This window comes from Phragmites australis, chromosome 13 (genome assembly GCF_958298935.1).
Source record: "Phragmites australis chromosome 13, lpPhrAust1.1, whole genome shotgun sequence".
Taxonomy (NCBI): Eukaryota; Viridiplantae; Streptophyta; class Magnoliopsida; order Poales; family Poaceae; genus Phragmites; species Phragmites australis.
Genome location: NC_084933.1, coordinates 30659146 through 30799648, shown reverse-complemented (window position 1 = coordinate 30799648; position 140503 = coordinate 30659146). Strand labels below are relative to the sequence as shown.

General features: G+C 43.7%; 12 protein-coding genes, 1 long non-coding RNA gene, 1 other non-coding gene and 1 pseudogene across 19 annotated transcripts in view; 8 read left to right on the top strand and 7 right to left on the bottom strand.

Moving 5' to 3' along the window:
- The window catches only part of LOC133889289 (phytosulfokine receptor 1-like), a 3926-nt gene extending 253 nt beyond the window's left edge, over nt 1-3673 (top strand). Inside the window, exon 1 of the mRNA XM_062329802.1 lies at nt 1-3673. This exon is cut by the window's left edge and continues 253 nt beyond it. Within this exon, the coding sequence (XP_062185786.1) occupies nt 247-3339 (3093 nt within the window). The 5' untranslated portion in view covers nt 1-246 and the 3' untranslated portion in view covers nt 3340-3673.
- Nucleotides 3674-14756: 11083 nt separating this feature from the next.
- Nucleotides 14757-23351, top strand: LOC133888162 (auxin response factor 12-like). Its single transcript, XM_062328310.1, has 16 exons — nt 14757-15003; nt 15099-15255; nt 15345-15454; nt 15600-15698; nt 15796-15852; nt 15956-16111; nt 16211-16295; nt 17000-17090; nt 17167-17331; nt 17410-17532; nt 17724-17799; nt 18207-18354; nt 19354-20303; nt 20378-20568; nt 21805-21927; nt 22979-23351. The coding sequence occupies exons 2-15, from the start codon at nt 15183-15185 to the stop codon at nt 21899-21901; spliced, it is 2421 nt and encodes an 806-aa protein (XP_062184294.1). The 5' UTR covers nt 14757-15003; nt 15099-15182; the 3' UTR covers nt 21902-21927; nt 22979-23351.
- Nucleotides 23352-29656: 6305 nt separating this feature from the next.
- Nucleotides 29657-30644, top strand: LOC133889692 (uncharacterized). The gene is made up of 2 exons (XR_009903924.1): nt 29657-29777; nt 30504-30644. It is a non-coding gene; the product is annotated as an uncharacterized LOC133889692 (long non-coding RNA).
- Nucleotides 30645-36895: 6251 nt separating this feature from the next.
- Nucleotides 36896-41540, bottom strand: LOC133888080 (polyamine oxidase 5-like). 2 transcript variants are annotated; one of them, XM_062328193.1, is made up of 10 exons: nt 40944-41540; nt 39260-39375; nt 39081-39169; nt 38873-38986; nt 38695-38782; nt 38524-38609; nt 38343-38445; nt 38059-38156; nt 37510-37939; nt 36896-37391 (listed from the first exon to the last, which is right to left on the bottom strand). In XM_062328193.1, exons 1-10 carry the CDS (start codon nt 40975-40977, stop codon nt 37071-37073), a joined length of 1479 nt encoding a protein of 492 aa, XP_062184177.1. In that variant the 5' UTR covers nt 40978-41540; the 3' UTR covers nt 36896-37070. The 2 variants fall into 2 exon arrangements, with proteins under 2 accessions (XP_062184177.1, XP_062184178.1); XM_062328194.1 differs by lacking the exon at nt 40944-41540 and having other exon boundaries at nt 39081-39183.
- Nucleotides 41541-54736: 13196 nt separating this feature from the next.
- On the bottom strand, nt 54737-58382 carry LOC133888805 (protein DJ-1 homolog D-like). The gene is made up of 5 exons (XM_062329178.1): nt 58173-58382; nt 57932-58048; nt 56143-56583; nt 55523-55885; nt 54737-55179 (listed from the first exon to the last, which is right to left on the bottom strand). Exons 1-5 carry the CDS (start codon nt 58224-58226, stop codon nt 54991-54993), a joined length of 1164 nt encoding a protein of 387 aa, XP_062185162.1. The 5' UTR covers nt 58227-58382; the 3' UTR covers nt 54737-54990.
- Nucleotides 58383-69617: 11235 nt separating this feature from the next.
- LOC133888068 (zinc finger CCCH domain-containing protein 32-like) lies at nt 69618-74073 on the bottom strand. The gene is made up of 3 exons (XM_062328175.1): nt 73682-74073; nt 72050-72160; nt 69618-71841 (listed from the first exon to the last, which is right to left on the bottom strand). The coding sequence occupies exons 1-3, from the start codon at nt 73808-73810 to the stop codon at nt 69988-69990; spliced, it is 2094 nt and encodes a 697-aa protein (XP_062184159.1). The 5' UTR covers nt 73811-74073; the 3' UTR covers nt 69618-69987.
- Nucleotides 74074-81004: 6931 nt separating this feature from the next.
- On the top strand, nt 81005-83860 carry LOC133889377 (probable adenylate kinase 6, chloroplastic). Its single transcript, XM_062329914.1, has 4 exons — nt 81005-81422; nt 82124-82264; nt 82751-83020; nt 83475-83860. The coding sequence occupies exons 1-4, from the start codon at nt 81102-81104 to the stop codon at nt 83616-83618; spliced, it is 876 nt and encodes a 291-aa protein (XP_062185898.1). The 5' UTR covers nt 81005-81101; the 3' UTR covers nt 83619-83860.
- A 5057-nt stretch (nt 83861-88917) lies between these two features.
- Nucleotides 88918-88990, top strand: TRNAA-CGC (transfer RNA alanine (anticodon CGC)). Its single transcript has one exon. It is a non-coding gene; the product is annotated as a tRNA-Ala (tRNA).
- A 1639-nt stretch (nt 88991-90629) lies between these two features.
- LOC133888953 (trihelix transcription factor ASR3-like) lies at nt 90630-92927 on the top strand. The gene is made up of 2 exons (XM_062329358.1): nt 90630-91730; nt 92347-92927. Exons 1-2 carry the CDS (start codon nt 90980-90982, stop codon nt 92670-92672), a joined length of 1077 nt encoding a protein of 358 aa, XP_062185342.1. The 5' UTR covers nt 90630-90979; the 3' UTR covers nt 92673-92927.
- A 6250-nt stretch (nt 92928-99177) lies between these two features.
- On the bottom strand, nt 99178-105376 carry LOC133888673 (plant UBX domain-containing protein 7-like). Its single transcript, XM_062329000.1, has 10 exons — nt 105089-105376; nt 104853-104992; nt 104638-104763; nt 102201-102363; nt 101618-101695; nt 101466-101534; nt 101123-101266; nt 100883-100985; nt 99803-100074; nt 99178-99724 (listed from the first exon to the last, which is right to left on the bottom strand). The coding sequence occupies exons 1-10, from the start codon at nt 105191-105193 to the stop codon at nt 99560-99562; spliced, it is 1365 nt and encodes a 454-aa protein (XP_062184984.1). The 5' UTR covers nt 105194-105376; the 3' UTR covers nt 99178-99559.
- A 4021-nt stretch (nt 105377-109397) lies between these two features.
- LOC133888104 (probable arabinosyltransferase ARAD1) lies at nt 109398-115543 on the top strand. Its single transcript, XM_062328224.1, has 3 exons — nt 109398-110021; nt 113861-114114; nt 114791-115543. Exons 1-3 carry the CDS (start codon nt 109460-109462, stop codon nt 115340-115342), a joined length of 1368 nt encoding a protein of 455 aa, XP_062184208.1. The 5' UTR covers nt 109398-109459; the 3' UTR covers nt 115343-115543.
- Nucleotides 115544-117259: 1716 nt separating this feature from the next.
- On the bottom strand, nt 117260-118975 carry LOC133888103 (probable phytol kinase, chloroplastic). The gene is made up of 6 exons (XM_062328223.1): nt 118599-118975; nt 118250-118317; nt 118035-118166; nt 117824-117939; nt 117605-117719; nt 117260-117517 (listed from the first exon to the last, which is right to left on the bottom strand). The coding sequence occupies exons 1-6, from the start codon at nt 118881-118883 to the stop codon at nt 117322-117324; spliced, it is 912 nt and encodes a 303-aa protein (XP_062184207.1). The 5' UTR covers nt 118884-118975; the 3' UTR covers nt 117260-117321.
- A 1151-nt stretch (nt 118976-120126) lies between these two features.
- Nucleotides 120127-127503, bottom strand: LOC133889626 (cysteine protease 1-like; annotated as a pseudogene).
- A 652-nt stretch (nt 127504-128155) lies between these two features.
- On the top strand, nt 128156-132278 carry LOC133888101 (OVARIAN TUMOR DOMAIN-containing deubiquitinating enzyme 7). 4 transcript variants are annotated; one of them, XM_062328220.1, is made up of 11 exons: nt 128158-128379; nt 128475-128581; nt 128728-128803; nt 128964-129113; nt 129326-129390; nt 129528-129612; nt 129770-129919; nt 130014-130131; nt 130902-131014; nt 131126-131223; nt 131760-132278. In XM_062328220.1, the coding sequence occupies exons 1-11, from the start codon at nt 128317-128319 to the stop codon at nt 131878-131880; spliced, it is 1146 nt and encodes a 381-aa protein (XP_062184204.1). In that variant the 5' UTR covers nt 128158-128316; the 3' UTR covers nt 131881-132278. The 4 variants fall into 4 exon arrangements, 3 of the variants coding, with proteins under 3 accessions (XP_062184204.1, XP_062184205.1, XP_062184206.1); XM_062328221.1 differs by having other exon boundaries at nt 128159-128379; nt 128721-128803; XR_009903711.1 differs by lacking the exons at nt 131126-131223; nt 131760-132278 and adding an exon at nt 130423-130675 and having other exon boundaries at nt 128156-128379.
- An 883-nt stretch (nt 132279-133161) lies between these two features.
- LOC133888100 (uncharacterized) lies at nt 133162-139846 on the bottom strand. 2 transcript variants are annotated; one of them, XM_062328218.1, is made up of 13 exons: nt 139491-139846; nt 138562-139073; nt 138139-138216; nt 137227-137384; nt 136496-136559; nt 136291-136358; nt 135790-136045; nt 135169-135309; nt 134947-135053; nt 134816-134869; nt 134655-134738; nt 133886-134049; nt 133162-133648 (listed from the first exon to the last, which is right to left on the bottom strand). In XM_062328218.1, the coding sequence occupies exons 2-13, from the start codon at nt 138899-138901 to the stop codon at nt 133504-133506; spliced, it is 1659 nt and encodes a 552-aa protein (XP_062184202.1). In that variant the 5' UTR covers nt 138902-139073; nt 139491-139846; the 3' UTR covers nt 133162-133503. The 2 variants fall into 2 exon arrangements, with proteins under 2 accessions (XP_062184202.1, XP_062184203.1); XM_062328219.1 differs by having other exon boundaries at nt 138562-138949.
- Between the last annotated feature and the right edge of the window lie 657 nt (nt 139847-140503).

The window sequence follows — 140503 nt, the reverse complement described above, 5'->3', positions numbered from 1 at the left end:
TCTTGGTTCCCTGAACCTGTCTGGATTCTGCTCTAAGGACAGGCTTTCCTTCTTTTGTTGAGTCCTTGCAACCTGTCTGGATTTTGTGATCAGTGCTGTGCGTGCGTATTCTTGATGCTTGGATGCATGCAGCCTAGCAAGGTGGTGTGAGTTTTGGCGATAATTCCTTCCGGGGCCCTTGCAGTCGTTCATGCCCTGCAGGAAAAGAAGCTTCTTTTCGGATCCCGCCGCTGCCTCTCGACGGAGATGGGAGGATTCCAATGGATGTTCCACTTCTTGCTCGTCTCCGTTCTGCTCTACGGCCATGGCGGCCAGTCCCTGAACCAGACGTGCCATCCCACGGACCTGGAGGCGCTTCTTGCCTTTTCCAATGGCTTGGACAGGACGGGCGCCGGGCTTGTCGGATGGGGTCCCGACGACGCCGCCTGCTGTTCCTGGACCGGCGTTGCCTGCGATCTTGGGAGAGTGGTCGGGTTGGATCTCTTCAACAAGAGCCTCCATGGCGGCATATCCTCTTCGGTGGCCTCCCTCCATGGCCTCGCCACGCTAAACCTCTCCCGGAACTCGTTTCGCGGCCAGCCGCCGGCGGAGCTTGGCCTGCTCGCGGGGCTGCGGGTGCTCGACCTCAGCGCGAACGGGCTCTCCGGCCCGTTCCCAGCCAGCGACGACGGCTTCCCGGCGATCGAGGTGGTAAACGTCTCCTTCAACGGCTTCAACGGGCCGCACCCTGCGTTCCCCGGCGCGGCGAACCTGACGGTTCTTGATATCTCCGGCAACGCCTTCTCCGGTAGCATCAACGCCTCCGCGCTCTGTGCTGGGCCGGTTGAGGTTCTGCGGTTCTCGGGGAATGCTTTCTCTGGTGAGGTCCCCGGCGGCTTTAGCCGGTGCAAGGCGCTCACCGAGCTCTCTCTCGACGGCAATGGCTTAACTGGGAACCTTCCCAGCGACCTGTACACGTTGCCGAAGTTAAGGAGGTTGAACTTACAGGAAAATCAGCTCTCGGGCAACCTCGGCAATGGCCTCGGTAACCTCTCTCAGCTTGTGCAGCTTGACTTGTCCTATAACAGATTCACTGGCAACATCCCTGAAGTGTTTGGAGGTATGAGGAGGCTGGAGTCCATTAGCTTGGCCTCCAATCGTTTCAATGGCGAATTACCTGCTTCCCTGTCGAGGTGTCCAATGCTGAGGATAATCAGCCTAAGGAACAACTCGCTGTCTGGTGAGATTGCTATTGAGTTCAACATGCTGCCGAGGCTGAACACTTTTGATGCTGGAACCAACAATCTGAGTGGTGCTATACCTCCTGGCTTTGCTTGGTGCACCGAGTTGAGGACGCTGAACCTTGCAAGGAACAAGCTTGTGGGGGAGATTCCAGAGAGCTTAAAGAATTTGAGATCCCTGTCGTATCTCTCATTGACAGGGAATGGTTTCACCAACCTGCCATCGGCATTGCAAGTGTTGCAGCACCTGCCCAACCTGACGAGCTTGGTGCTCACCAAGAATTTCCGTGGTGGTGAGACAATGCCAGTGGATGGCATCAATGGGTTCAAGAGCATGCAAGTGCTTGTCTTGGCAAACTGTTTACTTTCGGGCGTGATTCCGCCTTGGCTGCGGAACTTGGAGAGCCTCAATGTGCTTGACATTTCGTGGAACAAGTTAAATGGGAATATCCCACCATGGTTAGGGCATCTGAACAATCTATTCTACATCGACCTGTCAAACAATTCGTTCAGTGGAGAGCTTCCTGGGAGCTTTACACAGATGAGGAGTTTGATTTCAAATAATGGCTCGAGTGAGCAGTCATCAACAGATGACCTCCCATTATTTATCAAGAAGAATTCAACTGCCAAAGGTTTGCAGTACAACCAAGTCAGCAGCTTTCCACCGTCGCTGATACTCTCAAACAACTTGCTTGTTGGGTCACTCTTGTCAAGCTTCGGTCATCTTGTGAATCTTCTTGTGCTGGACTTGAGCTGGAACAACTTCTCAGGGCCAATTCCTGATGAATTGTCAAACATGTCGAGCTTGGAAATACTAAATTTGGCCCACAACGATCTCAATGGGACAATACCGTCATCTCTAACAAAGCTGAATTTTCTCTCCAAGTTTGATGTGTCGTACAACAATTTGGCTGGAGACATCCCAACTGGTGGGCAATTCTCCACATTCACAAATGAGGATTTTGTAGGCAACCCTGCACTCTGCCTTCTTCGGAATTCCTCCTGCTCAGAGAAGGCTAAATTAGGGGAAGCTGCACATCGTAAGAAGAGTACAGCCGCCCTTGTCGCCCTTGGACTGGGAACTGCAGTTGGGGTTGTTTTTGTCTTGTTCTGTGTTTATGTGATTGTGTCAAGGAGTGTATGTTCAAGAATGCAGGAACGCAATCGAAAGGCCGTAGCAAATGCTGAAGATTGCTCAGAGTCTTCTAACTCATGCCTGGTGCTGCTTTTCCAAAACAACAAAGAACTCGGCATCGAGGACATCTTGAAGTCCACCAACAACTTTGATCAAGCTTATATAGTTGGATGTGGTGGTTTTGGCCTTGTCTACAAATCAACACTGCCAGATGGGAGGAGAGTTGCGATCAAAAGGCTTTCAGGCGACTTCTCTCAGATTGAGCGGGAGTTCCAAGCTGAGGTGGAGACACTTTCACGGGCTCAACATGAAAACCTTGTCTTGCTGCAAGGTTATTGCAAGGTCGGCAATGATAGGCTATTGATATACTCATTTATGGAGAATGGCAGCTTGGATTACTGGCTTCATGAGAGGGCTGATAGTGGTGTGCTACTAGATTGGAGAAAGAGACTACGGATAGCACAGGGTGCAGCAAGGGGGCTGGCATACTTGCATATGTCTTGTGATCCCCACATATTGCATCGAGATATCAAGTCAAGCAATATCCTTCTGGATGAGAACTTTGAAGCCCATCTGGCTGATTTTGGTTTAGCAAGGCTCATCTGCGCGTATGAGACACATGTCACCACAGATGTAGTGGGAACCTTGGGCTACATTCCTCCTGAATATGGGCAATCGCCTGTAGCAACTTACAAGGGTGATGTCTACAGCTTTGGTATTGTTCTGCTCGAGCTACTCACTGGTCGAAGGCCTGTGGACATGTGCAGGCCAAAAGGGAGCAGAGATGTTGTGTCGTGGGTGCTTCAGATGAAGGAGGAGGGCAGGGAAACTGAAATTTTCCATCCAAGCATACATGACAAGGAGAATGAAAGCCAGTTGATGAGAGTCCTCGAGATAGCATGCCTTTGTGTGACTTCTGCTCCCAAGTCGAGACCAACATCACAGCAGTTAGTCTTATGGCTCGATGACATTGCAGAAAACTGAAGTAAATGCAGTTATGAAGCTTCCAGTGGTATCAATTTGCTTGAGCAGGCTGAACAGGTTCAGCCTAATAGCTTATAAAGATTATTAGTTGTACATAATATGTGCATAGCGTGAAATGCTGAGAGTTCTCTTGTCTTGCCCTCTTCTCAAGTAAAATGATACGAGCATCCTCTTTTCTTCATAAGGTGGTTGCAAGATCACCAGAGTGTAAAAATACTCTGTAGGTTTAAACCCTCAGTGCAATAACCAAGCGTTTATATGAGCAGCTTTTCTACAAATTTGTGGGGTCTTGTAATTTCTGTTACTCATATGGTACAAATCTTGGTGGGTCTTCGTTTCAGTAATATGTCTCTATTTAACATTTCTTCGTTGATGTCTTTTTCAATCTTATTGCAAGGTAAGCACGAATCGTCAAGATTATAAGCAAGAACAATGTCCGGTGAGTATGATGATTTTATACAGCTACCACTGACGAAGTTCGGTATGGTTTGGCTCTTTGGGTGAGGGAGTGGACCAGTGGTGCAAAGATGTTTTTGTCACCCTACAGTAATATTTTTCTTGTCGTCTGATGGTCCTATATTCCCTTGCTGAGTTGTTCGACCATTGGTGGAATGATATTCATATCTGTGAAGGCAGCAATTAGATGTACGATTGATTATGACAAACAATGAGCGGTAGAAGTATTATTTATCAAATCTGTAGGCTTTTGAGTGAGGCGTTTCTGTTTTCGAAAGGCTCCAGTTTTCAACTTCGTGGGCATAAAAAACAAGAACTGAAACAGTCTTGGTTTACCTGTTTAGATTGGTCGGCCTACCGGCAAAATTCTGGCTCTTATTATCGGACGGTCATCCGTCCTAACCAGTAACCAGCATCACTTCCTTTTCTTCAGCGCAACGATAAGTACGTTGGAGCAGTACGATTTGAGCCTACTGACTTGCGGTTCGTGCCGGAGGCTGGAGCGCACGGTTCTTCACCGAATCACCGCCCACTAGGAAGAGAGTCGCCATCACCCGGCCGCCGTTGCCGCTTGCATGTCTTGATCTCGCAGCCGAGAATGGAGAGGGAGTGCCCTACGACGGCACGGCCGCACGGCGAAGTCGTGTCGGGACTCGGGAGGCGCACCGGGGAGGTAACGTCGCAGCCTCGACCAACCTGGGCCGTGCCCGTGCGCCCCCCGCGCGGCGCTAGGGAGCGCGTTCAGGGTGGCGGCGGTAGCGTCCGTCCGTGAGCGCGTGGAATGGATAGAACGGGCCCGAACAGCGGCAGTACATGTGACTTTTGAGCCGAAAAGCCCCATAACTTGTCTACTCGTAGCATGCATGATAGCATCGGATGGGCCAGGAGGCGAAGGAGGCCGGACGGGCGTTTCCCGGAGCAAACCAGATCTTTACGGTTTCTACGGGCCGAACGAGCGATGCGCATTTGTAGAAGAGAAGACAGGACTCCCTGATTCGGCCCAATAGAACTACTGTAGAAGGAAGCAGAACAAGACTCCTTTATTTTTTTTCATTTATTATGCTTATATTTTTTGGCTCTCTATATAAAGTGAAAATAGTATTATTCATGTATATCGGGAGAACCGAGCTATGCTCGGTTGGCAAAGTTGGCTGGTTGCCAGTACGCCCGCCCGCGTTCGTAGGCCTAGTGCAGGTGCTCACAACGGCTGTTCACAACGGCTCCACAGGTTCTCGTCTCCTTGCTTTTTAGCGAACAGGATATGGCACGCCTGTCCCCTCGCTGGATGTGGCGAGCTAGGCGAAGCGGGTAGTGAGCTCAAAAAATGATTAGTACTTTAGGCTATCTTTAGTAGCTACTTTAAATTTTTATTCTTAAAAATATTATTACAACATCTTTTATCATTATTACAGCATCTCTTATTTTTTTATCTCCAGCAGATACACTATTTTCTACCTTCTACTTCTTTTTTTCTCTTTCTGGATCCGCTATCAGTCTCTGTGAACAGTATTGCTACAGGCAGCCGGATCTTCAAAATGCCTCTTCTGCTGGAGATGTTCTTAGGCAATCGCCTGGAGCCGTGTTTTTTATAGCGAGCAATTTTTGGAGCCGATTGGAGTTGCTCGTACGAGGAGAGGTTCTACGTGTGTGTCCTTGTACGGATGCATACATGCAGTCTCATCGTCTGAAGGCGATAATCTATGCGGCATACTTCAGGCGTTAATTATACAGAATACATATCTCGATTCAGTACAGTGGACCCTATTGCCAAAGCACGCTCATCAGGATCATCTCCTGTTTTAATAGAACTGACAGAATTATGAAACTCCTCTTTTCACCTTCTCATCTCTTCTGACCGAATCTATCTATCTGTTCGTGCACCATCACAAGTCGCGCAGCATGGTAGAACAAAAACAAAACCTGACAGACCGATAAGTCAGTGACCATCATCGATAATAAGGAAAATGATTACTTTGAGAGACTGGCTACGCGCGGGCCACCTGCATCTCGATATATGCATTTTTCTTCTCGAGTATTTATGGGAATATTTCCATCTCCAATCCAGAAGCTAGGCAACACGACACAGAAGCACACTGCAGCGGCAGAAGCGGTGTGGGTAGCAGTACTTGCAAGTGGGGGCATCGCATTGTCATCTCATCACCTCTCACACATCTCCCATCCTCTCTCACCTCTCACTTCGTCACCAGTCACCATTATTACCACCCAGGACTTGCAAAGGCCGAAAGATCGCCACGCCACTGGCACTGTGTGCGCTTGTGGACGAGGTGTCCCCGAGCACTGCTACGCGCACGAGCAACCGCAATTGCAATTGAACGTGAGTTTCTTTCCCCAACACCTAAGGAAAACGAATGATTTCATGTAATATTCTTCCAAAAACTTATAACGTTCAGACGTTTCAAATATTCACAAATCTCTTTGTTCTGAATAAAGCCTTAAGAACGATTGATGGTTTAACTCGCTATTAATGGTTCACGGAGAAACTTGGTGCACCAAGCAACTCTGGTGGTGCTTTGATCTAAGACCTCTTCGAAGTCAAAGTAGTGTCTTTCTCTGCTACCGTACAAGTATTTCCTTTGCACTTATAAAGTTTTCTATAACCTTTGTCGCTCTTCTTTTTTTTCTTCATGCAAAAGTAACATCTTATCCACATTTTGAAGAATTCCAAGCGAGAGCTTGTTGCCAGGTAGCCGCCAGTGTTATCCTTGTAGCCGGGAAAAAGAAACAGAAAGATCACTGTAGTGGTGAGTAGTGAGCGAAGCCATCGAGTGGCTAGAAATGTGGTGGCCAAGCAGACGCAGACTGGTAGATCTCGCGGCTGGGCTGTGGGGCGGGGCAGGGCGATGGGGTGGCTTTTGCCTTTACTGATCCCGACCCGACCCGGCCACTGGCACTGGGTGCAGCCATGCCGTGTAGCGCAGAGCAGCTGAGGTGCGTGGGGAGGCCCATGCGGTTGCCATGTTGGTTCACAGTTGCCGGGCGCGGCAAACAAAGGCTGCGCCGTGGCTGTGCACATCCCACTGCTGCGCGCACCTGGCCAAAAGCCAGCCGATCACGACGCCTCCTCACCCAGTGCAAGTGGCCCCTTGGCCCTTGCGTTGCAGTGCATGGATGCACGCTCGCGGGTCACGAGGAGCAGCGATATTATTATCTCGCCTCCCTCTTTATTTTCTGAGGTCTAATTAAATCGCTGTGATGAACTGCAAGCGTGTGGTTGCACGTCGCGGTATTGTTTTATAGAAACTTTACAGTACATTATGATACTAAATGGTGAAGAGTATCATTGTTGTAATTCAACCGTTCATTTTAGTAGGTATTATTGTAATTATCTTGATACCTTTAGGGGTAATTACGTCATTGACTGACCGGATTTCGGACCTTCACCACCCATCATCTACCGATTAATAGAGGGTGAAAACCCTAATAAATAAAATGAATAGAATAAGTGAAAACTTATTTGAAAAATAAACTAACATTTTGACCTTTCCTAATTAAACATATAATTTACAAGTTATCATAGTTTTTTTTTCCAATCCTACCCTTATGATACCCATGATACTCTTTAATGATACCCATGATACTGATGGGCGATAGAGTATCATTGAGCTAATCTAAACCACCAGATGAAGAAAATGGACGGCATACACTCATTTAGGTGTACTGTAAAAATCCTCTTGTTTTATTCTACTGCGAGCTAGGGAGACAGGAAGGGGGCGGAAAGAGGGAAGGGAGGAGAAGAAACGGAGGCAGAAGATGCCGAGCATCGCGTCAAACATAAGATGTGAGAGCACATTATAAGGGTACGTTTTTATAGTTTTAGATCATTTAGCTTTTACAATCTAAAATTAAAATAAATAGATAGCTTTTTATGATCCACTTGTTGGATCATGTAAATTAAAAAGCTATGTTTTTTTTTAACTTTTTTACAAATTGTGAAAATCTGTTTTACCGAACTGTCGAATAAAATTTTTAAAATCTATAATCTAGACGTTTTTCAGAATTTAATTTTTTATCATCCCAATCTACAAATTGTTGTTCAAAATCATTAGCTAAAATAAACAAATACTAAGACGTGCGAAAGCGAGCTTAGGAAACAGTTGCGGTTTTGGATGGATTATGCGAAACTGAGACTCGCTAGGTGATGAGTGAAACAGGACTTTTTGATATTACAAATTATGTCGGTTTCTAAGTACACACCAATTAATTAGCGTGATGGTACAGCTCACACGTCAAGCTGCGTATCCAAAGTTTGGGGAAGATGATGCATCTTAAGTTCCTAGAAACATCAAGACCCAGATATGAAAAAGGTGCCACTAGCCATCCACGGATGTCTCGTCCATTTCATGGAACTATTTTGACAACATTTTAGTGTTGATGGATGCCTATGGGGTTCCCCACACTACAGTAGCATTTGGGCTACTTCAAGGATAAACATCTTTTTCATTGACGATGCGTGGGCCCCCTCTCCAGTGGCAAAGGAGGAGGGGAGCCTGTCCCTCGATGAGTGACGATGTATGTTTTAGGTTTCCCCAGTGACGATCTCAGTTCGGTTATTTCGGGTTTTGAACCTCGTCATCTTCTCCGGCGATGATGTTGGTAGCGTCATCTTTGGTGGAGCTTTGACGAGGTTAGTAACTCTAATATCGTATATGAATAGATTAGAGTCGTTTTGTCATCTACTGTGTGGGTTTGTGTTTCGAGTCGTTAGGTCTCTCGCTAGCGATTGCGAAATTGTTTTACGAGTGGTGTTTTTAGTGCTTTTGAAGACAACATCGTCAGATTTGTTGCCTAAGTCCAGGGAGGAGGTGGCTGAGTTCATTCAGAGAAGCTTGCGCGTGCCGGAGTTTGTCGGTAGCGACGCCACGTTAGCTCGTCTGCACGTATTCTATGCGGTGACCTAAGGAGTGGAGCCTCTTCCTAGTTTCGGTATGGGCACTGGGTTATGGATCCGGTGTTCTGTTGCACTTGTGACGGTCCATCTAAGAAGAAGGTGAAAAGTACGAGGACCTATGTATATTTATCTTATAAATTTTCTTTCTTTCATGGGTCTCTTTGAAAATGAGGATGTGTTCTACAACCTTCTAATATAATCTGATCGCTTTCGAAAAAAACATTTTAGGTCTCTTTTCGAACACAGTTTTTTCATAGGATCAGTTGTAGAAAATCGAATCCTATAGAATTGCTACTGTTGCTGCTTTTGGGATATAGGAATGATTCCATCCAAATCCATACGATTCTTGTAGCTTTCCAGTGAATCGGAGGAATTCCAAAGGAAAAAAACGAATCCACTCGGAGTGGATCGAGCTTTGCTCTGTGTGTTTTTCCCTGTGTTTCCCTGTAGCTCATACAAGCAATTCATGTCTTACAATTCCTTTGTTTTCTATCCGTCATCCTATTCTATTTTGTATTTTTCCTAATCCTATATTTTTTTCCTGTTTTACGTTCCAAAGGAGCTAGCTCTTAGAGTTGATCTTTTCTGAATACAACAAGCCATGTAGATAGTGGGACAGTAAATCATGAACCGGCTACTGGTAGCTCTTACACGACAGTATGACGGCACGAAGACAGCGGCAAGCTAGCTTCACTGCTGTGACGCACGCAAAGCTGTTTACTGTAGGCAATATCCTAGTACTGCATCCCCCCTAGACCCTAGTTACTCTAATGTTAGCATCGCCGGGAAAAAAAAAACCATTTCAAATCTGTCAAAACAATGTTTTTGTGACGTAATGGACTACGATCCACAGGGCCGGGGATTCCTGGGAAATCTCGAATCATCATTAAAAAACTGAGAGCATACCACTGCGGGTACGTACGCAGCCGTGTTGTGTGGCGATAGGAGTATTTTGACCCGGAGGAGAGCTAGCCGGCCGGCACTTTCTACTACTGCTAGAGGAAGCTAGGCATGCAAGGCTGGGAGGCAGCAATGGAGAGAGCAAGGGTAGGGACGGACGGCACGGTCCTGGACGGGAGGGCTGCGGTCTGGGGGCGATGTGCATTATGGAGGAATCATTTAGAGGAGGCGCGAAAGCTGGGGAAGGGAGGTGCCTCGATCGGGGGCCGGGGACCGTGAATCTCAAAATCCTTACTCGAGGTTCGTGGGTGGTCGCGACTGCGAGTCACTTCTGTTTGGGGCCTGGTGCCAAAGCCTTGAACGTGGAGGACTAATCTATATCTACAGATTCAATTTAGTATAACTTAATTAATGAAGTATTTATTTAGATCTAGTTAAAATAACTAGTTATTTGATTAAATTAAATTAAAATGGATTTACGCCCATCTCAATACGAGATAAGGTTGAGGCGCATAACACCAATAAATAACTATGAATCTATACTTAGTACAACTAGTTATTTTGACTTAGTTGATTGAGTAAAACTAAAGTGGATCAGGTCACTTCACGCCTTCACGGCTGTCCCTGTGCGAGACTGCGAGTGGCGATATTTTTTAAACCAACCGTTGATCCTCTGTGCCACGCAGCATTGTAGTTCCGCTGCATATTTTATGGATGTATTGTGCCTGCCCATTGCTCTATCCATGGAGAAGAAATGTATAGCAAGAGAATGGCTATTCACGTGTCGTCTCCATGGTCAGTCGGACATATGATATATAGTTCATATGGCCGAGCACCTCCAACTGGAGAAGTAGTACTACTATTTGCCATGTCAGATCAACGTAGAAAATGCCGCAGCACCGGCACGCATGAACGCACAAGTGCGCAGAGAGACGCGCAGGCACGAACGAACGCACGCGCATGTGGCCTATGGGAGATTGGCAGGTCAAAAGATCTCACGCCCGGTTCAACCCCGGCCGGCCCAGCACCACGAGCGGGCACAGAAGCAAGCAACGTACAGCTCTGCCAGCCGTCTACAGCACCATTTCGCAGCAGTCCCGAACTGTTTTGTTGATTGCAACAGTGCCGCAGTGCGAGCAGACGCGCGCGCACACGGCACGCATGCACGCGCGCGCACGGCACGGCACGGTACCAGCGGCGCGCTCGTCGTCCTGAGGACCTGAGCATACATACCCTCGCCGTCGTCGCAGGCGTGTTACTGCACGGCACGCACCTCGCGTGCGGGGCCCCGCGCGGCGCGGCACAGGCGGGGCGGGCCCGGCAGCACGGCGGTCGTCGGCAGAGAGCGATGGACACGGGCAGGGGCAGGGAGCCCGCCTCCAGCTTTTGACGCAGCGCGCGGGCCCAAAGCGCTGTTCCCCCCCGCCTAGCTCTGCTACTCCCCAGCTCTGTTCGCGTCGAAAAGCCGAAGGTGGCGGTGTTCTTGTGTTGTGCTGGCGGTGGCGCCCCCTCGGCCCCGACGCCCACGGCCATCACCTGATGCACCACAAGCTAGGGCCCAAACCCATTCGATCGGGGCATCAACTTTCAAGGCCAAGGCTTGTGTTGCGATCCATAATCAAAGGTGGTTAAGGACTTAAGGTGTTGCTTTTTTTTAAGCGTTGTCAATTGCGATACAAGTCGCGTTGAAGCAACAACGGGGACATCTGAGACGACGTTGATGCAACCTGAAAAAAGATCACGAACTAAAACATGCTTGAGTACGCCCATACCTAGGATATCACGAGATAGACGTGGTCGTCAAACATCTAGTCATGGAACTGGGGCATGCATGGTTGCTAACTGTGTAACGTACACAGTGTACACTGTGGCATCTAAAATGGTAGTACACGCAGCTCTGTAACGTAACTTGTCGATATGATTGAACTGCGCAGAACTCGCAAGGCTGTTCAAACATGTTTTGGCATATTGTCTAGCTAGCTCACCAAACAGACATGATAAAGTAGATCGATCTTTCAAGTCTTCACGCCCGTCGTTTGGTCCAGGCGACAGGTACCATGGGCGGACGGTGTAGAGGGAACAGGCGCAAACACCTTGCTAGTAGGTGCTGGATGTGTGTTGGTGAGTGGTGGTGAACTCATCATGCCCCGTGTCTTGGGATACTTGTTGTACTTGCCCAATAAAACACTAACATGTAGCACTAATCTTATTTTGTTATGGACATTTGCAGTTTCTCACCATGCAGCTTTTCTCAGCCTTTGCGAAACAAGCTGCTTAAATCGGTGCATACGAGAAATGAAGCGTTAAAATAAGGGTCGTGCTAAAAAATCAATTGACTAGAATTAGAGATGTTTCAGTTGACAATCATGGACCGTCAATTCGCGATCCGACGGTGCAGAGATCATCTTCAACCTCACGCTCAATTTCTTCTACCACTCGTCAGTGTGTTCGCTCTTGCCTCTGCCCTCGTCTGCGTCCCCATCACAGGTCCACCCCCACCATGCTAACCCATCGTCGCACGACATCCCTGCCCTATTTTCACTCACCATCGGTCTAACCACCGACCGTGGCCACTGGCACTCGCCGCCTTACCGCTTTGCCCATTACTTGCCTCCTTCGTCAAACATGCTATCCTCATTTTAAGCCCGAGAGCCATGAATCCTCATTGGCAACCTCCAACCCTAAAATCCTATCCATGGCTGGCGCCACGTGTTCACATATTTAGTTGATCGATGTGTAGTAAATATGTTAAAATAAAATTTACAAAACCATACGACTTACTCTGATTTTTGTACTTTTTAGAGGGGGCAGCATCTAAAGTACACCCTCCGGTAATCAATACGTGCCGTTTTGAAAAAAAATCAATTAAACTTTTAAAATAGTGTTCTAATCAATTCTGGAAAAGATCTTTAATAATGTTATAAATTCAATAAATTATATATATATAAAAATAAAAATAGTGGTCTAAGATATAGTTTAAAGACCATATTTTATTTTAAATAATATGTATTTATGATCAGAGATATTATGGGATGTACCTAATAAATTAGGTAAAATAGGAAGTGTCTGCCATGGTCTGGGTACTACACAGTACCACACTACTCTACTCTCCAGCACTCAACTAAATTAAATTGTCTATCCTACGGATGTGGCGCGGTCAAAAGCTGTGTACGGACGGCACGACCACCTCTCGTTTGGGAGACGACCTTTTTTCCCTTTAAATTTTTCTGGTAAACTATAGCAAGATTAAGAGGGGTGTGCCATCGACTTTACCAGTTCGGAGTTTGGATGCAATTATGCAAATCATGAGCCCCACCGATCTTGAGCTTTTTAGAGGGCATGTTTCCTTTCAAAAGCTAGAAAGTTATACTCCAATAACATCATGAACAAGATATTGGGATATGTTGTTGGAGTTTGGAACCTTAAACTGCAACAAACATTGCATTATTAGTCTCGGCATCGAGCTACATGAATAGAGATCGATGTTGACACTCTTAACCTTGAAAATATACCAGTATATGATCTGGTCACAAGCAGTTTATTGTCAATACGTATTTTGGTACAGTGATTTACCAGCCAATGCTACAGAGACATCGCCATGGTTGGATCGCTACATGAAATGTAGGGTGCAACTGCATGCAAACTACGTATGCTAGCTAGTAACCTTTTGCGAGGGTGGAGTAATTTTGAGGACGCACGTAGTTGTAGTAGGCTGCATGTACTCCGTAGTTTCGCAGCGACCAGTTAAAAGGTGAAACCTAGCGTGGAGAATATACCTGCCCGCTCCTGTGTAACGTCACGTCATGTACGAGTAGGTCGGAGACTCGGAGGGGACGCATGCAGCGACACAAAAGAATTCAAAATATTTTTGCACCCCGTGCTTTGGATAGGTCACGTCACGCGGTACGATCGGCATGCATGCCGCACACTTAAGATTGACGTGACAAGATTGCTCCGTACCCGGCGTCTTTTCTTCGTTTTTTAATGCCCTGTGGTGTCACGTACCCCTACCCCCCAATACGTGGTTAGTGTCTGCAACGCCGGGCGGCCAGATTGATCCGGCGTCGTGGCGCCGGAGCAGGTGAGCGTTTGGGGCAAGTCGGCAGCTGTTGGGGCGACAGGTGCCACGAGTTAAGCCGGCAACGCGACCGTGATCATGAAGTGGTTGCAACTCTTTGACAGTTCATTCAGTCAGGCCTTATAACAATCTGGATTCGGTTAAAAAGCTCATTTCCGCCGTACTAAGTGACTTGTAAATTAGGAGAATCAGTTTTTAAATTATAATTATTTGGTTTTGCTTTTGTTTTTAAGATTAAAATCTATAATCAGAATGAGATACAGATATGGCCTAAGAGTAGTGATAATATTCACAAGGTGCCGCCAAATTAAGCAACATAATTACTTGGGTAAATTGAGCAAGATGCCATGAGAGTACTAGAAGCTCGATCCAGGATGTCGTTACTTCCGGAATGGCACGTTTGGGAGACTTGGCTCCAACTAGGCTGGATGAGCCAACTACGGTAGGCTGGATCACAGAAAAGTAGCTAGGGCTATGGGATACTTGTGCGCTACACAACACCTTTCCACTTTGGCAGCGAGTCTTCTTAGGCAAACCACGCAGATTATAGTGTGGGGAGAAAGTTTCACGAGATGCTACTACTTCATCTCCACACCACTAAGCATGGGAATCGCTCTCGATAGAATCTATTCTGTGCACAGTTTCTCATGAGATCAGCTAGATGCCTAATCAAACCATGTTACTAGAAACAAACGCTGAAACACATGAATTTACAAGGAAGATCGCTAAACCAAACAGATCAAATTTAAACCCATGGCATGGCAAAACTGGACAAACACGTAGTAGAAGCTTAGCTGCAACACTAGCAGATGAGATCACACACACATACACAATCCATGGCATGGCATGGCACTGGCAGGCAACAGAGTTGGGCCACACGGACGCCAGTGACCAGTCAATCCATCCATCTGCGTCCACGCGGGTGGTGGTGGATCTCCATTGCGGCCGTGGTCATACTTGCACCGTACCCCTTCCCGACAGACGCTTGCATGAGCCCATAAAATACGGCTTTTTTTAATGCTGCTGCTACTACTACTTGCTTTCCGCCTTTTTTATTTCTCTCTCTGTCCTCCTCGCTATCTCTCTCCTCTGCTTTATTTATTCAAAACTCGTCGCCTGACGCCGCAGCCATTCCGTCGCACTGCACTGTGGCGAACTCGCAGTCTCGCCGCACTACTGCGCTGCGCCCCGGCGCACACCCGCTACCCTTAAATGCCCCAAACCTAATCACCCCCTCCCCCCTCTCTCTCTCCCTTGCAGCCCCACCCCACCGTACTCTACCCACACCATGGCGATCTCCGAGCTCGGGTGAGCTGACGAGGTAGGCGTCCCTGATCCTCCGTATCGGCGCGGCTTGCTTTTGCGCTGCCGTTTCCTAGCGAGCGGGGTCTGATGCGGTGGCTCGGCTTGTTGCAGAATGCGGCCGATTTGAGGTTGGGTGATGGGGTTTCGGGCGGATTGGTGAGGGTGTAGATTAGGTTTTGGTTCCCGTCGTGGGAGATGAGCTCTTCGTCCGCGGTCAGCATCGGGCAGCCGCTGCCGCCGCCCCCGCCCGCGCCGCCGGCGGAGGAAGGTTGGTAGCTAGGTTTTGCACGCTTGGCTTGTGCCCTGAGAATCGATTCGTTTGCTTACTGGTTTTGTGAGTGCGTGTGCGCTGTGCAGAGAAGAAGTGCCTCAACTCGGAGCTATGGCACGCGTGCGCCGGCCCGCTCGTGTGCCTCCCGACCGTCGGCACGCGCGTCGTCTACTTCCCGCAAGGTCACAGCGAGCAGGTGAGCTAAACTGCCGTGTCTCGCTCGGTGTCTGATTCACACCTGCGTTGCGTGCATAGTGTTGGTTGTTTTGCCTGCCTGCGTCGGGGTTGCTTTGATCGTTCGCTTGTGTTTCTAGCTAATGCGTCTGAATACTTGTGTGAAGGTGGCAGCGTCGACGAACAAGGAGGTGGACGGGCACATACCCAACTACCCCAACCTGCCTCCGCAGCTGATCTGCCAGCTCCACGATGTCACAATGCATGTGCGCAATTTTCTCGCTCAACTTTCTTAGATGCGGCAATCCGTCTGGTCCGTTTCTGTATCTGCGGAAGCTGAGCTGAGCTAAAAAAATTGTACAGGCGGATGTGGAGACGGATGAAGTGTACGCTCAGATGACACTGCAGCCGCTGAACCCGGTATGGCATCGGGGGTTGATGATTCGCGCTGCTGAGCTTTTGATGGTTGCGTAGTGTTGATTTTGTCGACTTATTATGGTTTTGGTTGTGTTGATCTGTGTAGCAAGAGCAGAACGATGCGTACTTGCCCGCGGAGATGGGGATCATGAGCAAGCAGCCAGCGAATTACTTCTGTAAGACGCTGACGGCAAGCGACACCAGCACGCATGGCGGGTTCTCTGTGCCCCGTCGTGCTGCGGAGCGCGTCTTCCCCCCTCTGGTGTGATGAGTGTAATTTGGGGCGGTGTTCCTTTTGTTTAGCTGCATGGATTGCTGGGTTTGCTGTTGCCAATAACAGGTGGTATAGTGTTGTTTGTAGGATTTCACACAGCAGCCTCCAGCACAGGAGCTTTTCGCACGGGATATTCATGATGTGGAGTGGAAGTTCAGGCACATTTTCCGAGGCAAGTTCGGAAACATCTCTCTAGGCTTCTTCTTATCCAAGAAAAAAAAACTAATTCAGTTATTCTTTGATCTGTTTTTTGATTGATCAAAGCAAATTCTTAAAACATTTCCAAGTGTGCCTGCAATAATATAAATCCTTGCACAATGCCATTTAATCTTTTTAAAGTCAAAAACCAGTCAATGTGAGTGTTTAATACAATCAAGGGCATACAAAGATGAAAATTCTGGGAAACATTTATTGTATAGTACATTGAAACCTTTTCAGTTTTAATACGTCTGGATAGTGCAGTACTGGATTACTTATGAGTTGCCCAAGTTGCAATTGACAGGAATAATTCTTCTGATAATTCTGAGAGAGTCAGGTGCTAGAGAATTGCACATGGGCCTCTGGATGTACTGATGTACATTTTTTTTCTGGCTAGTACAAATGTACCTCATGTTGGTTCTTTTCTTATTTTTTAAGGATTCTCTTTCGACAGAGTTTAGCTTATTTGTGGTTGATTCTTCGGTCCCGGACATACTTACTCTGTATGCCTGTAAATGCTAAAGTTGGAACACAAATGTTATGATACCCATGAATGAGGGCTGATTAACTATACTGATTGTGAAATGGGGTCGCCAACACTAAAAATGCTGCTGACAAATTGAACTTTTTAACACCCATGTTGCTATCTTTTGTACTAAATATTCTTGTTTTTCACAGGCCAACCCAAAAGACACCTGCTGACTACTGGCTGGAGTGTGTTTGTCAGTGCTAAGAGACTTGTTGCTGGAGATTCTGTGCTGTTCATATGGTTTGGCCCATTGTTTCAATCCTGCACTTGTGAAAAAACTAATTGAGTAGGACTTACTCTTCATCTACTGATTTAGGAATGAGAAAAACCAACTTTTGCTTGGAATCAGACGCGCCAGCCGGCCACAGACTGTGATGCCCTCTTCTGTTCTTTCGAGTGACAGCATGCACATAGGGCTCCTTGCGGCGGCAGCTCATGCTGCCGCCACCAACAGCCGCTTCACAATTTTCTATAATCCCAGGTGACTTGGACTGTTTGATTAGCAAATGGTAATTCAACGTTTCCTATGTTTCACTTGAAGAGAAAAATGTGCTTGCAGGGCAAGTCCATCAGAATTTGTTATACCACTTTCGAAATACATCAAGGCTGTTTTTCACACCCGTATATCAGTTGGGATGCGATTCAGGATGTTGTTTGAGACTGAGGAATCTAGTGTCCGCAGGTAAGGCAGCAGTACCAATATTTGCTTCTGTTTCTTGGCTTAAATCTTTTCTTTTTCATACAATTGAACACTTCCTCATCAGTTTTTCTTGGTTTGTTAGCACCATAGATGGTTTCACACTTATATGCAATTATGTTCCATCAGACTAAGTTTCTGAAAAATCTCATAAATAAGTTACTAAATAATTGCAGGTATATGGGGACAATAACAGAAGTAAGTGATGCCGACCCAGTGCGTTGGCCTAGTTCCTATTGGAGATCAGTGAAGGTAAGTTTTTTTTTTCTTCTTGATTTTTCTGATTAGCTGTCTGCTTGGTTCGCTTTAAGATCTTATTCTTGTTTTGCATGCCGGATTTTGTATTCCTCTTTTCACATCAGAATTAAGGATCGTGTGCCTTTTCTTATATCCTTTTTCACATTTTTGTCCTAATTTTCTTCTGATCCGCCCTTCTGGTTTTCATCGAAATAGTTTTGCAGCTGTTATAACTTTCAGATGTTATATTACCAATCATCTTTTTTTTTTTTTGCGAGAGAATCAATTGCCAGAGTGAAACCTTTGTTCTTCTTTATTAATCGTTCTACACACTTGTTTAATCCTGTCATTCCATCAGACTGAATTAAATTTTGATACTGCAAATAGTCCCTAACCACCATGTCTTTGATAATATAATGCAGGTTGGTTGGGATGAATCAACCGCTGGAGAAAGGCCGCCAAGAGTTTCTCTGTGGGAAATTGAGCCATTGACAACATTTCCTATGTATCCATCCCTGTTCCCTCTGCGAGTAAAGCATCCATGGTATTCTGGAGTTGCTGCTCTTCATGGTACACTTCAGATTCTCCTCATTATCACTACGAGTCCAGCTCCTCGGGTGTTTGAGCTATTTTCCTGCTTATTTGCTATCAGTGTTTCGGTCATCTTACACCAGTGATCTGGAAGTTCTTTTCCTGCATGTTACATCTTTTCTTTTTTCTTTTTTGGGGGAGCAATTTAGACACTTCACACTGTATGGTTGCATTTTTTTCAAATCACTGCATAGTACCTGCTGCATTAGGCAACAATTAACATAAATCTGACCAAAATGACCTGGAGTTGACATTTTTGGACTTAAACCTTTTTATTAATTCGAGCCATGGACATCACCTGGTGTGATTAATAGATTTTAGGGTAGAAGCCTTTTGGCATCAGCTGCTGGAAAAAATGTTATTCATGGTGCTTTTAGATCCAACAGTTGATTAAGGAAACTTGGCAGAATGTTGACCTAAGCTAAATGTAAGCAGGTAACTATGCAACCGCTGAAGTTTCTTGTTTTCCATCATGCTTTGATGGAAACTAAAGTAAAATTGTGGTTTAAGTGAAAGCTGGATATCTTATAAGCATGTTTACCAAATTGCCAACATTGAAGCACCATGGTAGACCAATGTTATTTGCTGAGGAGAACCGAGTGATAGCTGGGTTGGTAGAGCCTCTAGTTGAGAGGCCGTCCACCCGGGCTCGAACCCGGGTGCTCGCAAAAAGTGGGTACCTCCGTAATAACTGTTTTCAACGAGTTTCCTGGACGGTTCGGTACTCCCCTCCTTTTAGACGAAGCCAGGGAGATCTCTTCTCTCCATGGTCGAGTTTTTTTTTTAATTTTTTTTTATGTTATTTGCTGAGGCTCTTCATTTATACGCTATACAGATTGTCATGACTTTTAGTACTTTAGTTCTGTTTTATTGTGAGAAATGAGACAGTAATCTACTTATTATTGTTTTCCTTCTTTCCACTCATTCTAAATTTCTAATTCTGTCTTTTTTTTTATTAATTGTTGTACTGCACTTAAGATGACAGCAATGCTTTGATGTGGCTGAGAGGAGTTGCTAGTGAAGGAGGCTTTCAGTCTTTGAACTTTCAGTCACCTGGTATGGGTTCCTGGGGACAACAGAGACTCCATCCATCCTTACTAAGCACTGACCATGATCAGTACCAAGCAGTGGTTGCCGCCGCCGCCGCCTCTCAGTCTGGTGGTTATCTGAAGCAGCGATTTCTACACCTTCAACAACCTATGCAGTCCCCTCAGGAACAGTGCAACCTCAATCCGCTGTTGCAGCAAATAGTTAGTCCTGAGGCTCAAAATATTCAATCTGTGCTCAGCCCAAGTGCTATCCAGCAGCAGCTCCACCAGCTCCAGCAAATGCAGCATGCTCATAATGATCAGAAGCAGAAGATTCCATCGGATCAAACTTATCAAGTTCCTAGCAGTGCGGTTCTCCCCAGTCCAACTTCACTACCAAGCCATTTGCGTGAAAAATTTGGCTTCTCCGATCTTAATGTGAACTCTTCAAGCTTCATCAGCACTAACAGCAATGAAAACATGCTGGAATCAAACTTTCTTCAGGGAAGCTCGAAATCTATGGACTTGTCTCAATTCAACCAGCCAATAGTTAATGAGCAGCAGCAACAGGCATGGAAGCAAAAATTTATGGGCTCACAATCAATGTCTTTCGGGGGCTCAGTTTCACTTAACTCACCCACTAGCAAAGATAGTTCTTTTGAGAACAAAATCAGCCGTGATGCGCAGAACCAGTCCCTTTTTAGTCCTCAAGTTGACAATTCATCCCTACTGTACAATATGGTTCCTAATCTGACTTCAAATGTAGCGGATAGTAATATATCAACGATTCCCTCTGGATCAACATACCTGCAAAATCAGATGTATTGTTGTCTGGATGACTCTTCTGGTTTATTGCAAAGTACAGGAGAGAATGATCCAACGTCCAGAACATTTGTTAAGGTGAGTGTGATAGATTATGCCTTCACTAAAACAAATGCAAGTCCCTTCTCATGTAACCACATAATAAAATGCAGGTTTACAAATCAGGATCAGTGGGGAGGTCATTGGACATCACCCGGTTCTCTAATTATGCTGAACTTCGAGAGGAACTGGGTCAGATGTTTGGCATTAGGGGTCAATTGGATGACCCTGATAGATCAGGCTGGCAGCTTGTATTTGTTGACAGGGAGAACGATGTGCTTCTCCTTGGAGACGACCCGTGGGAGTAAGAAACCATTACAGGGATTCTAGATTCAGTTTATGATTTTTAACTACTGTACAATTTGAATTTCGTCATAATCTTTATAAAAATTTACACTGCATAGTTTATGCTGGCATACTTTGCCCATGGCATTTGGAGCTACTCTCTGTCATATCGTAAAAAATTACTAGACCTGATTGTAAGTATACTACAGTAACACCTTAAATACGAATTTAACCCCACAGCTGGCTCATGAACATGTTGAGTTTTGCAAAGCTATACCACACATGGTAACTTTATTTTTTGGTCTATCACATGTTTCAAATACGAGACAGAATTTTTGGCATAGAGCCAAGGTAGGTGTTTTATAGATTTTGTTTTGCCATTGTTGGTTTCCTGGCCACCAGTTTATAGCTTATCAAGTACTAGGTTAAAGGGCAAGTTATAAATGAATATACCTTCTCCATATACTATCAAACTTGAACAAGTAGGACCATATTTGTAATTTAACAATATCATGAGTCAAGCATAGTGTACACGGTAAGTTGGAAGATATGGGGGTACTGACACATAAATACTTTTTTACACAAGCACTCATCATCCCTTTTTCAACACTAGCATATTGATTATGACAAGATAAACTTTGTGACAAATCCCAATTATGCATTTGTTTTAGATATTTCAAATTTCTATTTGAACAAGTGAATGACTATAGCACGTCTGCGTTAAAAGGAGTTTGCGGAGGGTCCATTTAATGTTGTATCCCAAAATATCAATGCTTTTGTTTTGCGTTTTTTTACAATCATATAGTTCAAAAGATATTAGGCGAGTAAATTAAAACTCCATGGTGGACTACGTCGTTTGTTGGATAATTATTATTTTTTTGTTCGAAAAGATATGGTTTGCATACAAACTAACAGCTTTGATCACCTCTCGTTGATATCTATGGTGGTATGCATTTTTAAAAGATATACATGTTATTTTCAAACTTCTCAATGCCTATTGGTGATCCCAAACAAATCCACATGTCTTTTATTCTGCCACACATCTTATATGTGTATTTATACATACATAAAAATTCGGAGTGCATTGTTCTTGATTTTTGATATTTTAATACGAGATCAAATTTACTTCTGATATTGATATCGTACTATTTCATTATGTAAAATGATTGTCTAAGTTGAGCATTTGTTAGTATTTGTGTCATTATGCATGCCAGTTATAAATCATCCTGAAACTGAGCTTGCTCACATGATGTAGGTCATTTGTGAATAGTGTATGGTACATCAAGATACTTTCACCTGAGGATGTGCATAAGATGGGAAAGCAAGGAAACGATCCACGCTACCTATCTTAAAGTGAAAGAACACAGAGCTGTTTCTGGTATTTTTGTTCATCCTGTTATTTTATTAGTCCACATGACTGCTTGTCAAACATTGTGTGTTGTCATTACTTTTATTGGTACAGTTATTTATGCTTAGATGACTATAGTGAATGTATGTTGTCAGCAAGTTTATATTTTGTAAAGCAATGTGACACATTTATCGTACCGAATGGTCTTGTCCGGAGCAGCCTTTTTGGTGTTAGCCAACAGCCCGCAGAAACTGTAAAACTAACTAAATTATATGGTTACTTCATGACATTTAGGCCATAAATAGCTTCCTGGTGGAAGTATATATGTCAACAATTCCCCTTTTACTGAATTAAGGATATGTGTTTTCTGTCAGAGTATAATACCCCTGAAAGAGTCCTTAGATGCTATTCTTAAACCCAAATCTTCAGAGTTGCGGTGAAAAATTGTATTTTCAATGCACAAAGCATATAAAGAAATTATGAAGCACACCATCTAAAATCTTGCTGGATTTTCCCAAAAAAAATGTAGCCACTGGTTTCTTCTGGTAGCTAGAGAAATAGTGCAGCTTAGCATTCAGGAATAATGGCTGGCAAGGAGAAACAAACTAAAGGATATATCTGCTTATACAATAGATCATGACTAAAATCTTGACCATCCAATGTGGATATATCTGCTTATACAATAGATCATGACTAAAATCTTGACCATCCAAAAAATGCTTAATAAACTGCCGAACAATATCTTTTGCTGAGAATTCCATCCAAATAACCGAGTAACCTCAGATAATTGCTGACTTATTCTGTTTGGGGCTAATGCCTTCAGATTACACACGTTGGAGGTCCCTACACAGTAAGATGTTCTAGGGTTTTGTTGACAGTACTGTCATTAATTTGACTTAATTATGGCAGTGCGCTCCTATTATTGTTATTTCGTTTGTTCAGCACAATTAGTCTCTCCCTTTGAAAGTTGTTTGAATTATTGTCTTACCTGAGAATAAGTTTGATTTAGAGTTTTCATTTAAGTAGCTATCAGGGCATTTACTACTATCCACTCATATTTTGACCTGGGTTACATTCACAGGCTCCCATGGCGATTCTGCAGCACATGGTAGCACTGTTGCGCTTGACGGTCTGCTCAATTGTGCTCGCATCTGTCGTCTCTTGCATGTGCACCATGCACGTCTTCAGAACTCCACGTTACCTGTATCCGGTGCAGGCCGCTGATATGCTGAACTGATATTTTGTAGGTTCCACTTAGGAATCAGTATCAGTGACTCTATCCTAGCTGGTTTGTAGCTCGTATGGCACTGTTCTCATGTCGCATCAAATCTTCAGACTTAATTATTAGTTGAAACTGTATCGCAATTCGTAAGCTATCTGTGTATTTGAGGATTCCTCAACATGCTTTCATCGATGAACTGCAATAATTTGAATGCAGGAGGATTGTTTCAGTATGTAGTGTTGTTCTGTGTCTGCTGGTATGATATATTTCTGTGATACGTCTAGCTAAGGAGTTCTCTTTTCTAAAACTATTTTATGAATTGCGACCACGGATATGCAGCTTCTTTTCATTTTTAAGTTGCAATGTTGCGATGGCGATGATGAGTTCCCACGGGGGCGTGGCCGTGCTCATGTATGACAGCTCCTGATTGAAGAGAAGTTTGAGGCGAGGAGACGAGGGGATTACCGTTTCCGTAGATGGGCTGTGTTTGCCGCCTTGCCGGTCCCCTAGTGCCGCTGCCCCTGCTCCCGACGCCGTGTGCGCTGAGCAGCCCTAAGCCATCCTCAAGTATTTTTCCTTCATTTCCTTTTTTCCCTAAGTCTTCTCTCTTCTTATTTTCTTTATTTTTTCTTATTTTCAATAGTTTTTCTTTAAAGGATGATCAGAGAAAGAATCCAGAGATGAAAGAAATGATTTTAGAATTATTTTGTGAAAGAAATTGTTAAAATATCGAAGGAAATAAAAATCTCTTTACGAAAGTAATATGACTTGTTAAAATATCGAAGGACTAACTATTTGCTGTTGGCTTGCTTGCTGCATCATAAATTTAGTAGAGCTATGCTAAACGTCATAGTTTCACCAAATTTCAAAGCACCCAATTTTATAGAGCAAGTCAGGTTTCAATTCATTTTGGCGAGCAGAAAAAAAATACTCCACAGATTTCATTTATCAAAATATCCATAGAGTTGGAGGTAATTAACTGCAGTTGCCACTGGGTTACCCCTGACTGGCTTGCCCATTCCCCCTCTCGAACGCTATGTGGCCGCCGCTAGTCTGTTAGCAGCCAATATTAGAGAAGGGGTGGAGAGATCAGAGAGGGCGTAGGACGACGAATTGAATCGGCTTGTTCATAACAACTCGTCGCAGTTCATCTTGGAGAAGGGGGCAGAGCAGAGAAGGGGAAGGAAGGAGTCTATCGTTATCTGTTACATCCTGCCTCCAACTCCAGCCGCGCGCCACACATATACGCGCCATTCTCACGGGCCACGCCCACGCCTATCGTTAGCCCACTCCGGCCCATTGATCCTGACGCTGGTTCGCTTGGTCCGTTTGCCACGCCCCGGCTGTGCAGCTTCTTCGGAGGTTTGCTCATCAGCGCTTGGAGCAGCTTGACTGGGTGCAAGGACCCTGACATTCCCCCTCGCTTGAGTGCCTGCTTGTCCCCAAACAGGCGCGTACGGAAAGGCTTGGCGAAGAGCTTCAGTATCCTCCCATGACGCATGTGCCGCAGGCCTGGACGACCACTTGATCAAGGACTGAGCAACTGATTTGTCACCACGGCGTATGAGACGGCGTTGAAGAACAACCTCGGGTACCTGCAACTGCACAGCACTGTCAGGTAAGGAACGATGTACCTGATGATCGCCGATGACCTTCTTAAGTTGAGAGACATGGAAAATTGGATGAACTGAGCTGTGAGCAGGCAAGTCCAGCTTATAAGCTACTGTCCTAATCTTTTGTAAGACACGGAATGGGCCAAAGTATTTGTAAGACAGTTTCTGACAGGCTCTGTTAGCAAGTGATGACTGAATATATGGTTGTAGTTTAAGAAAAACCAGATCATCCACTTCAAAAGAGCGCTCGGATCTGTTTTTGTCAGCTTGTTTCTTCATCCTCTCTTGTGCTCTAATCAAATGTTGTTGAATGACATTCTGCATAAGTTTTCTGTCAGCCAACCAGTGGTCAATGTCTGAAACTGGAGTAGCACTAGAAGAATCAATTCCAAAATGTTTAGGACTGTGGCCATAAAGAACTTCAAATGGAGAGTGTTTGTGAGAAGAGTGGCAGCTAGTATTGTACCAATACTCTGTAAGAGGAATCCACCTACTCCATTGCTTGGGACATGTATGAACAAAGCACCTCAAAAATGTTTCAATGCACTGATTGACTCGCTCAGTCTGTCCATCGGACTGAGGATGATATGAAGAACTCATTTGTAACTTCACATCAGCTAACTTGAATAAGGCTTGCCAAAACTTACTTGTGAAAATGTGGTCTCTATCTGAAATAATAGCACTAGGCATTCCATGCAATCTATAGACTTCATTGATGAAAACTTGAGCAACAGTAGCAACTGTAAAAGGGTGTAACAAAGGCAAGAAGTGACCATACTTAGAAAACTTATCTACCACAACGAGAATGCAATTTGCCGACCCAGATTTCGGGAGACCTTCAATGAAATCCATTGAAATTGTGTGCCATGAATTAGGAGGTACTGGGAGGGGCTCTAATAACCCAGGGTATTTGGCCCTGTCAGCCTTAGCTTGCTGACAAACAAGGCATGACTGCACAAAGAGATGAGTAGCACTCTTCATACCTTTCCAAGCAAAACGTTGCTTAAGCTTTCTGTATGTGACAGGAAAACCTGAGTGTCCTCCAATTGCTGAATTGTGCAGTGCTGTTAGTAGCTGGTATTGCAAAGGAATATTATTGCCAATCCAAATTCTGGACTTATATCTCAGTATTCCATCTTTGTAAGTGAAGTGAGGTACTGCTGAAGCATCAATTGAGAGAGAAGAAATCAATTGCTGTGCTTTGGGATCTTGAGCATAACCAGCACTAACTGCTTCAATCCAGGAAGGATGACTGATGGACATGTGGAGTAACTGATGTGGGGGATTTGGATGCCTAGATAGAGCATCAGCAACCCTATTGTCAGAACCTTTCTTATATACAATTTTGTACTGCAGTCCAATAAGTTTTGTGAAGACTTTGTGCTGCCAATGTGTGTGGAGTCTCTGATCAGATAGGTGAGTTAAGCTCTTTTGGTCTGTATAAATGATGAACTCAGCCAATTGAAGATAAGCTCTCCATTGTTCAATGGCTACTAGAATGGCTAGGTATTCTTTCTCATAAGTTGATAGCCCACCAGTTTTGGGACCTAAGGATTTGCTGATGAAAGCCACAGGGTGATTACTTTGCAATAAAACAGCTCCTACTCCTTTGTCACTGGTATCGGTTTCAATCTGAAATTGTTTAGAAAAGTCTGGTAGCAGCAGCACAGGAGCGTCAATCAACGCATGTTTAAGAGTCAAGAAAGCTGACTGATGACATGAAGTCCATTGAAATATAGAATTCTTCTTGAGAAGGTCAGTGAGTGGCCGGCTGATAATGGCAAAATGTTTCACAAACTTTCGATAATATCCGGCTAATCCTAAAAAGCTTCTTAGCTCTTTGACTGAATGATGAGTAGGCCATTCTTTGATAGCAGCGATCTTGGCAGGATCTGTAGTAACACCTTGTTCAGAGATTACATGGCCTAAGTAAGCAATACTCCTCTGAGCAAATGTGCATTTGGACAATTTGACTTGCCATTGATCTTTAGCCAGTAACTGAAACACCGCTCTGAGATGGTGGAGATGATCCTCAAATGTTTTGCTATAAATAAGAATATCATCAAAAAATACCAAAACACACTTCCTGAGTAAGGGAGCTAAGGTGTTGTTCATAGCTTTTTGAAATGTATTGGGTGCTCCTGAGAGACCAAAAGCCATGACTCTGAATTCAAAGTGGCCTGAGTGTGTTTGGAAAGCAGTTTTGTGCTCCTCACCTGGTGCCAATCTAATTTGGTGATAGCCAGCTCGAAGATCCAACTTAGAAAACCAACTAGACAGAGCTAGTTCATCCAAAAATTCATCAATGATTGGAATTGGGAATTTCCCTTTGACTGTCAGACCATTTAAGTGTCTATAGTCCACACAAAAACGCCATGTCATATCTTTTTTCTTGACCAACAACACAGGTGAGGAAAAAGCACTTGAACTTGGTTGAATTAACCCATTGGTCAGCATTTCAGAAACTTGTTTTTCGATTTCATCCTTTAAAGCAGGAGGGTATCGATATGGCCTAATGGTGACTGGTTGAGCTCCAGCAATCAGAGGAATATGATGATCACAGTTTCTTCTGGGTGGCAAGGTAGTCATGTTTGCAAAGATGGCAGAAAATTCAGTGAGCAGTAATTGTATCTCAGCTGGTATGGAGTCTGTAACTTGAGGGGGTTGCTCTGCAGTGATATGAAACAACTCAATGATGGTGCATTCAGGTACAGGAGGAACAAAACCTTGCAGAACAATTGAAGATCCTTGGTAAGGTATAGATAACCACTTGTGCTCCCAATGAACTTTCATGGGAGAAAATGCCTCAAGCCAATCCATGCCTAAGATAAGATCATAGGAGTGCAGTGAAATGATCTTGAGGGTGGACTGAAACAAATAGTCTTGAATATACCAATCAGTATGATGGAGTTCAGTTGTGCACTCCATGAGGCCTCCATTGGCGGACTGAACTTTAACAGGCTGAAGAACAGAAGAAACTCCAACTAACTGTGCTGCTATGGAGGCACTTAGAAAGGAGTGAGAGCTGCCAGAGTCCACAAGAATAAGAATATCCAAATGCTGAATGTGACCCTGCAATTTCATTGTGCGGGGAGTTGGTGTACCCAAAATAGCAGCATCAGAGATGGCCATTACCTGGTAATCCACTTTGTCAGCTTGCTGAGAAATAACTGTGATAGCATCATCCGCATCAGGAAAGAGTTCCAGGATATCTTGGAGAGCATGGAGCTGAATTGTAGGGGCACAAGTATGGTCCCTGCTCCACTTTTCCCCACACTTGTGACATAATCCTTTGGCTTTGCGGTAGGCACGAAGATTTGCCATCTTCTCCTCCACTGACTGAGACTTAGGCGGATCAGTATGACGGTGGGTGTCCAATTGCCTTGAACTGTTGTAGCTGGTTGCACTGGGAGGTGGTGGTAGTGGATGAGGGCCTTTAGAAATTCCTTTGGGAGCAGAATAATCCGGCTTGCGGTACTCCCATTTGCGTACTGTATCCGCCACCTCCTCCTGCAAAGATGCAAGAACACACGCAGTATCGAAGTCTTGTGGACGTTGCACTAACACCATGGACTTAATATCATCACGGAGACCATCTATAAACCTCATAGTGTAGTATCTGGGGTCTGTGACAGATTCATAGGCCACTAATTGATCTACTAAGGCAGAGAATTGGTCAATGTACTCATGCACAGAGCCAGATTGCTTGATGTGAAAGAGCTGGCGAATGAGAAGGTCATGCTCATCTCTACCAAATCGGTCATGCAACATGATGCAGAATTGTGCCCAGCCCATATGGCGCACACGGTGATCCACTGACTGAAGCCAGCGGGCCGCTGCGCCTGTGAAGTGCATTGAGGCGACGTTGATCCAAATCTCAGGGGAAACCGCATAGAGATCAAAATAATCTTCGCACCGCGACTGCCACAAGCGAGGGCTACTACCATCAAATGGGGGAAAATTGATCTTCGGGATTTTTGTGGTGTGGTATGGGGAACTGGTGTGATGAGTGTGTGGTGATCGAGTTCCTAAGCGACCAGCAGAATGGGACGTGTCCATGAATTGCTTAGAAGAATTGTGATCGAACGTACCCTTGACCGGGAGGTGAGTGTAGGTCATCACGGACCCAAACTCATGCTCCCGGTGTGAAGTGTCGACGCGGTGCCCATCGGGGCCGTCGGCTGGTGATCCGGCAGGTGGGCGCGCGGTAGCCGACAAGGACTGTCCGAGGAGTCCCGCATTCCCCGCCACTGGATCGAGTGCGATTCGCTCGAGGTGCTTGTTGAGCTTGGAAACCTGGAGTTTGACGGTGTCGACGACGCCCTCGATTTGCGGCTTCCAGGACTCCAACGCCGCCGCCGTCGTCTCGAGCGCGGCGATGCAGTCCTCTCGCTGCAGATCCAGCTCTTGAAGCCGCTTCTCCCACTTGAGGTCGGACTCCTCGAACTTGAGGTCGAGCCTGTGGTCGAGATGCTGCTCCATCGCCTCGATGATCAACTTGGTCTGCGGATCCATGACGCCTTGCTTCTTCTGGAGACGCGTGAAGTAATCGTGGCTCTCCAGCTTGCCGAGGATCGAACGTCTCTGATACCAGGATGTTAGCAACCAATATTAGAGAAGGGGTGGAGAGATCAGAGAGGGCGTAGGACGACGAATTGAATCGGCTTGTTCATAACAACTCGTCGCAATTCATCTTGGAGAAGGGGGCAGAGCAGAGAAGGGGAAGGAAGGAGTCTATCGTTATCTATTACATCCTGCCTCCAACTCCAGCCGCACGTCACACATATACGCGCCATTCTCACGGGCCACGCCCATGCCTATCGTTAGCCCACTCCGGCCCATTGATCCTGACGCTGGTTCGCTTGGTCCGTTTGCCACGCCCCGGCTGTGCAGCTTCTTCGGAGGTTTGCTCATCAGCGCTTGGAGCAGCTTGACTGGGTGCAAGTACCCTGACATAGTCTGCCGTGAAGATCCGCGATCTGCCGCCGCCGCCGAGTTCCGGGAACGGAAAAGGATCCGTCTCCTGCCGTCCCTCCGCCTGCTAGGTGAATCCCTCCCTATCTGTTGATTTCATCGCGACACGCGCCCGCAGACGGGAGATCCTCCTGCTGCCGTCGCTGCCGTTGTGCGCCGCCGGCGCGTCCCGGCACGTGGGTACTGCAGCGGAGAATGATGGGCTGGCGGATATCGTTGCTGCCTCCATCTGTTGATCGCTGCCCCCTCTCATATCTGTTGCTTGCTCGCTCGCTCTCATGTCGTTACGGATGTTGCGCGTGGGTAGTAACAGATGAAGGCCTGTAGACTTGTAGCGCCTTATTTCAGTGCCTGGTTTTGGTTTTCCCAATTTGGTTTTCTGTCAGTTTGCAGTGCTAATTACATTGTTCATTGTTTTCTCTACTGGTTCTCTGCTTATTTCTTGGTAGTCCTCAACTAGAAGGTATTTAATTAAAAGAAGTGCTCACTTGTATACAGAATCACCCCTAGTCCCAGTTCCAATAGAGTCTCCAGTTTGTGCCAAGAAATCCTTCTCCACCTTGTGGAACAGACACCCATTGTAATACTTCATTCTGTTAAGTCAAAGTATAAGAGCAGCGAATCAGTACCCTAATTATCTTAAATAATCATCTCAGTTTCATGAACCGGTATCATCCATTATTCTGTGATAACAAAAGAGCAACCAGATATGTCTGAAAAACAATTATTCTCTGTCCCTGCTTATACGTTGTTCTTGAATAGGCCTATTGGTAATTTATTTCTTGTTTGTTTGCTAGGTGGTCGAGCATTCTGGGACACTGGAGCTAGCTGGTTTGCGTCTCGGAGAAGCACCTGCAATGGCTGGAACTGCAATTGGGCAGCTGGTAAGCTTATTTACGGATAAGCTTATTGACCTGTATAACATTCTGATGGTCCAGCTCCAACAGCTACCTCAAATTTTCATCCTCAAAATACTATTACAGCATCCCTTATTTTTTCTACTGTAGCAGCACTGTATCACTAGATAGAGGATCTGTTGGAGATAGATTTCCAGTGCTACAGTAGACCGCAAAACACTGTAACACTGGAAAAGGGGGATTTGAGGTCTCTCTTGGAGATGGCCTAGGAGGCAGAAAAAAGGCCATTACCTACTTGTTCAGTCTGATATTAGCATGTTACAAGATAGTTTTCTAGTATAACGAAGAAATAAAAGTGGGCAAATCCGCAAATGGTCTGCTGGTTGCTGCAGGCTAGGAAATTGATAAAAAAAATTATAAACAGGAGCAAGTGCAACAGATGCTCTCCATGGGAATAGTCGCAGCAGTGTTAATAGGACTGCATTTGCAGGAAGAAACATTATTTTTATATACATTGGCTGACTACTTGTAGAAATTACATAAATATTTGAATCAGAAGCATTAGCAATCAGAGCACAGAGTAGCTAACTGATAACCTGAACTTGAGCTATGATTTCAAGAACATCATTAACAAGAAAATCATCCTGAATTTGATTGTTGAGCGAGCATTTGGAGTATTGAAGATGAAGTGACAATTTCTATACAAGATGCCAAGCTATCCCATGGACAAACAAAAATAATTGTTGCTGCTACTTTTGTGTTTCACAATTTCATATGTGAGCATGGGAGTGGGGATTTGGACTTTGCTAATTGAGACCTTGGTCCTATTATGTCCCTACCAACATAGAAAGGTATAACAAATATGCATTTTCTCAACTTGCATCTGATGGGTCAACTTCTGTACCAAACATTGCGATTATGGATACATTTCATGATGAGATGGCCACTGCTCTTGCTCTTGCTTGGAACTAATATGTAATGGCATTATTTATTTATTTGAGTATTTATGATAGTTGTAATCGACTTGCTTGGAACTAGTATGTAATGGTATAATTAAACTAGTATGTAATTGATATGGTGTGGACGTCTCGGTGTTAACAGCGGTGAGACGAGAGCAGTATGGGCGAGTGGATTGGAGCGAAGGGGATAGTGAAACGATAGTTGCGGTCTGCCACTCTCGTCGCCAGACTGCAGCTACGGCAGGAGACTCTGGCACAACCAATTTCGGAGTTTATTTCTTGCTTGCTTCTCAACCTAACGACAACTCCAGCCTTTATAGATCAGGCCTGGTACATGATAAGGAAGGAGTAACAAATCTCCCAACTGAAAAGGAAACTAATTGATGTATTTCCTAACAAATGAAATCTCCTCCGATCCTTTTCTTTGCGGCCAAAGTTCAGCCACTTTGATGCGCCAACGTTTTTTTTTTCATTTTACAAAGTCATTTGTCACTGCCGTCGATTGGTCTGGAGAGCTTGTAAATATGCACCATGGAGAAATAGGACACATCAAAAGTGCATTGAGATGTGCCAGGCTTGTACAAGTAACCCTTCTGCATAATATGTCATGAATGCTTACTAATCTTTGGCCTTCATCATGTTTACGTTGATAAAGATAATGACAATGTGAAAATATACATGTTGGCCAAGTGCTTGCACGGGGTTATGAAAATGTATGAATGTAGAAATCCATATTTTGCTAATTAAACTCACGTTAACATAAGAATTAAGAAAGGAAATAGCCTGAGCATTTTGAAACATCCCAAACTGCAATTGAGGACTCCGTGCAACCAGGTTCACAAAGTGCTTGCATGTTCTCATGGTTGACGTTCATAGCAAGCATCCCGGATCCGATAGTAACATCCTCATTGTTAAACATACGGAAACTGGACAAACATTGGTAGTCATTTGTTTTAAGGTTCTTCTAATTACACGTCCTTATATATAAAAAACAATGTACATGTAACACCTCAAGAGTACAATTGATAATTCCTTCAAAAACCTCTCCGTTACTGGATATGGAGCCACTCTACTAACTAAACTTCTTCACTGTCAGTTACAGGTCTATAGCTGATCTGCTCTATCATGGATTTCTAAAGTGAGCTGAAAAATTTGGAGTGAAGTTATACCAAACACGTCGTGATAACACAAGTCCGTTCAGTGTGTCATGTTTGCAGGAAAATTCAATTCCAATCTTCCTAGTTTGGCTTAGACTTTTAAGGTTTTAATTGTTAAGTGGCTCTCTCTCTCTCAAAAAAAAAAAGTAGGTCTAAACCCACCTAAATAGGGAGAAGCTATGTTGGCACTGAAGGGATGAAGCACCAGCCAAGGTCCATTAGTCTCGCAACCATGGTTGTCAGAATCTTGATTCATCACCTGATTCTACGATTTTACATCTAAATAGAATCAGACAAATTTTACAATCCTTGTTAGTAGAGTCTACAATTTTATGATTGTAATAGTTATGATCATAAAATTCTTCCGATCCGATTCATAATTTGCAATTTTAACAATCTTATCCGTGACAAGCGCAACTGTCCAACATGGCAACACATCGGCGATGGCATCTCCCTCAACTGTTTACAATTTGACGTCTCCTTTTGCGAATATCGATTCTCTGTTCATCTACGATCTTCTGTTATGCTAAACCCTAGGTCTACTCCTCGGCATGCCACTTCATATGCATACATAGATCGTACATACTTGCAGGCATTATAGTAGGTCTATTGTAATAAATAATAATGCTTAATTATTCTGTAATTAGATGATTAACTGCTTTAAGCAGTTATCCATATGAACAGGTGCATGTTGATGAAAAACATCAATTTATCACCTATATATTATAAACAATCTCATCAATGAATATAAGAGTTTATTTCTTTCCACACTACTATGTTCTACTTTCTACTCGTATTACGTTTTCAGCCACACTAGTTTCTACACTGAGCGGCTAGGAGAAACCATATTAACCAGAGATACGAAGGCCTCTGAACAAAAACGAAGAACATGAGTTCTGCCACTGATTGGCCACAACAATCAAGAAAAGAGAGGCATGAAGGCCTCTCCCAGAAACATTAAAGTGCCATACATTATCCGTATGGCCACTGCGCTACAAAGGATGAACATAGAAGACCGACGTGAGATCAACTACAGAAGGTACTGGAATGCTTGTTCCTCGGCTACAACCGCACGAACAACGACAACGGCCGACCTCTTCAATGCAGGCAGAGGCGCTATCCAGAAAGTAATCATTCTCGTCGACCACCACCAGGCAATCTTCAACAAAGGGAAAAACACCATCAATAGATCGATCACGCACAGTAAGCATCATTCAAATTAATAAACTTATCTCGATTGTGATGTTTATCAAGGAATATGGCACACCGAATGTCATATTCGACACACAATGTGCCAAATATCAACCATATTCAGCACTTCGGCACATGAAATAGACAATATATACCAACCCGATCATATTTGGCACACCGTGTGCCGAATATCAACCGTATTTGGCACACCGTGTGGCGAATACGGTTGATATTCGGCACACGGTGTGCCGAATACGGGCTACAGTGCCGTATTAGCCCGTATTCACCACACGGTGTGTCGAATATGAGTTTTTCGGCGTACGATGTACTGAAAATCTATTTCTGGAAAATGATACGCCGAATACGGATGCTAAATTTGTAAATACGAAAATATATTGTCTATTTTGATAAATACACTTATTTATATTGTTTAATTTTAGATTTTTGCCCGCCTTTTTCTTTTCTGCCGTGACAAATTTACGGGGCTGGAAAATTGCTGTCAGGGCTCACGTGGGCTTACTTAGTGTGGTTAATTTGACGATTTGTGTGATGCTGCTGCTGCGGAATGGAATTGGAATTGGAATTGCAAGTTGTAGCGGGAGATGTAACAGTGGAGTGGATGCTTTTGATTTGGTTCACTCGATCGTGGAACTATTCCCGATATGCTCATTTGGATATTGCAACTTACTCTTTTTTTATGGCATATTAGTATTTGAAAACGTCTTTAAAATGTTACTGGACCATTAATTTCTCTTACCAGATATATGATCAGTTGCTAAAAAAAATTATTATATTAGAAGACATGTTAAATATGAATATATTGATACATCTTTTACACATTAAATATACATATAGTTTGACTAATTGTTGATAAAAATTTACGAGCTTGACCTTTTTAAATCCTGTTATGCCTTATTAAAAAAAAACGGAGCATGGAGGGGGTACATGTTTTCAATAGGATATTCATGTCGGAAGAGGAGCATGGCTCCATATCAACACTTGTGACAGTTGGTCTGCAACTGATCTGCTGCAAGAGTGATTTGGCATTACAATTGGATAGGTTTATTCTAACTTAGTTCTGAAGGAGCTATCAAGTTTCCAGAAAAAAAAGAGAGAGAGAGAGAGAGGAGATATCTCATGGAGACTCTTTTGCTACTTGCACATTATTTCTCAGCAATTCCAGTCGTGGCATGATTTGGAGCAGTTCGATCTTTTAAGCTCCCTTTGCCCAGATAATTCAGTAAGAAACAGGCATACAGAACTCCACATTAATCTTCCATACAATTATCAGTTCTTCAATAAAATTCAAAACGAGAGGAAGGTAACACAAGCGTTTCAAACCTAGCATTAACAAATGAACTGATTTGCAGCCGGTGGGGGGGGGGGGGGGGCTCATCTTGCGAACCCGAGTCGTCTCTCTACTGAGGGCAACTCGGAGTTCCCTTTGTCGCCGCCTCTAGCCCCCCCCCCCCATGCATCAGCCAGGGCCGCCGTTGCCATGGCTAAACGGTGACGGTGGTGGCGGCCACCCCCCTCTCTCCCTCCGTTCCCCGCTCTTTTCCTCTCCCCCCCTCCCCCTGTTGTTAGCCGCACTCGCCCTGAGCCGTACAACCAGTTTGGTTGCTGCTCCGGCCGGATTTGTGCAGCTGCTTGTCGGATCTACTCTTCCCCGGTCGGATCCGTGTGGATGCTCGCCTCTTGGGCATGCAGGCTCTGCATAGCTTTTCGGTTCCTGGCAGTGTGATGCGGTGTTAGTGCCTCCTTCAGTTGTGTCGCACTTCCTCCGGCCAGCTCCGTCACGTGATTGCTTGCTCCGACCGGATCTGCGCCATTGTTCATCGGATCTATTGTTCCCTGCTGGATCTGCATGGTGGCACGATGCGCCGCCTGGCTCTGCTTGCGGTCGGGCTACTGTTGGTCCCGGTCGGGCCTCTGACTGGCCATGCCGCAGCGTGCTAGGGCCAGTCGACTATAGGCTGGCCTACTCTCCTTTTGGCTGGTGACTGCGGCCGACGCCCTCGGACGTGACGTCAGTGGCCCATGGAGCGCCTTGCAGCGGCAACCGTTGTTGAAGACGACATTGGTGCTGTCGGGCGGTCTTGCTGTGCGATGTTGTGGGCTGGGGTTTTGCCCTCGACTGACTCTCACTTGCGGAGGCGTTGCTCGGGCCTCGTGCTGCGTGCTGAGTGCTTCTCTTGCATGTGTATGGGATGGTCGACCAAGCCTCTGAGTTCATTGGGTTGTACCATGGTAGGGGGAATTATAGATGAAAGCTCTTACTAGCTCTATGCCATTGCCAATGACGGTGATACCTGCGGACGTCATTACCTTCCTGGAGACACCGTGACGAAGCTTCCCCTGGGATTTCTTCAGGTGAAAACCCTGTTCGGCTTGCCGGGCGAGCGACGGCGGTTCCTTTGTTGCTTCCTTCCTGAATGCATCGTTTCGGAGAATCCCTCAATGTTCTGTTTTTACATCTGGCAGCACTACTTGTAGGGCGCACCCCTTTGTTATGGTTTGACCCCTTCGTTCTCCTGTTCGGCTAGACTTCCCATTACCTTTTGGTGCTTCGCGTCTGTGGCTGTGCTCTGACGTCCCAGGACTCTATTTTAGGATTTGGTGGTCAGGTGTGTGAGCAAAGCTCTGCCTGTTGAGTTGTTGGTCTGTTTTGTTCAAGGTGCTAGCTAGGTACGGTTGCTTGTTGTGTGGTGTTGCCTGGTGTGGGTGCGCGTTTGGTCGATTAGGTGTGCTAGTTGGAGCTTCTTTGTGTGTACAACAGGTTGTATATTGCCACATCTTTGTCGTCCAGTTGTTAGGGAGGTTTCTTTTTTTCTTTCTTTGTCTTGCGTATGAGCTGAGCTCTGTGGGTTATATCGTTGTGCTTATTAAAGTTTTTGATCCGATTTTCCTTATAAATCAGATCATTTTTCTTCGTAATACAATGATACACAACCCTCCTACGTGTTCGGAAAAAAAAAACAAATAAACTGAATAGAAGGGCACAGTCACGACGAACAACAGCAAGAATTCTAACAAGGTGGTCTATATTATTTTATGTTACATCAAACATCAAACTGCGAAATAAACAGTTTTGAACGCAGTCCTGCGAAGCAGCAACATTGTTAACCTTCTCTGCTGCAGGATAATACGGTGCTTAAATAGATAAGTACGGTGCTTAAATAGATAAGTTCGTTCTTCTCTTATAGCCTGGATATCTGGAAGGGAACCATGACTTCAGTCATCTCCTCCCTCATAACAATCTTCCTGACCTGGAACAGGTCGGAGATACCTAGCTGCGTCGATAGACGCCTTCGGCAGTCCTCTGCAGCAGCAATGCCTGACGAATAAGCTCCATGCACAGACCCAGAGTGATCGATGCAGGCGGCCTCCCCAGCGAAAAACAGGTTGCCCACCGGAGCACAGAATCTTTCATACAGGTCAGTTGGTTTCCCTACCAAGTCGCATGAGTAGGAACCGAGTGAATTTGGGTCACTGCCCCACCGTGAAACCAAATACTGAACCTGGACAGGTGCAGCACAAGTGTTAGGAGCTACAAGCCATTGTGCAGAGACTGAAAGCTAAGAAATTTTCATTGCCTTCACTGTAGAGAATATGGAAAAACAAACATCAATACTTTACCGGTTCAGTTGCCTCTGGCAGCATTTTCTTGAGCTGAGACATGACAAAGTTCACAGATTCCTCATCTGATAGTTTCTCAAATTCATTAGCAAATCTTCCGGCTACCATGCATACAAGGACTGGATTTCCTGTGGCTTTGTGAAGGTTGAGAAAGTAACCACAGGCATTTGATGTTGGGGCAATCCTACCTAGTACTTCTACATTTGGCCAAAATACAGTGTTGAACTTGAGAGCTATCTTGTTCTCGATGCCAACACCAAGATCAGAGATTGCTGAAAGTTTCCATTCTGGTAGCTCAGGTTCAAATTTGATGATATTTGCCTTAAGCACGCCAAGGGGGACAGTTATTATAGCAGCATCTGCAACAAAACTTGCCCCATCTTCCACACATACAATAACTTTATTATAACGCTGGATGATTTTTGTGACTCTGAGCAACAAAAAGAAGAGATAATAGCTTAACAATTTGGGGCCATACATCAGAAATAGCTAATCAATGTACTAATGTAAAATATAAATCATTGGACAACTGTGAGTTCTTCTGCATACCTGTGGTTGAGGTGAATATCAAGATCTCGAGCAAGAGCTTTGATGACAGGATCATAGCCATTCACCATAAGACCATGTCCACCAGTAAGAACATGTTCCTGCAAATTTGCGAAGCTCAATATACTTGCTATGTAAGTGTGTGCTTGTGTGGTGCATGTCAGGATGCAGTGGTGATTTGAGAAGTATGGTTTGGCAAAGCAATTGATCCTTGAAAAGATTCTGGTTACAGAATAAATCATTTTTAACATGGGCAGACAGATATTTGAAAGTTCTCCATTGCATACCTGATCCCAATTTTTCAGAGATATGCTGTCCGTGTCTGTAGCAAACCATGCCTCCAGTCTACATATGCACCACTGCAGCACTTCGTATTGCAAGCCTTCCAGCCTGCGGATGTAAGTGGACATCATCAAACATCTGAACACATCACCATAACTAATTAGGAGAATCCTAAATTCCACTTACTTCAGATGTGGATTCCTGTCGAGGACAATTGAAATGGCTTGAATAAGAGGCATGTCATCTGCATTTTCATCTCTTACTTTCACCGTCTGCAGTATTAACAAGAAATAATATTATCGTGGTTTCACAAAAGCATTGAACAGATAATGTATTAAGTGCAAAGGACTGTAGTACCTCCTTAAGAATTTTCTCAAATGTTTCCCCAACTTTGATAACGATCTCCTGGGGAACTTGCCGACCATGCTTATCAAATAGAGCATAACTGAATTTAAAAAAAAAGAATTTGTAAGAGAAGGAAAGTCGATCAAGTTAAGAGAGACCACACGCACTACCCATTATAGATTATCTATACCTCGCAAAATCATGGTCATACAGCACAGAGTTATCACCACTTGTGCGATATAACCTAAGCCCAAGCAGCCTAATCAATGGCGCCAAAGAATTCTCATTGCATACACCATGCAACCTGAATCACAAAATCAAAGCATAAGGTTACACTGCATCAAACTCAAAACAAGGTGGATAAAAGAACTAAACACTAGCTCTGAGATGCATCTAACCAAGATGCTCCCATGTCAATTGGGCAACCAAAAGAATAGTCGGTGTGCACACGGCCACCAAGTCGGTTCCTCGACTCTAAGAGCATGACCTGTAGTTGTCTAACTGTATGTAAGTAAAAAGGGGGCACATAAGCATCTAATAGCGTGACCTGCTTTTGGACTGTAAACTAGAAATTTACCTTAATTGAAGAATTAGACAAAGCACGTGCGGCTGCAATGCCTGAAATCCCTCCCCCAATTACAATTACAGAAGGGGGAGAAGAGTTTTGCCTATCAATGTGATGAAGAAACAGACCTGGTAGTAAACATAAAAGGTATTCAGTGCACGAGAATCATCAACTGTATAAAAATTTAACATCTTAAAACCGCTAAGGCATTAACACTGTAATATTATCACATATTTTTTCAACCACCTACCTGAATAAGCACACAGCAAATGCTATTTCAGGTCAATTATCTCTATTTTTTTTACTGACCAGTCGATTGTCAAATTTCCAGCTGGAAAAGGTTTGCTGTCTAGGCATGCAGTGGCTAGCTGAAGGGGATTGCCTTGTCTTCTGGGTCAGGATAATCTTAGGAATATACATCAGGAAGAAGTTATTCTTTCTAGTTGATTAGTGGCAAAAGGTGTAATGTTGGAATTAGATAAACATGAGTGGTCAATGGAGCAGCATATTCTACAAGGAAGCAAGTTGACATCATGCTGCTACTCAAATTTTCTTGCTCGAAGCGCAGAAGTCCATTTCTTTTCTTTGACAATTTAGTGGTCTCTAGTTTGGAACTTAGTCCTACATCCCTTTCACTTGCCAATTTCCATCATCATCCCCTGCTAGAAATATTCTCTTTTTCTAGGGAATGCTCGCAATATTCGACATTTTAGATTATTGCTGATCGAAAAAGACTTTTTGGTATCTACTACAATGATTCATGGTTGGTTATCAAAATAATTCGGCTGATCAATCAAATTCAAGAACCTCCTTTTCCATAATTAATCCATGTTCCCTAGACATAACAGAGGGTCCCATACCAGTATATACCAGTATTAAGTGAATTAAAGTCATAGTTTTTCTGCTAGTATCATTTTGCCCTTTTAGCATCGGAGAAGCCACTTAGGCCAACTCTAGTGGAGTCGGTATCCGACCCAGGACCGGCATCCACGTCGGACATGTACTCCGTGTGGCCCGCAAAAGAGCTCCAACGGAGTCTGTTTTTGACTGCTACAATGTTGTGGAGAAAGAAAAAAGAACTCCATATTTGATGATTCTCTCTTGCCCGTATCACTGTTCACATAAGATGACTGCGGATTCGAATAGAGATAAAAAATAATGAAATGTAAGAAATAGAGTAGTTGCTGGAGATTGCGTTAATAGATAATGTAATGATATTATAAAAAACGAATTATTAGAGTATCTACTTGAGATAGCAGAAAAAATCTACAACAGTGCCACAACTTCTAGCTACAAAGATCCACATCAGCTTTTCTTCCCATGTGAGGAGGGAGGGAGAGGGAGAGAGAGAGGAGCATCTTCAGTAAAGAGCTAGGTCTAGCATGCACACCGATCCTTGGTGGGCCTAGCACGTACATCTCCTCTCTCTTTCTTTCCTTTCTCTTTTCGGCTAACAGGTGGGACCCACGTTACCTGGGTTGTGTGCAAAAGCTAGACTGTTGGAGAAGCTTATTACAACTAGGATTTCTTACTCCTGCATTCCACTGGAACCAATTTGAAAGTACGCAGCAGATTTGAATCTTCGATCCTAATGTAGTACCAACCAAATCAAACCGCACAATCGCACATGAACAAAACTAGGAGCATTTGAGAAAGAAAGGGAACAAAAAAGGAAGTGATTTGATCGAGCACGCACCTCCGGCGGCGAAGCTATTAGCCGGCTGGTCCATCCTCTGAAGCGACGAAATGAACCTGACCCGATCCGAAGTGCGTCCGATGGCGACGACGACGGGAAGGCTCGAATCGGAGAAATCGGAGCGCAGAGTGAGTGTGGCGAGCGAGATCAACCGACCGACCGGGCCGGCGGCGGCTAACAATTAGATGAGGAGGCAATTAACGCGTGGTTACGGCCGCCACGTATAGGAAGCGAGAGGTAGAAGACGAAGATGAGGAGGCCGTCCATGAATCCGCAGGGGACGCTTGTGGTCGGCGCCGCATGAATAACCCCTATCATACCCAAAACAGCTCGTCGCCGGCGATACCCCCCGCCGCCGCCGACGTCCCCAAACCGGCGCTTCCCGCCCGCGGAGCCACGCCGCCCGCCGCGCGCGAGCCGAGCGGTGGAGAGAGAAGAGAGGGAGAGGGACACAGAGACAGAGAGAGAGGCAGGCTGGGGGAATTGTCTAGTACGGAGTAGTTGGTTGCCACGGCTCTGCCTTGCCCGGTTGTGCGGTGCGACGCGAGGGTGGCGTGGCTTTATAGGTAGGTTCGGTCGTTTTGCGTGCTGGGGCCTTGCTCGGGCGGAGCGGGCGGAGCTGAGTGGTGGGTGGGCGGTTGCTCTTGCGATGATCAATCCACGACGAGTTTATCTCAGACGGCTTGGGCGCGCGCCACCATTGATCCACGGGAACGTTTCCCAGGCGGTCCATATTGAGCCGATGGGGGATGCAGAATTCGTGGCTGTGCGAAATCTGCTGCGATTTACGGATGCAATTGGGATCGAATATGATGAGTGTTTGTGAAAGCAATCGACCTGTATATGTCGTTTTGATAAGATTTACTTAAACTTTTAAAACTTTGACTAATATAATTTTTAAAATATTTAGTTTAAATATTTTAAAATCATACGTATAGATTTATCTTAAAAATATCTTCGTAATATCACATATTTAATGAATTTTATAATAATATTTTTATTAAAATTATATATTAGAAATCGTGTCTTATATAGAACTATATGTATTTATGACGGACGGAGTATTTGTTTTCCATCAGTAGCCGAGGTTCGAATTCTCGATGCATGTCAGCGTGTATTGCAGTGCCTTTGGTTGTCTCTGTAGTCGTGTTCTGGTTAGGACAGACTACAGTGACGTCCGCTAGCGTTTATGAAGTGGAAGCTGGCGACTTCATCTGCGCGGTCTTGTGGATCTCGACGACTAACTTTGGGGCTACGGAACCTTGAGCTTCTTGGAACCTACCTCCTCGTCAGCACGGCCATTTTGCTGGCTCACTCTGAAACGGATAGACTCAAATTTCGTCATCAGCAGCACGAGAGAATCGTATGCATCAACGACATGCACTCGAACTACATATGAATGGGTCATGAGTTACCAATCTCAAGCCAACTGATATACTGTAGGCAACAACGAGTGTCCAATGCTCGGAGTGCAGTAAAGGAAGTCGGTTATCCAACTGATCACCTTCTTTGCATGGGCAAAACAAGTGTGTCCGGCTGCGCCCAGAAAAACAAGAGTTTTTTAATGGTTATTTCATTAAATCAAAGGTGCAGATAAAATCGCTAGCAACTAAAACCTAAATATACTTCTATATATTGGTCAATACGAGTTTAGTTTTCACATGACACACGCTACCTAGCGCTGCTAAAGCATACACCATCCTATTACATTCTCGAGAATTATACTGAACACAAGCGCTAATAAAATGCATATGCAACAGACTCGTGACTTCAGTTACAATGCCTCTAGCCGATGATCGATCAATAGCTGAAGAAAGCACCATATATTTTACCTTCAATGTATTCACCTCAACAACAATGTTACCAATGTCCATCTCGATTGCATTTTTAAGCCCATGCAATAATGCAAAAAACCGAGAGTTTTAGCTGGGAAGGAAAGGACGGATGACCATCTGAATTGCCAAAAGACCCGGAAAGGCCAGAGAGGAGTAGGTACATGCATGGACCACTCCATACACAAGTAGTTACACAGAGCAGACAATGCAGGTTAGTAGGTGACCATCTAAATCAAGGGTATATTCCAATGTGCTTTTTCTTGGCAAAGTGTATAGCTGGTATATTCCGAAAGGATTGGCCTTTTCTTAGGAGAAAGTTCAGCTGGTGACCATCTACGTTACGTGTGTATCCAATCCATCATTCATTCATTCAGCCGTGGAATGTTACTTCCATTGTAATGCATGTTTGTTGATTCTTCCATTGACGCCGGCTGCTGCCTTTTTGCTTCCAAACTCTATCGGCCTAGCTTTGAAATAGTTTGGAAATTATACACGTATATGAATAAGAAATTTTTGGCTTTTTGTCTCGACAAGGAGTGGTGGTTAGTGGTTATAGCATGCCTTGATCTAGGTCTGGTTTGGTAGAGTTTCGGATTTTCTAATTGTATTTTCTGATTCTATTTCCCCTGAAAATATTCTTCGGTGAGCGAGAGGCACTTTGTGCAATTGTTTGGTTAGTATGGTATTTTTGAGTGTATGTGAGAGAAGTGAGTTGATGCTTATGAGAAACCACGCACTTTTAGCCGTTTCTTTATCCTAATGTAAAAATAGAAAAAATGTTTCTCCCGCTTCTGATCTAAAATATTCGCTCAACACATCATTTGGCAAGGGTCGTTCTCCCATTTCTGATGAGAAACAAAATTCAAAAATCCCTTCTAAACGGGGCCTAAGATATGAACGCTTGTGACCAAATATAACATGGCACGATTACGTTCAATAGAATTAGGTGATCTGTATATATCGATCGATTGTCCTGGAAAACATTGCAATGATCTGCTATATATTCGAGAAGAGAAAATGGAAACCATCTTTATAAGGGGTGCACTTGTCCAAATCATAACTAAGCCCTGGATTAAAAAAAATGAAAATCTCTCTCTCTCTCTCTCTCTCTCTCTCTCTGACTGCTAGCTGCTGAAAAGCGAAGGCCGTGCAGGTCCACGCGCATAAAAGATTTGTGAATTTGTGGTCATCCCTGCGTCTTGATTGATGGATGTCGATCTCTCGATCGAGCTAGGATATTTGCATCCATGGTGCAAAGTGCAAAAATCCGTAGGTCCCACAAGCATCAAATTACGTATCAGATTGGTTTGGCCCCAGAACGTTCTTTGGCCTGTTTGTGTCTCCCGTGTGCCAAGTGAAAATTTAGCCGCAACTAAAATCTGGACATGGCAAATTTTGGTTAAGTAAGATATGTTTGAATTGTAGCCATATCAAAAGACAAACAACGCCATTTTATTTTGTGATTGTGACATGTGGATCCCACATGTTAATAAAAATTTTGGCACTAAAATATAGGAATCTTAATTTGTAGATTAAATTCTAAGGAATATAAGAGTTCAAATGGATTAGAAATTGAATCACGGTTTACAAAATATAATCATTCGATGATTGCGTATCAAACAACAAATGCTTTTGGCTTGACCTATCAGTTATTGCCACGTCACAGGAGCATGGGCTTTGGCTGCCTGGGCAGGTCGGGCGAGCAAATCGGCCGCCGCCCCTGGCAAACCAGCTGCTCCCTCCAGTCAAACATTATGTTAGAATTTGATTATAGTTACTGATCAATTAGTAATAAAGTATTTTTATTAAAGGAATATGTCCTTTGTTTAAGAAACTTAACACTTTTTTATTAGGCCCTGTCTAGCTGTCACCAGGCAATTCTGGCTTAACTCTCACCCGAATTTTGGGACATCCGCTCCGTTCGATCAACGGCCGACTGTTTCTTCCTCCTCTGACTCGACTCCGCTCCGCTCGATCTCACCAGCCGACGGCACGTTCACCCCCGCCCCGCCCTCCTGTCGCGTCTCCGGTGGCTCCCCACCACCGGATCCGCCTCCGCTGCCCGCTCCCTCGCTAACCTCTCTTGTTTTGACGCCCCCACCGCCGACCCTCCCCACCAAGTGTCCTTCACCACCCCGGCTGGCTTGCCGCACCGCCCACCAACCGCATCCTCCGCCAGCTTCCCTCCTCAACACCTCTTTCTAAGTCTAGGGACCCCGAACCCCAACCTCAACCTCGAAAACCTAACCTCTCGATCTCACCGGAGCTCATCAGAAAGGGAGTAGATCGGGGCGGATCTCCGCTGCCAGAGCTACAGAAGAAGGGCTCATCGGAGGCGGAGAAGGCGGCCGGAGCTCACCAAAGAGGGAGAATAAAAAATTGAGTGAGAGCTCACCCGGGCAAGTTATAGCAATCGTTTTTCATTATGTCCATTGGAGAGAGACATGTCTCTCCAATAGCACCCCTTCATCATATATATGTGTGTGTATAAATATTTTATTAAATCAATACAATAGTTTCATTATTTCTACTTTCTATCTCTACTTTCATTTCTACTGTAATACATTATCAATCATTTTGCTCTCTAAATCGCTAATCGGCCACACCACCGAAGAGCACATCGAAGAAGCGCGGAGGAGGGACGAACAACGCCCAACATCACAACTACGCCAATCGACGTCAACGCGGATTGGCATATCGCACAAAGGCGACGCTCAGAACACAACGAGAAGCCCATTTCCACTCGGCAACATGCCACAACACCGAATCCAAGAGGCACGAAGGTCTCTGCACATCACGGATGAAAACCACGGCGACTTCTCGACCTATAGGTACACGTCGAGTCATCAACTCAACCATCATCGTCTTCTCTTCTCTGCAGCAACAGTGGTTGGCGTGGATCCGGTCTGTTGGTGCCCGTTTGCACTCCAGCGACTTCCACACCACCCGTAGCTAGCGGATATGGTGGCGGTTAGCTGCACCACCCTCTGTCAGTAGTCTCTTCCTGAGGTGGCTAGCTACCCCGCACTTCGGCGTCGCCCTCCCGGGACAGCGTTCCTTCGGGGCCTCATACTTGCCTTATTATTGATCTTATATTGTTCGATTTGAATCTGAGTAGTGCGAGTAACAGGGATCTCATAGTTGAAATCAACTACTTTCCACATTGCACTTTCTTAGTTTAGAAGATAAGCATCCATACGCATCTTTCAGTACGAAAAGTAATGACTCATCACATGCAAACCAAGGCACATTTCAACTTGATTTCTCATATTAGTTCTATTGAATCACCAACTATTATCTATAAAAATAATTTTGCATGCATTGCTTAAATACAAATATGTTACATAAGGAGCAATACAACCAAACATATTGCTCTTAAATTTTTTATTCTCGTAATAGTGAGATAGAAATCTTACAAACTAAATCATGTGATTTATTATCTAAGTTCTTACCAACTTCTACATTCCAAATATTTATAGAATTGGTATGCAATGACTCCAAGATTTGCAAGGTTCAGCGAGAGTTTATCCCTAAATAATAACTTGTGCATAATTATATTGTACTCTTTTCTTTTATAAGTTTTTCCTATATGATTTCTCGTATAAGATTTTTAATGAGACAATATCTATATAAAATTATATGTCATATCTCTTATTTTTCCCATCAGGGTTTTTAAATGAGATATCAAAGACATATTTATTGTTCTCTAAACTCGTTTATGGGTTTTTACCTTTTAATGGTTTTCTCATATGAGTTTACAAAGAGACAATAATCAATATATGTTGTACCATTTTCTCCTTATTTTTCCACTGGACTTTAAAAGAGTTTTAACAATATATCACCATTATTTCTCCTATTTTTCTAAGAGGTTTTCAGAGGTTTTAATATGATCTATAAATCATAGTTATTGTTCTCTAAACTCACCAATGAGTTTTCCTATTTATATTTCTCATATGAGCTTCAATGGAGTAATAACCAATATATATCATATCGTTTTCTCCTTACACTTTCTAATTAGGTTTTAAAAGAGTTTTAATAGCATATCAACATACTATTTTCTCACAGGATTTTAAAAGAGTTTTTCAACAAGAAGTTTATATTACGGATAATTGATTAAGGGGAAGTGTTAGAATTTGATTACAGTTAGTGATCAATTAGCAACAAGATATCTTTACTAAAGGGACATATCGTTTGGTTAAGAGATTTAATACTCTTTCATTGTGTCCATTGAAGAGAGACGTATCTCTCTAATGACACCACTTCATCATAGATATATATAAATGTTTCATTAAATTAGTACTAAAGTTTCATTCTCTCTATTTTCTGTCTCTACTTTCATTTCTACTGCAATACATTCTAGGCCTCCAACCAAGCATAGTCTAGGCAGGTTACACACAGAGTCTCAGCCAATCAATTTTGGCCAGGACTCGAACCAAAGAAGCCCAAAATGTGTGGGCGAGCCAAATTATTTTGGGACTGGCCAAATTTTGGCCTCTAATCAAATGGCAGCCACATTACATAGCCATGACCAAATTTTGGTTTGGTATCTTAGGGCCTCAAACCAAACATCTAGGTTGCCAATCAAGTTGGCCATCTAACAAGAAATAAGAGCTATGACACAAAGGTAAATTAGTTGGCCATCTAACAAGAAATAAGAGCTATGACACAAAGGCAAATTAGAGGCCGATACTCAAACCTCTCTGTGTGTTTGTTAGACTCTGTTGGGTAAAGTTTAACTCCGAGATCTATATAAAATTTAGAGTTGATAAAATAAAATAATTTAAATATATATTTTCAGTCTAAAATAAAAACAAGATGCCTCAAGCAAAGACCCTTAATCTATTCACAACTCCAATTTCAAAAAAAAAAAAACCTAAAGATGATCAGCTCTAAGAGTTTTACCAACAAGCTCTTAATTGATATGCTTTAGATGTTGTGCAACTTTGATTTCCTATTTTAATAAGAATACTGAAATCACAACATTACATGTATAGTCAATGTAGCTCATGATAATTTTTTTAAGAAACACAAGTACCATTCGTAAACACATGTACATACTTATATCACCACATGTTCACACACACTTACATAACGTCTATTGAAAATCAGAAGTACAGAGCTTGAAGATTAACAGAGTTACCATATGTGTCTCACTGTCGACAGATATGTCATCTACCACTAAAAGAAAATTTCACTTTGATGAGACACGTAAAAAGCAAACCTAAGGTGATTGTCTTTGTTGGACGGTCCAACCAACTACAATAACCATCCAAGCCAATTCTTGCTTATGTGGCTCATGTTAATTAAACGCTGATTAATCTTCTCATACTGTAGACTCGTAGAAGTAGAACTGTACTTCCAAGAAATATCATCGCCATCCATTAGCAACAACACAATTTTTATTTTTTTTAAGAACTGAGCCAACTTTATCCGATCATTATAGGTACAACTGAAAGCCTAAAAATTACATAGCAATACGCACACAGTTCCCAATCCGCAACACCCCACAGCTTCCCCGATTACCGCTGCCAAGCTGGATCGGAGGAGCCGACGTCGATACATCCGCCACCGATGAGGTAGGACCAGAAAAGACCAATCAAGTTTTTTAGCCACCATCAACAGCGCGAAACGCTATTAGACCGTTGAATGAATCGGACGACCCCGTCAAATAGGGTATGATACATATTCCTCTAGAAGAGGAAGTAGAGACAATAACACCACATAAACCAATATAGCAAGTCGACAAGTCAAAGCACAAAAGAACCTCTCCGAATCCTCCTCAGAGGAGAAATCACAAAAGGGCGAAAGCACCAATAAACCTATAATAAATTCACCAATAGAAACTATAAACTAACCTAACAACTAAATAAAAAAGTAAACTAACTACTAACAGTACCAACCATCAGAGATACCAGACCACCCTCCTCTACCGAGGCCGGTGGGCCATCGGGACGAGGGGGCTGGCTGATCGCCTTTCGCCTCGAAGTTGCCTCGGTCGCCTCCGCTCGAGAGCTCTCTGGAAAGGCCAGGCACACAATTTTCAATTGCTAATGCGGCAACGGCAATTCCGTGATGAGATTGAGATCCAAATGTTCGGCCGTGTTGGACCAGGACGACGAAAGGGCCAATGATAAGGGAAGGCGAGCAGAAGCTGAATCTGTTGTCTGTTGCTTCCGGGGCCGGGGCCTGGATTCCCGCCTCGTCATCAATCAAGCTGCAAAATATCACTGCCAATGGGGCCCACCACGGACAGAAGTTACAGCGACCTGCTGGTTAGCTGTTGCCTGTTGAACGCTCAAGTAGTCAAGTTCAAGGAAGGTTCAGGCCCCGGGCACGGCGAGCATCGTGTCCTGCTGTCGACGAGACGCTGTGCAGTGCTTCACCATCCATCCGGTCAAAAAATGGTGCTTTTTTTCAGGGGAAACTGATGGTTCAGTGAACATTTTGACAACTGGCTTTACTACCGGAAAATGTATGCCTGATCCTGTCCCAAAACTTCAGCATGGTGCCCAGTGATTTGTACAATTTTTTTCTTCTTCAGAGAGCAGCCGGGATTTTGTTCTGCCGATTAGATACTACTACATCGTACTAGTAGAATACCCTTTGGCTTCGTAAAAGTCTACCAGCGGCTGTCCGATCTTTCACTTTTTCCTGAAGGGAAAGGTCCGGTAATGGAATCGCTTTACGTGTGAAGTCGCAGCAGATTTGTGAACTAAAACCGGACAGCGCAATGCGAATATTCATCTGGCCCAGTTCTGAATTGTTAGCTGAGGCTGTGATAGCAACGATACAGAAATTATATGGGACGACGAGCTTAGTGGCACTTGTCTATCTTATCTTAGGGGTGGAAATAGCATCGGCTCGGCTCTGTTAGGTGGTCAAGATGATATATTGGCTCAGCTCGCTGGGCTCGAGCCTGCTCAGCTTGGCTAGAGAGCCAAGGCTGTTTCGCATAGGGATTTCATCTTAGGCATCACACCTGTAGCTGTCGTCTTACCTTGCCGTCAAAGCTATAGGGATAGCCCCAATTCCCTAATCCCCATGGCCGTCGCCATTAGCCGCCGTTGGATGGAATAGATGGCGTCGCTATCGGAGAACATGCTCGTGGAGATCTTCCTCCTTTTGCCCTGCACCCCGCGTCTTCCTCTGCATGTTCCGCGCCCACTACGGCGATGCGTCTCCCCTCGTTGGCTTCTTCTAGAACCGGAGCCCTTGCTTCCTCCCAACGGCCGGCGGCGGTAGCGGCTCTAATTTTGACCGTGTTGTTGCAAGTGTTTGTTATGAAACCATGCGATGCCCACTGGCTCATAATCGTCACTGCCATAGTCACGTGCTCCTTCAGAGTTTGGAGAGGTGGGTGGAGAGGCGATGAGATCTAAGGGCGAAGAGATAGAGATGCGGCAAGATCTGAGTGCGAAGAGGCAATAGGCGGTGGGATCTGAGGGTGGAGAGGCGGCGGGCCGACAAACGGTGGCAAGAGGCGTATCTCTCTGTTTGTGCGACGAGTGAGCACTAAGGTGTGATTGAGGAAGTGAGGTGTGAGGTCACGAGTAGAGGCGGTGTGCGTGTTTGCATGTTGGGCTGGGCCGCTAGGTCAGCTACCTAGTCACTCGCGAGCTAGTTCGGGCTCGACCCGTTTGACCGTCAAGTTGGGAAGATGGCTCAAGCTTGACTCGTTTGACCGCCGAGCCGAGCTAAGTCGAGCATAGTTAAACCTAAGCTAGCTCACAAGGCTTGAGCTTTATTTCCAGTCCTACCTATCTATTGCCGATTTAGTTATATATTTCATCATGTGGGTTTGTGTAAATTTCGTTTTTGACAGTTTAACTTGCGGCTTTAACAGGCCAAAACCTGAAAACCCAGAACCGACTGCTGGATCAAAATATCTCTTGGAGCAATGAGCCCGCAATATGTTTGGTTTGAGTATAAATTATCCGACGAGCTTCTGATTACAGTTTTAAAAAGCTTGCTTTACTTACCGAGTTCCATCCTACTCATGGATTAGGTGGCGAGCTTAGTTTGCGAGGTGATGTCTACTACAACAACAATAATGCAAGGGCCGGTGGATCTGAATAATGCATGATAAGATTTTTCGTCGCTTAAGTCCGTGAATGCTCTGATTGATTGGAGATCCGTCTGGACTATCTTGATCGTGGCTAGTTGCAGTGACCCACTCGCGTTGATCTGTGATGCATGTGTGTACCTTCATCAGGGCGCTAGGTAGCTAGATGATTGGTTTCTTATTTCACAAGTGTAGTATATCAAGTGTGACCGAAGGAATGAAGGTATATTACAACATGGACAAGTGTATACTAATTGTATATGCATCAGAGATCGTAACACGAGAACGGAGAACCCCCTGCGTCTGATCGAAACCAATTGCTCTTCCGGTAATCCCTAATAGCCGTCAATAATTTTGTCGGTGATGTTGCTACAAAAAGTTGTAAGTTTTTTTTTTGGCCGTGTAGTAATCCTTTCAAGCCTCACCTTCTTCCCCAATTAAATTAAACATCTCGTCCTAACAAATTCCACTTGTTTCCGAATGGATGTTAGCAACGCGGAACGACATTAGGTAAAGAAGCGATGGATCGGTCTGCGTCTCGTTCGTGGATTGTCGCGTGAGACGGCGGATAAGAACCGCGCGTACGTGCCGCTTGGCACGACGGAAAGCCATGAAAAGCGCTCGGCGGCGCCATTAATCTGTACTGCGTACCTAGGCGACATTGAGCTTTTTCTGGGGAGGCAAAAGCAAACGGATCAAGATAAAGCTTGGATTTTTGGATGGATGATGGAGCTGGTCGTACCTTTTTCCATCAGAATTAAGAATTTTACTTAAACGATAGACGATGTACTTATCGATAGCTAAACGTATATGGTAACTTTGTTAATCTCTAAATTTTATATCTCTGATCTTTAGTAAATTATATGTAAATGTGTAGTGCATCTTTAAGTTGTACATGTGTTTCTAAAAAAAGCCGAACAAGATTAGGATTTAGGCAATCTCATCATGGCTTGGCGAGAAGTTGCTGCTGGTATTGTCATGACCGGAAAGCGGCGCGGCACTAGCTGCTGCTGCCGCCCCAGTGCTTGCTCTGCTTACCTCACTAATCTGTGATGCCTTTTCGATTGGATAGGGGCCGCATCTGCATGTGGTGTACTTTAGCTGCCATAGACCTAAACCAACACTGACCGACTCGCACTTGGTTCGCATTGCGGGACTAATTGCGTCGGTTCTTTGCAGGGAAGCTTCCTGCGCTTTCGTTGAATCCGAGCTGGAAGCTTTGTAAGCTTTTAGGAGCATACGTGGGGTGAAAGACAGGGGAGAGTCACAGATACATTGCTTGAGCTAAACCGCTACTATCACCTTTAGTTTTTTCCGCGAAACAAGCACTGGTTTGTGTGCTTGTCATGTTGCCGACGGCAGCACTTGCGGCAAGCTAGCAGTGTCAAGCGTGCAGTCCCCCACACGGCACACTGTCTCAGCCAGCTTGCTGTGCAGTGTAGTGTTAGCCGGTGATGTACAACACTGTGCCAGTGAAAAGCAGCCTGCATCATAGCATGGACGAGCCGTGGAGGTCTTGCGCGTCCACTCCTTGCGCCGGGGTGGAGCCAGCCGCGGCGCGCACGCACGTCCGTCCAAGGCTCCAAGCGCTAGAAGAAACCGAGGTCCGCCCGCCGTGGCAGGCAAGTGGAGTGGAGACGGACGTAAGCTTCGGTGCCCAAGTGCTTGTCGCGGAGCGCGTAGTGGCATCCTGGCAGGGGACGAGGAGCCTGTTTGCTTTTGCCCACGCCTACCCCATTAAACCGTTAGCGTTTTCGCCAGTGTGGGTGTGAAAAATGAACCGCCGGCTCCAAATCAAACGAGTGCGCGGTTGCAAGACCAACGCCAAGAAATTAGCGGGCGAGCGCTGTTGCTCCAAACAACCGGTGGCCTCACTCACGGTCGCGGCAGACGGGTGGGGAGGAGTGACGAGTTGGGCCTTTCCGTGGATGGGATGGTGGCGGACCTGGCACGAACGATAAGGGCCGGCGAGCAAATGGGCTATCACGGCCCACGCACGATGCTGTCATCAACAAACACTCGAGTAGCAGAGAACGGGCTGGTAGACCGACGGTTCGTTCCATACCCACGCGCGTTCGAGCCCTCGGCTCAACGCCGTTTCTCATCGGGACTTGCTCCTAAAAATAAAAATCATTATCTCTCACGCGTTAATAGCTAAAACTAATAGTTTGGATGAGCTAAAACTAATAGTTAGCTGACTAATAGCTAGTGATAATTGTTAGCTGGCTAATAGTAAGCTGGACCTGTTTGGATCCATTAGCTAATAGATGGTTAGAGATAGGGTTAGGTGGAAGAGCAATACTATCATTTCACCATCTATTAGCTGAAATTAGCTAGATTAGATCAGCTAATGAGATAAATATTAGCTGAGAAGTTGGCTAATAGTTAGCTACCCTATTAGCTGATTTGTTTGGACCAGCTAGAGCTAATTTTAACAGCTGACTATTAGTTCTAGCTGATCCAAACAGAGCCTTTGTCCTCTATGGAATCGAGAGTTTGTTATCTATAAAATCTAAATTGGCTCCATCAATCTCTCCAAGAACACGATATTCTAAATTATCTATAGTTATAGGGCTAAATGCATACCTGAGTTGTGAATATGTCTACGTGCGTTTTGTTATAGGTGTGTGTACGCACAACATAACACACACACCGGTAGAAGTTTGGTGGCGGGGCACTGCTCGGTGAACACTACACGCTGCACAATTCACAAGATCGTGATCTGGTAGCTGACAATTTGCAAAACCTGATTAACCATTTTATATGTGAGTTGTTGAAAAGACCTTTCATATGCATTAAAAAATGTTGGATTGACATTTTTTGGGTGGCGTCCAAAAATGTGGACTTTTTAGATGACATGCAAAATGTTGGATCAACATTTTTAGGCGACTTGAAAAGATTTGGATTTTTCAGGTGACATGCAAAATGTTGGATCATCTTTAGATGACGTGAAAAAAATGTTGAATCGACATCTTTTGGGTAACATGAAAAAAAATGTTGGACCAACATCTTCAGCTGATGTGAGAAAATGTTAGATTTGATCAACATCTTTTTGGTAATGTGATCGAAAAAATGTTGGATCAATGTTGATTTAGCGAGTCTTTAAAAAATTTCAAATATCGAAACAAATTGTGCACGGAAAAGAGAATACAAAAACATATTACCAAAACCAAAAAAAATAAAATAAACCAAATACCAGACCAAAACTAGCCGATCACCTTATGCAACCGACCATCTTATATGTTCCGTAAAAAGAAGCCTAGCAAAGGTATAAAAAAAAGGAAAGAAAAGGAAGAAAGAATAAAAAACACCTGTACCGGCTCAACACATGTGGGCCGATGGTGGTGGGAGGAGCTCAGGCCGTGAGATAGAAGAAAGAAACCAATTAATAGTGGAAAGAAAACTAGGTCAAGATGGAAAGAATCCACAACAGGGAGTTTTCATCAATTAGCTTAGCGATGAATGTTCACGCGACTTGATTCAACAAATTGCTAAACCTAACCAAACTATTGTTTAGAGAAAAGAGGAGATTTGTTAATAAAAAAAATTGGACAATCGGTCACACAATCTAATTCATATTTCTACCATCCATCTGCAGGACGTCAATTAGCGGAAAGAAAGGGAAAAAACAAGGCAAAAGAAACCAGCCCCTGCTTGGGCTACAACACACGTGAAACCAATACACTGTCCAAAATCACAAACAAACAACCAGGCCACGACAAAAGAAAAGCCCTACACATCCCGTTTTGGTGGCTATACGCTTGCACGCCGACGCCATGAGATCCTTCTGACATTGACCACTTCGAGAGTGCAATACTTGAAGTTAACGAGAACAAAAACAACTCTACTAGTTCAGTTCCGTAAAAAAAAAAAAAACACTCTGCTAGTTCAGTCGATCAAAGCACAAGTACTGAGGGATATATTTCACTGGCGAAACAACCGAAATCCAGCTGCTCGTACCAGATCAACACGTAGAAGCCTTTGTTGTTTCAAGCCCAAACGACGACAATAAGACGATGCCATATTTCAATATTGCAAAACACAGTACCAAAATTAAGTCCGAAACTTACTGCACATAAGATGCATAAGTGCTGTGGGTATAGACTGTCTGGAAATCCAAAGCTATAGGAACTATGGGAGCCCTCATCTTTCAGAAGGAAACCTTGATGCCGAGTAAAACCATGAGCTGGGAGACGAACTCCGGGTGCCCAGGCCAAGCCGCACCTGTCACAAGATTGCCGTCAGTGAAGCAGCGGTCGATCGGGTTAGGCTCCAGCCAAGTTGCGCCCCCCAGCACCACATTGAGCTTCACAGCTGGGTATGCCGTGCATTTCTTCCCCTACACATCCCCCAACGAGGAAGCATCAGTGCATACGTCAATCAAAGTCTGTATGTCATGCTGTGAGAATACTGGACAGATCCCAAAGCTAAGGACAATACGAATACGTGGTGGTGAACAGGTGAAGAACACAAAAGATTTTACATCATTTATCTAAGTCAGAACCTACCAAGATCTAATATTGCAATCTTCTTTTGCTCGAAGAAAGATTTGCTAGGTTAGAAAGTGGAAACAACTAAACCAAAAGAAACATCAATGCTACAGACAACATTATATATCTATCAACAGAAAACAAAATAAATACATACACTCATACAGCGATAGAGTATATATCATGTTGTACCTGGAGGACTCCAGCAGCAGATAGAATCTGCTGGCCATGGCAGATCGATGCGATTGGCTTTCCTTTATCCATGAAACCCTTCACCAAGCTAAGGACTTCATCATTCAGTGCAAGATACTCAGGAGCCCGTCCGCCAGGAATTACAAGTGCATCATAGCTTGAAGCATCCACACTATGAAACGATGCTGTCAAAGTAAAATCGTGACCAGGCTTCTCACTGTAAGTTTGGTCACCTTCAAAGTCATGAATGGCAGTTGGGCACTTATCCCCAGCACCCTTGTCAGGGCAAACTGCATCTACATGGCAACCAAGAGCTTGAAGAGACTGAAATGGGACCATAACCTCATAGTCCTCCATATAGTCCTATCAAGCATGTAAATATGGAAAAAAAGATGTTCAGCAAAGTGGTAATGACTCGTGACAAACTGAGGAAATAGAGATCGAGAATATGAATTAAATTGACTGAGAAATCCTGTTTGACTTCAGACCCTATACATTGAAGGAATATGTTATTACCTCATATATGCAACGTGTGAGATATTAGGACAAAGACAGCTAAAAGGTATGCATGAACGTACAAAGAATTCTTATGTGAGAGAACATAGTTTCTCAATACTTACCCCACAGAGGAACAATATTTTCTTGTTTGAGCCGGCCACAGAGCCTCCAAGTGCTTTGACGAACAGGCTGATGAATTCAGGATGAGAATCATATGTCGCTGCAGTGATGAGATTACCATCAACAGTGCATTTGGCCATAGTATCAGGTTCTTCCCACTTAGCACCAGCAGCAACCAAAACTGGTTTAACAGCTGGATACGCAGTGCAGGTACGGTTCTGGACTACTGCTGCTGCTGCCAAAATCAACTGTCCATGGCAAACTGATGCAACAGGCTTCTTAGCATCAGAGAACTTTCTGACTAAGTCAAGCACTTTTTCATCCATTGCAAGGTATTCTGGTGAACGGCCTCCAGGAATTACCAATCCATCATATCCATTTGCACTAATCCCATCAAATGAAGCATTGAGTGCGAAGTTATGACCTCTTGACTCAGAATATGTCTGCATGACATATGCACAAGATAGAATAAACGCAGGCTTGTCAGAGCAAGAATACAACCTAAAGAGGTAAGCTAACATCAAACAGATAAAACGAGTCAAAACCATAGCTCGTTTTTACAGCTGAGAATTTCAGCCAGATCAAAAAATTCAGTCCATATGCCAGAGGGAGTAAGCAAGAGAAGCAGGGTAGAACAGTGTAACAATATAGTCAAAACCATAGCTCATTCTTACAGCTGAGAATTTCAGCCAGATCAAAAGATTCAGTCCATATGCCAGAGGGAGTAAGCAAGAGAAGCAGGGTAGAACAGTGTAACAATACTGCAGGACCCTCAAGGCCAATTACATTGTATAGAAGCAACACTTCGGGAGCAAACATGTATCAATGCAACATGCTGATCGAGTTTGTTTTTTTTCAAGCATATTTGTTTTTCCAGATTAATCAAGTGTCCAGGAAAATGATCCAAATCCCAACCACTTCAAGACAGTAGTGATGGCGATTTCCGGTGTTGGTTGAGCTGATCTGGATATATTGTCAAGACAGCCAAGAGGCACGTGCTGTCCCCTAGTGTTGTACTCAACGATCAGTGTGCAATTGTTCTAGCGTTTTATATATAGTTATCAGTCAGATAACTATGAACTATCTACTAGGCAACCCTCCAAATCTCTTATCATATACTAATTTGTAACAATTATAATTCATATATGTGGTGAAGTCTTCAGTGTGGCCACCAAATAGGTGGCAATCCTCCATAATAACAGTATGCGGAAATCAGTAATACCCGGACAAGTTATAAATGCTTTTACAAACATCGATGCAGATTTACACCACTCTCTTGCAGCTCCCCTATGTTTAACAGAAATATTTGAAGAATTTCAGATAAAATTAAGAGACCAATTTTTCCTAGAGATTTGTTATTTTTCAGGCATGTTCCTTTAAACTCTTGTTGCATCTACTTTTAAAATGCAGGTCCCCTGCAGCTGTGTATCCTCAACGTGGTTCATCCTAGAAACGGCCTGCAGAGTGCAGAAGTAGCCTCTTTTCAAAAGTCACAATGTGTTCTTTTCACGTATCTTGAACCTAATGAAACATTAGTTGCCTATACAGTTCAATCACAAAATTGCTGCACTTCTTTGCACTTAGAATCTTAAAGAGTAGGCAAATCATACACAGTGTCCAATCTAGTTTGTGAAAGCTTCCACTCTTTACTGCCAATCACATAAACACAGAACATGTCTTCTACACCACTCTATTTCGTCCAAAATATCTCACTAGAACCAAGACCGACATAAATCCCTACCCAATCGAACAGAACCACGGGAAAAAAGATGGGGAAATTGATCAACGTACCTGGTGGCCAGTCCCCTGATGGACGGCGGTGCGGCAGACGTCGCCGGCCTTCTTGCCAGGGCAGACGGCGTCCACAGCCACCCCATACGCTTGCAGCGCTTGGAACGGGACCATGACCTAATCCATCAATTCAAGAACCGATTTGGTGTCAGGATACACCAATCCAAGACTGATTCTTGATCTAAGTACAGCTCATTTTAGCACTAGGCGAAGTAGAAAAGAGGAGCGATTGGAAAGAGACCTCGTAGTCCTCCATGTAGTCGCCGCAGAGCAGGAGCACCTTCTTCGCAGCCATCTCTGATCTCCGTCACACACTCGCGACCGCACAGGCGAGACGCTTCGGTTTGTGTCGTCGAGCTCGTAGTCCAGAAGCTTCCTCACAAGTCTCCGGGGACGGCGGGGAGTAGTGCTCTATCTGCCACTGGAGAGTGGAGTCATCCGGAGAACACCTGGCTCTCATGTGTTTCTAGTATCTCTTGCTTTTTTTTTTCTTTCTTTTGACTAGTAAGGTGCCCATATTTTACTACGATATTCATGTTTCAAACGTAAACACTAATATTACGAAAGTATGAAAAGAAAGAAAAAGAATGTGATTTAAAAATATTATATTGTACAAAGATAATATATTGCATAGCGATAGTCCCACTTATTTAGCTCTCAACATGATTACAAACAAAAATTTAAAATTGTTTTGTGTCAAATATGATATGAATACAAAATGTAAAATGACGTAGCACATTATAATTCCATAAAATTCCGTAAAGTGACGTAGCACATTATAATTTCTGAGTTGTCTCTTTCCCCGTAAAATCCCTACAAAATCCTAGACAATGACTTTGACATGATAATCAAATTTATTTGACAGCTTCCATTTATGTTAAATAAACTAAAGACAGAGTAAATAAACAAATAGCAACATCACAACTTAAAAGTATCCGATACTTCTGCATCAAATGTTTAGTGTCATTTATTGTCAAGACAGTTATTCAGAAATAATGACTGAACATGACAATCAAATGTATTATTGAGACTAATACGATCTAGAGAAGAACTATATTAAGGTAAAATACATCTGAGATGATGTTTAACAAAAGGTATAATAGTCATAAGCAAAATAAACGGTAAATAGTATAATAGTCATAAGCAAATAGTACAAAGTGTTCGTGCTGACATATTGACAATAAAATCTGCAAACAATAGTCACTACCATTAGGAGAAACTAAACCACGATACAAATAAACAACGAAATAAAACATACCAATTTACACGTACTAACTTGTACTATGAAATATTATACTCTATCTCAGGCCACGTATCAAACTTTTTGCCTATAATTGGACATAAAGCTTCTTTTTATATTTCGGATGTCGTTCGAAGTCACACAACAATTATGATAAATAAGAGAGTTCGTAAGATTATGTACAAACATGATGATTATATGAATATAAATATTATGACCCAAAGCTATGCACAGATATGACTAATCTCGGATGAAAAGATCATGATTTATGTTTGAAGTGGAGTAACTGGTGAACTTCAACGTTCAGGGAGCAAGGAGGACATCATGTGTGTCGAGCCACCCATGTCAAAGTTCATATTGGTCTATCTCGAAATGCACAACACATCATTTTAAAATAGTAATCTAGCTAAAGACCCTAAGTAAAGAATATTGAATCAAATACTTCGCTAAAGACCCAAACTTGAAAAGACCAACAATGACCAAGTTGTCAGCCCATATTTTTAAAAACAGTATTTCGCTATGCACAACCGGAACATAAAATATGCATGGCAATGTTAGAAATCATGCTTGGTTTGTGCCCAGTTCAGCGGGACAAGAGGCACATACTTGTTGATAAACTTGATGTCCACACCTTATTATGCTCAAGTGCTCATATGTTTTTCTAGAAAAAGAGAATATTAGCATATTAAAAGGACGCATCAGCAGCTGAATGATATACATTCCATGTTTGACAAAAAAAGTGTCTATTTGTTTAAATTACGATATCTGATCATAAGAGCTAAGAATGACAACATAAGGCTAGGATAGCTTGGGGGCTCCAACTGATGCTCTATCTCATCTGATGCAGATGCTATCATAGCAAAGCTTTAAAGTCGAGAAGCATCAACCCCAATTATAGATAATGCTTTCAACCCAATGAAGCTAGATGACTATTCATGTTTTGTCCATGGTGAAGAAGGCAGAGATGAACCTTGCAAAAAGAAAAATCAAACCATCCTAATTTAATTACAACACTGTTAATCCCTACAAGCTAAAAAGGATAATCCTAGTATGACTAAAATAGCTAGTTCATAGTTAATCATATAGGACGAAAGTTATGGTCTCATGGAACAACATTGTGTGGAGTAAAATCACAGGCTTAATACTATAGCAGGAATTTTACTCATGTGAATTCAAACAAAAATAACAAGGACATCGTTATGTTATTTTGGAATATGTTTCGGTCATCTGTATTATCTTGTAAAATTTTTTGATTCTCGTTGCAACGCACGAACACTTAACTATGTTTCACGACGCATGCAAATTTAGACAAAAAAGAACAAGGACGTCATTATGTTATTTTGGAATATGTTTCTATCATCTGTACTATCTCGTGAAAATTTTTGATTCCCGTTGCAACGCACGAGCATTTAACTATGTTTCGATTCCATCGAACTGAAATATGTATCCACAATAACTAATGTAGCTTGACATGAGCTTTCCTACATATAATTGGTCAAATATACCAGATTGAAATGATAAAAGGCTTTTAATGTGAAAATGATATGAATTGCATTGCAATACAATTGTATACATGTAATAGTCTAGCGGATTGGAATTTATGTTCCATAAAAATTGTCACAATATGACGTAATGGGTGAAAGAAATGAGCTAATAGAATTCAAAAAAGCAAAGCATGAGTAGTGAAGAGTAATTGGCAAATAAGCAAACAATACCTCACCTATGACGTAAAGATCTCTCTATAGAGGATGTTCTTCATGCATGTCCCACTTTGCTTTGATCACTTCTCTTTCTTTTTTTTGTCATCAGCTCGGACGATAAGGAGTCTGCTATGTGGTAGCAGCAGACAAAAGTATAAACAAAAAGGAACTTTCAATTTTTACATGAAAAAAGGGCATAGAGATGAATGATAACGAAGCAATATGTGAGGATCAATAAGGCAAAATTATGTTTTCTGCAGCACAACTGAAACAAATATGCATCTTGAAATATTTCCAAGAATCAAGAAGTGAAATATTTTACTGGTATAATATGGTTTTTTCCAATTAATTGTCGCAATCAGTGTTTACTTTAAAGATCAATAAACACTGATTCCAAAGAGATGAACATGTCTTTGTAAGAGAGCAAAGCCTAGCTCTTCCTTTACCATGCAAACCAAAGCTGACCAATGGCAAACATAGTTGTTTGATAATGGTATATGCTTTCTTTGTCTAATTATTGTAATTTGTAAATGCAAAATGCTTGTGTACACTATGTTATAATAACTTGTGTAAATTTTATGACTTTCACAAAGACAAATACAAAAGATCGTTGATAGTTAAAGAACAGTCACTTGAATTCACAATATTTCATCTAAAAAATAACAAAATTAGCATTCATGTAATATGTACAGCACCATAGATTAAGCCGCAATCGATATGCAGTAAAATTGTTAAAACTTGATAAGTTATCGAACAACTATGTTTGCCATTGGTCATAATCAGGAAAAGTAATATGATCAGAATCAGGATATCTAGTAAAAAAAGGAATTAGACACCTACAACTCAATCCTAAGTCAAAGTTGTTTGTCAAATGGCAAACGCTACAGATCATAAGCACAGCAGACCTCAAATTCCCTACACAAAATATCCAATTGCTAAAGAAAATCCCAAAGCAAGTCTCCAACTGCTGCCCTTACCTTACGATACGTCAAGCAAAAGGCACAAACTGTTCATGAACCAGCAAGGAACATTTCACCCACTCTCTACTCCAAACAGAACACGAATCAATCACGCTTAGCTCAAGGTCTCACCACCGAGCAAGATAATGAGAAGCTTTGCAGATCACGATGCAATTGCCATGTGATGGAAAAGAACGAACCTAGGCTGTCCGGGTCGTCCCTCAAGATCTCACCGTCGCTGATGTCGACCACGGGCTTGTTGACGACGATGCCACCATCAGGGTCCGGGAGGATGATGTCGTCATCGGGTCCATCCTTTTATGGGAGGCGGCACGGTAGGGCACTGAGGTGCAGCGGCGAGGTCATCCTTTTACGGGCAGCGACGAGGTCGTCCTTTTATGGGCGGTGGCTGTAGGGCACGGAGGTGCGGCGGCGTGGTCTTCCTTTTACGGGTGGCAGCGTGGTCAGGCACAGAGCTGACAGCAGGCAGAGGATTCGCTAGAGTAGGCTACCTCGGCGATGGGATAGGGCATATCGGTGATGGGCGGGGCGTCTCGGGAGGACTGTCCCACCGCCGGCTTGCCTTCTCCGATTGCGTTTGCCTCTTCACTGCATCCTGGAAGGGAGGAACGGAGGAAGAGTGGAGCGTCGTGGGGTGGAGCCATGGCCCGTGGATGGCGAGGTCAATGAAGATGCGACGGGTGAAAGGATACGGTGGTGAGGAGGTTGCGGGTGAAAATGGAGGCGGGTGGGGCAAGCAGAGAGTAGGCAGGCAACTTGGAGATCTCGGAGGTGACGTGGAATGGAAGGAGGCGACGACGAACGAGCGACGCGAGAGATGCGGGATGTGGAAGGATGTGGGCCAGTGGGCGGAGATGCGGGTGGGCAGGCGCGCCGAAGAAAACCGGGCGAACGAGGAGGAAATAAATCGTGAGTAGACCAATCGGGGGGGTGGGGGTGCAGAACAAAACACTGATGATACGTTCACTAGCAATTTTTTAAGTAAGAGAGATGTTTTGTGGGGTTTTTTCTTCAAATTTTTCTAGGTGTTCTGGAAAATTTAGTTGTAACTAAACACGTCAGTAGTACTCCTACAAAATCAACGTCATTTTGTGACTCAGTGTAACAAAATGCTGGAATACTGGCCAATTTTACCGGCTGACAAATTTTGATCGAAGCCAAAGGTGTAAAATCAGGTAGGCAATGTCAGATTTTTAAATATTATTATGTTATTGGTAAATTTAAAAATAATATCAAATTACAAAAATTAAAAAAAAATACCTATTTATGTTCTAGTCCCGCGAGAAGGGGATTTCGAGTCTCAGGAACCCGAAAAATTATTTTTCACGCCCTAGAAAAATGAAAACACCTATGAAATTCCCACGTATGCACAGTAAGCAAGATTTCATAGCATGGTGGTGCGAAAAAGGGAATTTCGCGGCATGAGGGCTCGAAAAAGTGTTGTCGCGGGTTGAGCGCTCAAAAACTACTGACATGTCAGTAGTCGTGGCCTTGGGCGACGATAACCGGACACATGACATGTTTTCGCATCTTTGTGGCATGAAAACTGTCAGTCCTATCCCGGCTGCACAGCCCATCCTCCCCTTGGTGCCATTTACGAGTTCGGCTGAGCGCTTGTTTTAAGAGAGCGAGAGAAAAAAGCGAGGAAGAAGAACAGGAGGAGGAAGGAAAAAGGAGAGGAAAAAGAAGGAGGGGGGAGAGGGAAAGGAAGGAGGAGGAGGAAAAAGTGGAGGATAACAAGAAAGAAGGTAAAAAAAATATGTATTTTTGTTAGTATTGTTGTTTTATAATTAGATATTTGGTAGTTGTAGATATTGTTAAAAATTAGGTTATAATTATTACACGTATACAATATTTACTTATGATATACGAGTCGGAAAATTAATTATAGATTTAGTAATGGTATCATAGATGTGCAAGTTAATTTGGGGTATTTGTGGTATGTTATACATATTAGACAGATTAAACATATAATTTTATTTGAGACATTTGTTCCAAGTTTAGTCTGGTTTTATACAGTTTTTGAATATACAGTAAATTATGTAATCTTTTAATATTTGTACTATTATAATCCAAGATGATATAATTTTTTTTATTTAGGCTGAGAATAATTTTATTTCATTGAAAATTATGTCATGCCACGTATATGTCTTGAGTACTATAGGTTTTTTAGGTAATTTTTTAATATTGTTTTAGATTTACGTAATTTAGTAATATGTTGTTATAGATCTATGTAAGTTTAATTAGAGATGTAAACTTTTAATTATATATGTAAAATGAATGATTTACATTTTAGGTTACGAGAAATTATATTAGGTACATGTAGGGTTCACAAAATTTGATATTGAGTGATAGATTAAGCAATTTAGAGAAATATAGTAATTGTTTACTCCATTTGAAATTATTCACATGAAATTAACTTGGTAATTTATTCAATTTTTTTATGTCACAGTTATGTCAACACTATAGATCTTAGAGTTTTCTATGGAAATGGTCAAATCTGTAATGGTCTATCGCGTGTTGATTAGAGCAATTTTTTATTTACTATCATTGATCACCCAAACCCTGAGGGTACAAGGATGAAGGATATGAGAATATGGTTTACCCATTATTTACAGTTGGACCCTGATATTTATTCTGTTACGGTGCATTGCATGTGGAACCGTACATTAGATCCAGTTTATTGGGAGTTCAAATTGGTGTATCAGATGGACAAGTGGTTAAAATGGTTGAAATGGTACAGTCGTTGTAGGGCTAAGTTTAATATAGTGGTGCATGCTTGTCTAAGAGAAGTGTATAAAGGTAGTAGTTGCAACTACACCTCCAAAATAAGAGGATATGCGGGGGCATGCAGTGTCGAGAGAAAAAGTTGAGCAACAGCATACGACTGAGGCAAAGGTTTTTGTGCATAGACAAGCGGCAAAGGTTGAGGGTCAGCCTAATGTAGGGGAGAAAATTGAAGAATTTGTTGTTGATCTTAATAACATGGACCGTAACACGATACACGAGAAATAATCTTTATTGCAATATGCAAATGTGGAGGAGGATGATGAAAACGACTATGATGATGATGATGAGTCCTCTAAAACTATCATCATAGATCAATGGAACTTGCATAAGAAAACGAAGATGTAAATTATGAAAAATCATGATTTTCCTTGGAAGTATGGATCAAGTATGGTTCACATAAATCACACGTTTGATGTTGCCCCTGTGTTTATTCCTACACCTGGTATGTGCCTACTCTTTATTCTATAATTTTTGGTTTATTACACATTATGTGACACTATTCACATGTTTCTACACAATATAATACAGGTATGTTCCGCATGGAGACGACCACATAGGTTTTGAGGAGTTCATCGCACTCCAGTGGGAACCCGTTCTTTGACTACGGAGGGGCCTCCGAAGTGATGGTCTCCTCTTAATTGTATGGTGCACCTCCGCCCCCTCAGGCTACGCAACAGGAGGCAGAAGGCACCTACAGTCTTCATCAGTTGCCCAGACGTGAGTGCCATGCGCCCAATTGGTACACACCTTTCGCGTAAGAGCATCCTCAGGATGTGGAGGAGGTAGATGTTCCAATGTCAGCATGTAGGCGAAAGCATGCCAGAGGTAGGACCAGGGTAGGGGTGGGGGCAGGGGTCAGGAGTAGTCTGTGTTACTTTTATGCTTAATAAAAGTAATTTATTTAACTTTTCATTTCATTAGTTTGGACTATTCGTTCACGATGAACAATGGACCCCTCCATGTATGAGGAAGCACTCGTGTGTGACCTTATCTCTTCCGCTTTCAACGTCCTCGACCCTATCAATCAGAATACACGTGCAAGTGATGCGGCATGCCTTTTTCTCTCTTTGTTGGTAGGATTCCCTGACACCCACCCTGCCATCGTAATAACTCTTCCTCACACATAATTGTTGGCAGTACTCTATCCTTGTATCATTGATATCTAAAATAGGCCATGAGCATGTACTCTATATAAGGGTTACCTAAGGACAAATACGCTCCAATGCATACTAACCAACTACTATATCTCCAACACAATCCCATCCGTGGCTTCCAAGTCTGAGTCCGACAAGGGTAAGGGCAACACGGCCATTATGAGCTATGGTGTGACATACTTGACAGATACAAGCGTAAGGACAAAAAGCGAAAGAGAAATGAAAACCCAGAGCATAAGAAAAGGGAGCTGGAGTTGGAGATAGGAGCGCATGAGGCATGCATGCCATGATGCAATTGCAGTATGATAGCAAGCAAGAAACTATTCTCTCTTGCCACTATTTCTTGGTACGTGCGGTAGCATGAAGGTTCCTCCAAAATGAGTGTGCGGCCTACCGACTGTGCCGGAGCCTGTGGAACGAGGACTAGCACAAGGGTACATGTGCAGCAAGCCCTACCCCATGGATGCAACTTCCAGGAGATCTGCTATGAGTATCTAGATGAGAAGGCTCCATACTTTCCACCGACCCAATGTATGATTTCTTGCCCCTGATAATCTTTCTTCCCATGTAGCATGCTTCATTTAGTGATAGGATACTACATGCCATTATAAATTATCATAGATTGTGTAGGAATAGGGTACGAGCGGTGCGTATTGCCATATGTACCGTAGTCATAGGCAGACAATAAATGCTTACGATAAGTCTTATATGTGATGTACTTTACTTTTCATCAATTAAATGGTTGAGATTTACCATTTCGCCAATACACTTTTTCTAAGCACAACGCTCTCTTAGGATTCACTGCTTTCCATGTAGACACAACTATAACTCTTTGCTAAATTTTTGCAGAACGAGATGATCACAGAAAGCAACAGTTTTCACAGTGAATCTCTGTCAATCATTAATGATACAATTTTTCCAGCTTTTATAGAGAATCCCTGCTCATTTGTCCTTGCGCATAGTTTTTCCGTCCTCCAGCTCCAAGTCATGCACATGCACTCAGTTTATGCACCAGCCCCCAGGGGTTCGAACCGTCGCTGTGCTTAGCACCCTTGCAGGTTCCGCGAGTCCTAGAACATCTCCTACAGATATGACAGACGCTTATTCATGTGTACCAACTACTAGTATGACCCGTCTCGACATGGACCGTATAAATATTCACTGGTATAGCGACATAGATCACTCTGGTGCCACTTTCCATACATTTTTTTTTCACTTTATTACCAATCTTTTCTCTTATTTTATTTGTCTAGTTTCCTCTAACTATCTGTGACTTTATGGAATGACTAGACATGGAGGAAAATAAGCACAAAAGGCATTGAGTCAAAATGAACATGCAGTGGAGGAGGCAAGCTTACGAATGCTAGGAGTACAAGGAACAATAAGAGAAACTACGCCTCAAGCGGCAAGAGCGCATAAGGAAGATAGCGTAGGACTGCGTCGCGGCTGAAGCATGCGAGGCAGAGAGAAAGAAAGCTAGAGAGAGCCTGTCGCACCAAGATGACAGGCCCTGATGCACAAAGAAAGGGCAAATATATCTCGGGCTATTTTCATTCTCTAAGGCATATTAAGTTAGTATTTATGCGTGTCGTACATGCCAACATTTGTTTTCGTCATCTCTACATGATTAGGGTCCATTTGTGGCACGACAAAAATTGCTACGTTCCATATAATATTTATCAGCATATGTAATATTTATCAGCTACGTCCTATTATTGAACTAGTGATTCTACGATTTTTTTCATCTTTCTATTCTGTATAAGAAATAAGTTGAATTGTAAAATAAAAATGTGAAATAATATTTCTAAATATCTTTTCTGGCAATAGAAATAAAACTTCCACTGAATAGTTTTTGCATGCATGCAATAAAATTTAAATACATTTTCTAATTTTCCATACAATCCGTACAACAAATAAGTTAATTAGCATAATGCAAAAGCAAAATATTCTTTTGCGCTAAAAATATTTTTTAGCATGCAAATCATATTTTTCGCGTGGTCAGGACTCGAAAAGAAATGTTTTCGTGTGCTCGGGATGCGAACATGTTTTTCATGCGATCAGGACGCAAAAACTGTATTCGAGCTTTCAATATGTGAAAATATGTTTTCACGTGACCAGAACTCAAAAAAGAATTTTTTTTTTCACGTTTCGAGGACACGAAAACCCCTTCTAGTGGGATCAGGATATGAATAGGTATTATTTTTAAATTTTCGTAAATTGTGTATTATTTTTGAAATTTACGTATAAAATAATATTATTAAAAAAAATGGGCAATGTCAAAGTAGGTTCTATGCGTCAGGATACGCACGTTTTGCAAATTTATTTTGATAACAGAAACTAATTTTCTTCAAAACTTCTCATAAGCTGATTTTCTTCAGAACTTGAATCTCTTCAAATTTCTGCAAAGGCACTATTATTTTAGTTACACAAGGCAGGCGAAGATGCCTGATGATTTGCACTCAGAAAAAGAGAAAGCATTCCGTCGTACATGCTGAATGTGCCGGCAGATAATTTAGCAGATTTTAGCCAGCGCAACACCATGTGAGAAGGCGTGATAATTTTTTTTTTTTAGAATGGGTGATTTCATTATATCAGTAGTACAAACACATTACAAGATAGAAACCTGGGATAAAAAAACACAGAGAAAATACTGGTCCTGCCATCCGCATCCCGAGTTTCATCTTCGATCCACCATGACTAAACATAGTCGCACGAACTAGAACTAAACTCTGCACTAACGAGAAAAGACCATTAAAGATCATAAAATTTTTCAGTCACCAACCGTAACATCTCGTAGCTATGATGTATTGAGGATGATAAATGTTTCGGACAAACTCACAGGTCAAAAAGGAACCTAACGTAATCGAACACATTAACAACTCGGAAGGGAGATCCGGAGCCTCCGACGAGCACATCATCAATCCGGACTGAAAACTCGCACCTCATCACGTAGATACAACACAACATACGCATATACACCAACACATGGGTATACCTCACACATACTTACCTCACATAGCTGGAGAAGCCATAGAAAAATAAAAGCACCAATAGATCTCACGCTAAATTCACTAGACAACCTAAGACCTAACCTAACAAGCTAAACTATAAAATAGAAACATACTAACCGAGAAGACCGGGCCATCCTCCTTCTCCGACGCCGGGAGGCCGTCGGAGGCGAGGGTGCCAGTTGAATTGCCTCTGCTCTGACGCTTCGCCCGAGTCGCCTCACGCGTCGCATCTGAAACTAGAAGTGCGTGATATACTAATCCGCTGTTAGCGAGGCTTATTTTTGCAACTATAGTATCCAGGTTGCAGGTTTTGGCCATTATCTTGATATTTTCACCCATGTTATTCTGGTCAGAAGCAGGGCTCTCCAATACGTGCGGATCTCTTCAGGCGATTATGAATTATTAACAAGTCATCGTACACACACAGTTGACTCTTAACGGCAAACTAAACTAATGATGGATAGATAAACAATACTCTTCGAATAACATGATCGTCATTGATCCAGATACAGTTGTTGAAAGGTCAAGAATGAACACCTTCCATATTGACATTTCCTCAGCTCCTGTTGCTGAGTGTTCTTCAAATGTGTTAATCGCTTTATTAAAAAAATGTGTTAATCACCAACTCCAGCAGAGAATGCCATCTTTAAGAAGAAAGACAACACAACTCGCAGAGATTTTGCACTCAAAACTCGAGTTCACAGCCTGAAAGATTTTTAGACTTCGCAAAGATTCTAACCATGACATCCCAATTCGTAATGCAAAAAAGAATATTGAAAAATCTCTGAAGAATCGCAAAGAGACACCAAGGTTAATGTGAACAAAAGACCCCCTCCAAAAGGGGGTTGATTATATTCTCCATCTCGGACATAAATTGATCGAAGAAATATCCTGATGTTAGTAAGGAACCTAATACAATACAATGTTTGAGGATAGATCAGATATGCTGAACAGTCAGCAGTTTTACATGTAAAGCCTTAATATCATTTATGAAAGCTACCTCGCTTCATATCTGACCTATAATTATAAGTTATCAGCCTCAGAAAACAACAGTCTTTATCACTATCAACTTGAAAAAAGAAACATAAAGCACCACATGAATTTATCCAAGAGATGCACTAAGCAAAGCAAGCACTTCAGCTTTGCCACAAGCAACAGAAGCAATGACAGTGCAATAGAGCTTAAGAGAAAGCAACTCCTACTTTCCGGGCAAAATCGTCATCGTCGTCGAAGTCTTCATTGTCTTGATACACGTTTTCATCTTCAGATTTGTAGTCATGGCCTTCAATTGTCTCGTAGTCGTCAGACTCGCCCTCTCTCTGGTCATAGTTATCTGCCTCTTGATTTTCCAATGCATCCACTCCAGTAACATCTTCCATCTCAAATTTGTCACCATGAGATGAAGATTGCCCCTGATCCTCTACAGCGATCTGATCTTCCTCATCCTTCTTATGTTCTTCATTGCCTGATGCACTCTTGTAATCTTCAGCGCTGATAATGTTGTCACAGCCTTTCTTCCCAGCTTCAACCAGAGAACGAGGCTGCCTAACTGCAGCCTCAGCAGATTTCTCATAGCTGGAAGATGAGGTATTGCCTACTGTGGCCTCTATTTTCCTCTGCAAGATGACACTGAGGGGTTTTGGGCCCTCAAAATCAAGAGATGCTTCAGATTCCACGATTCCATTGGCCTTCCTAGGCTCTCCTAAGTTTTTCTGAGCAGCAAAGTGAACTGAATTGCCATCTGCATGCCTGACACTTGAGGCAAGTTCACTCAGTCTCCACCGGCTCCTTTCATGATGTTGTCCTGCCTCCCGATGCCTAAACCCGTGAAAATCCACATGCCTAACTGGAGAAAATCTGTCCCGGAGTCGCCTTCTATCTTGCTCATTCTCAAAGCGAGTGTCAACTCTATCACGTGATCTTCCAGGAAGCTTTATTCTGCTCTGAAGACGGGCGCTCAGAGTGCTTCCTCGTGGACCCTGATGGTGATCTCTGCGCATGTGGTGACCATCTTGTGCCCTTTCCCTATAGTGTTCATCCCTCCAGTGCTGCTCTCCATTGCGTTCTGGGCTAATGGCTGTTGAAGAACCATTTATTCTTCTCCTGCGGAGCTGATGACGTAGATCTGATCTATCCATCTCAGCATGATCAATCTCTCTGTGCAGAAACCTTCTATCTGAATGGAAAGGTCTGTCCATGCTCCTCTCAGATGATGATCTACGCCTTTTCCTCTCATAGCCATCATACAGTTGCCCAATCTGGTTATGCTCGCCCATTCCATTGAACTGCTCCCTTTCATGATGGGCATGAATATCGAAATCAGCTGGAGCATATTCATAGTCTTCTACTGGGTACATATCCCTTCCAAAGTCTTCCTCATCATGTAAATAAGCAGCACTATCTGCATCATTGTCCACAAGAACATCAAAACCAGGCGAAGACTCCCCCAAAAAATCATCAGCCTCCCTGCTGTTCTGCGGCAGGTCATCTGCAGGAGGCATTTGGTAATCCTGGTTCCAATCTTGGATAGGGTCACTTCCCACAGGAAGCTGGTTCGGATAGGACACAGGATGATCCTCCTCGGAAATTGTGAAGCTTTTCTTTACTGCTGGTGTAGTATTGGGTACCTTCTCTGAATTGAGCCTAGACTTCACTGCATTGGAAGCAAGTTCAGAAGGTACTGTAGCTACACCAGCCTTGGCAGCATGGACCAAAGACCAATCAGCTGTCATTTTGGACCTGTCACCAATTATTGGAGCACTTTGCTGCATTGAATTATTTGGCTCTGTGGACTCCTCATTCTTTTGAGCCTGGGGCTGTTCCAAAGGAAAGGAAGAGACCTTCATCACCTGTTCCGGGGGATTATTACCAGCCGTTTGCGGTCCATGATAAAAATGGCATCTATCACCTTTCAAGCAGCTCCCTTTCTGGAAGTAATAGCATGGGACCATCTGCTTGCCTGAGTTATATGCACCATAGTGTGAAGAAACAGAAGGTACTCCAGGAGTTGGGGCACCAAAGAAACCATCAATTGGCTGGACAAGGTAAAGTAAGCAAAATTAAACTTCAGAAAGAAAAAAATTAACTAATAAAATGTCCAGGCAATCTTAACCCTGTGCTAAGTGAGCTATAGGGGCTTCTATGTGCATGACTTGTCATTTTGTGACGAACAGCAGCATAACATTCGTAGTTAATTTAGGCAAATGCTAAAATGAATCTCATAGTAAACGAAAAGAGACGTACCGGATGGCGAAATGGACATTTCAGATTCAAACAATTGCCATTCAACCAGTACCAACAGTCTCTAGGGTTCATCCGGGCACCCTCGCTGTGACGAAAATCACACTCATTCCCCTGATGGAAGAAATAAAAAAACATAATTAAATTATGATTTGGTCGGAAGTTAACAAAGAAAGAATTGCACACAAATATGCATGATCGTTAAGATTTCATTGATGGGATAGTATTGCGGAATGAGGTTGAATACTTAACGACAAAATCCAATAACCAACTATGAATGTGATGCTAAATATTGAAAGGAGCCCACCGTTTGAAGCTAACAATATGTGAACCAAGTTAACAAATAGAGTTCGTAGCGACCACTATAGCTCCCGCTATTGCGTCAAGGTAGTATGCCAAATATAGCGGTTTGTAACTTAGCGGCTGCAATAGCAGTTAGCGGGTCGCTATCGTGGGCTGCAATAGCTGTTAGCGGGCCGCTATCGCGGGCTGCAATAGCAATTAGCCTTGCTCATCAGGTCAGCTCCAGCCTCCGGATGCCGTTGATTTGCTTTGCCTTTACATCTATGGATTTAGGACTTAGCAGGATTTAGGACTTAGCACTTCCATTACTGAGACTTATGAGGGAAACTTGATGTTTGTTTCTTCTTTTAAGTTATATACTTATATGTTCGTAACTTCGTATTGATTTGTCACTTATTTGTTTTCTAGTTGCTAATTGCTATTTTACCATATTATTAAGTCAAATATCATGATCTATACTCAAAATTGGGAGTATTTTTAAAAGTCCGCTATTGGAACATAGTGTCCGCAATATCGCCCGCTATCCGCAATCTGCTACCCTGACACCAATCTGCTACCACCCCACTATCTGCTATTTATTACCTTGATTGATGTGAACTATGCATGAAAGAAACAGAGACATCAACACGACAACAGAACCAAGTATGAAGGTCTTCTGACACATATCGTGCCTTTGGATAAATATGGAGCAAAAGTTTACTTTTCATATACACTGTTAGCTTATACAAACAGTTATTGGTTTCATATTGTAGTGTACACCATGTATGAGCATGCAAAATCATGTGAGGAATATCAAATTATGATAAAGTAATCTTCCAGAGACACTAGTAATAATCAGCAGCTTGTACCAATCCAGCAATCCTAGTGAGGCTGTAGGCACCAAAAATTCCAGTCAAAACCTTCACCACATCGAAAGGTTGTATCATCACAAGCAACAATTATGTGCTGGAGACGTATCTGATAGTAAAGCGCACTAATTTCTGATCCCCAGGGTTTTCAATTCCCAATAATTCAACCATTATAATGTCAATCACGCGACTAGATAACACAACTTAACCTGGCTCTAGCATCACAAACATCACAGACCTAGAAAAGGCACAAGCTTGCACCGCTGGATTCAATTTATCAAAATCGCCATTAAACAGCACAGATGCGTCCAAAACCATAGAGAATCGATGTTGCACCGCGAAATTTCTCCTATGCCTACCTCAGAAATCATACCCAGACCAAACCCACGACCTCTAACAAAAATTATAAGCTTTAATGGCACCACAGAAACCAAAGAAACTTGCGCGGGGGAAGAGAAGACCGGTCGTCGAAGCGGCGACGTACCTTCTTGCAGGTGAGGGGCGAGGCGAGGAAGTAGACGCAGTCGGTGTTGCGTCTCAGGGCTTCCTCCTCCGGCGTCAGCGGCTTCGCGCCGGCCGCCGCCCCCGCTGCCGCGGCGCCGTCCACCTCCATGGCCCCCGTCCCGTGGGGGGCCGCGGGATCCTGCTCCCCTAACCCGACCCGCGCGACGGGGGAAGCTAGGGCTCGGCGAGGCTGGCGGCGGCTGGGGTAGATCTATGCCCCGTAGGCTAGGGTTGGGGAGGGGAAGGCGAGGAGAAGAATCCGGACGGGCTGGGCTTGCGCTCGCGTTGCGCCCTTGGCTGCTGCGCGTGTGGACTGGGTTGGAGCCGCCTCTGCCTGCGGGTTAAACAAAACAGCGCGACGCGACGATACATGAGGGGAGGCACGGGAAGCGGGACGGGGAAGGGGATAACGAAACGAAACGGACTAGAGTGGCAGCAGCTGTTCGGTACCTGCACCTGCTCGCATCACTGGATGCATCTTCGGGCTGTTTGGGGCGTGTTTGGTTGCTTGCATCCGCTGTGCTTGTGTCGGTCCCGTGCTTGCATCCGCGTAAACACTCTAGAAGATGACCGTTTGGTTTCTAGGACGGAGCGTGCAGAGGTGCTTTCGCTCGTGCAAAAATATATCGTCAACCTGCATCCCACCTACGCTCGACTTGGCCTTCGCTCCCAGGCCAGGCCGAACAGATGCAGCACTGCCACGGGGGTCCACCAGTCAGAACGACGCTCGCATTACCCCCTCCTAACCGTCTGTCTCGTGCACCTTTCCCTACGCCGCCTTCCACAAGCGGATCCACCCTAATCACCTCCGGGCAAATGGACCCCCTCCCCGGCGCCGCCTCCACCGCACAGAGCGGATTGTGATAAGTCCGGGCTCGATCCACACGAGCGGGCGGGACGGGGGGAGCGCGGCGCCGCCAGGGAAGCTCGAGGCCACTGGGGGAGCACGACGCCGCCGGGGGAGCGAGGACGCCGGGGGAGCGTGGCTCCGGGGAAGCGACACCGCCGGGGGCGCGTGCCGCCGCCGGGGGAGCACGAAGCCGGGGAGCTGGACGAGGCGCGTTGGCGATGTGCAAGTGATTCGGGATTAGTAGGAGGGGGATCCGAGAGAGGCAGGAAAGGGAGGCCGGGGTGTTCGGGATTAGTAGACTAGGGCGTTTGGGATCAATTTTTTTTAGCCTGCTATCTTGTGAAAAGAATGCACCTTTTTCTAATTTTGCTGCACTACTAGCATCTTGATGCTCCTGCAAATTTCAGGTAATCAAGGTGGAGTAACATCTACAACAGGGAACTCTGAAGGTGCAAGAGTGGATCTTGCTGCGTGTCTCTGTGAAGAAACGAGGTAATTTGTGTATGTGATTTGAAATGTTGCTGTGTGAGATCAAGCTGAAAGGCTACTACTGGTCATATGAATATTTCTAAATATAATTACAATTTGTTCTTGTTTATAATGGTTAGATGGATGATTTGGCTGTCAAGCGGTGTAAAATAATTGCTCATGCTGCGGAGTAGTTGCTACAATGTGTGCGTACACGTTGTTTTCTATGGACGTGCAGATCGTGAAGCACCCGTCACCTATGGTCCCTTAGCTGAAAGAGATAAAATTAAGATGAAAAACCTTAGGTTTATTTTCCACAATGATGATCGGCACTGTGTAGAACAACTTCGCATGAGGAGAGCCCCCTTTTTCACTTATGCACATTACTCAGAACAAGGCGGTTGCTTAAAGATACAATTCATAGCTCCATTGAGGAACAAATTGTTCCTGCAAGTGGTTGGTCACAATTGTAGATTTAGGTTGATAAAGCTGAATTTTAGAAGGGGTTTGGAAACAATTAGTCGTTACTTCCAAGAAGTCTTGTATGCTATTGGGGAGCTACGTGGAGAGATGATTCGGCCACTGTCCAACGATGTGCACCCAAAAATTGCAAACAGCTGCAGGTTCAACCCATATTTCAAGGTACTAGTGTTAGGTTACGTAGTTGTTGGTTCTATTTTTGCCTGCCGTAGTGGTTAACTATCATTGTTTCTTACTCTTGTGTAGGATTGCATTGGTGTTATAGATGGAACTCATGTGCTAGCTAGAGTCCTAGCTAGCATGGCAGCCGCATTTCGGGGTAGGAATGGGGTGACTACACAAAATGTCATGGTTGTTGTTGATTTTGATCTTAAGTTCACATTTGTCTTAGCTGGCTGGGAGGGATCTGCTTATGATGCCATCATTCTAGCAGACGCATTAGAGAGGGATGACAGCTTAAGGTGCCCCCGGGTAAGTGTTGGTCATTAGGTAACAACAAAGTTTTAGTTAACGTAAAAATGTGCTTACTTGGACACAATTTCACCCTTCTCAGGTAAATTCTACTTGGTCGATGAAGGATATGATGTTCGTCCTGGGTTCCTTCCACCATATCGTGGCTACCGATACCACTTAAAGGAATATGGTGGAAGGAACAACCCTCGTGACCATAAGGAATTATTCAATCTGAGGCACTTGGCTCTTAGAGTCACAGTAGAACGGGCTTTCAGTGTATTGAAGAATCGTTTCAAAATTCTGTACAACAAGTCGTTTCACCCGTACAAAACCCAAGTGAAGTTAGTGCTAGCTTACTGCATTTTGCACAACTGGATCCTAACACACGGCCCAGATGAGTGTGTCCCTGGGGAACAAGACTGGACTCCAAAACCTGTGGAGCTCGAAGCACATAATGATGTTGCATATGACAACAACTCTTGGACAGCAAAGAGGGACGAGTGAGCACTAGCTATGTGGAACAATAGGGGTAACATGCGTGTGTGAATGACACCGTGTAATAATTAGTACTTCTATTTTTGCAATGGTTTATAGACTATTTTTATATGTAACTAACTATGTATTATTGGTAATTTAAGTGTTGATTTCAGTCCTGTTTTTAGCTCATTTAAGTGTTGATTTCAGTCCTGTTTTTAGCTCATTTAAGTGCAGTTTGTAGACCTGTTTTTAGCTCATTAAAGTGCAGTTTGTAGTCCTGTTTTCAGCTCATTAAAGTGCAGTTTGTAGTCCTGTTTTCAGCCCATTTAAGTGCAGATTTCAGTCCTGTTTTCAGCTCTTTTATGTGCAGTTTTTAGTCCAGATTTCAGCTGAGTTTGCAGCTCATTTAAAGTGCAGTTTTTAGTCCTGTTTTCAGCTGAGTTTGCAGCTCATTTAAGTGCAGTTTTTAGTCCTATTTTCAGCTGAGTTTGCAGCTCATTTAAGTGCAATACTTACTGAGTTTTGCAGGTGATGGCTGAGCATGGGGGTGGCGGTGGGGTGAGGAATCAACTGAGGTGGACAGCTCACATGTCCAACATGATGCTGCGCCATTTGGTTGCGCTGATTGAAGGTGGAGTGCGGACTGATAAGGGCTTCAAGGAGGTGCACCTAAACACTGTTGCAAGAAAAGTGACTAAGCAGTGCGGTGTAAAGGTAAGCGAGAGTCAGGTGTACAACCACCTTCGCAAGTGGAGATCAAGGTGGGTGAAGATATGCAAGCTGCGGGATATCAGCAGTGTCTTATGGGATGACAACACAAACTCCATCGTACTAGAGGACGAGCACTACAAAGGCCACATCAAGGTTGATGCATCACAACTGAATTCAGTGTGAAACACTTTAATCTATTTTCTGACAAATACCACTTCTATTTGTAGGATCACCCTGTTGATGTTGACTACCTCAACGTTCCTCTCGAGAACTATGAGCATATGGTTTCCATCTTCTCTGTTGGATAGGCCACTGGGAGGTATGCTATGGGCTCCAATGAGCCATTGGGAGCTCCTTCCGATGAGGTGGAGAGCGAAGGCAAGGCTGATCCGATTTTCACTGTCACCAATGCGGGGATTATCTTTCCCGAGGTTATTGGAGAGTCCACGGATGATGACACCAACACCAACACCCCTCCACCGAATGCCTATGAGGAGGCTGCTGTTGGATCGGCAGGGAGGAAAGGGAGGACTCCTCAAGTGGGGCTGGTTCCAAGAGGAAGAGGGCCATGATCATAGAGGATGAGGCCATCGTCTTCAATAGCATAACCGAGGCTGTCAAGGATATGGTAGGTGCAATCAAGGCAACCGTCCACGCTGAGGCACATCCCGATGTGTACAATGCTGCCATGAACCTCCCTGGCTTCTCCGAGGATGCATTGCTGGTCGCACTCGATTGGCTCTACGACCACAAGCCACAGAGCATTGGTTTTGTGCAGATGAGTGCTGAGCATCGTCGTAAGTGGATGAATCGTTGGATCGCCAAGCACTACTTCACTGACTAGTGTGCTTCTCATCTAACCACTAACCTTTTGCATACTTAGTTGGTGGTTGATGGAGATTTCTCCCCCCGCAAGGCTGTAACTATTTATGTAAGATGAAACTGTGGACATCTTCTAAAAGCTAAGCTTAGTACAGGAGGTGGCACTATGGATTGTGATGATGAAGCGCTCTAAAACTTATAAACTGTTGGCTGCTCATGTGATTATTTTGTGTATATGTTGGGGGGGGGGGTCATTCTTAGGTGCAATATGGACATGTGTTTATTGTGCAAATCAAGTTAGTTGGCCAGCTTTCCTTCAACTTGATTCCTGTCTTTGTTAAGAATGGACTGAAGATATGTAATGTCTTGTTCCAGGTTATTTTTTGTTTGTATATTGCTGTCGGAGGGTTAACTCCTATCGCAGGGATTCTGAGAGACCCCTTTTTGAGATTCGGCCGGGGGGATGATTCTGAATATGTTTGCTGGAGAAATAAATGGATATGAATGCAATGGCAGGTGGTGGGGAATGATCTGATGCAGAATGCAGTAAATGCACTGGAGGGATTTTTAGACAGGTTCGGACCGCACTGAGCGTAATACCCTACTCCTACGTGGATGCTATAAATGCCATGAGAATGTCTCTCAGGAATGTTGCTGGTTACAAGAATGTCTGTCTATCCTAGAGCTTCGGGCTCCTTGTTCTTCAACTTCTATGCTTGTACGAAGATGTTCTTCGATCTCTGAGCAAGTGTCTGAGAGTTCGAGCGTTGTCCTTCAATTCACCTTGGGTCACTGAGATTCACCTTCTCTATTCGCCTGTCTTTGTCCGCGCCTACCGGCTGTCTTAAATACCCGCCGGCGATAGCTTGCCCCGAAAGGGAGGGCACGAGTTCCAAGGTGCCATAAATGGAAAAGCAGTCATCATGGCATCTGCGCGAAGTGACGGGGGGTTGAAAACGCGCCCCCTGCCCGGTCTTCAGTCGTCATAATGGCGCTGGCAACAAGCGCCGTGGAGACAGCCCACCGGGTAGCCGCAGAGCGGCCCGGCGTGCCCGTTCGGTCTTGTACACCTGCCACAGCAGGGCGGTAGATGGGGCGCCTCAAGCCTTGCGAAGCTATCCCGAGGCGAGCCGGATAACGTGGGATGGGACCCGTGCATTAAATGTCCCCACGCCCTTCTACCAGAATATGGCAGGGACTGACACCGAGCGTGGTGGGAATAGTTGGAGGTGACAGGCCACACGCGTTCTTAAATGCGGCATCGGGCCTTTCACAAGCTGACACCTCATCGCTGGACCCCTGTGGGGGCCACCGACGGGAGACTCCTTGGGCCGTCGGGGAACCGAGTGCTCGGGGGGTCACTGTTCACCTCCCCGAGCACTCTCTCCCGAAAACGCCCTCTCTTGGTCCTCGGGGAACCGAGTGCTCGAGGGCCACTGTTCACGACCCCGAGCACTCTCTCCCGGAATTGACTGTTCGGATCCTCGGGGAACCGAGTGCTCAGGGGCCGCTGCTCGCAGCCCCGAGCACTCTCTCCCGGAACTACCTTCCCTGGGTCCTCGGGGTACTCGGATGCTCGGGGTCGTCGGGGGACTTAGGTGCTTGGGGGCCACTGTTCACCTCCCCGAGCACTCTCTTCCCGGTCATTTAGTCTTCGCAGATCATCGGGGAATCCGGGTACTCGGGGACCACTGCTTGTAGTCCCGAGCGTCCTCTCCCGGGACTTAGCCTTTTTCGTACCTCGCGGAGATGAACCCCGCGGGAAGGTGCCACGTGACGGATTGCTGGCCTGGCCTCGGGATTCGGGGACCCCTGGTTCCTGATTCACCGACAATTGCACATTAGCCTTATGCTTAAATGTGGTCTGCAAGAGATAATACTGTTTGTTTTGAGGGTTCTGAAGTTACATACTTGCATCAGACCTCCAAAATTTTGACGTATGTGCTAATATCGATTAGCCCATGTAGATAGATAAACACATTGGGTGTGCAGATAACTCAATCAGTTTAGTTTAAAGAAATTTTGGATGCCTAAGTGACCATGTTTAATCCATTGGTGCCTCGTTAGTACGTAATACGTCTCGTTTGTTAGGCAACTTCCAGAGAACCTATGCTAGACTCGAGGTTGAGGATGACCTGTACTAGGTCAGACATCGATAAGGTGAGTTGTTGCGAGACTTCGTTTGGTATTTCACGGAGCGCTAAAACAACATTCCAAGGATCACAGGTGAATCCGTAGTCATCGCCTTCAAGAGAGGGGTCTGAGACCAAAAGATTGTCGAGAAGCTGGCCACCAAGGTAATTCGAATCACTACCGAGCTCTTCGAACTCGCTGACAAATGCGCACAGGCCGTCGAGACCCAAGAGCGTCAGATTGACGTCAAGTCACGGTCAACCTCCGACCAGCCTGCCCCCTCTAAAGGGGTTGGTCGGAAGGAGAAGAGGAAGAACAAACCAAGGAAGGACTGTTCGACGTCATAGCGGTCGAGCAGACCAGCCAACTACGCTAACGCTTTAAGAAAAAGGAGGGAAAGAAGGATCGTAGCTACTTCTCAATCGACCGCACCGATGCCCACGACATGACCGAATTTGGTTAAAATTTAGATGGCTAAAATTTTTCTTTAACGTTTTTAGTTAAATCTCGGATGACCAAATTATTCGTTAAAATTTTTAACCGACTATTTAGTTTGGCCTCGGACCAAACACTATTTTAAATCAAAATTTGACACTATCTTAATTATTTAATCTCTGACCAAATTTTAGTCTGGCTTGTTGGAAAAAAAAATAACAAACAACCCTAGTGTCCACGAATGTGACACATTTGTTCGAAATACATACGCACGTCTGCCAAAATGAGTTTGACAATCGAACGGGCGGAATCTCGCAAGATTCCACGTGGATCCCCTTTCTCCAGACGACGACATTTTTAATTCTGCACGTGGTACTACCGCTCAAACCATGGCTCGCATGGAGGCCCCACCACAAGTGGGCCCACTCGTCATCGACTAGGCGCGCGTCTCACCGTACCTAACGCTCCTCACTTTCTCTCTCTCCTCCGTGTCGAACTCAAACACGAACAGTAGAGCAAAAAAACGTCAAGAAATATCTCTGCTCGTTCGTTCGTCCACCAAGTCGGCGAGATGGCGGGGATCTCTCGCGCGATCAGCGCCTGCGCCGCCGCGTCGCGGCGGAGCCTGGCGGCGGCGGCTTCTGCTGCGGCGCCGCCGAAGGACGCGGCTGAAGCGGGGGTGAGGGCGGCGGCGGCTGCGGCTGCGGCGACCGGGCGCACGGGGCGGGATCGGGAGGACGGTAGGCGTGTGCAGTGGGTGTTCTTAGGGTGTCCTGGGGTCGGCAAGGGCACCTATGCCAGCCGCCTCTCGCAGCTGCTCGACGTCCCCCACATCGCCACCGGCGACCTCGTCCGCGACGCCCTCGCCTCACCCGGCCCCCTCTCCAAGCAGGTAAGACCGCCTCTCTCTTGTGCGTGCGCGTTGTTTCTGACTTGCAACGGATGGTACTCGGTTCCACGAGGACAGTTTTGCATCATGATTTGTACTGACACCAGCGAACATATAGAATCTAAACACTCAGACTTTCGTTTGATGGATCCGCTGTGTATGTGTTAATTGACCAGTAAGCTCCAAGCAATCATTATACGCAGACAAAGGATCACTGTTATATGAGTGGAGTAATCTTACCCGACAGCTGCACCATTACTTGGGTCATCCTCTGCAAAGTGTAAACCTGCTCGTCATCACTGTAATTCTGTGAACGGTCTCCACAATTTGTCGTATGCAACCCGTACACAGAAGACAGAGTGCGTGCTATTGCACAGCTAGGAACCTCTAGCTCTGCAGCGCACAGAGCAGCTGACTGTTTTTCATTCTCAATTGGGCTTATATGAAATAAACCACACTAGTTAGCTTGTAGAATGATCTCAGAAACTATGGGTAAACTCTTAACTGGTATACCCTAACCAGCCTGTAAAAGTCTGTAAACCACTCCTATGGCTGTACCTCAGGCTTATTTGTAAAAGTCCTATTGATGCAATTTACCTATATCACTACAACCCTTTTCTGATCTCTTAGTTTTGTGCCTCTCCACTATAACTGTGTTCAGTCTGCTACATTTTCTTGATTGTGTTGCCTGTGCTTCTTGCCAGCTTGCTGAGATTGTCAATCATGGAAAGCTGGTGTCCGATGAGATAATCATAAATCTGCTCTCAAAGCGCCTTGAAGAAGGAGAAGAAAACGGTGAATTGGGGTTCATCCTTGATGGCTTTCCTCGGACTATAAGACAAGCGGTGAGCTATTTGACCTGACCATAAGAATCTAAAACACATACTTGCCTCTTGTCAGTAAGAATTTATCATTTACCTTTTCATTGAACTGTTTTTTATCATATTTGAGGTGGATTTAAGTAGCATCCTTAAATGTGCAGTCTCTCAAGCTAATAATGTGTAACATGATTGTTGTGGTAGGATTAATTTTAGTATTTGAGCATACTGGTGCACTCTTTATCTTCTCAATTTGGTCATTATTGAAAATTTTATAGTTGTCTCATAGATCACTAGCCCCAACAAACATATTAATCACGCACAAGTTTGTATGGCTTGCATAATTTGACTTTGATGTACATTTCAGCAATCAACAATAGAATGGTACCCCTGGGTTTCTTTTGCATATATCATGGTTGACATTTGAAACCAGTAAACATCAACTAAGTGTTAAAAACTTACCACCATAATATTTGTGAATTCCAAACATAATTATATCATGTGTTCTGTTAGGAAATACTTGAAGGTGTCACAGATATTGATCTGGTGATCAATCTCAAACTCCGAGAAGAAGCTCTGCTTGCTAAATGCCTTGGTAGAAGGATGTGCAGCCAATGTGGAGGAAACTTCAATGTAGCCGACATTGATATTGAGGGTGAGAATGGCGCTCGAATGTACATGCCACCACTAATGCCTCCTCCGCAATGCGAGTCAAAGCTAGTTACTAGGTCTGATGATACCGAAGAGGTGGTAAAGGAGCGGTTACGTGTTTACCATGATTTGGTACGTTCCAGTGGCCTGACATTCTCTTTTGAGGGTTTTTATTGGTTTACCTTACATATATGCCATCTGAATATTCCACTTTTGCTAGTTTGGTACTATGTGAGTAATAGATTTTTGATAAATAGTTCAATTAGCCTATTTTTTGTATAAAAGCTGGATGCCTATGTGTGAAATCCTCAAACATGGTACTGAGCTTTAGCAGCTTTAGCATCGTGTTTTTAGTCTATATGGTGAATATTCTGACAAAATTATATGGTGAATACTCACAATCATGTAGTTGATTTGCCATTCGAAGTTATTTGTATCGTTTCAGATTCAGTAAGGCATGTACTTCTCTCAACACCTGTATTATAGAACCCTTAGGTGTTGGATACTTTCTTATACTACTGACGCTAGCATAATTGTTCACTGTGGCATCACGATTTCCTTTCTAAGTAAGCTGTCATCTTTGCAGAGTGAGCCTGTTGAGGAATTCTACCGAGCACGGGGCAAACTCTTGGAGTTCAATCTACCAGGTGGAATACCTGAATCATGGCCCAAGTTATTGCAAGCCTTGAATTTAGAGGACCCTGACAATAAGAGATCTGCAGCAACATGATCTTTGTTTTAGGAATGCGCACTACACATTTGTAGCCTATGTCAGAAGTAGTTAATTGATGGGCATTCCTTGTATCTCTAGGAATAGGTCATTGGGGGCTCTAAATTATTTTGGTGTAGCACTCACTTGTATAGTTGTTTGATCATCGATGGGCAAGATCGATGAGTTAGTGCTGGTTGTCGTTCTCAAATGAAGAGCCTGTAAAAGGCAAGAAATAATTATCAACGCTTTTGAGACGTTCATTGTAGCCTGTATCATACATAGTGCAATTGTGCTTTGTCAAAAGAGATAAGACATGGCAAGCATTCTGATGAAATCAATCAGGATGTCATTGAAAAATGTCAGGTACTTGTTGATGCTTTTATTACTTGCATGAATTCCGTGCTCAAGCGGTGTGTGGTACTGCATACGACAAATCAGCATAAAAAAATGCTGGGTGCCAACTGATTGTATGCATTCAACTTGTGTGAATATGATCCGATGTGTGCCGGGTGTATCTAAGATTCTAATCTTGTTGCTGCCGGTACGCCCTTACCTGGAGGGTGTCCCAGCATGGTGCCTACACCCTAAGAATGAGAGATTGAACTGGTCACATACGTAACTAGAGGAAATTAACATGATTACGGTTGTTCGTATGATCCAACATCACTTCATGGCCGGCCTTTACGGCCATAGATAGACGCACTTTGCATTCCCTTCCCTTCTGCTGCATGGCCGGGTCGTTATTTCAACTTTCAAATACTGACCACGGCAGATTCACTTCCCTACGCAACGATTCCCTTCCGAAAACTCTAGTAATAATTGTTGCGACGTACACTGCATGTTCGAATTATCCTACAAAATTTCAAACTCTGATATGCTCGATAGAGGGAGAGTGAAAAAGGAGAAATGTTGTCGACGTGGGTAGGAGTTTAAAAATCCGACAAGAGGGGGGCTTCTGGTGGGGGTCAAGAATGATCTATTGGAATTGCAACAATGGGAGCTTCACCAATTCTGTATCCAAATCATGGTGAGATCGAGGATCACTAACCTCATATGAGAGTTCATCACAGTCTATGACTCTACAGACCACAGGACATCCAAGGAGTTCATCTGTGAATTGGAGGCAATTTGTGACAGGGTGTCACTAACTTTACTTCTTGGAGGTGATTTTAACCTCATTAGAGAGCCCTAGGACAAAACAATGAGAACTCAGATAAGAACCTGATGGACCTCTTTAATAGTTCCATTGATAATTTTCACTTAAGAAGTAAAAAGAGCTGGATCCAAATATACTTAGACCAATAAACAACTAATGCCAGTGATGGTGAAACTAGATAGGTTCTTTAATGTCCAATAATTGGAAACGGCATTTTTCATTGTGTCATACATGGAGCTTGACTATGATTAGCTCAGACCATAGTCCAATTTTCTTGGACTCAGGGGAGTCTAGGATACAAAGATGCAAATACTTTACCTTTGAAAGACAGTGGCTTCTTGCTGATAATTTCAAAGAGAAGGTTTGTCAAAGGTGGTTGGAGAATAAAGGAAGAAGACATGAAAATGCCTACTCTATGGATAAATGATATGGAAGCCTCTGTGACACCAAACAATTCATTACAAGATGGCATAGGCAGAAGATGGGTGAATAGAACAAGTACAAACAAGATTTGCTGGCTCAGATTGCTATGCTTACTCTGATGGGTTATCCAAGATGAATTGGAAAAATAGATACATGCTAGAAGAGAATCTTGAAAAAAATTATCTCCATCGAGGAGATCTTTTGGAAGCAAAAATATGGAAGGACTCTGGAAAAAGAGAGGGATAATAGTACCATATTCTTCCACCTTTTAGCAAATGGGAGAAGGAGGAATAACCTGATTCTGTCTATAGAGACCGATCAAGGTCAGGTCACCTCTCAATCCCAAATTAGGGACTATATCTATGACTTCTACAAAAATATCTTTGGAGCTGATTCAAGAGATGGCTTGATGCTTGTTGATTCCTTCTGGGATAATCATAATAGGTTGCCAAATGAAGCTATAGACACTCTGGTCCAACTCTTCTCTGTCCAAGAGATTGAGAATGCATTCAGGGACATGAAAGAAGATTCTGCCTTTGGGTCTAATGGTTTCACGGCCACTTTCTTCAAGGTCTTATGGGACTATGTCAAGAAGGACTTATTTGACATGTTCAATGACCTACATGCAGGGAGGCTTGATCTCAAAAGGCTCAATTATGGGGTGATAACTCTGATTCCTAAAGTCACAAAGGCCAACACCATTAAATAGTTCAAACCTATTTGTTTTCTCAATATGGACTTCAAAGGTTTCACCAAGATCCTCAATAATAGACTTACCCAATGACCAAGGAGATTATTGATCAAAGCCAAATTGCCTTCATCAAATGTAGAAATACCCTAGAGAGTGTGGTGACTCTTCATGAAATCATTTATGAATTAAGAAGAACAAGAAAGCAAGATTTGCTGGTGAAGACGGACTTTAAAAAACTATGACAAGGTAAAGTGGAGTTACCTTGAAGGAGTCATGAAAGGAAAAGGATCCCTCCCCAGGTGGATTGATTGGATTATGCAATCTGTAAAGGGAGGTAGAGTTTGCATTAACATTAATGATCAAATGGGGCTATTTTTTTAGAATCTACCAGTGGCTAAGGCTGGGTAACCCTCCCTCCCCACTGTTATTTAACATTGCAGCATATGATCTTAATGCTTTGATGGATAAAGCATCTTCTAAAGGTCAATCACCTGATTCCAGGAGGGATCACTCATGTCCAGTATGCTAATGAGACAATATTGATGATTGATAGCTCTGACAGCTCTATTCTCAACCTTAAGATCATATTGTACTTCTTTGAATGACTTTTTTACTCAAAATAAACTTCCACAAAAGTGAGGTATTTGCCTTTGGAATGGAACAGGATGAACAATATAAGGTGGTCAACATGCTCAACTGTAAACTTGAGATGCTACCTCTGAAATATCTGGGTATCCCTGTCTCTGATCATCACCTTGGCATCACTGCATCCTTTGATGTCGTAACAAAAATGAGTAAAAGGGGTAAAAACCTGACCTATGGGGACAAATTGACTCTGACAAATTCATGCCTAACTAGTTTGCCCATGTATATTATGGAATTTTACCTCCTTCCTAGAGGGGTATACAAGAAGATGGACTACATCATATCTCCTTTCTTTTGGAGTAGGGCTGAGGATGTAAACAAATATCATTTAACTAAATAGGAAGCTATTTGTAGGACTAAGGACTATGATGGTCTTGGTATTTTAAACAAAATAATCATAAGTAAGTGCCTACTTATCAAATAGATTGGGAAGATATACTCAGGAAAGGAGGAACCTTGACTCAAACTCCTCAAAGCCAAATACATGCAAGATGGCAACTTCTTCACCTTCAAACAGAGAGGAACCTCTTAATTCTGTCAAGACTTACACAAGGTCAAACATCTTTTCCAATAGGAAGCTATATATAAAGTAAATAGATGTAACAAAGTATTCTTTTGGAAAGATATGTGGTTGGGAGAGACTCCACTCAAAGTCCAATTTTGTGCCCTGTTCAATGTTGGGTTGATAATGAATGAGAGATTCTTTTTAACAGATGTTTGATAGAAAATGAATTGCTCCAATGGGAGGAGCTGATGCACAAGCTGCAAAATGTTCAGCTGAATGAGTCTGAAGATGAAGTGGATTGGGCTCTAGACAAATCAAGGAGATTTGCCACTAAGTCCTTATATAGGTTTTTGACTTTTGAGGGGGTCTTCAGCAAGGGAGCTAAGAAGATCTGGGCTACTAAACTACCTCTCAGAATCAAGATATTTTTATGGCATTGCTACTTCACAATAAACTCTCAGTGGCGTCCTCCCTTAAGAAGAGGGGCTGGAAGGGCAGTAAACATTGCTGCTTGTGTGGTAAAACTGAGGATATCAACCATATCTTTTTTGGGTGTGTACTTGCACAGTTGTCATTGAGTGTTCTGAAAGAAGCCTTCGGCTGGAATGGCTTTCCTACCTCGGTAGCCGACTTATGAGCGAGTTGGCTTCCGAAACTGTTTAATATCACTCAAAATCTAGGGATTTTCCTCTTTGCAGATATAGCTTAGGCTCTGTAGAGGACGAGGAACACAATGACGATCGAGAAGAGGTTCCCCAAAAGGCCTAATAAAGTTTTGATCCTCGCTATATCGTTCGTGCAGAAATATGGCATCCTCCTACGTGATGACAATAAGTTGAAGGTGGACAATACCTCTGCTCAACTCCGGGAGTGGCTACGTGGCTTCACTCCTAATCCCAGCCCTGAATCATTGTAGCAACTGTCTAGTTCGCTGGTATCCCCACCTCATTATGTTCTTATTTTGGTGAATTACTTGTCTACTCGTGTGGTTATGAACTTGTTTAATGACTTTCAATACTAATCGAGTTAATCTCTGTTAAAAAAATCCGACCAGATTAGAAATCACGTCCACACGATCCAATTCAGCACCACACCAAAAATTCTAGGAAAAATCACGGAGGAATGTAGTACACTGCCAAATCATCGTGCAAACTTTCAAAGTGGAATAAATTCGGCAGAGGGAGCAGGAAAAATGAGAAATATTCACCGGGTGGCCGTTATTTCAATACCGACCACCCCTTTTCCTGTTCTCCTCCCTCTTTTTTTGAGATTAAAAAACGGCCAGATCAGATCGTCTCGCTACGATCGTTCATAGACAAGCGAGTGCCTGTCCTCAAGAAGCTTCCTGCTTCCAATGAGAAGAACACTGGGACTGTTGATGGGACATGCATCTCGCCGGAGAAGAACACTGGGTCGGTGTTCAGTTCACCAACCACGGCAAATCACCTGTATACAATCCAAATCACCACCGAAAATTCTAGTTTCCGAAGAAATGGGCATGGGACGAGTGATCCTGGAGGGCAGAGGCAGATGCAGCAAATCTGGTCGGTGCGCTACGCCGGCTCCGAGCTCTACAGGTCTGATACAGGAGGCATGCAGCCATGGCACTGATCAGTGATTTGAGGCTAAAACTTGCTGGTAATTTCATGGTGTTTAAACGCTCAACTTGTTCGATATGGTAACAACAAAGTACCGACTCATAGCGTCGCCAAGCACGTAGCAGGTGCAGAGCAGGAAACTAAGACGTATCTTGGATGTTTCTGGATTCTTCGCTGCTTCGTACTATTTCACAGAAACAGGATGCAACAACTGTTGCTATTTCATCAAGGCAGATCTAATCATTCCGTTAGACTAGGGGTACAGCCAAATCACTATTTCACACCGAAGATTCGAAGACGGGGGTGTAGCTCATATGGTAGAGCGCTCGCTTCGCATGCGAGAGGCACTGGGTTCGATTCCCCGCACCTCCATTTCATTTTTTTTGCTAGAAATTTTCTCTTTAAACTTTAACTGCTGTAACTTCTAGATGAAAACTGTTTATTTGGGTCTTCCTTGCGTAAAAAGGCCTAGTGATACTGATACGGAAGTTCTGGGCCGCTGCTCTTTATCTGTCCTCTCCCAGGCCCAGCCCGCGTAAAAAAGCCATCAAACGCATTGCAACTGCAACTTCTCGAGCGTTTCACAGAGCACGTCACACGCGTTACAACGAAGGCAGTAACCGCCTGGTCCGTAATCCCGGCATAACTCTCTTACCCATTGAGTTCAGTCCAAACTCCAAACACCCCCCTGAAATCATCTCAGGCGTTCCTGCTCCAGTACAGTTTGGCTTCTTTTCTGCTACAAAAGGCAGCCAGCCAGCCAACATCTCTACTGTCCACCTACGTTACGTTGCTAGCAAAAAGCCATAATTTGGTGAAGAATGTTCTGTAGTGGCTACTACTAGGGTGCTAGGAATTTGGAAGGGTGATTTTGCTAGGGATTAGGAATGATCATTCCCCTCTCATTTTCCAGGCTTCAAGTGTTGGAAGACAAAAAAGGAAGAGGCTAGTGGCAGTCCTACTCCAACATAATGCAGCAAAAAAAGAGATGCCGCAGGCACTTCCCAAAGTGCCGCATCTACAAGTAGAATTTCTGGAGTGGACCTGAGCCTAGGGGTGCTTCTGATTCATTCGTGTGTGCAAGCAAGGGGCAGAGTGCCGGTGAAAAGGCTCCTCGATGGAAAGCGCATGATTTTGGACCAGTGACACTGTGCGGATTTTTCGCATATAGTTCTATTTCACACAACATTAGAGATACACTACATTCGAGCACATTCAAAAGATTTATTTCAGCACTTTTCATGTGACAGTTCTGGTGTTGCATGCTCTGCAGCATATGCACAAGCGAGCACAATCACTCGCAACAGTATGTCCTTTTTCCAAGGCAGAATAGTGTATTCTGCTCGGTAGAAATGGCATGACCGGCCACTGCTGGGAGGGGCCCGGGACCTCGGGTTGTGCCCGGAAATGACTAAATGAGGACGACACGCCGGCAGCTACGGGACGGCAACGCCAAATCTGTCTAGTACTAGCTAATGTCTAGCGACTAGTTAGCTTAAGCACCTACTTAAAGGCTAATACTAACGATTACTCTTCATCTTTTGTCATCTCCAAGCCCAACTGAAAGAAGTAACGGGAAATGAGGAGGAGATGGCGCAAAGAAGGGAACACAAGCAGATGGTACATTAAGGGTATGCTTAGTTGTATAATAGAGTTTGTATCGTATAGTCTGATTGAGTGGAAGCATGTTGAAAAAGCCGTTTAGCTCTTGAAAAGAGTGTTTGATTGGTTGCACAAGCGAATACTTTGAATCTATAAAGTTAGTTGCATGTATAAGCGGATGCAATGATCTTATAATTTGAGACTGATGAGTGAGTCACATTGATACTGTACCTCATGTAACCTATATTCGTCTAATTTGAATGTGAGTAAAGTTCAATTTAGACATATCATATTGCTAGAATAACTCATACAGGTTGTATCCGTGGTGCAAACAATCAAATATATTTTTATAAGAGAAAAGATAAATAGACATAAGTTTCTCGTATATTCAGACTTAAATGCAGCAAATCAGAACTGACCCTAAACGTGAGTGAGCCTGGCTCTGCCACTCTCCCGTCCCCTCCCCTGAGATGGGGTGAGGAGCTCAGCCCCCATTCACATGGAACACTCTGCCACAGGCCGAGCCTTGCACTGCACACTCACTCCCCCCTCGTTGAAACGCTCTGCTTCTGGCTGGCTTAAACCGACGGGGAAAACGATCGAAAAGGCTCGCACCAAAACAAACGCCGTGCCGTGGCATGTAAATACGGGCCACCGCCTCGGCCGCGCCCGCACCCAACCACACCGCCACCCTCGCATTGTCGCATCCCAATGCCCAGCGCCAGCGCGTCAACCCGAACACCGTAGCCTGCTCATCTCATGTCGGCCAACACCGTAGCCAAGCCAGCCCCCATGTCCGCCTCCTCTGACCCCTCGCCCTCCTCCTCCGCCGCCGCCTCCCCGCTCGCGCTCCTCCGCCCGCACCCGCACCTCACGCTGCCCTCGCCGGCCTCCGCGCCCGCGCCGCCGCCGCCGTCCCCGGCGTCGGCTCCGAGGGACTACCGCAAGGGCAATTGGACCCTTCACGAGACGCTCATCCTCATTACCGCCAAGAGGTTGGATGACGATCGCCGGGCTGGCGGGGGAGGCGGAGTGGCCGCGGCCGGGTCACCGACGACGCCGCGGTCGGCGGAGCAGCGGTGGAAGTGGGTGGAGAACTACTGCTGGAACCACGGGTGCCTCCGCAGCCAGAACCAGTGCAACGATAAGTGGGACAACCTCCTCCGCGACTACAAGAAGGTCCGAGACTACGAGACCCGGGTCACCGCCACCGCCACCGCCACCGCCGGCGGTGGCGGTGCTGGGGCGCTCCCGTCCTACTGGACCATGGAGCGGCACGAACGGAAAGACCGCAATCTCCCCACCAACCTCGCGCCCGAGGTGTTCGACGCGCTCACGGACGTGCTCTCCCGCAGGGCCGCGCGACGCGGGGGCGCAGCGATCGTGGCCACCCCGCCTCCTCCACCACCTCCTTCCCCTCCGAAGTCTCTCCTCGCGCATCCTCGCCCTCAGCCTCCGCCGTCGCTGCCACTTCCGCCGGCGGTGGCGCCGCCGGCGACGTCGGTTTCCGGTATGGTCGGCGCGCGCCCGTACTTAATACCAGCAGCTGTTACATCTATCCATCCGTCTATTTACTGTTCGTGCAACTGACACGTGGGGCCGTAGGGTGCGATGAGCTTATTTATGCCAAGCGTTATGATTGGGGGGGATCGGAGACTCGCGTGGGGTTGAGTTGGTGTAATTATTTACCTCTGCGGGGGGTCGCTTTTAACTTTTTACTGTGGGTTCCCGGTAGTGGTAATAATGCTGCGAGAATAAAGCTGCGTTCACCGGCGCAGCTCAGCTCATGCATGGCAAAGTAGGTGCCGTATCCTGCTAGTTTACGGGGGGTTTACTGAAAAATTATGGGTCACCGCTCACTCGTCTTCTGCTGCTGCTGCAAAGAAACAAAGGTTGCAATCACTTTGTAAAGGCTTTGGCGAGATCCATTTGTAAAAGCCTGAAAGGTTGGAGCAACTGTGCAAGCATGGAAGAAGCTAAAGCACCTTTTGTTATCCTCATGCATGTAGCTGTACGATCTAGCTGCATATCTGACAGTTGTTTTTGCTAAATGCTGTAGTGTACATTGAGCTCAAGAAGATGGAGTGACGCCTTGTGACTCACTGTGTTACGTTTTGATGATGTAGCTGAGGAGCTGTCTGGCTCGTCGGAGTCCGGGGAGGAGGGTTCGGACGGCGAGCCGGAGCCGAAGCGCCGCCGGCTCAACCGGCTAGGGTCCAGCGTGGTGCGTAGCGCCACTGTGCTGGCGCGCACCCTGGTGGCGTGCGAGGAGAAGCGGGAGCGGCGGCACCGGGAACTCCTGGACCTGGAGGAACGGCGGCTGCGGCTCGAGGAGGAGCGCACCGATGTGCGGCGCCAGGGCTTCGCGGGGCTCATCTCGGCCGTGAACAGCCTGTCCAGCGCAATCCACGCGCTCGTCTCCGATCACCAGAGCGGCGAGTCCTCCCGGTGATTCGTGTCGTCAAAGCCGGAGCTCGACCAAACTGGGCCGGTCAATGCTGGAAACTCAAAGATCGACCCGTCTGCATAGCTAGCATTTGCAATCCGGCTCCCGGGACAACCGAGATGTAAATAAGGTGATTAATTGTTGCGACGTTTGGAGGCTGTGACTAGAAATTTTTTGGAGGTACATCGCATGCATGTTTGCTAGGTATCTTCCCCTGTGTATTTTTTTTTGTGCACTTGACTGAGAGCGAGCAATGGTGTTGGTGTTACAGCATCCCCTAGCGATTCTACTGCCGGCCCAGAATTCTTTCGCAAAGTGATTTTCTTTCATGATTTATATCACGAAGGAATTTTTTCTCATGACAGAATTCTCTTTATTTTTTTCTTCACAAATCCCTTAAAAATAAATAAATAAATAAAATGAGAACCGAAAAAGTAATGAAATAAAAGGAATATGGTGGAGAATACTCTTATGATTGATGGATTTCTGCTGCTTCTGTTGCCTTTCTTGGGTTCTGAGTTTGTCGTGGACGACGATCATTAGAGGCACAAAGGAGAGGAGCCTCGCTGTCATGGGATCTCCCGCGTGGCCTCTGTGTTCCCCTGCGCTCAGCTGGGCTGCATGCAGGAACTCCACTGCTTCTGCCATTGCTTTCTTGTATTGGATGTAACCAAAGGGCATGCATTGTTTCCTTGCTTGATAAGTTTTGGCAAGGCAAATCTTATTAGAAGAGAGCTAATTTGATTTTCTCTCAAAAACAACAAAATACTAACTCATCTTGCTCAAATTCAAAACCAGCAAAGAGACTAAACATACTTATACGCTAACCTCTAAGCAAAGCAAGGTAAGAATAAGCAAGAAAACCAAACACAACAAGTTCTAGCTCTCTTCCCGTGGAATGGCGCTTTTGCCCTCGGGTATCGTACGTATATCAGCTGGACGATTGTTTATGTAGTTACGACACCTTTGTCTCTATGAACGTTACATTATCTTGTAATATGTTGTCAATTGTCCAGCTGTACGTATATCACTTTGGTGTTCTCCGGCCGTCTATATGTAGTTACGACACCTTTGTCTATCAGAACGTTACATTATCTTGTAATATATTGTCAATTGTTATATAATTAAAATCTCATTAAAAAAATTAGAAATACAAATCTATTAAAATAAATTTTGAATTAAACATATATATACTTTGATTAATTATTGATTAAAACTTATAAAATTTAACTTTTTAAAAATAAAACATGACTTATATTCTTTAAGTGAGGGAATACTTCTTTTGTTTATCTCTCCTCCCTTTCTTTTGTTGCATCTCATTCTGTCGTATTATATCTGCAAGCACCGGATTTCTGTATTGGCTGCTATTGTATCATTACCAAGTACAGTACCTAAAAGCGAATCCTTAAAAAAATAGTTGAAAGTACTGCAAATTTCTGTATCATTATCGATCGAATTACATTAAAAGTATTTGGTAGAGATGTTCTTTGTGTTGGCGCCCGGCCGGGCAGCAAATGCACGGGCGGGTGCAAGCTCGCAGCAGCCGGCCGGCACACGGCGGACGCACCACGTACGCGCTCGTCGTGCCCAGACCATGACCAGATAGAGATGCATGCATGAAGCGGCCAATGCGCACAATAGCAGCTTAACTTAGCCCGATCCAGGACAGGAACACAACACGACGACACGTAAGAGACAGACGCGCATGACCGCATGCACGAGCTGCCGCATGTTAAATGCACCCGTCCCGTCTCAGTGTGTCTATTATCTTAACATTTAAAAAGAAAAAAGAGACATAATGCGATATAAGTCACAAAATTACTATATTAATCTAAAAAATCTAGATCACTTATTGTTATAAACATCTAACGGTCTAGATTTAATAAAAAAATTCATATCAACTACGATTAATAATTTAGGTAATTTCGAAATTAAAATATATGAAAGATTAACTCTTTGATTTCCACACAAATAGTAAAGCAAGATATCTAAACAAAGAGTCTAAATAAAAGAAATAAATAATAAAATGACTAATTTTTAATAAAAAGTTGTCATAATAAAAATATTACCGTAAGACTAGCCATGTTATTAACATGAACCACTACTAGTTACAAACTCCTTCTAAGAAAAATACTATATTTCAGACGTTTGTTTTTTCTTATTCTTTTTTCAGTCGGCGACTATGATCCAACGGCTCACATGCGTCTTTAATCTTCTAACGCCCACCTCTTGGTCTCTTTCTCTCTCTGCAGAAGCATTTTGCGCTTGTTTGGCCCAATGGCGCCTGCCTCCTATTTTTGGCAGCTCTCCTGCCGCCAGATCTGCTCCCATCACTCGTCACCATGCTAACCGCTCTTTGTTCATCGCCACTGTCACCAATCCCGCCCACCTGCTGCCCGTGGTGCCGCCGCCGCCTCGACACACTGCCACGCCGCCACCCACCGCCTGTTCGTCCGTCGCTCCAATCTCCCTGTAACCCCAGGATCTCCAGTGAATCTCTAACGCCGACACATTCACATGGTCGTATGGAAACTTGAACTTTAGGAAGTGTGAACTACTAAACATTCCCAGATATTTATCTTTTTTCAAATCTGTTTCCCATTTCCTTATGCCAAACGGAAATATCAGTTCTTACAGATTCCAGTTCGAGATAGCAGAAGAAAAAGCAAAAAAACATAGGTAAAGGGAAGATACTAACGAAATCTAATCTACGCAGATATAAAACGACGAACCAAAAATAACCGCCACTTGTAGCTACCAGATCATAGATAGATTATCATGGATGTGTGTGTGTGTGTGTGTGTGTGTGTGAGAGAGAGAGAGAGAGAGAGAGAGAGAGAGAGAGAGAGAAACTGGTGTGCTACGCCTGGTGTGTGTGTGTGGTGTGGTTTGTTTGTTCTTCTTGACCTGGTGTGCTACGCCTTATACCCTTCGCCCGACGATTAGCAACTTGGAGCTGCTTCCTTTCTTTTCTCCACTTCACCTGGCTTTACGAAAGGATCAACCAGGAAAAGGCAGGCATCACGGATGAGCTCCCAGCCTTTCGGTAATCTTGCAGTCCAGAGCATGGAGACGGTACATGCATGCATGCGAGAAAAATTGCCAAGGTCTCTGCGTTCTTTTGACGTGTGACGAGAGTGCCCTCTCCTCGCCGGCCGGAGTGGGGCCCAGTTGTACGTCGGTCGTAGCGACTAGGAGAGAGAGATTGAGAAATGCGTGCAGCCTGGAGCTGGAGACGGGCGGGTGGACCGCTGCGTTGTCGGCTTCCGCCCATCTAGTCCCAGGACCTTTGATTTGTCCGTTCCGCCACTGATCCCCACAGGGGTAGGGGCAGTCTGGTCTTTTCGCGCCCGCAAGGCTACACGTCTTGCTGCAGAGGGAGGTTGGGCATTTGGGGCAGTTGGGCGCCGCCGCTGGATTGGACCGGACTGGTTAGTAATTTGGGAACAGCACCACTGGATGGTCGTCGTATGTCTATAGGTGAATCTCAAAACGATTGATTTTACCTAATAAAAAATTATCTTACATAATTATTATTTGACATATCTGTACTACTTAAAAACGTCTATGGTTACTGTTTCGCTCGTCCGACGTCCGTTCCCGAAAATCTCGTCCACCCCTGCGTTCCGCTCCGCTCCCCGCATGGGCCTGCGTCGCACGCTCCCGCACTCCCACGTGGGCTCACTTCTTGTGTGCTGCTGCTCGCTGGCAACGCGCGCTCCCGTGTTACTACGTACGAAACATATACCTCAAACTAGTATACTACAATTAATGTTGAGTAAATATCATCATCATTTTGAAATTCAGGTTGAAGATAAATAATGTTCATCCAGACGATGCTGTAAGAAGATGAATCTACAACACCGCTGTACAGAATAAATTTCCGTAATTTGGTGATCACAGGGAACAAAAGTGCTAAGCACGGCTGGAAACAGGATGGATGAACAACCAACCATGCTTTTCTCGTGGGTGACACCAGTGGTGAGTGTACTTAGGCAGCCAGTAGTAGCTTACACATAGTGGCTGAGTTACACAAAGAACAAAGGGCGAGCCTGAACTGAAACAACAAGAGTTACTCTCTTTTTAGTTAGATACAAAGAAAACACAAGCACCAGTACACACCCACAGCACACTCAAGGTTTACACGAACCCACCTCACGTCTATGGCACACCTAGAAACACACGTACCACCATGGATACGGATACGCGATTAAAACATTCTACAAAATCAGATTAAATCATTGTGTATCAAAGCAAGGTCTGAGTAGAATGAATTACAAAAATGCTTGACAATGGAGAGAATCAGCCAAACTGGTCTACGGTGTCCACACCAACGGTGATGATTTTGGGTGGACACAGATGGTGGTGAACGTGTGGATATCACCTTTAGGTGTCAGAAAAGGCCTGACAATCTCGGCTGTCACCGCTCTCAGGGCCGTAGTCTACTAGTCTAAGTCCTTGACCGGAGAGAGATGCCATATGTCATCCATACCCCATTACCCCGTAGCTGCCTGCCTGCCCAGCTCTATTTCCTCCTCAAAATACCTCTCTCTTTTAGCTTTCACTCTGAGAATCCTTCTTTATAGTCGGTACTTAATAGATGACGTTTGTTCTACAATATTCAAAATATATGATGTTTTATGATTTTTAAGATAAATTTGATTTAGATTTTTCAGTTTTACTCCTCTATTAAATAATTTTATTTCTAATTCAAGATTTGTTTCTCATGCAATGAATAATATTAATATTAGATAAGATAGTTATTTTATCTTTTATCTTAATATTTATATTCAACTCTAAAACATCATCTATTTTAAGACGAAAGGAGCACTAATGTTACTAGCTTCCTGTACGCTCGTTTGCGCTTCATCGTGTCGCCCTCAATCTTTCTCGTGATGTCAAGTATGCTTGCCGTAGCACTTCTGGCCTTATGTTGGTTATTCTCATAAAAAAGCAGAAATGTAGTGATCATTCATTCATTCATTCTGTATTGTTGAAGCATGCATGTGCATGCCAAGAAACAAATCGTGCTACCTGCAGTCCTGCACACATGGAGCAACCATTTTGATTGGTTGTGTTGCCAATTGGTGCATCAGCCAATTGGGAATGATCTCTGAAAACGATAGACACCCTAGGCTGCACCCTTGGTGCACTGCCTGGAGGGCCCTACTCGTTCGTAGTAGTACGACACTAGGTCGCTAGGTAGCACTGGCGCAGCAGCTAGCACTCAGCATTGGATGCTAGCTCCACTGAAGGCAGCAGCCACAGGCCGGCTCTGTAAAAGCTAGAGGCACGCATATGCATGCAGTGGATCCGGCCCGGCGCATGCAAGCTGTAAAAAGGCACGATCTTCCACGCACGCACGAACACCGCAAAGAATCCGTCCCGTTCCGTTCAACAGCTACATGGTGCAAGAAAAAGTGATCCAGAGATGCAGCCAAAAAGTGTAGTACACTCCCAGTACATACACTGCTACATGGTGCTCCATGCACAGAGCCAGCCAAAATGCCAAATAGTAGGAGGTGCGAAATGAAATGATCCAGGCAGGGCAGGTGCGGCTGTGGGAGGGAGGTGCAGCCGTGCAGACCCCTACAGCAGCTTACATGCAAATGCAGGACATAAATGGCGGTCGGGAGGGGATAGTGCCATTTAATTCGGGCTTCAGAACTCAGGGGGAGAGATGGAGGACAGTCATGGCGGTGTGCGAGCGAACAGTCATCGATGGATCTCCGGAGAAATAATTGGAATCGCGTTGCAGCGGTGCCGGTTCTATAAATGCGCTCGGACCAAGGGTGGGGCGGTGGGGAGTGAAGCCACCACGGGCGCAATAATTCGGGGCCAGTGGGGGAGAGAGGGGGGGGGGGGGTTCTGTGTGTGTTTGGGAGTGGCAGAGTGACACCGGCCAATGCAACAGCAGCAGGCACCACAGCAGGCAAATCATAAGCGTCGGCCCCACACTGCCAGTCAAACGTGCCCAGTCAAAACTACACTCACACAGGCCGTATGCCATCCTACGAGTAGTACAGCGGTGCTCGCTTTCTCTCTCAATCTCAACCTTGCCATATTCTGAGGTAATTATAGAGGCCATGCATGGGATTGGCGACCTACGGTAATCATACTAGTTACCTGTTACAGTTCGCATTCTGTCGACGTACTACGAGCACACAACGAAAAATGTTAAAACGTGAACATTCTGGTGGTAAGGCACACAACACCACACATCTCAGCAACGAACATAACAACATGTAACAGGCTAGTCCCCCAGTCGTCGAGAACATTACGAACGCTGCAGAAAAAATTATGAAACACGCTAGGTTTGGAACCCAGAACAGAAACAAATGAATGGAACGCTCCAGCCTCTAACCTGGCGCTCAGGAGTGAGCACACCACATCAATGTCAACCGGTGCGTAACTGCAGACGCTCGCTCGACGGAAAAAACCGAACTGGAGGCATACATAATGGACTGGAGAAGAAGGAATTCGTGAAGGAACAGGCCACAAACAAAACCAGTAGATGGAGAGGGAGAGCACCGCCCTCTTTTCCCATAAACTCAGCATTCAGCACATGGGAAAGTAGCACTCCCGTTAGTGTTGCCTCTCAGCATTTGACAAGACCCAAAGGAAAACAAGCACCATACCTTGCACGCAGCAGTACTCAGTACCTGACTATGATAAATATGTGCATTAAATAGAGCTACGTCCTACCAGGGATGTTTATAGACATAAGACCGATCGGCAAAAGAGCATTTCCACACTTGAGCTCAGGCCACAGATTTGTCGTCGGCATCAAGCTCCAGGAAAGCAAGAGATGATAAGTTAATCCTCAAGGAAACAATGGCTAAACCATCTTCAAGCACATGCAGGAATACGAAGGCTGGAAGATGGAAGTGGGCTTAGTCCCACTTAAGGTTGATCATTGAGTTCGCCAACCCGGCTTCTTTGAAAGTTAGATCACTTCCAAACTCCAGATTCTTGGATGCTCCAGGAATGAACTGCACAAAGTGGAAAGCCCTCTTCTCCCCGTCCTCGACCTGAGTATAGCAGAATGACCACAGGAGCTATGGTTGGGACAGAGAAAGCGTCAGTAAGAGAAGTAAACAAATGAGACTAGAGGAAATTGATTTTGGCGGTGTAACCTTAATAGGATCTGTGTGCAGAAAATTTCTCTGGATCCTCCGACCATCAGGTAGCTTAATTGCAACCCTGCAGAGAAGATCCCTACTTCCTGTAGGTTCTTCAGGGAGAGGAGGATAATCCAGCTTAAAATTTAAGCTAGGCTCATTTCCTTCCTCAGGTTCAGCCATGTCATTGGTACCATCTGATCCTCCAACAACTCCTTTACTCTCCTCCAGGGAAGCTGCTACTGCCCGTGCTAGTTCTTCATCTTCATCCACTACAGTTGTTGTGCCTAAAATGAAAAAAAATGTGAACATCATTCCACAATGGAAGGCAAGAAATGTCTTGCAGGTAACGAGATGATAACAGGTACTCCCTCCATTTCTTTTTACAGGGTGTACTAGGATTTGAGAAAATCTTTCAAAGTATACTTTGAACATCAATTTCTCTTACAATATATTATCAACTGCTATGAAACCAATATCTTATAAAGATATGTGAAATACGAATCTATTGACACATCTTTTGTATACTAAACATGCACATAATTTGACTAATTGTTGGTCAAAATTTATGAAGTTTGACTTTTTTTAATCCTAATACACCTTTGTATTTTGAAACGGAGGGAGTATTAGCTAATAAGAGGGAAATCATATTACCAGTCCCTAAATGAAAAATGTCAAAATGATTCTCTCGCTGAAATTTATATATATATTCTTCTGAATTTGAAAGACAGGGCACCACGCATCCTCCAGGAACCAAAATTACACTACCATAATCACCACAGCCCCCAAAGGTGTCCAGGAAATCATGTAGTCATAGCATAAGAGCACTCGGAGGTTGCATGATACAAAGGCAATACCCACTTTATCCCCCCCCCCCACACCCACGACATGCAGCTTTCGTGGTAGTTTTCACAGAAACGGATATCCATAAAACTTGAAAAACACTTAATCCTAGGAGATGATAAATTATATGATTGTCCATGCATCAGATATGCTTAGCTCATAGTTCTGCAAAACTGAATATTCCTATTTAGTATGTTTTCAAACAAGAAGGAAAAGTAGCAGCACTCATTTAAAAATCAATACAACCCCTACCTTGTTTTCCCATAGAAGTTTCCTGATCAACTTTCCTAGGGCGCTTTTGAGGTTGAGCAGCATGGTGCTCCTTCAGACCTTTATCCAGGTAAGGCAGCAAATCCTATGTACAGTAAATGTTCAGAAAAAACTAACAGGGAACAGGTACGTCATATTACAGCTTACAATTGAGTTTTCATGTAACCCTACAAGCTACAACTACTGTGCAGTATGAGAAATGAAATAAGGGTACCAAAATACCTCGAGCAAACGGTCTGGGTGAACCATCCCATTCCAACCACGTATTTTTTGTCCAGTGATGGGGTCAATTAGGAGAATAGCAGGAATTGACACCAAATTGTAGTAGGTGCATACCTTCCTCCCCTCACTGGTGTCATGATAAACCTATTTTCAACACATCAAAACATATTAATAGAGAGACGACAGATGAGAAGTGTACCGACATGGGTCCATCTAGGGAATAAAGTGAACCATTCAATAAAGAACTTAATGTTATAAATATAAATCCTAACATGTTAGAAGAAATAGGAATTAGATAGTCAAAACCCCAGCTCAGATATGGAAGCAGAAAGGGAAGACCAACCTGCCAGAAAATAAAGTTTGACCGAATTAACTGGGCCACTGCTTCATTTCCCCAAGTGTCTCGATTGAGCTTCATAAAGACCGGCTCAAAAGTGAAAACTTGAAGTAATAAACTGAAGGACCAACATAACGCTGCAACAAGACTGAGCTTACCATGTGAGAGCTGAATTCCTCTGTCGATTGCAAATTGATTAACAGCCATTTGTCCAGAACAGAAGCCTCTAACTTTGCCTACATTTGAAATTTATTTTTTAGAAGCATGACACAAAATATCGGTAACATTGAAAGATAAGCATTATAATATTATGGACTTTCAACTCAAGAGTAGTTTATGTGCATAAGCCAATAAACAATAAATTCAAAATAACACTGCTATAGACATCAATTTGCTTTCAGCGATAAATACTGAAAACAAAACACATCCTATAACATATATGGCATTATTTCTTGTTGTAAAAGGAGAAGCAACGCTTTCATGAGTACTTAAACAATTATCCAGGCCAAACTAATTGCTTTATAGCTACGCTGCTCAAGAACTTCACCAGCCAACTGCGATACAACAGAAGGGTTTCTCAATTATATGTTCTACAGTTCCATACAGTAGTCTGTGTGATTGGCCACATTTGCAAAGACCAAAATAGTGTCTATACAATTTCACCAGTAGAGGCTGCAACCATCGTGGAGACAAAAGGCAAACAGGATATAAAAAATATAATATGAATGATATACAGCTTACCTTGTCAAAGGGTCCATTGAACATCAAAGTAAACGGTGGACGGTATAATGAAGCAAGGTTATCACGAGAACTAGATGTAGCATTCTGATCAGACTCCCAAACAGCAGATTGCCTTGACTCATCTTCAAAGTTACGAAATGCGACCGTTGAATTAGGCCGAAGGCTGTGCAAAAAAAGGCCAAAACATATTTAAATTGTATGGAACAATCTACTTTTAGCAAAGCAACAGTGATAACAATATAAGTTACGACCTTGGGTGCACAACTTTACAATGCTGGTGGTTTAGTCATTTTATCATTGTAAAAGCAGATGGCGGTTAGTGTTCTTTTGTTATTGGTGTTGGTGTTTTGGAGATGTATCTTGGAAAACCGGTATTCCCGGTAATGTTTGTGTCACACTTTAAATCTTGTTTTCAATACAAGCAGGGTAAACCCTATTGTCGAAAAGAAATAACAATAAAAGTTCAAAGACAATACAATAGTCCCAGTAATGTTTACAATAGTCCGGAAACACCAGTAAAATTATATATTGGCATATTTAGCAACAAGTGCTTGCTTATGACATGTCAGTCCAACACAAAAGTTATGATAGAACTTGCATTACAGAATTACAAATATATATGCGGCCATGTCCAAGTTAACTACAAAGGGAAAAGGCATAGAAATACTTCCATATCTGGCTAACAAGAGGAGCAACACTATCTAACAAATGATTAAATTTACGTCGCTAAAGGTAACCATTTAAGATAATAATTGCCAAAAAGATTCAGCAGTATTCACATGCATTTCTTTTTATTTTTGCAATGGCACAAAAACAAGAGGTCAGTTGGCCAGTCTCAATTGTTCAACTGTTGTCAAAGTGAAGGGATAAAAAAAAAAGAATCAACAGTATTCACATGCATTTTTTTTTTAATTTTTGCAATGGCATAAAAACAAGAGGTCAGTTGGCCAGTCTCAATTGTTCAACTGTTGTCAAAGTGAAGGGAGAAAAAAACAAAGAATCAACAGTATTCACATGCATTTCTTTTTATTTTTGCAATGGCATAAAAACAAGAGGTCAGTTGGCCACTCTCAATTGTTCAACTGTTGTCAAAGTGAAGGGAGAAAAAACATGGATGTGGAGGATGTCATGGGATGTTAAACAAACCAAAAAGGATGCCAGCAACACTGGTATCCAGGAATGCATAATGGCATTCAGCGAAAGAAGAATTTATAATGTCTCAAAGGAGAAGTAATATTATTGTATTATAATACAATGTAACATTTATCTCCATGACCATAATAAGGAGGCTTGTTTGTTTTGCAACAGTAGAAGCACAGCGAGTAGGAACAACGACATGCATAACATTCTTTAAGTTCCAGTACGTTGGTACCTGGATTTCATTGTGTAACCACGGTAGTTTCTCCAACACAAGCACAACCTATATATGAATAAATTGCTATTACAATAAATTGGGCAATTAAATTTCGTCCCTGTTTGGTGGGTCTTTAGTTTGTCCATAAGCCTCATAAGATATCAACTAAGGTAAAATAACTGAAACTTCTCAACACAAATATGCATAAACACTCGAAAAATAACTTGTCTGCAAGAGTAAGGGTGGGTTTGATTGGGTGCCGAATAAGTATCTGTGTTGGTCAACAGAATTCGTAGTTTCGTACCAATTTTGGTCACAGATAACAAAATTAACTAACTTGGATGATGTCCAACATTTGGCTTGCCAGTGGAATTACCACTGTTGTAGTCATGTTCAAGTGTTAGAATGAGATAAATTCATTGGTGACAAAACCAAACACCTGTAATTTCACTGGTTACGAACTATTAGACAGATGGGGGACCACATGGCATAAAAACGGATATAACGGACAGCTTATCTGCCAATTGCTGCTGCTAGAAAATGATGCTAACAATAAGCATAGCCAAACTGGCAAGATTTGGCTAGATGTCATAGATTCCATTAGCACGCCAAGCATGGCTATCAACTAAAAATTTAAATCCTACAGGTGGTAAGCAAAATCAGTATGGCATTCGTTATACACCAATCGAACGCACTCTTAGGCCTTGTTTGGGGGAGCTTTAGCTTCAGTTCAAAGCCATCAGAAGCTTAAGCCATCCCAGCCATGGTATTAGACTTGGCATTGAAGATGATCTTAGGGGCAGCCCATGTGAGACGTGCACCTTGCTCTGTGCACTTCACACATATTATAATTTGATTTCTAGTAAGATGGACATGACACTCGAGTGAGTCAGTTACGCTGCGAAACTGAAACACCCAACTTTCATGGAGCAATAGAATAGAGGATGCAAATGGCAAATGCAGCAGATCGATTCAGTTTCATAAGAACTTCACACCCGCTCCATATTAATTAATTAGTGGATAAACCTAATCCTAGGATCCTATGCTAACATGCAAAGTAGATGACCAAGCACCATTACTTACATGGCAACGGGGCCATCGCCGTAGAGAGTTTCCCGCTTCACAGGCAGCGGCGCACGGACGTCTTCCTCGTCCCCAAGTCCCTGCAACACTCCATCGCCCAGTGCAGCAGCTGGAGGCGGAGCGAACCTGCCAATCGCAGCACATGACACACATACACACGCCACCAGAAACCCCTCTATGATCCACCCAAACCCTAGAAATCCCACTCCGCCTACCTCAACGCCTCCTCCACCCCGGCCGCTGCCGCCGCCGCCACTTCCGCAGCAGCCGGTAGGGGCGCCGGATGCGCCGCGAGGGCGGACTCGCCGTCGATGTAGAACAGCTGCAGCGCCTCCTCCAGATGCCAGCTCGTCATCTGCGGAATGGAAATGCCACGGATCACATCAAACGTACCGTACCGGCTCGAATCGACCAGAAGCTAGGGATTTGCGGTTGGGGGCGGAAACCGAACCTGGAGGAACTGGGTGGCAGTCTCGGGGGTCTGGCCGGCGGCGATCTCTAGGAAGGAGGAGACGAGGTTCTCCTTCTCCGATGCCGTCGGGGGATCGCCGGCCATGGCGGCGAAGTCGCCTCAACAAGAATCTTTTCCCCCCTTGGTCTGTTGGTGAGTAGGGTTCGGTGAGACGGCGAGTGGGCAGTGCAGGAGGGGGAAGTACGGAAGGGAAGTGGAAACGTGCAGGATGAGGAACACCGTCTGAGTGAGATCTTATGGATGGATCGTCTTGGGCAGCTTGGACTTAGAGGGGAAGAAAGAGTTCAATAGCTTATTGGGTTTTTATTGTGGCCTTATGTTTTATGTATGGGCTGATGATGTAGGTTTGATGTAAACGTGCGACATGATAAAAACGATCGAGTGGGATCGTATGGACGGATCGTCTTGGGCGGCTTGGATTTGGAGGGGAAGATAGAGCCCAATAGCTCACTGGGTTCCCATTGTGGGTCTCATGTTTCATGTATGGAATGATGACGCAGGTTTGTACAATTGAATCTATACTCTAATAAAATAAATAATAGTATCGAATGATCTCTATATTTCATCTAAGTTGATCAAACAATCACCGTGTAAGAATTATCTTCATTCCTCCTTAAAAATACATTTAATCTACTATTATTTATCTTTAATACCTAGATACCTAAGATTTATCTTTCATATATTCTAAAAATACATTCAATATCTCATTATCTGGCCTAAACGTTTAATATTTATCTTTCATACATTCATTATCGGATTTCTCCAGAGGGGGTGTCGCCTCCCGCACTTCACCTACAACGTCGACTTTCTGAAGAGGATGCGCCTACAGTGTATGTAAATTTTTCTTTTGTTATGCTATATTATTTTACTTTTTTATATTGTTATATACTGAATTGATTCTATATGTGTGAAATATATGTGCAGTTGTTAGTGTATAAAATAGGCCAATTGATGCTTTGGAACCTAGGGAAACCGTGGAATTTTAGAGGATTCAATTCCTACTGAAAAATTTCCTATCAAGCTATTTGGAACAAAGTATTGGCCTTCTCAAAATCCTATGAAATTCCTATAGAGCAGCTAGATCTATAGAAATTAGCATGAGGTCTAATCTCGTAGAAAAAAAAAATCATTTGTGTCTATTTTGCTCATCTAATTCCTATATTTTTCTCTCACTTCATGACTCCATCCAAATGATCATTCTTGTGGTTTTCTATTTTGCAATCCTCCGTTTTGCACTTTCATTCCAATCATGTGTTTCTCCTATTACTGTGTTTTTTCCCCTACTTCCAAAGAGGCTGTTATTGGATTCTGAGAATCTCCTGCATTATGTGATTTTCTTTTTACAGCGCTTCCCTGTAACGCAGACCGCAACACACGAAATATCCAGTAAAGGATTATGGAGTGTTTAACGTGTGTGTTAACACATGGCTATAGTTGTGTGTACGACAAAGAACGACGAATGTGCATGCAAGTTCATCCAACGTTGTGCCATGCGTCAAAGCCGTGTTTAGTGTTCTGCCATGTGTTCCAATGAGATCTTGCAAGGTACTACACGGTGCATCAACGCATCACTTGGCATCTAGATAGCTTGTATCATCACAGTGTAACGGTTCTTAAACTAATCATTGTGTGCGATCAAATTGAAACCAGCCGCGCGCGCAGCGGTCGCTCCATGGCCACGGTGAACTCCGGCCTCTCGGCAAGGTCGCCACCACCACCAGTCACCGTCCCCCACTTGAATTCCCACACCAGGTTCGCCACGGAGTACTCGAGGTGGAAACGGGCCCACCGCCGTCCTCCTTGCTCCATCTCCCGAGGTCGGATGTCAGAATCGCCAGAGCCCACCTTCGCATCGGCGTGAAGAGCAGGACTCGCAACGGTTTGAGGATCCCAGAGGTGAGGTTCCGCCAAGCGATCGGCAGAGCGGGTCGTAGGGCGCGGAGCTGACGGTGCTCTGTGCGTTGTTGAGGACGCGGAAGGGCGCGATGGCGGGCGGGCGTCTGGAGAACACGGGCTCGCGCTGGACGAGGGCGTGGTGGGTGATGCCCCGGCCGGAGATGAAGATGGCGGGGTGTGAGGAGAGGAAGCAGAGGCTGAGGATGGGGCCGTGCCGGCGGTGCAGCTCTTGATGGCCGGCTCGAGGTTGTTGCGTGTGCAAAAGATAGAAGAGCGCACTAATGCAAAATGGTATAATAGTGCTGGTTGAAAAACTACTGATTATCAGTACCGTGTTTGGAATTGATACTAAAAATTCTTTTCAGTGTCGGTTCATACCTCTAACTGGCACTAAAACAGGTTCCCGAGCCAAATAAATAAATGAGTCAGCTCAAAAAAACCAGCTCGGCTGCCGCTCCTACCACCGCGACTATCAAAACATGCCCAAATCGACTCATGTCATCCATCTCATTCATGTTATTTTCAATATTTCAGTACTCACCTCATATATCTCAACTCAAAAATACAACTTAAAGAACATTTCAATAGTCATCTCATGCATCTCAACTCAAGAATATTTCATGATCAATGTGTGAATTGGACAACGCATGCATGCAGTACTCATGAAATCTTATCTCAACTCAAGGAAAAAAAAAGAACAAATCAACTGGATGAATCTCATGCATGTAGGACTTGGAGGGTGCTGGGGTCGTCATAGTGCTTGTAAAGCTCTGGCCTCCGCGCATAGGACCTCCGGGGGGTGGTGGATGCCCACTAGAGCGAGCCTCCACGGCGGATCCCGTCGCCCCACATGATGACCAGTGATGAGGGATGGGGAGGGGCTGGCGGTGGGAGGGAGAAGGAGATGGGGAGGGGAGGAGACCAGCTGTGGGACGAAGTATGAGAAAGAGAGGAGAGATTGAGATCTAAGAGGGGCGGTGGGGAAAGAGAGAGGGGGAGGAGAGTTTGAGAGACTGTCGGACTTGAGCCGAGAAAAAAATCTGGATGAGCCGAACTTGATCAAGCCAAATTCAAATTGAAACAAAAATTTGGATCCATAGAGACGATCAGTGTCAATTGTGACTAGAACCGACATTGATAATTGAAGCCGGATGTTTGGTCGAGCGAAAATTAGAATGGATTAAAATTTCGGGTCCAGATGAACTATCAGTGTCGGTTTTTAGTGGATCTATTATTATTCGATGTGGGAGGTTAAGAATCGGCACTGATATATTTTCAGTGATGATTCCTGTATAACTAGCACTGATGTGATACTACTTTTGATCAGTTATGCAGTAATGGTAGATCCACGACGGGCAAGACTGGAGGCAGCGGGAGGTTGCCGCTCGCGCCGCCGGTTTTGGCATTTGGCGGCTTCATAACAGAGAGGATCAGGAGGAGCACAACACAGGTGAAGAGCATGATCAAGAGGAGATATGCGACGACTTCCATTCTCGTGCCCTCCTCTGTGCTCCTCCCTCTTCTGTACATGATGCATCGGTGTAGCCTGCAATTTCATTGGTATATGTACCAGTTCTATGTGTTAGGTGGTCGCTTCCCAGGGTCATGTGCTGCTACGAACCCGTCACGGCGTTGATGATTGATATTGCGATCTCAGGACGGTGTAGGGGAAAACGAAGACGACGGCGACAGATGTCGCACAGCAGTACGTGACTTGAAGTGGCTACGGCCAGATGGTGGAGATGCCTTAAGCGGTCCAGGGCAGGATGGCTGTGCCACAGTGTCAACCCACCGGAGTTGACCTGGCACCACCAGAAATCATGCAATCTTGTCCTCCATGGCTCCCCTACTCCGGTGCATGAGTCTTCCTCGTGACTATGGCTTAGGGATTGGCTTGAGCATCTGTGGGTATTTGTAAATTCGCTCAACTTAATTAATTAGTCATTTTAATTTAGATAAAATACTTAATTAAATTGAACTAAAGTGGATCATAGATGCTCGCCCATCTCTACCATGGCTCGATCATGGATGGTGCACGCTTGGTTACAGGTCGATGTTCAAACTGCCATTGTCAATTGCTGATTGCTCTTTCATTGCATTACACACATAATACAGGTGATCAGTTAGCTTAATATTCACTGTTATCTTAATCGGCACAACGTCATGCTTGCATTATCATATCTTTTGTGTAACGAATGTGTGTGTGTTTCTCGTCGCAAAAAGAAGGGGGGAATTGCAGAATAGATGGCGATAGATGATTGCGGCCACAACGTTTTGGGCCATTGAGCCGTTGAGACAGCGTGGACCAGAACATTTTGGGCCAAGAAAAATAGGAGGAGAAAGAAAAGAAAGCCCATGGAGGCCCAGGTTGGTGGTTCGAAGCGCCATAGGAAGTGAAGTGATGATGCGGCCATGGTGGCTCCTCCCGTCTCCAACAAGATCTGACCGGCGGCCATGAAGCAGCTCGCCGTCCCCATCCTCCTTCTCCTCCTCTCCCTCTCCTTCATCCTCCTACTCCTCAGACCCACCTCCCCGCCTCTCGTCCCCTGGCAAGCCCCCAACCCCGACCGCCGCCTCAGGGTCTACGTCGCCGCCCTACCCCGCGCGCTCAACTACGGTCTCCTCGACCGCTACTGGTCGCTCCCCGCCGCCGACTCCCGCATCCCGGCCTCCTCCGACCCTGACCACCCGGCCCCGCACAACCACCCGCCCTACCCTGACAACCCCCTCATCAAGCAGTACAGCGCCGAGTACTGGCTCCTCGCCTCCCTCCAGTCAGCCTCGGCCGGGGCCGCCGTGAGGAAGGTCGCAGACTGGAGGGAGGCCGATGTCGTGTTCGTTCCCTTCTTCGCGACGCTGTCCGCGGAGATGGAGCTCGGGTGGGGCGCCAAGGGCGCTTTCCGCAAGAAGGACGGGAACGATGACTACCGGCGGCAGCGGGAGGTCGTCGACCGCGTCACCGCGCACCCCGCGTGGCGGCGGTCCGGCGGCCGCGACCACATCTTCGTCCTGACAGGTAATCCAGATGTTATCGAGAAGAGTTAGCTAATTGACTGTGCATTTTTTTTTTTACGAATCAGTAGGAGAGCTACTTATTCATTCATTAGAAGGAACAAAGAATGGTAAGGAGATGACCAAAGTGCAAAATAACAAAGGAAAAGAAAAACTAGCTAATTGTACATGGTTCCAAGTGGGAGCTCCCAAAGCACTAAGAGATCCTCGCCCCAATTATTATCCAAACACTGAATTCTTCCTTGATAGTGGCGAGGAGAGAGAGCTCAGTGGCGAAATGCCCTTCGAAAATGTGCCGATTGCGTTCATTCCACACATGCCATAGTGTGAGGAGTATGATGTTCCGGAGTTTCTTACACAGTTCTTGTGGCGCCGAATCGATGCACAACCTCCACCAATGTGTCAAAGTGAGGAGGTGTCCATGCTGTAGGATGCGCAGCCCCAGAAGGTTGGACCACGAAGCCTCCAAGGCCCATACTCGAGAAGAGTAAGGGCACTCAAGAAAAAGATTATCTATTGTCTCCAGATAGCGGACACATAGTGGACAGAAGTATGAGTTTGGCTAGCCGCGTCGTAGCAACCGGTTGGCCGTATATATTCACCTCTGGATCAATAACCAAGCGAAGAACTTAATCCTGGGTGGCGCCGATGGATCCCAAACAAGAGGCGTGAAGTCAACCAAGGTGTTGCCTGTGAACTGTGCGAGGTATGCGGGCCTAGCTGTGTAAGTGCTTGAAGTTGAACCTTTCCACAGAATGGTGTCCGGTTCAGATGTCAGCACGACACCGTGTAGCGCACGCCATAGTCTGACGAAGTCTGGGAGAAAATCTGGTGTGATATGATCCCTGACATCGTCGATCCATTTGTCGCCGGCCTGGGCCGCTCGCACAATGCACCTTTGCGGTCGTATCTTAGCAAATAGGTAAGGTGCGATGTTTCGAGGTGCCATGCCTTGCAACCATCTACTGCACTAGAAGTCGGTAGTGCACCCATTCCTAACAGTCACCACTGTGAGAGCATGTAACAGGGACCGGTCCGTGTCGTCGCACGGGAGTTCCAGTCCGACCCAAGGTTTGTCAGGCGTTGTCCAGGCGAACCAAAGCCAGTGTAGCTTGAGGGCGCGCTCGAATTTCTCAAGATTGAGAACACCAAGACCCTCAAGCTCCTTTGGCCGACAAACTCGCTTCCATGCAATTTTGCATTTAGCGCTGCTAGCTTCTTCCGTGCCTGATCAAAGCCCCCTCATGATTTTCTCCAGACGCTTGCGGACAAAAACTGGGAGATGGTGAGTTGTCATGATATAGACCGAAAGAGCGGAGAGGATGCTTTTGAGAAGCACCACCCGACCCGCCGGGTTATCCCCCTTGTCGTAACCCTTGGCGGTGTTGTAGGCATTTCTCGGGGGAGCCATCGAGGAGCACTCTTGACGACGCCGTGGAGAAGAAAATGGACATCCATTCTCTCCAGCGATCTCCAAAACCCCGAGCTCGGAGGAAGTACAGCAAGTAAGGCTAGGACACCATATCAAAGGTCTTGGGGATGTCTAGCTTAAGTAGTAGTGATGGTTGACGCTTTTGTTGTAGAGCTCACGCCAAATTTTGAATGTAGAGGAAATTTTCTTGAATGCACCTTTTCTTCACGAACGCACTTTGCGCCATTGAAAATAAACCATCCTTGTGTAGGGTGAGGTGCAACAGAAGCTCCTTATCAGTCATGTCTTCACCTTCGGGATTTCATCCGAGTTGACAATCCATACCCAGCACATGTAGAACAATGACTTTGGACGATTCTCCATTCAGTCGAAGATGCACGAGTCACCTAGAGCCTGCTAAACTCCCTCTTGCGTCCAAGCATGGATCGGGAGGCGCTCGATGATGAGCCGACAATGGTACCACCAGGTGGTGTTGTGCATGTTGTTGCCTTCGCGCCACGCCATGATGAGGAGCTCAGTTCCCTTAATGTGGATGGAGTCGTGGTCCAGCTTCGCTTCCCGCTACTTCGGGGACTCGAAGTAAGCGAAGAAGTCCTCTGGTTTGTGTATGGTGATGTGGGTGTTATGGCTGGAATGGTGGATGTACCACTCCAGTGACCGCTTCACCTTCGACACCGAGGGATGGTAATGGGCGTCGACTGCCGTGATCACGACGGTGCGTTCCCGGAGTGCCAGGTTGTGCCGGTCCATCTCCTAATTGCACATTATAGTCTCATGCACATAGGACGGGCACTGTGTCAGGCCCCTTGCAATGTACACCATGGTTGACACACACAGGGGAAGGTGAGGCGGTCGCGAATGGTCTTCAGTGTTGTGGCCCGCACGGTGGCGAGTCATCGCATGCTGCGGAAAGGTAAGGCGCTCGTGGATGGGTTTGTGGATTCTGGTAGTGCAGTGGCGAGGTGGTGGTGGAGGAGGGAAGCCAGAGCTGGCTAAGGAAATGGAGGCCAGGAACAGTAGGCGTTCTTGAACTAGGCGGCGGCTGGCTGTTCCTCGGGGATGCGAGGGGCAAGAGTTGGATGAATACCCACTGCAACTGCATGAGAAACACTTGATAGGGTCTCTGTAGCCAGCACACTTGTTGTCTATGGCCAAGCACCGAAAGCAACGGCCATGGGTTTGCTTCTTAAAGGTGGGCGAATGACCGGGATGGGCTTCCGCGGTTGTCCGATGGTTAGGAGAGTGGCTCAACTCCATGGCTTGGATGATGAGGTTGTTTTGCCACCACCATAACCTCAGTTTGCCCTCGTTCCAATCTTGTGAAAGAGCAGTCGTAGATGACCGCTTTGAATACCAGGAAATCCAATGAGGGTCGCGCACCGACCACTGATTCAAGCGTTGGGGTGCTTGGTGAGGCCTGGCCTGGTGGAGCAGAACGCCGGAAGGGGAAACGGGATTGAATGCGGCAACAGAGCTGCATTCACCCCCTTCCAATGTCCATCGGGTAGGTGACGGGCTCGTGGCAGGGGATGGCGCATGGACCGATGCGTTGAGGGTATCGCGGCAGTCAGGTGTCTTCAATGCGTCATAGAAGGAGAGCGGTCGTGGCGTGCCTACCAGGCGCAGGGCATTTAATGCTGCTGGTGGACGCGGCGGGGAGGCGGAATGGCTCCCATGCGAGCCTAGCAGACTGTGACCCCAATCGAGGATGTCGAGGGCCTCAGGGCTCGAGGATGTTTGAGGGGGTTGGCTCATCTTGGTGGCTGACACAGCCGCAACGGCCGGGGCAGGAAGCTCTGGGCGCCTGCGCCAGGTGGCAGCCGGCGAGGGAGGGGTGGTGGCCTCAGCGGCCAACCTCACGCAATCCACCAAAGATAGTAATTGACTCTGCAATTGCAAGCTTATGAGGTTCCAAATCACCCTTTCTACTTTCTTGGCATCAGGCCTACTCAGGCTAGATGTCATCCCTGCAGAAACTTTGTGATACACTAACACACAAGTTAAAATAGTTTCACAAAATGTGGACTCTTATTTAAGCTACCAGTAGCTATTTTGGTTTCTTTAGTGTGCCCTTTACAGTTATCTCAGGCTTTCATTCGAGGAAGTGAGATATCTTGAAATGCCATCACCTGAGAATTGAGAAACCAATTGTTGACCTGCTGTTCGATATTGTGTGTTTACAACTTGCAATGCCTGCAACTGTGTATGCGTGTCAACACTCAACAGTTGTGTTAATCCAACTATTACCATGCTCTAGAGTGGCAGAGAAAATGCTGTAGCTTTTCCTGCAATTATGCAAATATGTTTGAATACGATACACTGTTTATGTCTTGCTGAAGATTGATCTGTGTAGCAGCTTATGTTCTTTTGCATGCTCAGGTTATGTTAAATACTGAAGCATTCTTTGACAGACCCTGTGGCTATGTGGCACGTCCAGGCTGAGATAGCTCCTGCAATTCTTTTGGTGGTTGATTTTGGCGGATGGTACAAACTTGATTCCAAGTCTGCAAGCAGAAACTCTTCTCATATGATACAGCATACTGAAGTGTCCTTACTTAAGGATGTCATTGTGCCTTACACACATTTGCTCCCGACACTGCGCTTATCAGAGAATAAAGATCGGCCCACCCTTCTGTACTTCAAAGGAGCAAGGCATAGGCATCGGGTTTGTACTTGTTATCACACTATTTACTTATTTAGCACTTAGTACATGCATCCTGTTTGATCTTGTTTATCTGCAATCTGCATTCTATTCACCTTCATTTCATAATCACTTTCATTAAAAATAATGTAAGAAGCTGTACACGAAGGACCTTATTTTGAATTTCCACATTGAGACAAATATGACTTGCACTCTTCTAGATGTTTATCTGCTTTCAAGTATCTGAATTTGAGCCATTGAAAGTGAGAAGAATAAACATATGATGCATTATACTTTTAAATTTTCTCCCAGACCCTTGTTAGCTCTATCATTTGAGAAACGCTTTCAACAAGACCTGATCCCAGTAACCTTATAGTTTTATAGGATATATAATGAATCTTTGCAAATCAGCTCTGTGTATCCTGCTTTCTGTGTCGCATTCGACTTAGAACATTGATTGTTATGCAGCGTGCATTAGTATAACTCTAGGACATATTTTTTCGTGTGTTTATTGGTTTCCATATATATTGTTTCAAGGGATTGTGTTCACTAATGACTAGTTGTGACAAAACAAGCAATGCATGATTGAGCAATCAAGACTGAAGTGTCATTGATTTTTGTGATTTTGATATCTGGATGAAATGTCCAACTTCAGCATTGGGTTTATACTTTTTAATATATACATATATTTTTCTTTCAGGGTGGTTTGGTGCGAGAGAAGCTATGGGATTTGCTAGGTAGCGAGCCTGATGTTGTCATGGAAGAAGGCTTTCCTAATGCCACTGGACGTGAACAATCAATAAAAGGTATGCGGACATCAGAGTTTTGCTTGCATCCAGCTGGTGACACCCCAACGTCATGTCGCCTCTTTGATGCTATTGCCAGTATTTGCATACCAGTCATTGTTAGCGATGAGGTTGAGCTTCCTTTTGAAGGGATGATAGACTACACAGAATTCTCCATTTTTGTGTCAGTTAGTAACGCTTTGAGATCTGAATGGTTAACAAACTACTTAAGAAATATTTCCAAGCAGCGGAAGGATGAGTTCCGAAGAAACCTGGCTCATGTCCAACCTATCTTTGAGTATGACACTAGTTACTCTAGCAGCACAGGCACTGCTCCCCCAGATGGTGCTGTGAACTACATATGGAAGAAGATTCATCAGAAATTGCCGAAAATTCAGGAAGCAGTCATCCGGGAGAAGCGGAAGCCTGATGGCGCATCAATCCCTCTCCGTTGTCATTGTACATGAACCTTTCTCAGCCACCGATACCCCATGGGAAGACTTGCGAGAATCAGCAGTTACTCCAACTTTATTCATTCTTTTTTTGGTAGTTGCAAATTGAGCATGTAACACTAGGAGTATGTTTCTGAACCAAACTTTGGACACTCATCACAAGTGGTTTCACACGCTGTTCCATACGTTATTGGAGTGGGATTGTGTGTTCAGCAACGATAATTCATATATGAAATTGCCCGTTTGAATTGAAAAGATACTCTGAGGCTGTTTGGTTGGTTGCCAAACATTAGGCATGCCATGGTTTCTTAGACCAGCGTATCTACCACTACTGTGACTTAGCACACTTTTTTAGCTATATGTCCCACTTGTTGTATACTCGTTCCTTTGCCAAACCTTACCTAAGGGCTAAGGTGTGACGAATAAATTGTTAGCTATGCCTTAGACATGGTTTGGCAAAAGGATGTGACTGTGTGGAAGTGAACCAAACATGCCACATTGTCCAAACAAAGAAATGGTTGGGTCTGTAATGATGTTAGAAGAGTATTGAGAAATGATCAATTCCACATTGTCCCTTCCCCTTCCCCTTCCCCTTCATGCTTGTTAGGGAGAGGTGCCTCTCCAACAGCACCCCTTCCTATAGTATTTATATATAATAAATAGCAATGCAATGGATCAATGAGTTCACTCTATTCTCGAGTTTTATTGTCTCAATTACTTTCGCACTTCAACACGTTATCACGCACTCGCTCTCCACAATGCTAATCGGCCTATACAGAAAGGTAAGCGCGAAGGCTGCCCCAATCCACATGGTCCTCACCTTTCTGATGGCACTCGTCTCCTACCTCCATTTCATCCTCATCGCTCACACCATAGACGTCGACGTTGTGGCCACCGCCTCCGCAGACTCCCACATGCTTCAGGCACGTCTCTCGTCGGCGTTCTGATCCACTGGTTGAGTGGTTTCATAGGAAGAAACAACCCATATTTTTTAACAAACTTTAAGCAGTCGCTGCACATTGCTAAATAGATGACTAAATAAAATCAACAATTTATAAAATTCCCCCACACAACAAAATTCATACAAAAAGATACCTTTCAACAATATAGTACTAATTACAAAGAAACAATGTCTGGATATACAGCAAGCAATACGCATAAATACATCACTACTTAAATTCAACAAATCCTCGAGTGATGGCCATTACATTATATCCTCATACAAAATATAATAACTGAACTAGCAGGTTGAAGTGTTAGTTAAATGTCCTGTATACCTTGTAGTATCTGTTCATTTAATTTAAGCTCAATAAGATACCAGGATCGACTAGAGCCAACCGGCGCCTCTCGCTGTAGGCCGGGTTTATCATCCGGCTAATCACAGGCTAACCCACGTTAAGCCGTCGTTAGGCAACCACACCAAGGTCACATTTCCAGGTAGCAAACCATTTATGGTACTGGTCATCCCTTTGGTGCCACACATATGCTACATAAAAGAGATCCACAACCTTAATTTCTCCAAAGGAGAACCCAGCTCCTGCCCTGACATGAAAGAGACTCACAATCTTAATTTCTCTAACGGACAAACCAGCCGTACGGAATAATGGTTACAGGCAGACAATACAAGCTCCCCATTCCTCTCCAACCAATCACAGATCAAAAGACAAAGGGCAGCCAGAGAGTTAACCAAACACAACAAAGTAGAAGGGATAGAACTGGTTTAAGGAGTACACACCATCAGGTAAAGCCAAGCCCAAGAACGTCAATCATCCTTTCTTCCCGAGAGCAAGGCAGGGAGTCACCAAAAACGAGATAGTGACTTTGCCCGTCAAGTACCGGAGAAACAAGATACCGAGCAAAACATCACCACGGAAAGGTAGTGAGGGCATGGGGTGTGACATAAGATTTCTTTGTGATTAAAAGATGAAAAGAGGAGGGGAAAATGTGGGTTCATTGCAGGGAAAACTCAAAAAGCGCCTACTTAATAGTATTAGTCATTGTGCATTGGAGCCAAATAACAGAAAAGCTACCAACATGGTGGCCAAAGGAACAGAGATATTGTCATCTACAACATCAGTGACAGGAATACACTCCACTATTGTGGCTGCCAATGCAACAAGAACCAGCTTACCAAATATCTCCTCCCAGCTAACATGAATGTAACCAAGGCTTGAGAAGTAGAACAGCATTCTGCAAGGAAACATATCAATACATCATTAACAAAAACTCTCAAGACACATCACAAGAATCAGCAATGCATTTGAGGTGAAAACCTACAGAGCGGATAGCAGGAAGCCGGAAAAGAACATCGAGATGCTACCGATCCAGCTCTTCTTCTCATTAAATGGCAGCTTCAGTGAGCCATACCTTCTCCCGACAATGTCAGCGAAGCCTGCAAAGTTAAGGCCCACGCAGATGCAGATACTTAGCAGAATCAATCAAATGCAATAGTGTTCTACAAAAGGAACTGCAATTATGCTTGATGCTGGGGAATACCATCGCCGCCACTCATCATCGACAAGGAAACAATCCCAATGGGGGACTCACGCCAGAAGACTAAAACACTGAACAGCAGCACCAGGACATAATAGAGAGGACCTTTCAGCAATTCCCTGTAGAATTAACCAAATATCTTGTCAGGGAGTAGCATACTAAAAGAACATAATAGAACAGTCAACAATCATTGCTCCAATAACAATAGGATTACTCTGGTTTTCCTTCACGGGTCACCGATTTTACTAAAGCTTCATCGGTGTAAAGACGGAGTCCGTATGTCAGAAGCCTTATGGAGTTCAAGAATGGAACAACTGCAGCGAAGTACCGTGCTTCTGTCGAATTACTGCAAATAGAACATGTATTGCTTAAGTATTTCAAGTTGGTGGTTGTGAACGTTTTGAGGCTGGATGCAGTGGCAGGGAATACCTGAACAGTGGCCAGGAAGACATGAACAGAACGCCGGACAGCACATGCACAATCTTTCTGCTCAAACTCTGACTTCATTAATGACAAGGATAAGAAGCAAACAACAAACAACGTTAGTAACTGATGGTATCTATGTTTATTTGATCAATCAAAAGTTCAAAACCTTAACCCCCTTTGTTAGTTTTTACGAATCCTAAATTTGGGAAAACGTTGTGTCAATTTGCGCAGCAAGCGGTTCACGATAAGTACTGATCAGGACTTGATAGAATCATATCTCCAAACACGACAGATTGAGCTAAAACTATGTTTTTTTAGATCAGAATGGCGGGGGATTAGTGAAGGCCGAGACCTGTTCGATGAGCCGCCGCTCGGTGAGCACATCGAAGGTGCGCACAAGGGAGTAGGCGCCAGCGGTGATGAGCAGCGTGGCCACCCCATCCTGCAGCACCGCGGGGGGAGCCACGGCAGCCACCACCGCCACGGCCGGGGTGCCGAAGCCGAGGAGAAGTCGCCGCCGCATGGAGCTCCCCGGGGAAGGCGCGAGCGCGAAGGCTGCGTGGGGAGGGGAGCCCGAGAGCAGAAGAGAGTTCGGGGAGGAGGCGCAGGCGGTGCCAGGCCACGCCGCCGCTGCCATTGGTTCAGTTGAGGAGACGGGACAGGAGAGCGCGGACGTGGGCGCCACTTGCTAGCGACCAGTCGCTTCGTCTTGTCATCTTGTGTACTCTAGCATGTAGGCTCTGTCACGTGTCTTTCTGTTATCCCTGTCCATCCAGCTAGGGTGTAATTGATTGACTGATGAGTTCGGCTTACGTACGTGGTACGTGTGTTTCACACAGTTTATTAGCAGTTTCTATTTTTTAAAAGCTATAAGTTATATTAAATAGATTGGGTTTACGCTGATTTTTGAAAACATGATATGTTAGTTTTTATGAAATGGATTAAAAGCTGATAAATTGGTTGAGTGTGGCTTTTCTAAAAAGTCCTGTGCTAAGAGTTTAAAAATTAAACTCATAAGTTAACAGCTTTTCTTAGAATACATAAATAACTTTTCAAAAAATAGTTTTCAGCAAAAATCAATCCCTTGATCATAAACAGATATATAATGTATGGTTTTACCATTATTTTTTTATTGGAATATACTTATAAAATCTATTAAATTTATGATACAAATATTTTTCAAGAAAAATCTGCACATATGATTTTAAAATTTCTAAATTAAATATTTTAAAAGTTATTATTAAATCAAAGTTTTGAAAATTTTGATTGAATATTTTTTAAAAGGACACATATTTATGACCTTTTATCGTACTTTGTTTTGTTCTGACGAAAAGACCAATTACATATTGCAGATTGGGCTTCGGCGGTAGAACATTTGTTTTATTCTGATCATCTCCATCAACGAGAGCAACAACATGTGCAGCGTTTAGAAATTCTAGCCACGGTTGACTGACAATTTGTCGTACATAAAATATATTCGCAATAGCAAGTAATAAACTAGCAAACACTATTTGATGGTCAAACCACTAACTCTTATTAACAAATATTTACTCCTTCCAGTTATAAATACTTGACCTTTTTATTAAAATCTAATTAAAATTTTAAAACTTTAATTATTAACAGCTTCTAAAATATTTAGTTTGCAAATATAAAAAGCATATGTATATTATTTATCTTAAAAAATACTTTCATAATATTATATTTTATTAGATATTATAACTATATTTTAAAAGAAATAGTGGTCAAATTTTTATGAAAAAGATAGTAAAAAATAAAAAAAAAGTCATGTATTTTTAACCAGAGGAGTATAACTAGCGCTTATGTACTGTGAATCTTAGATAAAAAAAAAACTAGCTCTTAGAAAAAAAGCAACGCCTAAATTAAATCGTGAAAATCGAGCTAACTAGCTCTTCTGCAATCGATGCCGGCTGTCGCTTTGCCGGAAAACGGAGCAGCGCCTCCATGGTGTCCCGGCTGTTCTTGCTCTTGGAGCAGATGCGTGTCTTGGCGTTGCAGACCTGGTAATCCGCCGGGTAGCAGGTGGCGTGGTCCTTGCAGCAGGTGGCGCCCTCGCCGGGGCAGCAGCCCCAGACGAGGCAGAAGTTCCTGACGCGGTAGTTGCAGCAGCAGGTGCTCCCCGGCGGGCAGGTGCTGTAGCGGTCGCATGTCTCCGGCGGCGCCACGGGTTGGGCCCGGTCTTGACGGGGTAGGACGCCTCCATGGCGATGCCGCACTTGCCGGTGCAAGCGCTCACGTTGCGCTCCATCCGGATGTAACCGGCCTCGCCCCAGTCGGCTCCCCACGAGTTGCGCACGATCCAGTAGTCCTTGCCGCTCTCCGTGCCGTACCCCACCGCCACCACGCCATGGCCCAGCGACGTGCCGCACCTGCCGGTGAACACGCCCTGCACGCGCGCGTATTGCATGGTTACTCGTCAGTGTTTAAAGCAAGACAAGATGATGTAATCGACAAACTGGTGGTGCAATGAAGTTAGTTGAACTTGCCGACTCGTAGAGCTGGAACTTGAGGCCGCCGGCTTCGATGGCGACGGCGACGGCGACGGGCTGGTGCGCGACGGCTTTCTGCAGCGCGCGACTTCTCGTCGTTCCGCGGGACGTCGTCGAAGCCGTCGATGGACACGACCTTGCGCCTTTTCTTCGCGAGGTCGCACTTGCTGTCCCGGACTGTGTAAGGTAGTCATTGTCGGTGTCAATCAGTATCTTTGATCATATCTTTGATAAGATAAGTAGTACTTGAATCAGATGAATAAAACTTCCGATTAGACGAACTCCGATCAGTAGACAATACCTTCAATCTGATCAGTAAACAGGACCCTCAACTAGTAAACAGTACCCTAGTTAATGAACAGTGCCCAACTATTGAACAGTAGCTGTGATCCTGATACATACAGATGTTTGGATGAAAACGTAGTCGAATCGAAGAAAACCTAACTGCAATAAATAATATTCAAATAGATATGTGAGAATTTATATAGTTGAATATGAAAGATATATCAGTTATAGAAAGTTTAGACTCATGTGTTATATCGAATTATATCAGTAAATCTTGTTCGATTTAAATTAGAAGTCTTAAGCATGTACGGCTAAAACATACCACACTTTAAATATAAAAGGGTCATGACCGATTGAAACATCTAACAATTGATGAAATACCAATATATATCTACTATTTTTCTACCTAACTCATGTAGTTATGTTCCTGTTTCTTTCTCCTCCTGCTGCTATTAGTTCTTAATCTCGACGACTAAGGACAGGGTACCGGCTGACTGTACCTTGACGGGTCCCACCTAGATGTGATTTGTTGATGAAGATCCATTGTTGTAGTACCAGACTAGGTTTTTCGGGTGATGCTCGTCAGGTTAGTTATACTTTGCCGGTTTGCTCGTAAATCGGTTGCTCTCTGCGTGTAGTGCTAAGGATTATACAAGAGTTGATCAGTATTTCGTGTGACAAATTTTCGTGTCACCATTTTTGGTGACTCCGTTTGGAAACGACTTGTTCAGTTTAGGTACAGTCGAATTTATTTCCCTACCAATTATTCAAATCGATCTACTTTTTCCGTCTCTGCCGCATCAGGCCTTTCGGCCGATTGCGCTTGCTTGCTGCCGCTCGCCAGGGCCTTGGCAAGAAGTATTCGTTTCGATCTGCTGGCACACTCAACCGCACATCACGGAGGCGAAATGATTGTGCGACACGGCGTGAAGCAGAACGTGCACCGTGTGGTTTTGGTGCTGCTCGATCACCAGCTCCTGCTAGCATCAGATCTCTACCTCACGTGAAGCCAATTTCTTGTTCCTGTGCACAACTTGTGAAGCAGCTGCACGCCCCTATGATGCATGCTTGTGTTGGTGTATTACGTGAAAGATTCACGTCCCTATGATGCATGCTTGTGTTGCACGCCTCTGTACTGCACGCCCTGCTCCATGCATCGACTTCTTCGGTCATGGCACAATATAGACTTAGGATCAATCACAATAATATGGTCATATCATCCATCTACGTTAAGTCTGAGGTATAATTTATAAATATATTAATAGATTATTTTGTAAATACAATGAATAAGCCGGTTGATGTTGCTATATCTATATTTGATGAATTTAATGCATCGACTAGAAATTGATATTATACGTTGGGTAATTATTTTGGATCTTTAATTTTACAATTACAATATATTGATAATATGCAACAGTCAATACAAAACAATATACATACTTTAATTTTCAATGCTATTAGCAACATACAATATATGCCTGTTTCTTTTAATTCATCGACAATACTTATACCACCTAGTGTATCATAAATTAACATGTCGATGAACAATCATTATGGCCAAATTAAGATGATAGGTTCGGCCAATTATTATGAGTCATCACATATTAATAATTCTAGTAGTATATAACCACAAATGATATATCTTAATTCATCGGTAATAAGTTCACCGCTTATGGTTACACAACAAGCTGTGCCAATGGATGAGATGTTGGTCGCAGTAGTGCTGATCATTTGATCAATTATTTTGAACCACCGTATGCTACACCATATGTTACTAAAACGGATGTTATACCTTATACTTTTTCAGCACCATATGCAACACTGAATGCATCTAATTCGGCTCCATATGTTACTAATGATTATAGCCAAATAAATGAAAATTTAGCAAGTATGCATATACCTTCATACAACACAACAGCATATAGTTTGCCTCCTACTCCAATCCAAAGTTCTGGTGTTCCTTGTAATTCATTGTCGGGAACATATTTTAGTGTTTCCCAACAAAATACACTATATTTGCAACCCACAAGCATATACTTGTACCCCGAAACAACATGCTGATTTCAAACCTACACGGCTTATAGCCGAGCAAAAATAGGGACTAAAAGTATTGGGGGCAGTCTGGTGTCGGAAAAGGAGTCGAAATAGATATAAGGCTGACTACTGTTGAATTAGTGATTGTGCTTAAGATAAAGAAAGCTATAGTGTTACCGTTTGAATTTCACGCTAAAATAATTGATGATCAAAATCGAGATAAATGTGTTTCGGTCATGCCTATAGCGAATGTTAATAGTGGTAATATGTCTATACTTGATGAATTTTCTGAAAAAGATCATAACACGATTGAAGCAAAATTGCAATAATTGTCAGAAGGAGCTATTTTCATGTTATTAGAAAACAAAGTAAGGTGTCATTAAGATAAAAAGAGTTTACATTTATTGATATCCTGCTAAAAGAGGTATGATTTGCAACTACGTTATCTACTATCCAATCTGATTTTATAGTCTCGATAGTTAAATCTTTTAATGATTCTATGCTTAATGATTCTGAAAGTTGGGTAGGGAAAGTAATATGAATAAACAAATTGCAGTATGTTACAAGAAAAATCTGAAATAGAGTTTGATAATGTAATATCTATATATAGAGGATTGTGCTCAGATTTTGACAATGCGGTCAATGCTAGAATTTGTAAAATTCATGAGTAGGGATAGTAGAATTACTGCAGGATTTGTCAGCCAAATTATTACATTATATGGGAAGACCGATAATAACAATACATTTAAGTTAGAATTATTTACGTCATCATCTTTGTTAGGCATTACATTTATATGTGTTATTTTACTTATTCTAAACTCGGTCTATATTTGGTCTCGAACGGGGCATAAGTTTGTGACTATTTCGGGTTTAGGGATACAGGACCGAGGCTGAAATTTGAAGAGAGCGATATTAATATATAGAAAATAACTCTAAGATATTGAACAAGATGAGTACAAGTAAATGTGTAGTTGAGTGGGTTAATATTAAATATGAACTATTTGTTTGTTTAGCTTTAAAACCATCTACACAAAAAGAATCGGTTAGGAAAGAAAAATACATTTGATTTTACCAAGTGTAATCAGATTTTTAATATTTTATTGTAAAAGAAACGTATCAGATTATCTGATCATCGTGCTATACCTTCATGTGAAGAGTTGAAAGGGCATTTATATTGCAAGTATCATAATTTGTTTACTCATAGTACTAATGATTGCCATGTGTTTCGCTGGAAAATACAATTGGCTATTAATGAAGGTCGATTGAAGTATGCTGAATTGTGAGGATAAGTAGGTGCGAATTTGGTCAAAATATGTTGATGCAACCAAAGGAAAGAAAGTGACAATGGCTAGCAAAATTGATAATGATAGAACTAGTAAAGCTAGCAATATTGTAGACAAAAATAAGAAGATGATTTGGGTCCCTAAAAGTAGTCAAAATATTAAAGCTAAGGTTAATGTTCAAGCATCAACTACTAGAGCTGTACCAAATGCAAAGCCGAATGTGACATTCAAACAATTTCTGGTTAAGTATGAGAGGGAGAAAGCCGGCCCAAGTACTGCTGGTCGGTTTGGTAATTTTAAGCAACCGAGATCACCTCCAAAGCATGAGTTTGTTGGTCAGAATCGGCGATGAGAAGATTTTCATGCAGCAGCGTTGTATCCTTCTTTTGGGCCACAAATGCCCATGTTGTGGGGGCTCTTCCTATGATATTTCCTCCTTGTCCACCTTATGGCTGGTATGGTCCATGGACGCCACCTCCGATAGCCTTTGAGTCATTCTATCCTGGACGGACAGCACCAAGGCCACCGGTGTTTGATAGACTATTCCATCCTAGAGATGATTGTTTTGATCAAGGGGGTCATCCGGAGATCAAACGAAGAGGAAAGTGATCGAATAAGTTTATAGTGTTAAAAGGGATGGTAACAAGGATAAAAGTTCAGATTTACCTTCAAGAGATGATAAGCTGACTATTGTACCCAAAGAGCTAGTAAGTGTGAATTCACTTGAAGGAGCTATGTCGGTAACTGATAAAAATGCACATACTTCATGTGATCAAGCCAAACACACATCTGTTTTGGGCTTTTGCATTAGTATGCGACAAGGAAAAGCAACACATAGAAGAAGAATTATTGATGTCAGGCTTAGAAAAAAGGAAAGGTCCAGCAGCACAATGGTAAATGTTACAGCCGATTGTATGCGTTCCAGTTCAGATTCAAATGAAGAAAGTGAGAAGTAGCTAATGTGACTAATCAAAAGCATAGCCTTGATGCGGTTAATTAAAAGAAGAAGATGTGGGTTCCTAAAGGTAGCACACAAGTTCAGACTAAAGGTAATATTCAAGCATCCATTGCTAGAACTACACATAAGGAAAAATTAAAGGTGAAGGGATCCAAGAAATAACTGTAAAATCACAGGTTTGCACATGATCATCAAAATCATTGGTAGATACATCATCTATGTTTATTACCTGTTTCACCAATGTCCTCATCGTGAAAACTATGCCTAGATATGTTTTGGTTATTTTCCATGATTTTAGTGCGATCCTTGGATGTCGTTGTATCAATCTTTGCAATTTAGTCAGACATTGCTAAACCAAGGTACATAGGATCGGCTGTTACAGTCATATTAGAAACATTATTAGGAGAATATAAGATATATAGTCGATGTTTATATATCATCGTCCTAAGAGCATATATAGCCGGCACCTCGTTTATCATCGTCCTAAGTGATGGTTGGGAATAGATAGTAAACTGTTCATGATTATTGCGTATGAAAGTGTTTTTCGGTATGCAAGCTTTACTAAAAAAATTGGAGGGTATGTGTTGATGACAAGATTTGACATCTATAGTGATCATCGTAGTAATTAGTACCTCCAACCAAATGAATAGTACTTTCGATCAGATGAACAATACTTCCAACCAGATAAATAATACTTCCAACTAGATGGACAGTACCCATGACCATTGAACAGTCCCCCCCCCCCCCCCCGCCAGTGAACAATACCTGACCAGTGAATAGTACCTGTGACCACGACTAAGTGATACAGACAGATGTTCGGATAAAAAACGTAGTCGAATCGAAGAAGGCTTAACTGTAATAAAAGATACTCTAACAGATATATGAGAATTTAAGTGGTTGAATAGGAAAGATATGTTACTTATAGAAAGTTTAGACTTATGTGTTATAGCCGAATCGTATTTGTAAGTCTTGTTCGGTTTGAATTAGAAGTCTTAATCATGTACAATTAAGACATACTGTTCTTTAAATATAAGAGGGTCACGTCCGACTGAAACATCCAAGAATCAATCAAATACCAATATACATCTACTATTTTTCTACCTAGCTCTTTTAGTCTTGTACCTCCTTCTTCCTCCTCTTGTTGCTACTCATTCTTGATCTCGACGACTAAGGATAAGCCGTCGGCTGATCATGCCGTGATAGGGTCCCTTCCAGATACAATTTGCTAACAAAGATCCGTCGTCGTAGTATCAGACTAGGTTTTCAAGGTGTTGTTCGCCGGGTTAGTTATCTTTTGCCGGTTTGCTCGTAAATTGGTTGTTCATTACCGCAGAAGTGTAACAGTTATCTCCGTTACTGAACACACTCCGTGTGGTACTAAGGATTGCACACGAGAAGCTCACTGTTTAGCTTAGCAACTTTTCAGGTCAACACTGGTGACGAAGGTGAACGCGTCGTCCATCGTACCACCGTTGCACCCGCTATTCTGCCCGTTCCTGGAGCAGTCCACGAGCTCCTCCTCCGACAGCGTCACGAGGTCGCCGGTGACGATCTTGTTGATCCCTTCAACCGCGCCAACCGTGGAGAACGCCCAGCAGCTACCTGTTTACCACCACACCAAGCAAAACGCCGATCAGTAACGATGCACCAAGCCACCAAGCCATGCATTATGTGCTTTTCTCATGCATGCAAATATCTAGGAGGAAACAACAGCCAGTGATCTTACCGCATTGGCCTTGGTTCTTGACGGGAGCGACGGCGCCGCTCTTCCTCCAGTCGACAGACTCCGGCAGGGCCTCAACGCCGTCGTGGCGGTACCTCTCCCCGACGGCGTTGCGGCCCCTGCCCGCGGCGCTGGCGCACGCGGTACTCGTTGGTGAGGTCGGCGAAGCGGTTCATCCCGAGGCGGTGCCCGTGCGCGTCGGCGCCGGCATTGTGCGCGTCGACGAACCTGAGGTTGTCCCAGAACGCCCGGAACCGGCGGTCGTACTCGCCGAGCGCGTTGTATGAGCGTCCGTGCCGCGCGAGCCAGAGGTCGTACATCGCGCGGGCCTGGGCCTCCGTCCGCGCCATTTCGTGCTCTACGGTGGTGGAAGTGTCGGGCGCGGCGGCGGCCGACGAGGCGCAGAGGAGGAAGGCCAGGGCCACCAGCGCAACCGCGGCCACGCCACGGCCGCCGCCCGCAGCCATGGTCGTCGCGTTTCGCCGGCTTGCGATGTCGAAAGTCGTGTTGAGAACTATCTCGTCGAGTTTCTACCCAGCTTATTTCGAGTTGAGTTGATTAGAGAACGTACGTACGTTACGTGCGACTTGTGTTTGTTTGGTTTGTGTGTACAGGGACGCGGGCGGCCGGAGATTATGTGTACTATATAAAATAAGAGTTAATTTTTATATTATATCTTTTGTTATTTTTTCTCTGTTTAACATTTTTTTAATTTAAATAAATTATTTATTTTTACTATTTATTCTTATCCTCAGACTCCTTATCTCATTAGTAACTATGAATATAAGATTGATTTTATTAATAAAAAATAAAGATATTAAAAGAGAAATAAGTAAATAATCTTTACTTTATTTTTCAGATCTCATCTGAAATCAAATCACAATATTACTTTTGACGTATTCATTCGACAACATTTTTATAACACATACACACTTTTATATCTTGAGTTTATGCTTGGTGTTATTATATCCGATGTTTATATTTTTATTATAATATATGGTCCCTTATCTTGAGTGAGTTTATGCCATGTTTATATATTTTTTAACTTAATGTGACGAGTCAGATCGCACGGTAGGGAATGGTGTCCCAACAGGGCCCGTTAAGCCCATCGATGTAACCCGAGCCGTACCTGTGCAGGCCCAAGCTGATCTTGCTCTCCTCTCCCCGTTCCGATCTCTCTCCAGGCTCCGGCGGAATCCTGTAGTTGCGCTCCCACTCGCACCTCGCCGTCGGCCGCCGCCCGCCGAATTCTTGAAGAAGCCCCACAAAAAGACAGCACGATGGTTCAGAAGAAGAAGAAAGCAGCCGCGGCTCCCAAACTCCACAAGCCGAAGCGCGACGCGGTAGCAAGCTACGCTTCAATGGACCAATCTTCGCGCTTGGATCCTCTCCTGGACTAGAAGGATTTGACTTCTTTTCGTTCTCGACTTATTCGCAGGCGAAGAAGTTCGGGAAGAAGGCTGACATGGCGGAGTTCAGGGCGCAACTGGACTCCCTTGGGTTGAAGATAGTCGAAGTGACCGCAGATGGCAACTGTTTCTTCAGGTTTATGATTGGCTTCTTTTAGATTCTACTGTGCATGCCATTATCATCCTAAGAAGAAGATGCTAATTGATTTTGAACAGAATACTAGCGCACCTTTTGAGTTATGCTTCTTTTTGAGTTATATGACTACTCATTGTAGTCTGCAGGGCAATGGGTGACCAGCTTGAGGGCAGTGAGGAAGAGCACATGAAGTACCGATCAATGGTTGTGGAATACATTGTGGTATGCATGATAACTTTTTGTAACCATTGGCTTGTAATTATACTCAGGATTTTACAAATTATAGGAGGTTCAGGGTTTAGTTGAACATGCCAAATTGCTGGTGGTATATCTAGGCATTGGACTATCTAAACTCACTGATCCTTATTATTTGATTCTATAGAAACATCGGGAGGAGTTCGAGCCATTTATCGAGGATGAAGTTCCGTTCGAAGAATACTGTGACTCTATGTTAAAGGATGGGACTTGGGCTGGCCATATGGAATTGCAAGCAGCTTCACTTGTCACAAGAAGAAACATATGCATTCACATGGTGAGTTTGCAATACATACCTCGCTTTCTGAATTATTTGATCTATAGATGCTACACATTATGCAGTGCAGTGGAGCAATTTGTTACTTCAAAACACAGTGGATTATGCTGATTATGTTACTCTTGGATGCTCTTTGTATTTGGCTAACCTCGATTATATATTGTAACTATTTATAGCAGCTGTACATTACTGAACCACTGTTTGATTTGCAGCTTAACTCACCACGATGGTACATAAACAACTTTTCTGGTCGTGAAGCTACTAATATGGTTCATTTGTAAGTTGAAGTACAGTTCTCTTTAAGAAATACCTCAGCAAAATGTTAGTACTGAAAGAATGATCGTAAATGACATCTAGTTCTTATGCAGTAACTTCACTCTAAAATTGTCTCCCTGTGATTTCGTGCCAATACAGGTCGTATCATGATGGCGAGCATTACAACAGTGTCAGGCTGAAAGAAGATCCATGTCAAGGTCCTGCAATGCCAGTTGTTATCAAGGTTTTTTGTTTTGAGATTTGTAAATGTTTCAGTTTCTAGTGTTTCCTGGAAGAGCAGTGAGATATAGTGTCTTCAGGGAGCATTGACAACATTGCCACTTACCTTGGTCTATTTCTGTTTTGGTTATTCTGTTCCTTTTTGTGTTATCGAATTGCAGACGGACGCCAATATATCTAGTACAAAAAATAACGCTCAAACAAAAGCAAAGGACCTGAAGAAATCCTCACACAGATCAACCTATGATCACACATCAGTTAAATTGGTCATGGCTGGAACTGGATGTTCTGATGTCGCCGCAGTTGAGCATGTATGAAATTGTACGCAGTGCAGTTGTGCATTTACTTTAGGCTGGTTGTTGGTGGTTATTATCTTCTAGTACCAAATTTGCAATTATCATACAGGTTTTGGGAGAAATGGACGGTGATATTGATGCTGCCACTGAGTACATCATAGCCGAGCGACTTGCGGTGGGTACTGATGATGCAGAGGGAGACCTTTATATGGACTGTGCATGTAATGGTAAGCCTTCAACTATCCTGACTTCTTGAGGCACCATAAATTGTGCTGTCAAAGAGACTGATCCTCTTCCAGACTTCCAGTAGTGTTGCCAAAATATGAGCTTTTTTGCTTTCTATCTGAGCGTGCGTCTCATTCACCCCTGAGGTTGTCAATTTATTAGAGATGATTGGTAGGTAGTGTTGTAGTCTATGTTTCATTAATTAACGGATTTACCATTTTCTGGTCATTATGAAGACCACTGTTGAGAAGCATGAACAGATAGGAAAATGAAGTTTTGTTGCCTCAATGTAGGTTCTATTGCTGCTCTAGTGTTCTGGATTCACGTCTCATTCCCTTCTTGTGAAATGGCCAAAGCGGATCATATCGGAGACAGCAGTCCTGTAGGCAATAGATCTCAGCTCATAAAGGCTGTAATACAACCTTTTTGTTACTAATTGCTTGTTGACCGATTCTGGGAAGCATAACGAGATGTTTAGGAAACTGAAGGCACTGACTATTTCAGTTTCTGTTTGATTTCTCATCCTGACATCCCTCTTCAACTAAGGTTCAGTTCTCTTAAGTCTAATCTGATCATGCACTTGTATTCATTTGCTGTTCATATTTTGTTGGATAGTGACCCATGTGGCCTGATGGTAAGATTGTAGTGGTTGGGGTCTTAGGTGCAACTGTTCAAGTCCCTGCTCTCCTTAAAATTAATGATACACTGTTCCTCCTATATTTTCTTATTTAATTTATAGTTTTATATATGGTTAGAGTTTCATGTTTCGCAGGAGATGAACTTTACAAATGGCAAGATGAGAACGAGGTGATTGAGCACAAGGATGAAGCAAGTTCTAGCAAAGATGAAACAGTTCAGAAACCCAAAAGTTCACATTCTAATAAGGTAACTATCGTGTGGACGACTGGTAAATCGTTACCCAATATTAAATTGACCTACAGATTTATTGTCACATTAGAAACAAATGGATAATTTTATATTGATGTTTTTGTACAGGACAAGTCTAAAACCAAGGAATGCTCTTGTGGCTCTGCAAGGAAGCACAAGACGTCTTGTTGTTTAGCTACGGCTGCACCATCGAGAGAACCTCCAAGGTATAGCTCTTTAATGTTTCCATCCTCTTGTAGTATTTTAGCATATTCTATGCTATACCTGAACATTTGTCATGTTGTTTGATTGAATAAAGTTCTTGGTGGAAGAAAAACTACACATCTTACAGATATTGTACTGGAGAATAATAATCTTACGAAGAATTCAGATGTCTTGAAATTTTGGACAAGACTCCAGTCAAACTTTTGAAATTTTAACTATCAATATCTTTACAAACATTTGGATTGGAAACATGAAAATCATACGTATATATTTGTCTTGAAAAGTAGTTTCATAATATCACAACTTTATTGTATTTTATAAATATATTTGAATAGTAAATAGTGGTCAAAGTCATACTTTGAAGACCGAGCCTTTGTCCAAATCGTCAAGTATTTGTGACCGGAGGGAGTATAATTTTACTGATGCACCTGGGTGGTTATTAGTTGGTTACAATCAAATTACTAAAAAAAGCTAGTGTTTTGGAACAATGTTGAAGCACAAACTGATCGTTGTTATCTGCTTTTATGTGCTCCATCAGGGCCAAAGGTGGCCAAGGGAAAGGCCAGAAAGGAAAGAAGCAAAAGAAGAAAGAACAAGCTGAAGCAGCACCGGTACAAGAATCTATCGCCGTACCAGACCTAGGAGCTCTTTGCATCTGAACACTGATTGAGCCATGGAGGTTTTGTGACTCCACTGTAGCAACCCAGAAGCCGCAAATACACGAGTCATCAATCTGGAAGAGAAGCCTGCTTTACTGCAATGGCGTGCACCAACTCTGCTGCAGTCAGGTTGTGATGTGTCTGGCTCAATTCGCGTTAATGCGTTGTGATCTGCTGAGTGCTGATTGACAGATTGAGTGATTGACAGGTATCTCATCCTCACTGTATGATTAGAGTGAATGATGTTGGCGAATTAGCAGATTTTGAGATGGTATAGAATCACAGATGAGCCATCCGTGATATTTGTTTTCTTTAGTCAAATCTCCTTGATGATGAATGCTGTGTGTAAAGGAACCTCAGTTATTAAAAGCATAACTGTCGTGCTTATTGGTGAATTATTACACAGGTTTCCCCCCATTCTTATAGCAATGAAATGTCTCAGCCTTGTGAAGTTGTCTTTGATCTTGTGTGGGGGTGTAAATCCAGAATATGAAGGTACAGTTGCGTATCTGTCATCAGTAGGTGGCAAGGTGACAGGACACCAATGACCTAACATATTAAGCTCTGCTTAGGCTAGATGAAGCATTAGTTGTCGTTAAACTGTTACTGGTGCATTTGGCGTATAAACCAGACCTGTGAGCAAAGCCAGAATGACTTCAGCGTAAGAATGGGTTTATTGCAGCCCCAGGATTAGCGCAGCTGAAAAGCTGGTGCTAATGCTACAACTAGAGCTGCCAGAACAGATGGCCCATGTGTCAACAAGACAGCTACAAACTAGGGTAATCAGATTAGCAGCAGTTATCAAAGAACCCTATTGGCTGGCTGTAGCAAAGAACAACGCCTTCCAACCCTATTGGCCAAACATGACAGATTGGACTGCCACAGTTAAAACATGCCGGGGCTGAACATGATGTGTGTCAGATGTATATGTCCATAAGTGTAGTTTCTCCCTTGTATAGGGGTCTCTTTGCATATGTACACACTTGTATATCTGCCCTTTTGGGCTATGGAATGGATTGAGTTGCGTATTCCTAACAATATGATCAAACGGCATGTAATCTTGTTGATCACTATTATCACGCAACATAAAAATTGCTTGTACTTGCAGATTCACACAGCGTCTAGCCTCTGATAATCGTGTGAGAAAATAGATACATATGCTCGGAATAACTACTGCACAAGGTTTCCACAAAACAATGGAACAACAGGGCAGATATCTCGCGTGTACTAATGAAAGGGTATAATAATAGAAAATCAGATTCCCCAACAGTCCAGCTCATATGTCAAAGCCTTTTTTATATGTCGTGTATCTGTGGTCGGTTCATGATCAGTATCTTGTAATATTGGTGTTGCATCAAGTAAATTAAGTGCTGAGTGCAAATGCCTGCTCTCAGGGGATGAACAGAAATCCATGAAACAAATGCAGTACACTTGATGCAACACACATTTCTCCTAACTCCATTTGTTTTATGCTTATGATGTGTTTTTGTACAAAATAGATATCAAACTGCAGATTCTTCAACAGCTGACTGAGCAAATAATTTGGCATTCCTTCCAGCTTCATGAAACTATACTTCGACAAGCAAATGATGAAAAATCAGGTATAGATAGCAAGACTGCACTTCAAGAGTTGAAGATGGTTCCAGGTAAGGCAGATCTATCGTTTCTTCCATGAGTAGCTCGTCTACGCAATGGAGGTGCGTAAACAGTTATTGGGAGGACCCATTCCCCCTTTTCTCTTTTCTCAACAAGAAGTAGGTGCTCGTACCTGGCAAAGAGAGAAGCAAGAACTACACATCAAAACTAGCAAAAGCAATCACGTATAAGAGCAATCAATAAAAACGGATTCCATTAAAATCTTCATGCAAAAGTAGCAAGTGTATGAAATAACTCACAGCCGTATGAAATAACTCAGAGCCTACTGATTTATATATCTCAGCACTCTTAAGAGATTGAAAGACAGCACAGTGTTCCAGCACAGAAAATAGTTAACATTGCGACATACCTAGCTGGGTCTGTTCCTTCAGGAGTTGTGAAGAACTCAAATCGAAGAGACCACTGTACAGAGACCTTTGAGGTAGAAAATGACATAGGACCATCAATGGGAATCGAAAAGAGAAAGCTTGTCTGGTGAAGATCCGCAACAACCTCATGATGTTCACTGTGCACCTGCCAATGGAGTCCAATAAGAAGAAAAGGGTGAATCATTAAAACCAGTCATAAAATAAACAGTAAAACGTTGAAAGAAAAAAGACGGATGTTTGAGTAGAAGCTAGAGCATATGACATCTGATATTGCTGGAATCTGGGAATAACGTAGACAAGTTGTCTCTTAGGTTGCTTCTTGATGACCCTGACTTGTCGCATGCAATGTTGAGGGCAACATCACATTTCTTTTCTTATAACATACAACACCAACTGACCAAGTATGATGTCATATGCGCAAAATGCACCTGTGTCATGGATGCATCATTGTAGCTAAAGCATCCGATACAAGTCTATACCAACTTCATAAGCTCATGAAGACTTAAGAATAGATTAGGTGGCATTTTACATAGATAAAATGGACTTATAGTGGAAAGTGTTCCGCAAAACCATAGGAAGTAAATGAAATTCAAACCAAAGAATCACTCACGCCACACAAGTAAACAATTGCCTGTTGTTAGAAAATAATACCCCACAACACTAAGGGCCTCTCTCGAAAGGGCAGGTTGGGATTCAAATCCTTAGGACTCAGTTCAAATTAAACTAAATCCTAAATGAAGAAAAAAATACCTTGGTTATTGTGGGCGAGCCCCTTCTTGAGGGATGTAAGGCACGAGGATTAATTGTTTCTGATGTTTCCAGGGTTATAGATACCTGTGAAGTATCAAAAGATTATAAATTTGAAATTCCACTTCGTATGTATTTAAATACTTAACTCAGCCTTTTTTTACCTCGAGGCACCTCCGTGTTCCAGTTCCATGAAAAAAGGCGAGTGCTCCACCAATCTGCAATTGAACAACTGAGATAGCCAGTTCTAACAACGATAAAGCAGTAACAAGTGCAATAAAACAAATTAGAGTACCATATCACCAAAGTAATAAGTAGAGTCAGAATTTTTTGGTGAGAAACGAAGCAAGACTTGGTCATCTATTCTTATATTATAGGATCTTCCTCTCGTAAAGCCTTCAGCTGGCAGGAAAAAAAAGGTAAGGAGTAAGAACAACTCGCTGTTGGAAATCAATTTCGCTGTGTGGCATGTAACTATACAACAATGAAGATACAGAATGGGAACGTGATGGCTTACATCCAGCTGGTTCAACATGTTTCGAAGTAAAGGGGAGTTCAACATCATCTTTTGAGCTATCAGAATCTGGAGAAAACCTTTGCCCATTTGATGGATGATCTGGTAGCATATGGTTTAGCTTCCTTTGAGGTGACACTACACCTGTTTCCGCCATTTAATTAGTTAAACACCAACCATGAAAGTATAAGGATATACCATTTACACATGCACATAAAAGTTGTGACCCTCTCCCCTTCATCTGAGGAAAAATCATGTAAAACTCACATTGTCACGTAAGAGAACTAAAGAAAACACATACATGAGCTTCTAATTTTGTGGTAGAAGATGATGCACCACTAACATGTTCAAATTTGCAAAAGGAGAATCCAATAAAAGTTAAGATGAAAGAACCTTGCAGGCTTGCACACTAAAAGAAAAGGGATAGCTGCTAACAGCATTCAAAAAGCAAGGCATAAGGAGAAAATTCTCTGCATCATTAATCATCAACAAGACAAAAAAAGGAATCATGTGGCAAACCAAAAACAGTATAGTATTGTGAACTTGGTATTTCCTTATAGTTTGAGTACCAAAATTCCTATACAACTGAATTTAAGGATCCAACAATAAGGTTCAGGTCTTTACCTCTATCGTGATCATCTGAAATCTCTGACACAGACAACCGAGGAATTGGACTGTACGATGGGAAACTGGGTCGTTCTACTTGATTATACAATGGCTCGCTTGTGGAGAGGTGTGATGACAAGGACTGCATCGACGACGAGTTCCTGAGGGAGGATTCATGATTTGCATTGGAAGGGTTATACGAGGAAACAGATGAAACTTCATCTTTTGAACTATCATATCCTTCTTCTAGATCAGTTTTATCATTTGCTTTGGTCTGCAATAAGAGTAAGAGCAATCAAGTAAATACATGTGTATTTTCGAGACATATGATTTAGTTAAGCTACTGTCTACATTTACATGCAGACTCATGCAGGAAAATGTGTAGAATAGTTCAGTTCATATGAATGTTTCATCTAAGTAATGAATAAAATAACCTTTTGCCAACTCATGCAGGAAAATGTGTAGAATAGTTGAGTGATGAAATCTGGGAGCCGCTCACAGGTTTGATTAAGTACTCACCCATTCTGAATCTTCATCTTTTACCCTCCAAAATATGGCCAGTTGATCAATTGAGAACGGTAACCTCCCTGAAAAATTTATCAGTAACTAAGTCAATCAATTTAATAGGCAAATAGTTAAATTGGCAACCTTCATTTAAAATCAAACAGAGGGTTACATAATAATAATTGATGCGCAGGCACCTTAAATTAGTAGATTGGCTAACCTTCTTCATTTAGTAGGTTGCTGCTTTTCTGGGAAACACGTATCTGCAATGGGGCTCGAGCTTCCTACAGAAACCAAGTGAATTTTGTTCTATTATTTTGACAAATGGTACCTGGATGTATGACAGAGACTTGGATAACACATTCGGTATGAAGAAGAGCGTGATGCAAGAGACAAGAACTGAGTGGCAATCAAGTGGATTCCAATACAGTGCTCAGTGCCTATCGTAAGCAATGACTTAACATCAACAAGCAAGCATTCTTGAAAGATATAAGGAAATTAAAATTAGAATTAGTGTTTCTTGTCTCCTAAAGAAAATTTACAAGGTATAAGGAAGCGTGCAGTCAACTCATATCACTAGCTAAAGATAGGAAAACATACAACTGTAGAAATATCATTTCTCATTGTATAAATGCTATTGTTGCAATTGTGCATGATATCAAATTAGTTTGTTATATGTTATTACAAATATTAACAGTGTGTTCTGTGCCATGTGTCATTTCTTCTTTCTGTGTAGGACAGAAATTTTGGTCCGTGTTGACGTTAAACAACCACATCAACCAAGAATGTCTTTGATAAGCTCAACACAAATCACAAGCTGAAATAGTCAATTTGAAGAATAATACAATTTACTAAATGCCGGTCACCAGATCATCACTTCCATTTTTTTAGCATACAACATGCAAATTTTAAAAGTACCATTTATTTAAGAATTGGAAGCAGAAAACTCACCAATTGAATCACACTATTCATGGGACCGTTATTTTGGTCTTCATTACCCAATACAATCGACCTTCCAAATAATGTGCTCCTCACATAATAAATATAGCGAATACTGATACCCCTATAAGATGGCGGTAAAATATTCGGGAGTTCCATACGTACAATGTCTGCATAAAATTTTTCAGCTGAGTTAAAATTCTTAAATTGGTGTAGATAGTAAAATTCAAACACTACACATAATGTCTATAAAAACTAAACAAATCAGATGCACACCAACAGTTCAATGCCAATTGAAGAAAATGCCTGGTTTAATAAGTAAATGTATCAAAACTGCTTTGAGCCATTATTATTAACTATTTTAGCATGCATAATAAAACAGAAAAAATTAAGCATAGTCCACTTAAGATACCAGGGGAAAAGGAAGCCAACAATCATATACAGATTGAGAAATATACCCCTTCATGACCCTCTGACAGAGCTATGTCCGTCTCAGCACCTGATTTTGTTTCCCAATATACAGGCGGAACAAATAATTAACGGAACAGTATTTGACTTCACACATAGATATTGTAGGCTCACATATACTTGATGTTTTACTATGAGGTAAGGTGAAAAATGAACAACTTTAATCACTTCCTGTTACCAGGTTGATCAACGGAGGAATAACAAGAACTATCTATAATTAGATAGCAGGTGAGTTGAGTTAGACAACAGGTGAGGCATGAAGTTTAAGAATTAGCAGAACTAGTGAAGTATAAAGACAATTTACTAGTGCAGCATCATCTCATAAAGCTAAAAAAATGAAGTGACGCACAAAACTAAATCAAAACCATTCTATGGTTCAAGAAACATAGAAATGTCACATTACAAGACTGTGCATTGTTAAACTCCATGAACACTCCAAAATAAGAAATGGCTTACATGTTTTTGTTTGCCCTGAAGCAATAGTTACTTTAGGGACCAGCGAAAGTGCCGAACAATCCAGAAACATATGTTCACCTATGGTTACAATCACAGTACATAAGAGATTATCGAAAAGAAAACAATGGATACAATGATCATTTTCCCATGTCACAGTATAGAAACATGGGCAACTTAAAGAGATGCAATGACAGTTGCAAAACTATGAAAATTCATTTGTGGACATGGTGAATAAAGAACAGGCAGAAATGATGACTGTAGCAACCTTTAGACCACAAAAACTAAAAATGCAAGATGAAAAACATTTGAAGATAGTCAACATAAAAGTACTTATGGTGGATGGGGAAAACAACACCAGTATTGGAGTCAGGGCTGCCAAGAAAATGTTTCTTATATACAAATAACGTGATAGCTAGAGTGTACCTCTCCTTTGTTTTGACCCTGGTAAGGGCTTTGGAACAGAGAACCATTGTCTATCCAGCTTCTCAATCCCTTTAAGTTCGAAGGAGAGCACATCTAACAATAGTGAGGGGCCTTCGTCTCCCGACAGTTTCTGCCCCACATCATCCTTTAAACTAGCAGGGCTACAGATTTCTATAGTCACCGTGATTGAATCACCGGGTCTGTACACCTCCTTATCTGTCTGGAGCTTCAATGATGGCGACAACTGCTGTTTGGCAGCTGAATCAACCTTCCTGTCTTCGAACCATCCAACACTTCTTAGGAAGGAAAGCCCTTGGGGAAGTGGAAGTTTCAGTGACATCTTATCAGAGTATCAGACCAGTAGTTCAAACTCAACAAATATCCGCTCCTGCATCAGAAAAGAATAATACCGGGAAAATCGTATGCGAAGTCATATGCCCTGACTTTTCATCACAGAACTAAAGAGCTGTTTTCTTCTAAAGTTGCAACTAAACACCGATGATACAGCCCACCTGGATATTCATGATCAACTTATCAGTATTATAAAACATGTCGAGGAGCTCATAGCACACGCCAGCAACATCACCAAACTACCATCTTCTCTAACAACTCAAATTAAACTTGTGGAAAACAGACATTGCTTGCATTTATATAGTGAATGCGTGCACCAACACACAAAATGGTGGGCAATTACGAAAGGAATCTGATCACAATTCACAACCACACGCTAATACGATACCACATAACACAGACCCCCTAGCTAACTAAGTATTCGTCTAATTCCAGGGGTATGGAACCACATGACGCCATTGATCTTGCGCGTGCACTAAGTTGGAGAGGAGGCAGTTGAGCGGGACGGCATCTCTTGTGTAGGAGACGACTGCCCCGCGCTAACCAAGACGACAGGGGACGACAACGAGACAACGTACCTGGCGTTGAAGCTCAATCCGTCCCTCCCTGATGCGATTTGCGGGACCAACGAAGAGGAACGCGTGCAGTGACCAAGCGAAGACGGCGACGGCCAGGATGGATCGGGATGGCCGATCCACGACGGCTCCGACCGGATCTCAGGCTTGGATCTCCGGCCTCCACGACGATCGGGGCCCGAGGTGAAGGCGAGGGAGAGAGCCCGAGGCGTAGTGGCGGTGGGAGCGAGGGATAAGAGTGACAGGGAAAGCGGCGGCGTGTTTTTGCAGGCGACGGCCGGCCGGCAGGGAGACGGGTGGAGTTTCTGTTTGGGGAGACGGAGGCGAAGAAGGTGGAAGAGTCGATGAATTGGCTGACGTGTGGGGCCTCTGAGAAAGAAATAAGATTACGATACTTTTTTAAATCGAAAAATTATAAAAATAGACATATATTTTGAAAAATCGCACATCTAAAATCTTACCGTCCATTTACACCAAAATTCCGGTATATCCACATGGGTAGGCCGAGATTTGGAAACTGTGTATATGGGCGGGAGATGCGTCCAGCCAAACAAGGATTTTCTGCATAGGAGGATTGGAACCCAAACTGTTAAAATTAGTTCAAATGCGAACCAAATCATAAAAATTCCAAGAATAATCATCCTTTTTCCGAACTGTCTCTTAAAGTATCTTCCGTCTCATCGTTTGCATTGCACAGCGAGTTGTCAGCGAGAAATAAGAACACTAACGCCTTGTCATCACATGCTGACTGGCTGCTATTGACTATTTGTAATATGTGCGCAGATTATTATGAAATCAAAGAGCAGCTTGTGAGAAGGGAGAAAAAGGAGCCACACCTCATATACGTCTATAGTGCAGACACCCATTTAAAAAAACAATTTGCGGGCGAGAGTAATTGGCGAAAACAGTGGATGATTGACTGGTACTCGTTCCAGTCACAGATAAATATCGTTTTGTGTTGCGTGTAGTATTTTTTTTAAAAAAAACTAGATATAAATTATTCTGTTATGTATTTG

Coding starts and splice junctions, on each gene's coding strand:
- LOC133888673 (XM_062329000.1), bottom strand. CDS start 105,193: ATGGCCGGCGATCCCCCGACGGCATCGGAGAAGGAGAACCTCGTCTCC. Junction 104,993..105,088: donor CTGCCACCCAGTTCCTCCAG/GTTCGGTTTCCG, acceptor TCCATTCCGCAG/ATGACGAGCTGGCATCTGGA. Junction 101,535..101,617: donor AGGAATTCAGCTCTCACATG/GTAAGCTCAGTC, acceptor GTCTTTATGAAG/CTCAATCGAGACACTTGGGG.
- LOC133888101 (XM_062328220.1), top strand. CDS start 128,317: ATGGTTCAGAAGAAGAAGAAAGCAGCCGCGGCTCCCAAACTCCACAAG. Junction 129,920..130,013: donor ATGTCGCCGCAGTTGAGCAT/GTATGAAATTGT, acceptor ATTATCATACAG/GTTTTGGGAGAAATGGACGG. Junction 131,224..131,759: donor CCATCGAGAGAACCTCCAAG/GTATAGCTCTTT, acceptor GTGCTCCATCAG/GGCCAAAGGTGGCCAAGGGA.
- LOC133889377 (XM_062329914.1), top strand. CDS start 81,102: ATGGCGGGGATCTCTCGCGCGATCAGCGCCTGCGCCGCCGCGTCGCGG. Junction 81,423..82,123: donor CCGGCCCCCTCTCCAAGCAG/GTAAGACCGCCT, acceptor GCTTCTTGCCAG/CTTGCTGAGATTGTCAATCA. Junction 82,265..82,750: donor CTCGGACTATAAGACAAGCG/GTGAGCTATTTG, acceptor GTGTTCTGTTAG/GAAATACTTGAAGGTGTCAC.
- LOC133888103 (XM_062328223.1), bottom strand. CDS start 118,883: ATGGCAGCGGCGGCGTGGCCTGGCACCGCCTGCGCCTCCTCCCCGAAC. Junction 118,318..118,598: donor AGCGGCGGCTCATCGAACAG/GTCTCGGCCTTC, acceptor TAATGAAGTCAG/AGTTTGAGCAGAAAGATTGT. Junction 117,518..117,604: donor GGCTTCCTGCTATCCGCTCT/GTAGGTTTTCAC, acceptor GTTTCCTTGCAG/AATGCTGTTCTACTTCTCAA.
- LOC133888100 (XM_062328218.1), bottom strand. CDS start 138,901: ATGTCACTGAAACTTCCACTTCCCCAAGGGCTTTCCTTCCTAAGAAGT. Junction 136,359..136,495: donor CAACCTACTAAATGAAGAAG/GTTAGCCAATCT, acceptor TAAATTTTTCAG/GGAGGTTACCGTTCTCAATT. Junction 135,310..135,789: donor TTCAGATGATCACGATAGAG/GTAAAGACCTGA, acceptor TGGCGGAAACAG/GTGTAGTGTCACCTCAAAGG.
- LOC133888104 (XM_062328224.1), top strand. CDS start 109,460: ATGAAGCAGCTCGCCGTCCCCATCCTCCTTCTCCTCCTCTCCCTCTCC. Junction 110,022..113,860: donor CCACATCTTCGTCCTGACAG/GTAATCCAGATG, acceptor ATTCTTTGACAG/ACCCTGTGGCTATGTGGCAC. Junction 114,115..114,790: donor GAGCAAGGCATAGGCATCGG/GTTTGTACTTGT, acceptor TTTTTCTTTCAG/GGTGGTTTGGTGCGAGAGAA.
- LOC133888805 (XM_062329178.1), bottom strand. CDS start 58,226: ATGGCTGCGAAGAAGGTGCTCCTGCTCTGCGGCGACTACATGGAGGAC. Junction 56,584..57,931: donor ATCAGGGGACTGGCCACCAG/GTACGTTGATCA, acceptor TATGTCATGCAG/ACATATTCTGAGTCAAGAGG. Junction 55,180..55,522: donor CTGCTGCTGGAGTCCTCCAG/GTACAACATGAT, acceptor GGGGATGTGTAG/GGGAAGAAATGCACGGCATA.
- LOC133888080 (XM_062328193.1), bottom strand. CDS start 40,977: ATGGACCAGCCGGCTAATAGCTTCGCCGCCGGAG. Junction 38,157..38,342: donor CTCTGAAAAATTGGGATCAG/GTATGCAATGGA, acceptor GCAAATTTGCAG/GAACATGTTCTTACTGGTGG. Junction 37,940..38,058: donor GATATTCACCTCAACCACAG/GTATGCAGAAGA, acceptor TTTGTTGCTCAG/AGTCACAAAAATCATCCAGC.
- LOC133888068 (XM_062328175.1), bottom strand. CDS start 73,810: ATGGAGGTGGACGGCGCCGCGGCAGCGGGGGCGGCGGCCGGCGCGAAG. Junction 72,161..73,681: donor CGCCCCTCACCTGCAAGAAG/GTACGTCGCCGC, acceptor TTCTTCCATCAG/GGGAATGAGTGTGATTTTCG. Junction 71,842..72,049: donor AATGTCCATTTCGCCATCCG/GTACGTCTCTTT, acceptor TACCTTGTCCAG/CCAATTGATGGTTTCTTTGG.
- LOC133888162 (XM_062328310.1), top strand. CDS start 15,183: ATGAGCTCTTCGTCCGCGGTCAGCATCGGGCAGCCGCTGCCGCCGCCC. Junction 16,112..16,210: donor AGCGCGTCTTCCCCCCTCTG/GTGTGATGAGTG, acceptor TGTTGTTTGTAG/GATTTCACACAGCAGCCTCC. Junction 20,569..21,804: donor CTTGGAGACGACCCGTGGGA/GTAAGAAACCAT, acceptor CACATGATGTAG/GTCATTTGTGAATAGTGTAT.
- LOC133888953 (XM_062329358.1), top strand. CDS start 90,980: ATGTCGGCCAACACCGTAGCCAAGCCAGCCCCCATGTCCGCCTCCTCT. Junction 91,731..92,346: donor GCCGGCGACGTCGGTTTCCG/GTATGGTCGGCG, acceptor TTGATGATGTAG/CTGAGGAGCTGTCTGGCTCG.